Source organism: Nerophis lumbriciformis, linkage group LG16, assembly GCF_033978685.3.
Source record: "Nerophis lumbriciformis linkage group LG16, RoL_Nlum_v2.1, whole genome shotgun sequence".
Taxonomy (NCBI): Eukaryota; Metazoa; Chordata; class Actinopteri; order Syngnathiformes; family Syngnathidae; genus Nerophis; species Nerophis lumbriciformis.
The window spans coordinates 23,139,025-23,283,203 of record NC_084563.2 but is presented as its reverse complement, the minus strand read 5'-3'; the positions used below and the strand labels follow the sequence as shown (position 1 = coordinate 23,283,203).

The window sequence follows — 144,179 nt, the reverse complement described above, 5'->3', positions numbered from 1 at the left end:
TCTCGAGCCGCAGGAGGCTGAGCTCACCAAGTTGCCTCTGACTGGTGTCTCTGTGAAGACTGACCTATCTAATAGTGACAACATAATGTCCCAATCTGAGGATGAAGACGAGAATGACACCAAAGAACCTTTGAGCAGCGATACAGACTGCGAGGATGATGTGAGGACTCACACTGACAACAAACACCCAGAATGTTCTGAAAAGAAGACAAGGAAAACAGGTTTTACTTGCTCGTTTTGTGCTAAAATGTTTTGTAAAAAATCGAATTATGCTCGACACATAAGAACACACACACAAGAGAAACCTTTCAAGTGCTCAGTTTGCTGCAGTAGTTTTTCTCAGAAAGTCACTTTGACTATACACATGAGAACGCACACAGGAGAGAAACCTTTTTGTTGTTCAGCTTGTGGCGATACATTTTCTCGGAAGGACTGCCTAAAATTACACATGAGGACGCACACGGGAGAAAAACCTTTCAGTTGCTTAGTTTGCTCCAAAAAGTTTTCTTTCAAGGACACATTGACTGGTCACATGAGAACGCACACGGGAGAAAAACCTTTCAGTTGCTCAGTTTGCTGCGATACATTTACTTGCAAGAGCACGCTGACTAAACATATGAGGACACACACAGGAGAGAAACCTTATATTTGCTCAGTTTGTGGCGATACTTTTTCTCGAGGAGACAGACTGAAATTGCACATGAGGAAACACACAGGGGAGAAACCTTATATTTGTTCTGTATGCGATAAAGCTTATTCTAAAAAGCAAAGTCTGACAGGACATATGCTGGCACACAACAGAGAATAAATGTTTTCCTGTCCTGTTTGTGCTGTAAGATTGTCAAGTAGAATTGTAATGTCTCACGTGGAAAGTTGTAGTTTATTTCTGACATATATACAGCACTTTGATAGTTATGATCTGTTGTGTGTGTGTGTGGTAACAGATTCCCTCATGAGTTCCAGGTTAGAGTGCCACTAAGAACAGTAGCTACATTATTTTAGATCAACTCTGAAACAAATAAAAACATGTTGACTAACAAGCTCAGACAGTCTGATTGTTTGAGGACAACATGGATGGAGTGAGGTGTGTTTGGTATATTTTCTGTCTTTATGATGGCACCAACATTTAATTCTTTATTTGAAGAGCATTTATCATGTTATCTGGCTCACTGTTTCTTTTTTTGCCATCTGGAAGACTTATATCTGCCTGCCACTGATGTTAGTTGATACAATAAACATTCAGCAACATGTGATTTATCTCACTACTTTTATTGCAGGTGGATTATTTAAAAATAACACAAAAAGTACAGTGTACCTTTATTTCAGTGGCATTGATTTTGTTATATACTGTCCAAATCGACAACATTGTACTCGTGTTGAAATTCTATCTCCATCGTTTCATAGTCTGTGCAATGTTATTTTCCACTGCATAGTCCGGAAAGATTTTTAGTGAACGATGCCGCTCGACCTTCACAATGGCTGCCGCGATGCCCTTCCGGGAGTGAAAAAAAAAAGATTTTTCCGGGGAAAATACGTAATAATACGCTTAGGATAGCGATACAAGTTAGTTGTATTCTTTCCACCTTGATTGTGGCGGTTGACAACGGCACACGTTGTCGGCATTATGAATAAAGTTGTTTAAATTATCGGAGACAATTAGCGTTTCAATCACTTCCGCCCTTCAAAATGGATACCTGCAATGCATTGTGGGAAATGTACTAAAATGGAAGCCTCTCTATACTGTAATATCCCAGGAATGTTGGCTCATACAACTTCTTTAGTTTTTCTTGCCTTTATTGTAGGTGAGCCAGTATAGGCGTAATATGATCAAATATTCTTGTTCTTGTCAAAAGTCGAGCAGCTGCATTTTGTACCAACTGTAATCTTTTAATGCTAGACATCGGGAGACCCGAAAATAATACGTTATCGATCTCTTAGACCGTTTTGTCAGTAACAGGATTGATAAGAGCCAGCTCTTGTTGACTGGATGGCTGAAGAGTAGCTATTTGTTTTCCAGGAATTACTGTATTTTTAATGCCTTGAACTTTGACATGAAAGAATATTGCAGACTCGTTACACTGCTTGATTTACTAATAGACTGTCTTGAGTCTAGTGCTATGGTCTTCAACAGGGGGTCTGTGAGCCCTAGGGGCCCCGCAGAGGCACTGTAGGGGGGGTCACGAAATCTTTGGTTTATTAGACTTAAAAAAAACAACTACATTTCCCTGTGGAATGTTTTCACAAATGTATATAAATACACAATAACATGAAGTAGTGTAGTTGCAGTGATTATAAACATGAATATGAATATTATATTCATGTTATCATTTTAGATAGTTAGCGTTAAGGGCTTTAGTTGCAGTAGCGTATCTAGCTGCCAACTAGCGATTAGCATGCTAATTGTTAGCCATCATTGAACATGCTAGTTTCCAGCTAGTGATTAGCGGACCCGGTTGCCAACTATCAATTAGCACGCTAGTTGCCAGCCAGTTATTAGCTGCGCTCAACTGCATTATTTGAATATATTATTATTGCACAGTAACAAGGTACCTCTTTAGGACAGTTTGCATTTATAGTTTTATACAGGATATATACAATTCGGGGTTCTTGAGACCCCTTAAAAAATATGTAAATATTGCATCTTATTATGAATGTGTCTGTTACTACATCACAGCGTGTGTGTATTTAAAACGTTGATGGAGATTTTTGGATGTTTTCAGTGCGCCTTATAGGCGGAATAGAGCTCATCCTATTAGCTGCATTGTTAGCTGACTTTTGCTTTTATTTACTAGTTTGAATGCATAAAAAAGAAAAAGAAATATTTGTGTTCTTGTCTCACATAAGGATTGGCAACATTTAAAAAAAAAGTGCATTTAAGTGATGGTAGTTTGTTGGTTAAATGCAGTGTTGGGTTAGTGACTGAAAACCAGTAACTACTTACAGTTACTAGTTACTTTATTTCAAAAGTAACTCAGTTACTAACTCAGTTACTTACACCAAAAAGTAATGTGTTACGGTGAAAAGTAACTATTTAGTTACTTATATATATTTTATATATATTTTTTTATTTTTAAGGCCCTCTTTAATGCCTTTTTAGCCTTCATTTCAGTACTGTTATTGCACTGGAGAATAGTACAACTTGTTGATCAACTTGACATGCATTTGCACCACTGAACTCTGCTAAGCAATGTGGTCTACATACAACACACAAAGACAAAGATATGTTTCAAAGGGCAAATTTGTTTCAGGCCAGAACAAATTGACAAAACTATTTTAAATAGCTGTAACATAACATACATAAGTAACAAACAGCATAATAACAACACACTACATACACAAAGCCTAACCAGGCGTTTTTTTCTGAAATAAAATCATGTCTGAAGCCCAGAACACTCTACACATTTCCCTAGTTTTAGTTTAGAGATAAGGAAAGATTGGCCTGGCCTACTAGGATCCCTCTTTATGTTTGTGAACTTTATAGTCTATACATTTAGAGTGATGTGATAATCAAACACTCTAGAAGTCTAGAATGAAAGAGTATATAAGAGAATTGACAGAGTACAACCTTCAGTGCTGCAATGGCTCTATCAATGTTGTGCTGGCTAGCAGTGCCTCGTTAAAATCCAGCCGCTGTTGCTTAGGAGGTGAAGCGTGTCTCTTTTAACTAGCTTTGTCGAAGCATCTTGCTTTTGTAGCTGTTTCAGCAGATTTGAATTGCTAGGATAGGATCTTTGAGCCAAGACAACTTACATTTGACTAAAATGTTTTGTTCTTTGTGGTCGACAAAAGAAAAGTGGTGAGAATATCTCCATGTTAAAAAATAACGCGTTAAATTAGTATTTACCACCGAAAGTAACAGCGTTACAGTCCCAACACGGGCTAAATGTGTTGATGAAAAATAATAATTAGTTTGAAAGAGATTGGGGTAAGAAAGTGGAAAGCACAAGGAGAGTTTGAACACAAAATGATGTTGGTGGCAAAATAGAAAAACATGAAAGGAGGGATAATAATGAGTGTGCAAAGAGTGAAAACTGAAACTGGTAGTTGTGGAAATTTTGGAGAAAATAATCATTATTAATCATTACAATCCGTGTATAAGGTTAGTTTTGGAAGACTTATCCCAGGACAAAAGGAACAGGTGGTAATTATTTTAGGTATTTATTTGTATTTGTTTAGTGTCACCATACTTGCCAACCTTGAGACCTCCGATTTCGGGAGGTGGGGGCTGGGGGAAGGGGCGTGGTTGGGGGCGTGGCTAAGAGGGGAGGAGTATATTTACAGCTTGAATTCACCAAGTCAAGTATTTCATATATATATATGTTCTGCCACGGTTATTAAGATGACTTTATTTAGTGTGTGTTTATTTCCGAGTCATTTCAGTTGGTTCTGTTAAGTGAGCTGTACCTTTAAGAAACACGCAGATAGGTCACGTGTTTCGACTCCGGAAGTATTTCAGATAGGTGCGCACAACTCCGCCTCATTCCTCGTGTTTCTCAGCAAACTATCACATCTTATGCTGTTCGTGGCATCGTTGGTATGTACCCATATTTAATGTTTGTAGTACACAATGGGTCATATTTAGCTGTGAAATGTGTGTGTTTTATCATGTTAGACGATCTCTGATTGCATTACCTGTTCACGTCGGCTAACTTTCATTTGTTGTCATCTGCCGCCATCTAGTGGACGTTTGTTGTACTGTTACTTAAGACAATTTAAACAGTAGAAAGCATATATGTCACTGATATTATTAATCATAACAAAACGTACAGTGGTGTGTGACAAAGTTAAACTTAGATTTAATTCAAATGCAATACTTGATAATATGTGGTCTGTGATATGACATTATTAAGTTCATTTAATTCATGCATTTACATTTACAACGTTTGTGTCCTACAGTTTTACCCTTGCAATTATCAATAAACCTGGCCTCCATCAGTCAACCTGGTGTTCAGAGTTTTGATGAGCGGAAGGTGTTGAACTTACTGCCTTCATGTACAAGTGTGCTTAAGGAAGGCAGGATAGTAAAACAACGACTTCATCGCATAAGATAACACAGTTTCACGCTGAACATACATCATGGATTCAAAGGAGCCGTCGCTGAAGTCTAGATCCTACACATCACGCTCCACAAAATCATCTGCAGGGAATGCTGCGGCTTTAGCCCGTGCCAACGCAGAGGCAGCAAAAGCACGACTGAACTTTGCAGAAAAAGACATGATCCTAGCAATGGAAAAAGCCCAATTAGAAGCACGAATGATGAAACTGTCTCTAGAAAGAGATGCAGCTGTAGCTGAAGTGGAGGCTGAGGCGCTAGAAGCAGCGTTCAACATGGATGGCAGTGTGCAAAGTAGCAAGAAGCTCCCACTTCAAGAGATTCCCTGTGATCCTCTAGGGCGGACCAGAGAATATGTCACTGAACAGTCTAAAGAACATTCGTCTGTAGCATTAGAAGAATACACTCAGGATGGTGCTCGTGAGCGAGGCACACAATCCAACGCCCCTCTTCACCCCTTCATCCAGGACAGTGTTGGTCAGCTACACACACATTCAACCCCGGCACTGCATCCACATCCTCATTTTCCTTCTCAAAATGAAAGCAGCCATCTATGTTTAGACCCAGCACCAAGAAACTATCACCATGCTCTCCAGTCCATAGCAGTAGATAGGCCAGCTGCTTCCAACATCACACAAACAGCAGCAAGCAGAGTAACTGTAAATCAGCCACAACCCTCTATGACCACGCCCCTACCCTTCAAGAATACTCAAGGTTATCATAACCCACAGGGATCAAGTAATAATGGTTTTCAGTATCCCGCCATGTCCAGTAACACTCCTCATAATGCTCATCATGACAGATCAGGTATGAGTGATGTCATCAGATATTTCGCTCGACGTGAACTGGTTACTACATGTATGACCCAATTCAACGACCAGCCGGAGAGTTACAGCGCTTGGCAACAGTCCTTTCAAAACGCAGTAAGAGGACTTCATCTAACATGCAGCGAGGAAATGGATTTGCTGGTCAAGTGGCTTGGGAAAGAGTCAGGAGAACATGCAAAACGTATTCGAGCTGTCAACACTCGCCAACCTCAAAGAGGACTTCAGATGATATGGGACAGACTGGACGCATGCTATGGAGCCCCTGAAGTTGTCGAAGAGGCACTCTTCCAACGCATCAGCAACTTCCCCAAAATCACCTATAAAGACTATGCAAAACTTCATGAGCTCAGTGACCTTCTTATGGAACTGCAGGCGGCCAAGACAGATGGAACTCTTCCCGGCTTTCACTACCTCAACACAGCCAGAGGAATAAGTCCTCTTGTCTATAAGTTGCCTTCTAGTCTGCAAGAGAAATGGCTGTCTGTTGGGTCCGATTACAAAGAACGTTGTCGAGTCTCATTCCCTCCCTTTGAAGTATTTGTGGACTTTATTTTCCATCAGGCTAAAATCAGAAATGACCCTAGTTTCAACTTTGCTGTTCAAGCTGACATTGCAATGACGGACAAGACCTTTAGAACAACCAAACCAAAAGAAATATCAGTCCACAAGATGGACGTCTCTCCTACAGAACACAGTGATGAAGCTGAGAACCCCGAACGTCACTGCCCAATTCATAAAAAACCCCACCTTCTGAGGAAATGTCGAGCTTTCCGAGATAAACCCATAGAAGAAAGGAAAGCATTCCTCAGAGAACACAAGATCTGCTTTAAATGTTGCACATCTTCAAAACACATGGCTAGAGACTGCAAGTATACGGCCACATGCACTGAATGTGGGAGTGAGAAACATAACTCTGCTCTTCATCCAGGACCAGCACCACAGACAGAGGAGCCATACCCCTCTTCAAAGCATGGCGGGGAGCCAACATCTTCAGAAGTTGCCAGCAGCTGCACTACAGTCTGTGGTGGTGATCAAAACGACAGGTCATGTTCTAAAATCTGTTTGGTTAAAATCTACCCCGTCAACCGTCAAGAGAAGGCAATAAAGGTCTACGCTATCATTGACGAACACAGCAACAGATCCTTGGCCCGGTCTGAGTTCTTCGACACCTTCAAAGTCCAAGGATCCCCCTCTCCATACTCTCTCCGAACCTGTTCAGGAGTAACAGAAACCATGGGGAGAAGAGCTACAGGCTACCAGATCGAATCCATGGACGGGAAAGTCAGTCTTCCTCTACCAAGTCTGGTTGAATGCAACGACATCCCTAACAATAGATCAGAGATCCCAACTCCCAATGCTGCATCTAATCACCCCCACCTGAAGTCTATTGCTCAATTCATCCCAGAGCTCGAACAGAGTACACCCATTCTGCTTCTCCTAGGGCGAGACATTATCGCAGCCCACAAAGTTCGCAAACAGTTGAACGGCCCTCGAGATGCTCCTTATGCACAGAAACTCGACCTGGGGTGGGTGATAGTTGGTAACGTCTGCCTGGGAGGTGTGCACAAGCCAGACAGTGTAAATGACTTCTATACCCAGACAGCAGAATGGAAACGCCCCTCCATCTTTCAACCATGCCCAAACACCCTGCAGGTGAAAGAGAGGTGCAGTCAGTTTCAGTACAAAGACTGTCCTAAGATACAGACAACAGGGATTCCTACATGCAGTCGAGAAGCTGAGGAGTTGGGCTCCACAGTGTTTCAACAGACAAGGGATGATGACAAAGTTGCTCCATCAATTGAGGACATTTCTTTCTTGAAAATCATGAGAAACAATTTAAAGAAAGATAAAAACAACAGCTGGGTAGCTACGCTGCCTTTCAAGTCACTAAGGCGCCGTCTCCCCGATAACAAACTACGAGGCCCCCATCAGACACAGAAGATGGCCGACCTTCCGGAAGATCGCCTCTCTACTGAACCTCCATTCACAAATGTTGGCTTGGATGTGTTCGGACCGTGGGCTGTGTCTTCACGACGTACAAGAGGTGGCTTCGCTCAGAGTAAACGGTGGGCAGTGTTATTTACCTGCATGAGTGTTCGAGCTGTCCACATCGAGGTAATAGAATCTCTCGACACGTCAAGCTTCATCAACGCTCTTCGGCGTTTCCTTGCTGTTAGGGGCCCTGTGAAGCTTATTCGTTCAGACCGAGGAAATAACTTTGTCAGCGCCTGTAAAGAGCTGAAGATCTCCTCAAACATCATTAATGCTTCGGTCGAGAAGTATCTCTTGGATCAAGGATGTGAATGGAAGTTCAACGCTCCTCACGCCTCTCATATGGGTGGTTCATGGGAGAGGATGATTGGAGTAGCACGAAGGATTCTGGACTCCATGTTCCTCCAGCTGGGAGCTTCACGACTCACTCACAAAGCACTCACTACACTGATGGCAGAGGTTTCTGCAATCATTAATGCCAGACCTCTGATCCCAGTGTCTACTGACCCGGATGACCCCCTCATCCTTACTCCAGCGACCCTCCTCACCCAAAAGGTGAGTCTTCCTTCTGCCCCAGTCTGTGATTGGATCAAAGACCTTCACAAGTCCCAGTGGCGTCAAGTCCAACATCTTGCCCAAACTTTCTGGAGTAGATGGAAGAAACAATACCTTGCATCACTTCAACCACGGAGAAAGTGGACGGCCTCCACCCCAGACCTTCAGCTTGGGAGTATTGTCCTTCTCAAAGACAACCAGCTTGCAAGAAACGAGTGGCCTCTGGGCTTGATTACTCAAGTCTTTCCAAGCAAAGACGGTAAGGTGCGGCAAGTGGAGATCAAGGTCTACAGGAAAGATGGGACTAAACTCTTCCTGCGTCCCATTTCAGAGACAGTCCTCCTTCTTGCTCCTGATTAGGAACAATAAGAGCTGTAGGGACATTTAAGTGATGACATTTGATAATGCCAGGCGGGGAGTGTTCTGCCACGGTTATTAAGATGACTTTATTTAGTGTGTGTTTATTTCCGAGTCATTTCAGTTGGTTCTGTTAAGTGAGCTGTACCTTTAAGAAACACGCAGATAGGTCACGTGTTTCGACTCCGGAAGTATTTCAGATAGGTGCGCACAACTCCGCCTCATTCCTCGTGTTTCTCAGCAAACTATCACATCTTATGCTGTTCGTGGCATCGTTGGTATGTACCCATATTTAATGTTTGTAGTACACAATGGGTCATATTTAGCTGTGAAATGTGTGTGTTTTATCATGTTAGACGATCTCTGATTGCATTACCTGTTCACGTCGGCTAACTTTCATTTGTTGTCATCTGCCGCCATCTAGTGGACGTTTGTTGTACTGTTACTTAAATGATAAATGTTAAATGGGTTGTACTTGTATAGCGCTTTTCTACCTTCACCTTGACACTACTTCCACATTTACCCATTCACACACACATTCACACACTGATGGAGGGAGCTGCCATGCAAGGCGCTAACCAGCACCCATCAGGAGCAAGGGTGAAGTGTCTTGCTCAGGACACAACGGACATGACGAGGTTGGCACTAGGTGGGGATTGAACCAGGGACCCTCGGGTTGCGCACGGCCACTCTTCCACTGCGCCACGCCGTCCCTTAAGACAATTTAAACAGTAGAAAGCATATATGTCACTGATATTATTAATCATAACAAAACGTACAGTGGTGTGTGACAAAGTTAAACTTAGATTTAATTCAAATGCAATACTTGATAATATGTGGTCTGTGATATGACATTATTAAGTTCATTTAATTCATGCATTTACATTTACAACGTTTGTGTCCTACAGTTTTACCCTTGCAATTATCAATAAACCTGGCCTCCATCAGTCAACCTGGTGTTCAGAGTTTTGATGAGCGGAAGGTGTTGAACTTACTGCCTTCGTGTACAAGTGTGCTTAAGGAAGGCAGGATAATATATATATATATATATATATATATATATATATATATATATATATATATATATATATATATATATATATATATATATATATATATATATATATATATATATATATATATATATATATATATATATATATATATATATATATTAGTGATGGGTCCGGCAACACCGATGCATCGGCGCATGCGTCGAGCTCATAGAGCGAAACCCTGTGTCGGTGCGCGTACCGCTTTTAGAAAGTCACGTGACCGATCATGAGCTGTTTTGGTCACGTGACCGATACGCGAACTGTGTCGCACTGACGCTGACTCTGTGCCCTGTGAGAGGGTCTTTTCTACAGCCGGAGAAATAATAACTAAGAAGAGAAAGCGTCTGAAATTGAATACGTTGGAAAAACTGTTTTTTAAAAAAATAAAAATGTGTAAAAAAAAAATAAAAAAAATAATTTCCAGGTCCACAAGCATCCTCATTCACAACACGTTCTCTTAGATTTCCATGTTATGATACATGTTCACATTATTTATTGACTGTATCTAAAAAAGACAAAAAATATATTTTTATTTAAATGAAGTTATGAAATAATCCTAAATGAAATACAATGACTTGGTTTATATTATTGTATATACTAGGTCAGTGGTTCTCAACCTTTTTTCAGCAATGTACCCCCTGTGAATTTTTTTTAATTCAAGTACCCCCTAATCAGAGCAAAGCATTTTTGATTGAAAAAAAAAAGATGAAGTAAAATACAGCTCTATGTCATCAGTTTCTGATTTATTAAATTGTATAACAGTGCAAAATATTGCTCATTTGTAGTGGTCTTTCTTGAACTATTTGGAAAAAAAGATATAAAAATAGCTAAAAACTTGTTGAAAAATAAACAAGTGATTCAATTATAAATAAAGATTTCTACACCTAGAAGTAATAATCAACTTAAAGTGCCCTCTTTGGGGATTGTATTAGAGCTCCATCTGGATTCATGAACTTAATTCTAAACATTTATTCACAAAAAAAAAATCTTTAACATCAATATTTATGGAACATGTCCACAAAAAATCTAGCTGTCAACACTGAATATTGCCTTGTTGCATTTCTTTTCACAGTTCTTTTTGACAGACATTTTAGTGACAAACCTGAGCTTGTGCTTCACGGAGTTTATGAACTTACAGTCATATTTTGTTGAAGTATTATTCAATAAATATATTTATAAAGGATTTTTGAATTGTTGCTATTTTTAGAATATTTTTAAAAAATCTCACGTACCCCTTGGCATACCTTGAAGTACCCCCAGGGGTACACGTACCCCCATTTGAGAACCACTGTACTAGGTCATAAAATCAGTGTCAGTTGAGTCGGTCCATAGGTTGCCTGTAGGGATTTTTAATGTCCAGCAGATTTCAGTATTTAGTGACACAGTATCGACACAGTATCAATACAGTTTTGCAATGTGTCGAAACGCTTCATGAGGCCTCATCAACCCATCACTAATATATATATATATATATATAAGAAATACTTGGCTTTCAGTGAATTCTAGCTATAAATATATATTTATTTTATTGTATATATATATATAAAATAAATACTTGAATTTCAGTGTTCATTTATTTACACATATTCTTGTTGAGTTAAGGGTTGAATTGTCCATCCTTGTTCTATTCTCTGTCACTATTTTTCTAACCATGCTGAACACCCTCTCTGATGATGCTTTGCTGTGTGGCACGCACAAAAGTGCTTTCATCAAATGCACTAGATGGCAGTATTGTCCTGTTTAAGAGTGTCACAACATTGCTGTTTACGGCAGACAAACTGCTTTACGGTATACAAAAACGTGACTGCTGTTGTTGTGTGTTGTTACCGCGCTGGGAGGACGTTAATGAAACTGCCTAACAATAAACCCACATAAGGAACCAAGAACTCGCCCTCGATCATTCTACAGTTATAACGTGATTGGGCAGGCACACCGTTTATATTGTGGGAAAGCGGACTCAGGTCCGCATGGACCTGAGTCCGCCTGAATTTTGGGAGATTTTCGGGATATAATTTGTCCTGGGAGGTTTTCGGGAGAGGCGCTTAATTTCGGGAGTCTCCCGTAAAATCCGGGAGGGTTGGCAAGTATGTGTGTCACATTCTTTGTACGCTCGGGGTTAGGTTGTAAACTACTTTACCAGGGGTCGGCAAACCAAAACGTTGAAAGAGCCTTATTGGACCAAAAATACAAAAAATAAATCTGTCTGGAGCTGCAAAAAATGAAAAGCTGTATATAAGTCTTATAAAGAAGGCAACACATAAGGTAAGTGTCTATATTAGCCTACTATCAAAATGACAATGTGTCGTTGGCTGAAGCAAATCTTCGTTGACAGAAATGTTGAAATTCAATATTTATTCTACACATTTTTACCACATTAGAAACCATTAGTAGATCAGAGGCTACTCAGAAGGTGAGATAACTTCTGGAAATTACTGTCTTTTAATGGCCAAACGTGCTCCCACCTTTGTCCAAGTTAAAGGAAACAGCAGGCTGACTTCTTTTAATAGATTTATTACAATCTTTGGCAAGCTGGGTAACATTTGCTGTGGTCTGGAACAACATGGACACGTTTGCTGTGGTCTGGAACAACATGGCACACAAACAACTATCTGAAATGCAGCAATATTACATACAGATAATGTGTCATGAGACATGCAAAACTAAATTATATACAAAGAGGATACAAGTAAAGGATATTAAATGAGCTCATATATACCTACAAATGAGGCATAATGATGCAATATGTACATACAGCTAGCCTAAATAGCATGTTAGCATCGATTAGCTTGCAGTCATGCACCGACCAAAAATGCCTGATTAGCACTCCAGCAAGTCAACAACATCAACAAAGCGCACCTTTGTGCATTCATGCACAGCATAAAATGTTTGGTGGACAAAACGAGACAAAGAAGGAGTGGAAGATTTTACATAGGGGACGGCGTGGCGCGGTTCGGAGAGTGGCCGTGCCAGAAACCTGAGGGTTCCTGGTTCAATCCCCACCTTCTACCAACCTCGTCACGTCCGTTGTGTCCCTGAGCAAGACACTTCACCCTTGCTCCTGATGGGTCGTGGTTAGGGCCTTGCCTGGCAGCTCCCGCCATCAGTGTGTGAATGTGTGAATGTTGATTGATTACGTGGACCCCGACTTAAACAAGTTGAAAAACATATTCGGGTGTTACCATTTAATGGTCAATTGTACGGAATATGCACTGAACTGTGCAATCTACTAATAAAAGTTTCAATCAATCAATGTGTGTGTGAATGGGTGAGTGTGGAAATAGTGTCAAAGCACTTTGAGTGCCTTGAAGGTAGAAAAGCGTTATACAAGTATAACCTATTGACTATTTTCATGTAAACAAACTGTTGCGTCACAGTCCACATTATGGTGAGTTCAAGAACCGCCGAAATTAGTAGGACAAAACGATGTTCACCAAATACTCTCATCAGTGAAGCATACACACAAACATATTAAACAGTGTGCTTTCTAACAATTGGGAACAAAAAACATATTTTGCCACTATCTTTTTCCATTTTCTTGACCCCCGTACTATACTATCTGAACCACACTCCGGAACAGAAGGTGGCGCTAATGCACCATTAAGCCGAATGCCAAACGCCATAAGACACAAAAAAAGGCGTTTGTCCTTTCTGCGCATGCGTATTGCAAATTCGAATCGGTTTAGCAGCGCTCAAGCTCGTCAGTGTGCTCGCTACAAGACATCAAACATGTTGAAAGAGTTGGTGAAAGAGCGACTAATGGCGGCAGCTGACGAAATATTCGCGCTGTTTGAAAGCACGATAACGTCGTACGAAGAGGAACTTTCTCGAACGAGAGAGGAGAAGGAGCGACATCGACAACAACTGGAAGCTGCTCGCAAAACTCAAATTGTGCTACACGTTGAAGGTATTTTTTTTTACACTTTCATCATCCTCATTGTAGTAAAGTTACTTACTCTTTATTATGCTCAACTCGAACTTTATTGAAGCCCAGCACACAGATACATTGCTCGAAACCAGTGTTTTTCAACCACTGTGCCGCGGCACTATAGTGTGCCGTGAGATACAGTCTGGTGTGCCGTGGGAGATTGTCTAATTTCACCTATTTGGGTAAAAAATATTTTTTGCAAACCAGTAATTATAGTCCGCAAATGATGTGTTGTTGTTGAGTGTCGGTGCTGTCTAGAGCTCGGCAGAGTAACCGTGTAATACTCTTTCATATCAGTAGGTGGCAGCCAGTGCTAATTGCTTTGTAGATGTCGGAAACAGCGGGAGGCAGGGTGCAGGTAAAATTGCGTATAATGCTTAAACCAAAAATTAAACAAAAGGTGAGTGCCCCTAAGAAAAGGCATTGAAGCTTAGGGAAGGCTATGCAGAACAAAACTAAAACTGATCTGGCTACAAAGTAAATACAAACAGAATGCTGGACGACAGCAAAGACTTACTGCGGAGCAAAGACGTTGTCCACAATGTACATCCAAACATGACGTGACAATCGACAATGTCCCCACAAAGAAGGATAAAAACAACTGAAATATTCTTGATTGCTAAAACAAAGTAGATGCGGGAAATATCGCTCAAAGGAAGACATGAAACTGCTACAGGAAAATACAGAAAAAAGAGGAAAAAGCCACCAAAATAGGAGCGCAAGACGAGAACTAAAACACGACACACAGGAAAACAGCAAAAAACTCAAAATAAGTCAGGGTGTGATGTGACAGGTGGTGACAGTACACCTACTTTGAGACAAGAGCTATATTGATGCATGCTTGGTTATGGTTTAGAGCAGGCCTGGGCAATTATTTTACTCGGGGTGCCAGATTTAGATTAAAAAGTGTGTCTCGGGGCTGGTATATCTATTTTTAGGAACACTAATACAAAACCTCACAATAACGATTGAAAGCTAAAGACGTTATGACAGACCGCCTTAAAAAACGGAATGGAATTTTACATTTTTTTTACTGAATGAGACACCCAGATTGTACATGAAAATAAAGAATGTGGGATTTACAATGTTAACTATGAATAATAAAACACTGAATATTGACAACATATTTTACAATCAACCAAAATGCAACAAACATAGTGAAAAAACCCCCCACCTACAATCTGAGATATCTCATAGAGACCATAGTAAGTAATTAGATTACCATAGTAACTAATTAGATTACCATAGTAACTAATTATATGACCATAGTAACTAGTATATGATGCAGATTTTTTTTAATTATTTATTTATTTTTTTTGTCATAAAGAAATACAATCATGTGTGCTTATGGAGTGTATCCCTGCAGACTGTATTGATCTATATTGATATATAATGTATATATTGTGTTTTTTTTTATGTTGATTTAATAAAAACAAAAAAAACAAACAAAAAAAAGTTTGTATTTTTAGACTTTAGCTTTATTTAGAGATGTTCATGAACGACTCATTCAAACTCGCCAATTTTCTACCGAATGTGGACTATTCTTAATTCGTTCACTTACTGACCCCTGCTACTACTAGTTAGGTTAAAAACGAAACCAGGTTATATGCTATGAATTGTGCAACTATTAACTCTAACTGCGTCAAATCAACTTTAATTTGCCCTTCCTGTTGGAGCTGAATCACAGTGGTTTAACGGGGACCGTTATCATTTTCCACCACAAGAGGGCGATCTAGTTGTCGATATCAATGTTCAACCATGATCAGACCCCAACGAGATCTAAACATTTAACCTCTTAAGGCCCAAGCTGTTTGTTTATATGCTTTTTTAAATTTTATTTCTCTTTGCTGTTTGGGCTTATTGGACCCTAATTAGAATAAAAACTAAGAATCATCTTTTGATATGATGTACTTATTAGTCCATAAGTAACAAACGTGTATTTCATGTTTAGTGACATGCTAATTCATATTTTTACACTTTTTTTTTCCTAATTCCATTGTATGTTATACTCTTCTGACACCACCAGATGGCAGTATAGGTGTCCACGTAAGCGGCCATAAGACCCCAATTCAGTAGTGTACACAATTTTGGAAATAAGAGCTAAAAGGGGCTGTCCACGCATGTGGCCACTAAGGCCTTTAGAGGTTTTAAAGCAGGGGTGTCAAACTCATTTTAGATCGGGGGCCACATGGAGAAAAATCTACTCCCAAGTGGGCCGGACTGGTCAAATCACGGCACGATAACTTAAAAATAAAGACAACTTCAGATGGTTAGAGTGTCCGCTCTGAGACTGGAAGGTCGTGAGCTCAAACCCCTGCCAGTCATACCAAAGACTATACAAATGGGACCAATAACCTCCCTGCTTGGCACTCAGCATCAAGGGTTGGAATTGGGGGTTGAATCGCTGCTGCTCACTGCTCCCCTCACCTCCCAGAGGGTGGAACAAGGGGATGGGTCAAATGCAAAGGATAATTTCACCACACCTAGTGTGTGTGTGACTATCAGCGGTACTTTAACTTTAACTCAAGATTGTTTTCTTTGTTTAAAAATAGAACAAGCACACTCTGAAATTGTACATATCAAAATGTTTTTTTTTGTTGTTTTTTTTTACAATTACCTGTTGCGGTTAATAGTATATATACTTTATTTGTCGTTATTTATATTTTCTGTATATTTTCTGTTAATTTTCAATCTATCAAGATATAAAAATATATATCAAAATCAAATCACACTGTTATTCATGTAGTTTGATCATTTTCCTCGACTGATGTACTAACGTGGTTTATTTTGTACATATGTAGCATCATCTTCAAAGATACAAAGAATTGCTATTGCAACATCCAGTGGACACATTTAGAACAGCAGTTTCTTTCATTCCAAAATTTCAGGTTAAATTTTATACTTAGCAAACTCATCCCGCGGGCCGGATAAAACCTTTTCGCGGCCCTGATCCGGCCCTCGGGTCGTACGTTTGACGCCCCTGATTTAAAGTGAAGTAATGACAGTTTGATGGCCAGGAGCACTTTTTGCCGCAAGGCTTCGCCCAACCACGAATGAGTAAGAATAAATATTCAACTATCCAGTATTTCAGGGTGTCATCCTCATCATTTGAACCAATTCGGATCAAGATCTGAAATTGTGGAGCCGAGTTATAAACGTTGTAATATTTGTGGTGAGACATCAAATCTACTCCCAAGTGGGGCGGACTGGTAAAATCACTGCACGATAATTAAAAACTAAAGACAACTTCAGATTGTTTTATTTGTTTAAAAATAGAACAAAAACATTCTGAAAATGTACAAATCATAATGTTGTTTTTGTTTTTTTTACTCTTACATGTTGCCGCTAATAGTATTCTATCTTTATTTGTCGTTATTTATACTTTCTGAATAAATTATGTGATAATGTTCATCAGTCAACTCATTGGTGTTAATTTTCAATCTATCAAGATAAAAAAATAATATCAAAATCAAATTACAGGATGTTATTTATGTAGTTTGATCAATTTCCTCGACTGGTGCGCTAACGTAATGTGTTTTTTTGTTGTTGTTTTTTTTACATTTGTAGCATCATCTACAAAGATACAAAGAATTGCTAATGCGACATCTAGTGGACACATTTAGAACAGCAGTTTCTTTCATTCAAAAAATTCTGCTAATTTTTATACTGAGCAAACTCATCCCACGGGCCAGATAAAACCTGTTGGCGGGCTTGATCCGGCCCACAGGCCGTACGTTTGACATCCCTGACCTAGCGAGAAGTAATGACAGTTTGATTGATCATGGCAAAAAGCAGTTTTCGCCACAAAGCTCCGCCCACTACGAATAGGAATGAACAAATATTGAGCTCTCCGACACTTCAATTTGTCGTCATCATTATTTGTACCAATTATGATCAAGATCTGAATTTGTGGAGCCGAGTTGTAAACGTTTCAAGTTTTGTGGTGAACAATCATATAAAATTTTGTGGCGTATACTAAATTAATTAGCAATTTATCGTCACCCATCTGCATACTTGCCAACCTTGAGACCTCCAAATTCGAGAGTTTTTGGGGGGGGGTTAGCAAGTATGCCCATCTGTGGGGTAGTTGTCATTTTAAAGGGGAACATTATCACCAGACCTATGTAGGCGTCAATATATACCTTGATGTTGCAGAAAAAAAGACCATATATTTTTTTAACCGATTTCCGAACTCTAAATGGGTGAATTTTGGCGAATTAAACGCCTTTCTCGTATTCGCTCTCGGAGCGATGATGTCACAACGTGACGTCACATCGGGAAGCAATCCGCCATTTTCTCAAACACATTACAAACACTGAGTCAAATCAGCTCTGTTATTTTCCGTTTTTTTGACTGTTTTCCGTACCTTGGAGACATCATGCCTCGTCGGTGTCTTGTCGGAGGGTGTAACAACACAAACAGGGACGGATTCAAGTTGCACCAGTGGCCCAAAGATGCGAAAGTGGCAAGAAATTGGACGTTTGTTCCGCACACTTTACCGACGAAAGCTATGCTACGACAGAGATGGCAAGAATGTGTGGATATCCTGCGACACTCAAAGCAGATGCATTTCCAACTGGACTGGACAGATCAGCTTTCAGGAAAAGAGAGCGGATGAGGGTATGTCTACAGAATATATTAATTGATGAAAACTGGGCTGTCTGCACTCTCAAAGTGCATGTTGTTGCCAAATGTATTTCATATGCTGTAAACCTAGTTCATAGTTGTTAGTTTCCTTTAATGCCAAACAAACACATACCAATCGTTGGTTAGAAGGCGATCGCCGAATTCGTCCTCGCTTTCTCCCGTGTCGCTGGCTGTCGTGTCGTTTTCGTCGGTTTCGCTTGCATGCCGTTCAAACCGATATGGCTCAATAGCTTCAGTTTCTTCAATTTCGTTTTCGCTACCTGCCTCCACACTACAACCATCCGTTTCAATACATGCGTAATCTGTTGAATCGCTTAAGCCGCTGAAATCCGAGTCTGAATCCGAGCTAATGTCGCTATAACTTGCTGTTCTATGCGCCATGTTTGTTTGTGTTGGCTTCACTATGTGACGTCACAGGAAAATGGACGGGTGTATATAACGATGGTTAAAATCAGGCACTTTGAAGCTTTTTTTAGGGATATTGCGTGATGGGTAAAATTTAGAAAAAAACTTCGAAAAATAAAATAAGCCACTGGGAACTGATTTTTAATGGTTTTAACCATTCTGAAATTGTGATAATGTTCCCCTTTAACAATTGACAACCAAACAATTACACAAGGCGAATCAGTAAAGAATCTGGGTATTATCTTTGACCCAACTCTCTCGTTTGAGTCACACATTAAGAGTGTTACTAAAACGGCCTTCTTTCATCTCCGTAATATCGCTAGAATTCGCTCCATTTTGTCCACTAGCGACGCTGAGATCATTATTCATGCGTTCGTTACGTCTCGTCTCGATTACTGTAACGTATTATTTTCGGGTCTCCCTATGTCTAGCATTAAAAGATTACAGTTGGTACAAAATGCGGCTGCTAGACTTTTGACAAGAACAAGAAAGTTTGATCATATTACGCCTATACTGTATATACCTTTATATACATATATATGCACTGGCTTCCTGTGCACTTAAGATGTGACTTTAAGGTTTTACTACTTACGTATAAAATACTACACGGTCTAGCTACAGCCTATCTTGCCGATTGTATTTTACCATATGTCCTGGCAAGAAATCTGTGTTCAAAGAACTCTGGCTTATTAGTGATTCCCAGAGCCCCAAAAAAGTCTGCGGGCTATAGAGCATTTTCTATTGGGGCTCCAGTACTATGGAATGCCCTCCCGGTAACAATTAGAGATGCTACCTCAGTAGAAGCATTTAAGTCCCATCTTAAAACTCATTTGTATACTCTAGCCTTTAAATAGCCCCCCTGTTGGACCAGTTGATCTGCCGTTTCTTTTCTTTTCTGCCCCCCCTCTCCCTTTTGGAAGGGGGGGCACAGGTCCGTCGCCACTGGACTCTAGAGCAGTGGAGACGCCTTCTCTGCAGTGATGAATCACGCTTTTCCATCTGGCAATCTGATGGACGAGTCTGGGTTTGGAGGTTGCCAGGAGAACGGTACATTTCAGACTGCATTGTGCCGAATGCGAAATTTGGTGGAGGAGGAATTATGGTGTGGGGTTGTTTTTCAGGAGTTGGGCTTGGCCCGTTAATTCCAGTGAAATGAACTTTGAATGCTCCAGTATACCAAAACATTTTGGACAATTCCATGCGCCCAACCTTGTGGGAACAGTTTCCTCTTCCAACATGACTGTGCACCAGTGCACAAAGCAAGGTCCATAAAGACATGGATGACAGAGTCTGGTGACAAAACCAACAACTCAAAATATGACCATATTTGTTATTTTTCTAATTTGTTCAGTCAGGTTATAGCACAATTATCATATTTTTCTATTAACCTTCTTGGTTTTATAACACTAAGCCCCTTAGCTTTTCTCACAGGGGAAGTTCATCTGGTGGTCAGATTTTTTATTGACCCGGCGCTGGAGTCTCTGTATTCTCACTTGGTTTTACTTAGTCCGGATGCCTTCTGGACACATCCGTGATAAAGTGTTCCAGGCATGCCCAGTCAGGAAAAATCCCTGTGGTAGACCCCAATGGCTGGAAGGGTTATGTCTCACATCTGTATGGGCACTCCCTTGGTGTCTCCCTGCTGGAACTGGACCGAAATGGATGACTTGAATGTAATATTGCAGTTTTGACCACTGATGCATCAACAAACAGTCAAAATAAAAATGAAGACTTGTCTGGGCTAAAGAGTGTTTGTGTCCTGCAGGCGTTCAGCAGCAAGAAGAACGTCCACCTACGCCACAGGAGGGAAGCTCCACGTTGAAGCAGGATGATCCACAGCCCCCTTACATTAAAGAGGAAGAGCAAGAACTATGGATCAGTCTTTTCGGGTTGCAGGATTCTGATCTCACCAAGTTGCCTCTGACTGGTGTCTCTGTGAAGACTGAAGACCATGAAGACAAACCCCAAGTTGACAACCTCTTAGCTCCTCTATCAGATAGTGACGATATAACATCACACTCTACCGAGGATAAAGACGAAGATTACACCCAAGAACCTTTGAGCAGCAATACAGACTGTGAGGGTGATACCAGGACTCACAATGACAACCAACACCCTGAATGCTCTGAAAAGAAGACGGGTAAAACGAGTTTTATCTGCTCATTTAAAAGCTTTTGTGATACAAGGAATCATGCTCCACAAACAAGAACACACACGGGAGAAAAACCTTTCAATTGCTCAGTTTGTGGCAGTACATTTTCTCGGAAGGGCTATTTGACCAAACACATGAGAACGCACACAGGAGAAAAACCTTTCAGTTGCTCATTTTGCGGCGTGAAATTTTCTCGCATGTACTGCCTGAAAATACACATGAGAAGACACACAGGAGAGAGACCTTTTATTTGTTCAGTTTGTGGGAAGAAATACTGTCGGAATGACAGCCTGCAGTTACACATGAGAAAACACACAGTAGAAATACATTTTATTTGTCCAGTTTGTCGTACATTTTTCGCTGATGAGCAGAGTTTGACGGCACACATGTCGGCACACGACGGAGAATAAATGTTTCCCTGTGCAGTTTGTGCTACAAGATTGCCAAGTTGTAGAAGTGGAATGTCTTGCATGAGAAGTACAAAACCCAAAATCAGTGAAGTTGGTACAATATGTGAACAGAATACAATGATTTGCAAATCCCTTTCAACTTATATTCAATTGAATAGACTGCAAATACAAAATACTTAATGTTCCAACTGAGAAACTTATTTTTTTTTTGCAAATAATCATTGACTTAGAATTGAATGGCAGCAACACATTGCAAAAAAAGTTGTCACAGGGGCATTTTTACCACTGTGCTACATGGCCTTTCCTTTTAACAACACTCAGTAAAAGTTTGGGAACTGAGGAGACACATTGTTGAAGCTTTTCAGGTGGAATTCTTTCCCATTCTTGCCTGATGTACAGCTTAAGTTGTTCAACAGTCCGGGGTCTCCGTTGTGGTATTTTGGGCTTCATAATGCGCCACACATTTTCAATGGGAGACAGGTCTGGACTACAGGCAGGCCAGTCTAGTACCCGCACTCTTTTACTATGAAGCCACGCTGTTGTAACTTGTGGCTTGGCATTGTCTTGCTGAAATAAGCAGGGGCGTCCACGATTACCTTGCTTGGAAGGCAACATATGTTGCTCCAAAACCTGTATGTACCTTTCAGCATTAATGGTGTCTTCACAGATGTGTAAGTTACCCATGCCTTGGGCACTAATACACCCCCATACCATCAGAGATTCTGGCTTTTGAACTTCACGCCTATAACAATCTGGTTGGTTCTTTTTCTCTTTCTTACGGAGGACACAATTTCCACACTTTCCAAAAACAATTTGAAATCTGGACTCGTCAGACCACAGAACACTTTTACACTTTGTATCAGTCCATCTTAGATGAGCTCGGGCCCAGCGAAGCCGGCGGCGTTTCTGGGTGTTGTGGATAAATGGCTTTCGCTTTGCATAGTTTAGTTTTAACTTACATTTACAGATGTAGCGACCAACTGTAGTTACTGACAGTGGTTTTCTGTAGTGTTCCTAAGCCCATGTGGTAATATCCTTTACACACCGATGTCGCTTTTTGATGCAGTACCGCCTGAGGGATTGAAGATTTGTAATATCATCGCTTACGTGCAGTGATTTCTCCAGATTCTCTGAACCTTTTGATGATATTACGGACCTAGATGGTGAAATCCCTAAATTCTTTGCAATAGCTGGTTGAGAAATGTTGTTCTTAAACTGTTGGACAATTTGCCCATCCTTGTTTGTGAATGACTGAGCATTTCATGGAAGCTGCTTTTATTCCCAATCATGGCACCCACCTGTTCCCAATTAGCCTGTTCACCTGTGGGATGTTCCAAATAAGTGTTTGATGAGCATTCCTCAACTTTATCAGTCTTTTTTGCCACTTGTGCCAGCTTTTTTGAAACATGTTGCAGGCATCAAATTCCAAATGCGCTAATTATTGCAAAAAATAACAAAGTTGACCCGTTCAAACGTTAAATATCTTGTCTTTGCAGTCTATTCAATTGAATATAAGATGAAAAGGATTTGCTATATTTTGTATTTTGTTTTTATTTACCATTTACACAACGTGCCAACTTCACTGGTTTTGGGTTTTGTATATTAGGAACATTTATCATCTTATCTACTGGAAGACTCTCTCTGTTATTTCTGCCTGCCACTGATGTGTGTTTGTAAGATGTCTAGCACATTAAACATTTAGCAACATGTGCTTTGTTGTTATTTTTTGTTCTGTCGTAGCTCGATTTATTTGTAAAAAAAAGTACAGTGTACCTTTAATACAGTGACCAAGATGGCTGTTTTGCAGCAAGCAGAGTGCGAACCGAGTACGCAAGGGGCCTAGATCTTCCTGCCAAAAGCAGATACGAGCACAGAAATCAAACTATGCAATGGAATAAATCCCTATACTTTATCAAAAAAAGATTTGTTGAGTGATATCAGGTATTATCCCTTGGTGGACATATTGAACTATCTTGTTCTCTGACGTCTACATGACGAAACAAATGAAAGCTTGGAAAAGCATGAAGGTCTACAACTTTTTTTTGTGTTTGGCTAGGACAAGAAAATGGGGTGGATTTCATTTCATGACGTGCTCATAAATCGTCGAGCTGCAACAATGCATTAAGGCTGACAACATAAAAAAACTCTTCCCTCAATCACGACCATCATCCCTCGCCTGCGACGGGAACTAACAAGCCAAATACTAGAGTCCGTGAACAACTAAAAAAAGTATAAATATGAAAATTATATATATAATTCTCAATAAAAAAATATTATATATATATATATATATATATATACACACACACACACACACACACACATAGCATACCGTATTTCCTTGAATTAGCGCCGGGGCGGTAATTAATTTAAAACCTCTTCTCACTCCGGCGCTTACCAAAGGCATGCGGTAAATTTAGGCCTGTGTTTATAAATTTGAGCGTGATGTAAGGATACCATCATGAAAAGCACATTTAATAAAAAAAAACGTTATTATGGTCTTACCTTTACTTATAAATGAAGTCCATGCGCCACTCCGTCTGAACAAAAGCATCAATAACTTGTTTATAGAAGTCTTCCTTATCTTTCTTCAGAGATCTTCCTTTAATTATTACCTCCTGCTTCGATTGAAAGTCCAGTTTAGAAAACTGTTGTCACTTCTTCTGCAGCCGAGTAGTCGCAAGAATGATCCCTGGGATCTACCACCATGAGGCGGGAGTAATCTAATGACTCATATTTGACACACGCAGCTATATTAATAAAACATTTTTACTGTTCTTTTTAGCATATTCAATAGCTTGGATCTTAAATCCTACTGAATAGCTCTTTATCTTCTTCCATTTATGCGATTTTAAATTATTGAAATTAGCCTCCTCCATTTTGGAAAATGATGCCTTGAAAGGTGAAGTGTCACTCGTGTGACGAGTTTGACCCGGCGGTAAAACGAGGCATATGCTAATTATTCTGCGAAACGAAAATGACCCGGCGGTAAAAATAAAAAAAAGAACAATAGTGTCACAGTGGCTTACACTTGCATCACATCTCATAAGCCTGACAACACACTGTGTCCAATATTTTCACAAAGATAATATAAGTCATATTTTTGGTTAATTTAATAGTTAAAACAAATTTACATTATTGCAATCAGTTGATAAAACATTGTCCTTTACAATTATAAAAGCTTTTTACAAAAATCTACTACTCTGCTTGCATGTCAGCAGACTGGGGTAGATCCTGCTGAAATCCTATGTATTGAATGAATAGAGAATCCTTTTGAATCGGGAAAAAAAATGTTTTTGAATCTATATATATATATATATATATATATATATATATATATATATATATATATATATATATATATATATATATATATATATATATAAAATGTATGTATTTTGAAAAAACAATATGCTGTTATGCTGGGTGTTTAAATGAGATAAAATGGTATTTTAATGATTTAATTTGGCCATAGCAGTCGTGAAATATCAAAACATATGTAAAAAAAGTTTTAACTTATTCATTTAATATTATATTTATATTTAGTCTTATTTATTTATTTATTTATTTATTTATTTATTCAAGAGTGATCTTCAAAAAAAAAATGTTTCTGATAGAAATAAGTAATTATTACTCTCTGAAAAACAAATAATTGTAATATTGTGTTTGTGTCCCTTTTTATATCAAGTGGAAAATTGTGTTATTTTATCCTTGTGGTAAATATTGGACTCAATGTGTTGTCAAGCTTATGAGATGGGATGCAAGTATAAGCCACTGTAAAACTATTATTCATTTTTTCAAATGTTTTTATAAAAAATGTTTTAATAAATGGTTGTGATGATAATGATAATGAGGGATTTTTAATCACTGTTATTGTTGTGTTTTTAGTGTTTTTCCTGCTTTCTCCTCTTGTCTACACCTGTGCTTCTAGTGATTTGTCCTTGGCGAGGGGCGGACCTTGATGCACACCTGCTCACAATTAGCACTCCGGTATATAGGCACGTCACAGTCAGCTTGGCCTTGCCGGTTATTGTCTCCTGCACCTCCCACGTGCATGTGCCTGCTTCGTTTCATCAGTCCCGGTATGTTGCCACTCCTTATTCCTGTAATCCCTCACCTCTTTGTGCTTCCTTCCTAGCCCCCCCTGAGGTAAAGAGGATTTTTGTGTTGGACTTATTGCTGTGTTCAGTGCGCCCTGGCCTACCTCCCTGCCGACCACTGTGGAACCTGTTTTTGTTGATTATTCATGGTGTGCATTTTTTGCCCCATCGCCTTTTGTTGCAATTGTTGGACTTATTAAATATTCCCCTTTTATTATTCAACATTGCCTCTCGTCTCTGCATCCTGGGATCACCGTGATCAAATCCTAACAGTTATGTTGGAATTCTTATTAATATTGATACTGTTGTTGATGTTATTCATTTTTGTTTGACTACTTTTGGATTGTTTTGTGTCATGTTTGTGTGTCCTCTCAATTACTCTGTTGATTGCTATTCTGAAAGTTGCCGGTTTTGGTTTGGAATTGGATTAGTATTATTATTGTATTATTATGTATTATTTTGTTGGACTGATCAATAAAAAACAAAAAATTGTTAGTGTTAATGATATTTTGTGTGCTGCTTTTAATGGTGCTTGTTTGTATTTATTTGTTTTAAAAGCAAGTGGAAAAAAAAAGGAACTAAACTGTCAGACTGAATGTTTGATGATGACAACCACAAAATAGAACAAAAATGGAAATGGAGGAATGGATAGATGATTTTAATGGAGATTAGGTTTTTATTAGAAACATTGTTTGAAATGATGGATTATTTTTTTTCTGTACAATACAAAAAAATGCAAGACATTTTTGGCCATCTGTGCAAAAAACAAATGAAAGCAACAAAACAATGGATGCAATGTGGTTTAAAGGGGAACATTATCACCAGACCTATGTAAGCGTCAATATATACCTTGATGTTGCAGAAAAAAGACCATATATTTTTTTAACCGATTTCCGAACTCTAAATGGGTGAATTTTGGCGAATTAAACGCCTTTCTAATATTCGCTCTCGGAGCGATGACGTCACAACGTAACGTCACATCGGGAAGCAATCCGCCATTTTCTCAAACACCGTGTCAAATCAGCTCTGTTATTTTCCGTTTTTTCGACTGTTTTCCGTACCTTGGAGACATCATGCCTCGTCGGTGTGTTGTCGGACGGTGTAACAACACGAACAGGGACGAATTCAAGTTGCACCAGTGGCCCAAAGATGCGAAAGTGGCAAGAAAATGGACGTTTGTTCCGCACACTTTACCGACAAAAGCTATGATACGACAGAGATGGCAAGAATGTGTGGATATCCTGCGACACTCAAAGCAGATGCATTTCCAACGATAAAGTCAAAGAAATCTGCCGCCAGACCCCCATTGACTCTGCCGGAGTGTGTGAGCAATTCAGGGATTAAAGACCTCGGTAGCATGGCAAGCAATGGCGGCAGTTTGTTCCCGCAGACGAGCGAGCTAAACCCCCTGGATGTCTTGGCTCACACCGTCCCTTATGCCACCGAAGATGATCAAGAGAAGAATATCGACCCTAGCTTCCCTGGCCTGCTGACATCAACTCCAAAACTGGACAGATCAGCTTTCAGGAAAAGAGCACGGATGAGGGTATGTCTACAGAATATATTAATTGATGAAAATTGGGCTGTCTACACTCTCAAAGTGCATGTTGTTGCCAAATGTATTTCATATGCTGTAAACCTAGTTCATAGTTGTTAGTTTCCTTTAATGCCAAACAAACATACCAATCGTTGGTTAGAAGGCGATCGCCAAATTCGTCCTCGTGTTCTCCCGTGTCGCTGGCTGTCGTGTCGTTTTCGTCGGTTTCGCTTGCATACGGTTCAAACCGATATGGCTCAATAGCTTTAGTTTCTTCTTCAATTTCGTTTTCGCTACCTGCCTCCACACTACAACCATCCGTTTCAATACATGCGTAATCTGTTGAATCGCTTAAGCCGCTGAAATCCGAGTCTGAATCCGAGCTAATGTCGCTATAGCTTGCTGTTCTATGCGCCATGTTTGTTTGTGTTGGCATCACTATGTGACGTCACAGGAAAATGGACGGGTGTTTATAACGATGGTTAAAATCCGGCACTTTGAAGCTTTTTTTCGGGATATTGCGTGATGGGTAAAATTTTGAAAAAAACTTCAAAAAATACAATAAGCCACTGGGAACTGATTTTTAATGGTTTTAACCATTCTGAAATTGTGATAATGTTCCCCTTTAAATGAACTGCAGTATTTACGTAAAACATCAGGTGAATTTTGTTTGAACCAAATTTAACCATAACCAAAAGAGCAAAATTCACATCGGTAATGAACAAGTGATATTTTCTGCCTCATTCCAACAATTGTTAGTGTTTACTATTTGTCATACGCTCATAAACACGGTGTAATGTACGTGGTCCGCCAGAGAATAAGAAGACCCCAGGAGGGATGAGTGTAACGAGGATGGAGTATTCTTAAAACAACAGCAACAAAAATACAACAAATAGAGACTGAAAAAAAACATAAAAAATGACGACAGAAGAATGTTTGGCGTTCTAAACAATTCATGTTTTTTTTAACCTACGTTTGGCAAATGTGTCAAGGCCTATTATGCAAACACCATTACACCCGCAAACCAAATAGATTGCGGTCCTGTAAAAAACACTGCTATCTACAGTTTATATATGAGTTCTCCATCATTCAGAAAATCTCTTTAACAACATAAACCACTTTTCATAAAATCTGCTTAGCCTGCATTCTTTTTTTTCAGGCTTTCAGAAATGAAGCACTTTTCACAGTTTCGTAGTCTGAGGCCTTGTTGCCACACGTCGGACAGTGGATGCAACCCCGCTGGAAAATGAAGTAAAAATGTCCTATAAATCCAGTGCTGCATAGACTTTATAAGCAAACCGTTCAACTTCTGCACACAGAATCAACGTTACCTGCCACAGGTAGAAGCAGAGGACGGCCAGGAGCAGCAGGCCGGCGACGACTGTCAGCAAGATGATCCACCAGGCGACTTTGGTGTAGTATTCCTCGCCCCGCTCCAGGAACACTGTTACTTTTACCTGCACAATGTTAAGGTAGGCCATAAAAGTTTAATGTACTTTCAACGTAGTAAAGTTGTACTTTAGTAGTCAGTGTTTGGTGTATCCCAATCTGATACTGATATTATGAAGAAGAAAAAAACATCAGTCTAAGCCTGGGCCCCTGGAGAGAGGGTTCAGACTAAGGCCAAGGGAAAAAAACCTCATAGCTATAGCACACATACACATGTGTGTATAAGGGAAACATCAAAGAACACAAAGGACATTAAAGACATTAAAAGAGCAGAGCTGATGCAACCAGCCATTTCTACACACAGCCACAAAAGTACCAACCCTGTTTCCATATGAGTTGGGAAATTGTGTTAGATGTAAATATAAACAGAATACAATGATTTGCAAATAATTTTCAACCCATATTCAGTTGAATATGCTACAAAGACAACATGATAAACATTTTTTTGTTGTTGCAAATAATCATGAACTTTAGAATTTGATGCCAGCAACACGTGACAAAGAAGTTGGGAAAGGTGGCAATAAATACTGATAAAGTTGAGGAATGCTCATCAAACACTTATTTAGAACATCCCACAGGTGTGCAGGCTAATTGGGAACAGGTGGGTGCCATGATTGGGTATAAAAGTAGATTCCATGAAATGCTCAGTCATTCACAAAACAGGATGGGGCGAAGGTCACCACTTTGTCAACAAATGCGTGAGCAAATTGTTTAACAGTTTAAAAACAACATTTCTCAACCAGCTATTGCAAGGAATTTAGGGATTTCACCATCTACGGTCCGTAGTATCATCAAAGGGTTCAGAGAATCTGGAGAAATCACTGCACGTAAGCAGCTAAGCCCGTGACCTTCAATCCCTCAGGCTGTACTGCATCAACAAGCGACATCAGTGTGTAAAGGAAATCACCACATGGGCTAAGGAACACTTCAGAAACCCACTGTCAGTAACTACAGTTGGTCGCTACATCTGTAAGTGCAAGTTAAAACTCTCCTATGCAAGGCGAAAACCCTTTATCAACAACACCCAGAAATCTCGTCGGCTTCGCTGAGCCTGAGCTCATCTAAGATGGACTGATACAAAGTGAAAAAGTGTTCTGTGGTCTGACGAGTCCACATTTCAAATTGTTTTTGGAAACTGTGGACGTTGTGTCCTCCGGACCAAAGAGGAAAAGAACCATCCGGATTGTTATAGGCGCAAAGTTGAAAAGCCAGCATCTGTGATGGTATGGGGGTGTATTAGTGCCCAAGACATGGGTAACTTACACTTCTGTGAAGGCGCCATTAATGCTGAAAGGTACATACAGGTGTGGGTGGGGAGCGTTTCCACAGAGTGTTTCCAGACCCTGAAACGCGGGTGTCAGGGACAGATGCGGAAGGAGATTTTGACAAGAAAGTTCCAAAGCTTAGTGATATATCAGATGTATCAGATAGTAGGTGGGTTTTTTTTATCCTTTGCCTTCATATTTCGCTGTTTGTTGCATTTTTGTTGCATTTCGTTTGATTGTAAAATATGTAGATCGAGACGGGGTGTGACGTTCATAGGTTGTCAATATTCAGGGTTTTATCGTTCATAGTTAATATTGTAAATCCCACATTCTTTATTTTCACGTACAGACATACTTTCTATATTTAGTCAAGTTGAATGTCCTCTTGGTGCTGCGTGCCAGAGTAGGCCTCACAATCTGTGTTTAAATTTTTTTATTTTTTTTTATTTTTTGAGGTTAAAAAGTCGCAAATTAGATCTTTGTTTGTTTCACTTTAATGAAAGTCTATATTCCTTTCATAATTACCTTAAATTATCTTGGAAATATTCACGTATATACAGGTGAAACCCAAAACATTTTAATATCGCCTAAAATTCGTGTCATTCAATTCAACTTAAAATGCTAAACTAATACATACTTACCAACCTTGAGACCTCCGATTTCGGGAGGTGTGTGTGTGTGTGTGTGTGGGGGGGGGGGGGGGGGCGTGGTTAAGAGGGGAGGAGTATATTTACAGCTAGAATTCACCAAGTCAAGTATTTCATATATATAACTTTAACACTGTTACAAATATGCGCCACACTGTGAACCCACACCAAACAAGAATGACATACACATTTCGGGAGAACATCCGCACCGTAACACAACATAAACACAACAGAACAAATACCCAGAACCCCTTGCAGCACTAACTCTTCCGGGATGCTACAATATGCACCCCCCGCTACCACCTACCCCAACCCCCGCCCACCTCAACCTCCTCATGCTCTCTCAGGGAGAGCATGTCCCAAATTCCAAGCTGCTGTTTTGAGGCATGTTAAAAAAAATAATGCACTTTGTGACTTCAATAATAAATATGGCAGTGCCATGTTGGCATTTTTTTCCATAACTTGAGTTGATTTATTTTGGAAAACCTTGTTACATTGTTTAATGCGTCCAGCGGGGCATCACAACAAAATTAGGCATAATAATGTGTTAATTCCACGACTGTATATATCGGTATCGGTTGATATCGGTAATTAAGAGTTGGACAATATCGGAATATCGGCAAAAAAGCCATTATCGGACATCTCTACTAATTTGTGCTGATGTCGTCAATATTCAAGGCTTCAATACGGGTATCATGTTGTAAGTGGAGAACTTGTATCAGGAGACCCCTCGTTAGCTTGTATAGCAGTATAAATGTACTGTCCTTCGAAAATAAGTCGGTTACGGTTTAAATAGCTGGAAACACAAGTAACTACAGAACATCACAGAGTTCTTTCTCAGCTTTAAATTGCAAATAAATATTTTTTGTACGGTAATTTAAACCGAAAGTGGTATGGTGGCACTATCTGCAGGTGAAGAAGAGTGTCACAGCTACGTTAAGCAGAGGTTGCTCTCTCTCATAACAACTTAAAATATTACGTTTGCAGTCCATAAAGGTTCCACGATGAGCAAGGAATGAAAAGGTCAGAAAATGAACAGAATGTGTTTTTTTTTTGTTTTTTTTACTTTTGTCCGAGGCTTTTCTTCTTTGAGTTCGATGTTCTCCGAAGAGTTACTCAAACTAAGCGCAGCATCCACGACAATGTCCAGGTAATTGAAAGAGCTGTAAACCTGCATAGGAAACATAAGATAAAAACATCAATTAGTCTAGCGTCAACATCTTGCAGGATTTTTTTATGTACCGTATTTTTCGGACTAAAAGGTGCACTAAAAGTCCTTTTAATTTTCTCCAAAAAATCGACAGTGCTTCTTATAGCCTGGTGCGCCTTATGTATGTATTAATTCTGGTTGTGCTTACTGACTTCAAACCAATTTTATGTGGTACATGGTGTAATAATAAGTGTGACCAGTAGATAGCAGTCACACATAAGAGATACACTATATTGCCAAAAGTATTTGGCCACCTGCCTTGACTCACATATGAACTTGAAGTGCCATCCCATTCCTAGCCCACAGGGTTCAATACTATGTCGGTCCACCTTTTGCAGATATTACAGCTTCAACTCTTCTGGGAAGGCTGTCCACAAGGTTGCGGAGAGTGTTTATAGGAATTTTCCACCATTTTTCCAAAAGCACATTTGTGAGGTCACACTGATGTTGGTCGAGAAGGCCTGGCTCTCAGTCTCCGTTCTAATTCATCCCAAATGTGTTCTATCGGGTTCAGGTTAGGACTCTGTGCAGGCCAGTCAAGTTCATCCACGCCTGACTCTGTCATCCATGTCTTTATGGACCTTTATGCACTGGTGGCATCCTATGACAGTTCCACGCTGGAAATCACTGAGAGCGGCCCATTCTTTCATAAATGTTTGTAGAAACAGTCTCCATGCCTAAGTGCTTGATTTTATACACCTGTGGTCGGGCCAAGTGATTAGGACACCTGATTCTGATCTTTTGGATGGGTGGCCAAATACTTTTGGCAATATAGTGTACGTGTGGACTGCAGGTTGATGTTCCCTGTTCAATAAATGAGGCTAGCAAGCATGACCAAACCTTTGATGTTTCATTGAGAATATAGCACATTACACACAGTGCTCAAAAATCTATCAAAATGTTTTGGTATGACTTTGGTAAGTCACACCGCTTGATGGATTGTCGAACATTACGGCTACCATAGTCAGACGTACTGTGCTTCAACATAAGGGTATTATTAGTGTGTGTGTATAATGACCCCAAAATGGCACCTATTAGGAGACATTATCTGGCGTTTTGTTTCGACCTACTATGCAAAACCAACTTTTCTCACCTATTGGTACCTGGGATCTGCATAAGTCTCGGAAATTTGCACGCGTCTGCCAATAGTCAATAAGCTCCTTCTTTTTTTCCATCCTCTTGTTGGGTCCATTGTTGGGTCCATTTAATACATAAGGCGCACCGGATTATAAAGTGCACTGTCTTTGACTGGGTCTATTTGGGTTCATCCTCCTCCGCTGCCATTTCCAATACAAAGTAGTGAACATTTCTAACTTATATCTGTCAGTAGCCTCGCTATGGAAGCACTAAAAACTACAACAAAAGATGACGGGGAGAAGACGCTGTCGAGGTGGAGCCATGTTGATTAGACGACGCATCCTAAAGTGACGGATAGAAATCATAATATGACCCCTTTTAATGTACCTTATAATCCGGTGCGCCTTATGTATGAAATAGACCCAAATAGACCCAGTCATCGACAGTGCGCTTTATAATCCGGTGCGCTTTATGTATGAAATTGACCCAAATAGACTCAGTCATCGACAGTGCGCCTTATAATCCGGTGCGCCTTATGTATGAAATAGACCCAAATAGACTCATTCATCGACAGTGCGCCTTATAATCCGGTGTGCCTTATGTATGAAATAGACCCAAATAGACTCAGTCATCAACAGTTAAGGTAAAGTACCAATGATGGTCACACACACACTAGGTGTGGCAAAATTATTCTCTGCCTTTGACCCATCACCATTGAGGGGAGGGGAGCAGTGGGCAGCAGCGGTGGCCGCGCCCGGGAATCATTTTTGGTGATTTAACCCCCAATTCCAACCTTTGATGCTGAGTGCCAAGCAGGGAGGTAATGGGTCCCATTTTTATAGTCTTTGGTTTGAACTCACAACCTACCGAAAGGTTGCCTTATGTATGAAATAGATCCAGTTATCGACAGTGCACCTTATAATCCGGTTCGTTTTATGTATGAAATAGACCCAAAGAGACCCAGTCATAGACAGTGCGCCTTATAACCCGGTGCGCCTTATGTATGAAATAGATTCAAATAGACCCAGTCATCGACAGTGCGCTTTATAATCCGGTGCGCTTTATGTATGAAATAGACCTAAATAGAACGAGTCATCGGCGGTGCGTCTTATGTATGACATAAACCCAAATAGACCCAGTCATCGACAGTGTGCCTTATAATCCGGTGCGCCTTTTGTATGACATAGACGCAGTCATCGACAGTGCTCCTTATAATCCGAAAAATGCGGTATGTGACATAGACCCAAATAGACCCAGTCAACAACAGTGCGCCTTATAAATCAGTGTGCCTTATGTATGAAATAGCCCCAAATAGACCCAGTCATCGACAGTGCGCCTTATAACCCGGTGCACCTTATGTATGAAATAGACCCAGTCATCAACAGTGTGCCATATAAACCAGTGCGCCTTATGTATGAAATAGACCCAAACAACCCCAGCCATCGACAGTGCACCTTATAATCCGGTGCGCCTTATGTATGACATAGACCCAGTCATCAGCAGTGCACCTTATAATCCGGTGCGCCTTTTGTATGACATAGACCCAGTCATCAACAGTGTGCCATATAAACCCGTGCGCCTTATGTATGAAATAGACCCAAACAAACACAGTCATCGACAGTGCGCCTTACAATCCGGTGTTCCTTATGTATGACATAGACCCAGTCATCAGCAGTGCACCTTATAATCCGGTGCGCCTTTTGTATGACATAGACCCAGTCATCGACAGTGCGCCTTATAATCCGAAAAATGCGGTATATGACATAGACCCAAATAAACCCAGTCATCGACAGTGCGCTTTATAATCCAAAAAATGCGGTATATGACATAGACCCACATAGATCCAGTCATCGACAGTGCGCCTTATAATCCGGTGCGCCTTATGTGTGACATAGACCCAAATAGACCCAGTCATCGACAGTGCGCCTTATAATCAGAAAAATGCGGTATGCGATGCATTTAAACTGAGCACCTGTGTGATGGTGCTGTTCCAGAGGCGTGCATGTAGAACAATTGATGCAGTGCTGTCCAATCCCACAAGAGGGCAGCGTATCCGCACACACTTGAGTCCTTCAGAGCAGGTCTGCGCAGGTGAAAAGGTTACAAAATAGTTCAAAAATCGCTCCAACCAAGAGTCGACGAGGATATCATTTTTTTTTACCAAGGTTTTATATTTCCTTCTTTGTCGAAACGGGAAGGCATCAGCGGAGAGGGCTTCGTATTCTGCCTCGCGTCTCTGCCTGGAGGCGCCACGCCAAACCTTAAGGCCACACCATTGAGTACACACGACTATAAAAGAATAATGATAGAAAAGGCAGAAATGTGGGTTACCTTAACTCGCCTAAGAGGATCAATTTGGTCGGCGGGGGAGCAGGAGACAATCTGCACTCCCGCACTCGTGATGTGAGTCAAGTACAGCAGCCATTTCCCCTCCAAGTTCTCCTTAGGCCAGTCGATATCCAGGGACGCATTAGCGAAGGACTTCAGAGGTCGGCCCACGTTTGTTATCTGCTCGCCCAGACAGACATCGCTCATTTAGTCCTGGACCAAAACAATTCAATGCATTTGGAGAAATTGAACGTTACCTTGAATTCATACTGAATCGCGGCTCCAATGTCATCCACCGTTTTTTCGGCTCGCTCGCTCGTTGACCTTGGCCTGACTGACACTTGAGACGGCCTGGCGAGCCTAGCAAATATGTGTCAACGTACAGTAAAGCTCAAAAGGACTTATATGCTGTATGATATACAAAACCAGTGAAGTTGGCACGTTGTGTAAATGGTAAATAAAAACAGAATACAATGATTTGCAAATCCTTTTCAACTTATATTCAATTGAATAGACTTCAAAGACAAGATATTTCATGTTCCAACTGGAAAATGTAGTTATTTTTTGCAAATATTAGCTCATTTGGAATTTGATGCCTGCGACATGTTTCAAGAAAGCTGGCATGTGTCGCAAAAAAGACTGAGAAAGTTGAGGAATGCTCGTCAAACACTTATTTGGAACATCCCACAGGTGAACAGGCTAATTGGGAACAGGTGGGTGCCATGATTGGGTATAAAAGCAGCTTCCATGGAATGCTCAGTCGCGAGGGTCACCACTTTGTGAACAAATGTGTGAGCAAATTGTTTAAGAACAACATTTCTCAACCGGCTATTGCAAGGAATTTAGGGATTTCACCATCTACGGTCTGTAATATCATCAAAAGTTTCAGAGAATCTGGAGAAATCACTGCACGTAAGCAGCAAGGCTAAAAACCAACATTGAATGCCCGTGACCTTCAATCCCTCAGGCGGTACTGCATCAAAAAGCGACATCAGTGTATAAAGGAGATCACCACATGGGATCAGGAACACTTCAGAAAACCACTGTCAGTAACTACAGTTTGTCGCTACATCTGTAAGTGCAAGTTAAAACTCTACTATGCAAAGCGAACATTTTTTAATTTTCCTGAGGGAACTCTCCTGAAGGAATCAAAGTACTACCTACCTACCTACCTACCTACCTACCTACCTACCTACCTACCTAAAGCCATTTCCTACCTACCTACCTAAAGCCATTTCTCAACAACACCCACAAACTTCACTGGGCCCGAGCTCATCTAAGATGGACTGATGCAAAGTGATAGAGTGTTCTGTGGTCTGACGAGTCCACATTTCAAATCGTTTTTGGAAACTGTGGACGTTTTGTCCTCCGGACCAAAGAGGAAAAGAACCATCTGTCAGGCTTGTTCCTGACAGTTTGGTTAAGTTTTAGTTGTTCCTCTGTGTTTGTTTTATTTCCTGTCAGCACTCTTATTTTGGTTCAGTTTCCTGTTGTTCTCTCTGAGTGCTGTCCCCTCAGCTGTGGCTGATTGGCACCTGGCCACACCTGGTGTCAATCAGCCAGCTGCTATTTATACCTGCCCTGCCCTCCAGTCACTGTTGGATTATTGTCGTCCCTACCTGTCGTGTCTGTCAGTGTAGCTGTATGCGGTAGCGGTAAGCTATATTCTGTAGCTGTTTGTAGCTTACTATCTTTTTGTTCATAGTCCCTGTTTGCTGGATCCCTGTTCCCTGTTTCCAGTTTGTCCTCCTAGTTCCTGGTTTGTGTTTTTTGTCTTTATTTCATGGACATTAAATCATGTTGTCCCGCACAATAGTGATGGGTTGATGAGGCGTCATGAAGCGTTTCGACACATTGCAAAACTGTATTGATACTGTGTCGATACTGTGTCACTGAATACTGACATCTGCTGGACATAAAAAATCCCTACAGGCAACCTATGGACCGACTCAACTGACACTGATTTTATGACCTAGTACAGTGGTTCTCAACCTTTTTTCAGTGATGTACCCCCAGTGATTTTTTTTTTAATTCAAATACCCCCTAATCAGACCAAAGCATTTTTGGTTGAAAAAAAGAGATAAAGAAGTAAAATACAGCACTATGTCATCAGTTTTTGATTTATTAAATAGTATAACAGTGCAAAAAATTGCTCATTTGTAGTGGTCTTTCTTGAGCTATTTGGAAAAAAAGATAGGTTTTTATTTATATTTATAAAGGATTTTTGAATTGTTACTATTTTTAGAATATTTAAAAAAAAATCTCACGTACCCCTTGGCATACCTTCAAGTACCCCCAGGGGTACGTGTACCCCCATTTGAGAACCACTGACCTAATATATACAATAATATAAACCAAGTCATTGTATTACATTTAGGATTATTTCATATCTTCATTTAAATAAAAATATAATTTTATATTTTTTAGAAACAGTCAATAAATAATGTGAACATGTATCATAACATGGAAATCTAAGAGAACGTGTTGTGAATGAGAATGCTTGTGGACTGGGAATTTTTTTTTATTTTATTTTTTTTACACATTTTTATTTAAAAAAAAGAAGTTTTTCCAACGTATTACATTTTAGACGATTTCTCTTCTTAGTTATTATTTCTCCGGCTGTAGAAAAGACCCGCTCACAGGGCACAGAGGAGGCGTCAGTGCGACACAGTTCGCGTATCGGTCACGTGACCGAAACAGCCCATGATCGATCACGTGACTTTCTAAAAGCGGTACGCGCACCGACACAGGGTTTTGTTCTATGTGCTCGACGCATGCGCCGATGCATCGGTGTTGCCGGACCCATCACTAGTGCACGCTAGTGATGGGTTGATGAGGCGTCATGAAGCGTTTTGACACATTGCAAAACTGTATTGATACTGTGTCGATACTGTGTCACTAAATACTAGTGATGGGTTGATGAGGCGTCATGAAGCGTTTCGACACATTGCAAAACTGTATTGATACTGTGTCGATACTGTGTCACTAAATACTGACATCTGCTGGACATTAAAAATCCCTACAGGCAACCTATGGACCGACTCAACTGACACTGATTTTATGACCTTGTACAGTGGTTCTCAAATGGGGGTACGCGTACCCCTGGAGGTACTTGAAGGTATGCCAAGGGGTACGTGATATTTTTTTTTAAATATTCTAAAAATAGCAACAATTCAAAAATCCTTTATAAATACATTTATTGAATAGTACTTCAACAAAATATGAATGTAAGTTCATAAACTCAGTGAAGCACAAGCTCAGGTTTGTCACTAAAATGTGTCAAAAAGAACTGTGAAAAGAAATGCAACAATGCAATATTCAGTGTTGACAGCTAGATTTGTTTGTGGACATGTTCCATAAATATTGATAAAGATTTTTTTTTTTTGTGAAGAAATGTTTAGAATTAAGTTCATGAATCCAGATGGATCTCTAATACAATCCCCAAAGAGGGCACTTTAAGTTGATGATTACTTCTATGTGTAGAAATCTTTATTTATAATTGAATCACTTGTTTATTTTTCGTCCTGGTCGTGGAACTGTGGACCAGCTCTATACTCTCGGCAGGGTCCTTGAGGGTGCATGGGAGTTTGCCCAACCAGTCTACATGTGTTTTGTGGACTTGGAGAAGGCATTCGACCGTGTCCCTCGGGAAGTCCTGTGGGGAGTGCTCAGAGAGTATGGGGTATCGGACTGTCTGATTTTGGCGGTCCGCTCCCTGTATGATCAGTGTCAGAGCTTGGTCCGCATTGCCGGCAGTAAGTCGGACACGTTTCCAGTGAGGGTTGGACTCCGCCAAGGCTGCCCTTTGTCACCGATTCTGTTCATAACTTTTAGGGACAGAATTTCTAGGCGCAGTCAAGGCGTTGAGGGGATCCGGTTTGGTGGCTGCAGGATTAGGTCTCTGCTTTTTGCAGATGATGTGGTCCTGATGGCTTCATCTTGCCAGGATCTTCAGCTCTCTCTGGATCGGTTCGCAGCCGAGTGTGAAGCGACTGGGATGAGAATCAGCACCTCCAAGTCCGAGTCCATGGTTCTCACCCGGAAAAGGGTGGAATGCCATCTTCGGGTTGGGGAGGAGACCCTGCCCCAAGTGGAGGAGTTCAAGTACCTCGGAGTCTTGTTCACGAGTGAGGGAAGAGTGGATCGTGAGATCGACAGGCGGATCGGTGCGGCATCTTTAGTAATGCGGACGCTGTATCGATCCGTTGTGGTGAAGAAGGAGCTGAGCCGGAAGGCAAAGCTCTCAATTTACCGGTCGATCTACGTTCCCATCCTCACCTATGGTCATGAGCTTTGGGTTATGACCGAAAGGACAAGATCACGGGTACAAGCGGCCGAAATGAGTTTCCTCCGCCGGGTGGCAGGGCTCTCCCTTAGAGATAGGGTGAGAAGCTCTGTCATCCGGGGGGAGCTCAAAGTAAAGCCGCTGCTCCTCCACATCGAGAGGAGCCAGATGAGGTGGTTCGGGCATCTGGTCAGGATGCCACCCGATCGCCTCCCTCGGGAGGTGTTTAGGGCACATCCGACCGGTAGGAGGCCACGGGGAAGACCCAGGACACGCTGGGAAGACTATGTCTCCCGGCTGGCCTGGGAACGCCTCGGGATCCCCCGGGAGGAGCTGGACGAAGTGGCTGGGGAGAGGGAAGTCTGGGCTTCCCTGCTTAGGCTGCTGCCCCCGCGACCCGACCTCGGATAAGCGGAAGAAGATGGATGGATGGATGGATGTTTATTTTTCAAGTTTTTAGTTATTTTTATATCTTTTTTTTTCAAATAGTTCAAGAAAGACCACTACAAATGAGCAATATTTTGCACTGTTATACAATTTAATAAATCAGAAACTGATGACATAGTGCTGTATTTTACTTCTTTATCTTTTTTTTTTCAACCAAAAATGCTTTGCTCTGATTAGGGGGTACTTGAATTAAAAAAAAAATTCACAGGGGGTACATTGCTGAAAAAAGGTTGAGAACCACTGACCTAGTATATACAATAATATAAACCAAGTCATTGTATTTCATTTAGGATTATTTCATAACTTCATTTAAATAAAAATATATTTTGTCTTTTTTAGATATTCAATAAATAATGTGAACATGTATCATAACATGGAAATCTAAGAACGTGTTGTGAATGAGGATGCTTGTGGACCTGGAAATTATTATTGATTTTTTTTTTACACATTTTTATTTTTAAAAAAAAAAACAGTTTTTCCAACATATTCAATTTTAGACGCTTTCTCTTCTTAGTTATTATTTCTCCGGCTGTAGAAAAGACCCGCTCACAGGGCACAGAGGAGGCGTCAGTGCGACACAGTTCGCGTATCGGTCACGTGACCAAAACAGCTCATGATCGGTCACGTGACTTTTTAAAAGCGGTACGCGCACCGACACAGGGTTTCGCTCTATGAGCTCGACGCATGCGCCGACGCATCGGTGTTGCCGGACCCATCACTACCGCACAATGCTTTCCGCCTTCTCTGCATCTTGGGGTTCGTCACCTACAACTCCTGACACCATCCGGATTGTTATAGGCGCAAAGTTGAAAAGCCAGCATCTGTGATGGTATGGGGGTGTATTAGTGCCCAAGACATGGGTAACTTACACATCTGTGAAGGCACCATTAATGCTGAAAGGTACATACAGGTTTTGGAGCAACATATGTTGCCATCCAAGCAACGTTATCATGGACGCCCCTGCTTATTTCAGCAAGACAATACCAAGCCACGTGTTACAACAGCGTGGCGTCATAGTAAAAGAGTGCGTGTACTAGACTGGCCTGCCTGTAGTCCAGACCTGTCTCCCATTGAAAATGTGTGGCGCATTATGAAGCCTAAAATACCACAACGGAGACCCCCGGACTGTTGAACAACTTAAGCTGTACATCAAGCAAGAATGGGAAAGAATTCCACCTGAAAAGCTTCAAAAATTGGTCTCCTCAGTTCCCAAATGTTTACTGAGTGTTGTTAAAAGGAAAGGCCATGTAACACAGTGGTAAAAATGCCCCTGTGACAACTTTTTTTGCTGCCATTAAATTCTACGTTAATAATTATTTGCAAAAAAAATATTAAGTGTCTCAGTTGAAACATTAAATATCTTGTCTTTGCAGTCTATTCAATTGAATATAAGTTGAAAAGGATTTGCAAATAATTGTATTCTGTTTTAATTTACCATTTACATAATGTGCCAACTTCACTGGTTTTGGGTTTTGTGTATATATTTTAAAGAATTTTGGCACCACCTAAAGGAGGCTTGCCTTACACTGTTATGTACAAACCCCGTTTCCATATGAGTTGGGAAATTGTGTTAGATGTAAATATAAACGGAATACAATGATTTGCAAATCATTTTCAACCCATATTCAATTGAATGCACTACAAAGACAAGATATTTGATGTTCAAACTCAAACTTTATTTTTTTTGCAAATAATAATTAACTTAGAATTTCATGGCTGCAACACGTGCCAAAGTAGTTGGGAAAGGGCATGTTCACCACTGTGTTACATGGCCTTTCCTTTTAACAAAACTCAGTAAACGTTTGGGAACTGAGGAGACACATTTTTTAAGCTTCTCAGGTGGAATTCTTTCCCATTCTTGCTTGATGTACAGCTTAAGTTGTTCAACAGTCCGGGGGTCTCCATTGTGGTATTTTAGGCTTCATAATGCGCCGCACATTTTCAATGGGAGACATGTCTGGACTACAGGCAGGCCAGTCTAGTACCCGCACTCTTTCACTATGAAGCCACGTTGATGTAACACGTGGCTTGGCATTGTCTTGCTGAAATAAGCAGGGGCGTCCATGGCAACGTTGCTTGGATGGCAACATATGTTGCTCCAAAACATGTATGTACCTTTCAGCATTAATGGTGCCTTCACAGATGTGTAAGTTACCCATGTCTTGGGCACTAATACACCCCCATACCATCACAGATGCTGGCTTTTCAACTTTGCGCCTATAACAATCCGGATGGTTCTTTTCCTCTTTGGTCCGGAGGACACGACGTCCACAGTTTCCAAAAACAATTTGAAATGTGGACTCGTCAGACCACAGAACACTTTTCCACTTTGTATCAGTCCATCTTAGATGAGCTCAGGCCCAGCGAAGCCGACAGCCTTTTTGGGTGTTGTTGATAAACAGTTTTCGCCTTGCATAGGAGAGTTTTAACTTGCACTTACAGATGTAGCGACCAACTGTAGTTACTGACAGTGGGTTTCTGAAGTGTTCCTGAGCCCATGTGGTGATATCATTTATACACTGATGTCGCTTGTTGATGCAGTACAGCCTGAGGGATCGAAGGTCACGGGCTTAGCTGCTTACGTGCAGTGATTTCTCCAGATTCTCTGAACTCTTTGATGATATTACGGACCGTAGATGGTGAAATCCCTAAATTCCTTGCAATAGCTGGTTGAGAAAGGTTTTTCTTAAACTGTTCAACAATTTGCTCACGCATTTGTTGACAAAGTGGTGACCCTCGCCCCATCCTTGTTTGTGAATGACTGAGCATTTCATGGAATCTACTTTTATACCCAATCATGGCACCCACCTGTTCCCAATTTGCCTGTTCACCTGTGGGATGTTCCAAATAAGTGTTTGATGAGCATTCCTCAACTTTATCAGTATTTATTGCCACCTTTCCCAACTTCTTTGTCACGTGTTGCTGGCATCAAATTCTAAAGTTAATGATTATTTGCAAAAAAAAAAAAGTTTATCAGTTTGAACATCAAATATGTTGTCTTTGTAGCATATTCAATTGAATATGGGTTGAAAATGATTTGCAAATCATTGTATTCCGCTTATATTTACATCTAACACAATTTCCCAACTCATATGGAAACGGGGTTTGCATAACATCTATAATATGCATTGTGTATATGGTCCATATGTGCAATGTTGAATTCAATAAATAGCATTACAGCATTAAATGTAGTTAAACTACAGGCAATGCGGTGTAGAGTGTACTGTGTACTGGTTACCCGTATATTTGCAGACCCAGTTCGAAAACCACTTTGGCTGTCGCCTCAACCGCTTGTAAGGTCTGCTCACTTGTACTAGGGCACACCAATAACAGGAGTCTAACATGGTTCAGTCTCAAACATCTGCAGCTTTACGTCTCAGGTACTCACGTCTGAAGTTGTAGCGTGATGTTGACTGATTTGGTGCTCAGTGAGATGCCAGTGGTCGTCAGCATGACGTAAAAAGTCACCTGTACGATACAAAAGCACAGCAGTTTTAGTAGTGATTCCGTTAATGCCGTATGAAGCCCGGTTTGGCATTTTCTGACTATAAATACCACATTTTGCACAAATGGCATACAGTTTAAAGATAGTGACTTTTAAAGGCTTTTCAATAATGTATGTCCTCACCTATGCAACAATTAAAAGGACCTAAAGCGACCGAAAGTTATCTTTATGTACTTTTTTCCGCTCCTGAACACAAATCTGGCAGTCATTTGCCATAATATCAATTAGTTTTTGAGAACCTCGCCCCCTTTCTACCGTCAGACTCAATATGCCCCCCCTCGGTGTGACGTCATCTACAGCAGTGTTTTTCAACCTTTTTTGAGGCAAGACACATTTTTTTCATTAAAAAATCCGGTGGCACAGCACCAGCAGAAAACGTTTAAAAAAGAAACTCCACCAGGTCGTCGTGCCTTATTTTGAGTTTGTTGGTGTTTTCCCGTGTGTAGTGCTGTAGTTCTTGTCTTGCGCTGTTATTTTGGTGGCCGTTTCTGTTTTGTTGGTGTTTTCCTGTAGCAGTTTCATGTCTTCCTTTGAGCGCTATTCCGCGCACCTGCTTTGTGTTAGCAAGCTAGGCTGTTTACGTTGTTGCTATCCTTATTTGTGCGGACATTGTCGATTGTCATGTCATGTACTTTGTGGACGCCGTAAGTTTTTGCTGTCGTCCAGCATTCTGTTTCTGTTTACTTTGTAACCAGTTCAGTTTTACTTTCGTTTTGCATAGCCATTGCCTTTTCCTTTCCCTTTCCCTTTCCCCTTTGTTAATTTTTGGTTTAAGCATTACATACCTTTTTACCTGCACCCGCTGTGGTCTGTATATTGTGAAGTGTGAAGTGAAGTGAATTATATTTATACAGCGCTTTTCTCTAGTGACTCAAAGCGCTTTTTACATAGTGAAACCCAATATCTAAGTCAGTGTTTTTCAACCTTTTTTGAGCCAAGGCACATTTTTTGCGTTTAAAAAATCTGCAGGCACACCACCAGCAGAGATCATTGAAAAACGAAACTCAGTTTACAGTAAAAAGTCGTTGTCGCAATTGTTGGATATGACTTTAAACCAGGGGCGTCACTAGCTTTTAAGGACAGGGGGGGCCTAGCCCCCAGGAGATGCACAGGATGCGAGCGAACGTTACGCGCAAGCACAAAACTTCACGAACGGCTAACAAAGACTTAGAAATTATTCACTTTTATTATTATTATTTCAGTCGGTTTATTTTCAATCTGTGTTCAGTACAACAACACACATGGGTTTGCACAGTGACATTTTGTTTACAGCATCAACAAGAAACAATTACTTGCATGATCCTTCAAGATACACTGAAACACAATGAAAGTCATGGCATTAGCCTCTATGTTATTCATTCACAACATAGAGGATAATGCCACGACTTTCGCTCACAATACAATAATTGTTTGTTCCCAAATATTTTGAAGTTGCACAGATTACATTTTGGGCACATATGTGACTAAACTGGTTGTAAGTTCAAGCCCTGAAATATTACTTAATTACTTGAATTAAAATAATATCTGGATCGGGATGATTTGGCTTATATATAATATATATATATATATATATATATATATATATATATATATATATATATATATATTATGGTAAGCCGTTAAGGAAATTAAATATATATGGAAGTTTGAATAGAAATGAGAAACGTTTATATATACTGTAAATAAGAAAGACTTAGAGTCCGTCCGCTGATCTGAAAAAGAGCCAAAGCTGTCAAAGAGCTGAGAGACCATCTTCAAAGTGCAATGCTGAAACAAATAATGCAAACAATCAAATGTAACTTCCAGGGCTTGAGATTAATGTAGTCCTGTCGTACCGTCGTCGGTAAAAAAAAATGCACGTGACGAAATGAAATGCTCCCCGGGACGATGGCTTTTAACCATTTTTATTATTTTTCTTTTTATGTATTTATTCATTTTACATTTTATATTAAATGTCTTGGTTTTTCCTCCCTCTGAAAATCCTATGAGATGTTTAACAAGCCATCCTATAATAATACAACAGCTATTAATGTAATAATACAATACAACAAATATATTTAATGATGCTTTTTCCATTATTTTAACAATAGGCTAATGTATATTACTTTATATAGATTCTACAAGAAACACAAAACTTTATAAAAACTACATTATTTACAATTGCAGACACAAGGTTTCGTGCAGCTTCACTCATTGTAAAGGAAGACGGAAGTCCACGCAGGAGAAAAATGACTACAATGATGGTGTATTTAGAGCGGGAACATTTATGTCATCTTACTTACTAAATCAGTCACAGTAACAATCTACTATAAATGTTATGTTATCACTGCAACTTAACTGTAAACCTGAACACTAAAGTGAAGCACCACCCACGTCGAGAATGATACACTCAGCAGATGTTTGCTGCAGGGATGTCACCTCTTCTCACGGCAAAAAATAGTTGGTTCTATGTTTTTGTAGCGCCTCAATCGTAGGTTACTAGTTTACTAGTTCACCATTACTTCAGTGAAGAAAACCCAGGATAGAACAGTGGTTAAGACTGCTACCTCTGAGTCTGTAGTACTGAGTTCAAATCCTTGACTTTTAAAGTTGAGGAATTTGTTTTACCTCTATCATATATCACTGATTGCATTTGTAAATAAACAAAAATCGTGAATCAACAAGATTCTGGATAGTTTAATAGTCAACACTGTGGGCTCCCCAGAATCCCAACTCAGCAAGACCTATGATAACTTTGTGGTTAAGACTGCTGCATCTCAGTTAGTAGTGGTGCCTTCAAATCTCTTACTTTGAAAGTTTAGTTGTTTTGTTTTACCTCTAGAATAGTTCACTGATTGCATTTGTATATGAAAAAAAAAAGAAGCTATACCAAGACTCTGCAGAGCATGGTGATTAAGACTGCTACCTCTCAGGCAGTCGTATGAGGTTCAAATCCATGACTAGGAAAATGTATGTTTTTGTTTCATTTCTATCAAAGTCCACTGATTGCATTTGTATATGAGCGAAAATCAGGTTATGATGGGACCCAGAATAGCTCAATGGTCAACACTGTGGGCTCCCAATACAGGGGTACTTGGTTCAAACCCCAGACAAGTAATCATTAATTTGGCTGAATGTCGTCAAAAGGACATAAATTGAGTAATGTTATGTGCTCTTTGCTTGAATAAAATAAAGTTAAAAAATGAAGTCAATGCTAAAGATAATAATAATTGTCAAATAGTCAATGAATACACCTCAGGGGTTACCTGTGTGTGTGTGTATGAGTGAGCGTGTGAGTGTAATTCCTGAGGTGGGGGGAATAGGAGTAAAACTTAATAATAGAGAGCGTTGACCAATGAGCTCTCCTGGGTACAATTAAAGTTTTTTTTAATTGGAACAGTTAAAAAAATAATTAAATAAGTTAATTATTATGTTTTCATTACACATGGAGGTGAAATACATCATCCAACACTTCCAATCAAAGTTTCAGAAGATACAAGTCAATTTACTGGATTTGAAACCAGCACCCTTTATTCCAAGTCAACAGCCTTACCCACTGTGCTATCCCGGGTCTTGAGAACTCTTGTATCCGCCTTGTATAGAAAGCTAATCAGAGACTTGTTGCTGGGTAAACTTCACTATAAACCAGTGGAATAAAATACTGCCAACCCGACTGGTATTGAACCCAGGACTGTTTAATCCCATTTAAGAGTCTTAACCACTGTGCCATCCTGACACTGGTTAGCCATTCTTTCCGGCTCATATAAAAAGCTAATGAGAGACCTAAGGTGGAACAAAATACTAGCAACTTACCTGGGATTGAACCCAGCATCATTCATTCCAAGTCAACAGTCTTACCCACTGTGCTATTCTGAGCCTTGTAAAAAACCTCTATCAGGCTTGTATAGAAAGCTAATCACGGACTCTTTGCTGGGTAAAATACACAAGAGGTGGACCAAAAATCTGTCAACCAGACAGGTATTGAACTCAGGACTGTTTATTGCATGTCAAGAATCTTAACCACTGGGCCATCCTGGGTCTTGTGAGGATGTTATTCTGGCTCATTAAGAAAGGTAATCAGAGACTTGTTGCTGGGTAAACTACACTATAAACCAGTGGAATAAAATACTGTCAACTCGACTGATATTGAACCCAGGACTGTTTAATCCTAATCAAGAGTCTTAACCACTGGGCCATCCTGGCACTGGTAAGCTACTTTTTCTGGCTCATACAAAAAGCTAAACAAAGACTTAAGGTGGAACAAAATACTAGCAAATTACCTGGGATTGAACCCAGCACCCTTCATTCCAAGTCAACAGTCTTACCCACTGTGCTATTCTGGATCTTTTGAAATCCTGTATCCGGCTTGTATAGAAATCTATACAGGGACTCTTTGCTGGGTAAAATACACAAGAGGTGGAGCAAAATACTGTCAACCAGACAGGTATTGAACTCAGTACTGTTTATCGCATGTCAAGAATCTTAACCACTGGGCCATCCTGGGTCTTGTGAACATGTTTTTCTGGCTCATATAGAAAGGTAATCAGGGACTTGTTGCTGGGTAAACTATACTATAAAATAGTGGAATAAAATGCTGTCAAACCGTCTGGTATTGAACCCAGGATTGTTTAATGCTAAGCAAGAGTCTTAACCACCGGGCCACCCTGGCACTGGTATATCATTCTTTCCGGCTCATATAAAAAGCTAATCAGAGACTTTTTGCTGGATAAACTTCACTATGAACCAGTGGAATAAAATACTGTCAACCGGACTGGCATTGACCCCAGGACTGTTTAATCCTACTCAAGAGTCTTAACCACTGGGCCATCCTGGCACTGGTAATCCTTTCTTTCCGGCTAATAAACAAAGCTAATCAGAGACCTAAGGTGGAACAATATACTAGCAACTTACCTGGGATTGAACCCAGCACCATTGATTCCAAGTCAACAGTCTTACCCACTGTGCTATTCTGGGCCTTGTAAAAATCCTCTATCCGGCTTGTATAGAAAGCTAATCAGGGACTCTTTGCTGGGTGAATTACACTATAAATCAGTGGAATAAAATACTGTCAACCTAACTGGTATTGAACCTGGGCTGTTTAATGATAATCAAGAGTCTTAACCACTGGGCCATCCTGGCACTGGCAAACCATGTTTTCCGGCTCATATAAAAAGCTACGGTAATCAGAGACTTAAGGTGGAACAAAATACTACCAATTTAGCTGGGATTGAACCCAGCAGTCTTCATTCCAAGTCAACAGTCTTACCCAATGTGCTATCCTGGATCTTTTGAAATACTGTATGTGGCTTGTATAGAAATCTAATCAGGGACTCTTTGCTGGGTAAAATACACAAGAGGTGGACCAATATACTGTCAACCAGACAAGTATCAAACTCACGACTGTTTATTGCATGTCAATAATCTTAACCACTGGGCCATCCTGGGTCTTGTGAAGATGTTTTTCTGCCTCATATAGAAAGGTAATCAGGGACTTGTTGCTGGGCAAACTACACTATAAAATAGTGGAATAAAATACTGTCAAAACGTCTGGTATAGAACCCAGGACTGTTTAATCCTAATCAACAGTCTTAACCACTGGGCCATCCTGGCACCACCTCCATCGAGAATGACGCGCCCAGCAGATGTTTTCTGCAGGGATGTCACCTCTTCTCACGGTGAAAAATAGCTGGTTCTATGCTTTTGTATCACCTCAATCGTAGGTTACTAGTTTACTAGTTCACCATTACATCAGTGAAGAAAACCCAGGATAGAACAGTAGTTAAGACTGCTGCCTCTGAGTCCGTAGTACTGAGTTCAAATCTTTGACTTTTAAAGTTGAGGAATTTGTTTTACCTCTATCATATATCACTGATTGCATTTGTAAATAAATAAAAATTATGAATCAACACGATTCTGGATAGTTTAATAGTCAACACTGTGGGCTCCCCAGAATCCCAACTCAGCAAGACCCATGATAGCATAGTGGTTAAGACTGCTGCATCTCAGTTAGTAGTGGTGGGTTCAAATCTCTTACTTTGAAAGTTTAGTTGTTTTGTTTTACCTCTAGAATAGTTCACTGATTGCATTTGTATATGAACAAAAATGAAGTTATACCAAGACCCTGCATAGCATGGTGGCTATGACTGCTACCTCTCAGTCAGTTGTATGAGGTTCAAATCCATGACTAGGAAAATGTATGTTTTTGTTTCATTTCTATCATAGTCCACTGATTGCATTTGTATATGAGCGAAAATCAGGTTATGATGGGGCCCAGAATAGCTCAATGGTCAACACTGTGGGCTCCCAATACAGGGCTACTTGGTTCAAACCTCAGACAAGTAATCATTAATTTGGCTGAATGTCATCAAAACGACATAAATTGAGTAATGTTATGTGCTCGTTGCTTAAATAAAATAAAGTTAAAAAATGAAGTCAATGCTAAAGATAATAATAATTGTCAAATAGTCAATGAATACACCTCAGGGTTTACCTGTGTGTGTGTGTGTGTGAGAGAGAGAGAGAGAGTGTGTGTGTGTGTATGAGTATGTGTGAGTGAGCGTGTGTGTGTAATTCCTGAGGTGGGGGGAATAGGAGTAAAACTTAATAATAGAGAGCGTTGACCAATGAGCTCTCCTGGGCACAATTTAAAAAAAAGTTAATTGGAACACTTAAAAAAACAATTAGATAAGTTAATTATTATGTTTTCATTACACATGGAGGTGAAATATATCATCCAACACTTCCAATCAAAGCTTCAGAAGATACAAGTCAATTTACTGGATTTGAACCCAGCACCCTTTACTCCAAGTCAACAGCCTTACGCACTGTGCTATCCCGGGTCTTGAGAACTCTTGTATCCGGCTTGTATAGAAAGCTAATCAGAGACTTGTTGCTGAGTAAACTTCACTATAAACCAGTGGAATAAAATACTGCCAAACCGACTGGTATTGAACCCAGGACTGTTTAATCCCATTCAAGAGTCTTAACCACTGGGGCATCCTGGCACTGTTAAGCCATTCTTTCCGGCTCATATAAAAAGCTAATGAGAGACCTAAGGTGGAACGAAATACTAGCAACTTACCTGGGATTGAACCCAGCACCATTCATTCCAAGTCAGCAGTCTTACCCACTGTGCTATTCTGAGCCTTGTAAGAAACATCTATCCGGCTTGTATAGAAAGCTAATCAGGGACTCTTTGCTGGGTAAAATACACAAGAGGTGGACCAAATTACTGTCAACCAGACAGGTATTGAACTCAGGACTGTGTATTGCATGTCAAGAATCTTAACCACTGGGCCATCCTGGGTCTTGTGAGGATGTTTTTCTGGCTCATTAAGAAAGGTAATCAGAGACTCGTTGCTGGGTAAACTACACTATAAACCAGTGGAATAAAATACTGTCAACTCGACTGATATTGAACCCAGGACTGTTTAATCCTAATCAAGAGTCTTAACCACTGGGCTATCCTGGCACTGGTAAGCTGTTTTTTCCGGCTCATACAAAAAGCTAATCAAAGACTTAAGGTGGAACAAAATACTAGCAACTTAACTGGGATTGAACCCAGCACCATTCATTCCAAGTCAGCAGTCTTACCCACTGTGCTATTCTGAGCCTTGTAAAAAACATCTATCCGGTTTATATAGAAATCTAATCAGGGACTCTTTGCTGGGTAAAATACACAAGAGGTGGACCAAAATACTGTCAACCAGACAGGCATCAAACTCAGGACTGTTTATTGCATGTCTAGAATCTTAACCACTGGGCCATCCTGGGTCTTGTAAGATGTTTTTCTGGCTCATATAGAAAGGTAATCAGGGACTCGTTGCTGGGTAAACTACACTATAAAATAGTGGAATAAAATGCTGTCAAACGGGCTGGTATTGAACCCAGGACTGTTTATTCCTAATCAAGAGTCTTTACCACTGGGCCATCCTGGCACTGGTAAGCCTTTCTTTCCGGCTCTTATAAAAAGCTAATCAGAGACCTTAGGTGGAACAAAATACTAGCAACTTACCTGGGATTGAACCCAGCACCATTCATTCCAAGTCAACAGTCTTACCCACTGTGCTATTCTAGGCCTTGTAAAAGTCTTCTATCCGGCTTGTATAGAAAGCTAACCAGGGACTCTTTGCTGGGTAAAATACACAAGAGGTGGAGCAAAATACTGTCAACCAGACAGGTATTGAACTCAGTACTGTTTATTGCATGTCAAGAACCTTAACCACTGGGCCATCCTGGGTCTTGTGAACATGTTTTTCTGGCTCTTATAGAAAGGTAATCAGGGACTTGTTGCTGGGTAAACTATACTATAAAATAGTGGAATAAAATACTGTCAAATCGTCTGGTATTGAACCCAGGATTGTTTAATCCTAAGCAAGAGTCTTAACCACCGGGCCATCCTGGCACTGGTATATCATTCTTTCCGGCTCATATAAAAAGCTAATCAGAGACTTTTTGCTGGGTAAACTTCACTAAACCAGTGGAATAAAATACTGTTAAGCCGACTGGTATTGAACCCAGGACTGTTTAATCCTACTCAAGAGTCTTAACCACTGGGCCATCCTGGCACTGGTAAGCTATTCTTTCCATCTAATAAACAAAGCTAATCAGAGACCTAAGGTGGAACAAAATACTAGCAACTTACCTGGAATTGAACCCAGCACCTTTCATTCCAAGACAACAGTCTTACCCACTGTGCTATACTAGGACTTGTAAGAACCTCTATTCGGCTTGTATAGAAAGCTAACCAGGGACTCTTTGCTGGGTAAAATACACAAGAGGCGGACGAAAATACTGTCAACCAGACAGGTATCGAACTCAGGACTGTTTATTGCATGTCTAGAAAGCACTGGGCCATCCTGGGTCTTGTAAGATGTTTTTCTGGCTCATATAGAAAGGTAATTAGGGACTTGTTGCTGGGTAAACTACACTATAAAATAGTTGAATAAAATACTGTCATACCGTCTGGTATTGAACCCAGAACTGTTTAATCCTAATCAAGAGACTTAACCACTGGGCCATCCTGGCACTGGTAAGCAATTCTTTAAGGCTCATTTAAAAAGCTAATCAGAGACCTAAGGTGGAACAAAATACTAGCAACTTACCTGGGATTGAACTCAACACCTTTCATTCCAAGACAACAGTCTTACCCACTGTGCTATTCTGGGACTTGTAAAAACCTCTATCCGGCTTGTATAGAAAGCTAATCAGGGACTCTTTGCTGGGTAAATTACACTATAAATCAGTGGAATAAAATACTGTCAACCTAACTGGTATTGAACCTGGGCTGTTTAATGATAATCAAGAGTCTTAACCACTGGGCCATCCTGGCACTGGTAAGCCATGTTTTCCGGCTCATATAAAAAGCTAATCAGAGACTTAAGATGGAACAAAATACTACCAATTTAGCTGGGATTGAACCCAGCAGCCTTCATTCCAAGTCAACAGTCTTATCCACTGTGCTATCCTGGATCTTATAAAATACTGTTTCTGGCTTGTATAGAAATCTAATCAGGGACTCTTTGCTGGGTAAAATACACAAGAGGCGGACCAATATACTGTCAACCAGACAGGTATCGAACTCACGACTGTTTATTGCATGTCAAGAATCTTAACCACTGGGCCATCCTGGGTCTTGTGGTAACGTTTTTCTGCCTCATATAGAAAGGTAATCAGGGACTTGTTGCTGGGCAAACTACACTATGAAATAGTGGAATAAAATACTGTCAAAACATCTGGTATTGAACCCAGGACTGTTTAATCCTAATCAACAGTCTTAACCACTGGGCCATCTTGGCACCACCTACATCGAGAATGAAGCGCTCAGCAGATGTTTGCTGCAGGCATGTCACCTCTTCTCAGGGTGAAAAATAGCTGGTTCTATGTTTTTGTATCACCTCAATCGTAGGTTACTAGTTGACTAGATCACCATTACATCAGTGAAGAAAACCCAGGATAGAACAGTGGTTAAGACTGCTGCCTCTGAGTCTGTAGTACTGAGTTCAAATCCTTGACTTTTAAAGTTGAGGAATTTGTTTTACCTCTATCATATATCACTGATTGCATTTGTAAATGAACAAAAATCATGAATCAACAAGATTCTGGATAGTTTAATAGTCAACACTGTGGGCTCCCCAGAATCCCAACTCAGCAAGACCCATGATAGCATAGTGGTTAAGACTGCTGCATCTCAGTTAGTAGTGGTGGGTTCAAATCTCTTACTTTGAAAGTTTAGTTGTTTTGTTTTACCTCTAGAATAGTTCACTGATTGCATTTGTATATGAACAAAAATGAAGTTATACAAAGACCCTGCATAGCATGGTGGCTAAGACTGCTACCTCTCAGTCAGTCGTATGAGGTTCAAATCCTTGACTAGGAAAATGGATGTTTTTGTTTAATTTCTATCACAGTCCACTGATTGCATTTGTATATGAGCGAAAATCAGGTTATGATGGGACCCAGAATAGCTCAATGGTCAACACTGTGGGCTCCCATACAGGGGTACTTGGTTCAAACCCCAGACAAGTAATCATTAATTTGGCTGAATGTCGTCAAAACGACATAAATTGAGTAATGTTATGTGCTCTTTGCTTGAATAAAATAAAGTTAAAAAATGTAGTCAATGCTAAAGATAATAATAATTGTCAAATAGTCAATGAATACACCTCAGGGGTTACCTGTGTGTGTGTGTGCGCATGAGTATGTGCGAATGAGCGTGTGAGTGTAATTCCTGAGGTGGGGGGACTAGGAGTAAAACTTAATAATAGAGAGCATTGACCAATGAGCTCTCCTGGGTACGATTAAAAAAAAGTTAATTGGAACAGTTAAAAAAATAATTAAATAAGTTAATTATTATGTTTTCATTACACATGGAGGTGAAATATATCATCCAACACTTCCAATCAAAGCTTCAGACGATACAAGTCAATTTACTGGATTTGACCCCAGCACCCTTTATTCCAAGTCAACAGACTTACCCACTGTGCTATCCCGGGTCTTGAGAACTCTTGTATCCGGCTTGTATCGAAAGCTAATCAGAGACTTTTTGCTGGGTAAACTTCACTATAAACCAGTGGAATAAAGTACTGTCAACCCGACTGGTATTGAACCCAGGACTGTTTAATCCTACTCAAGAGTCTTAACCACTGGGCCATCCTAGCACTGGTAAGCCATGTTTTCCGGCTCATGCAAAAAGCTAATCAGAGACTTAAGGTGGAACAAAATACTACCAATTCAGCTGGGATTGAACCCAGCAGCCTTTATTCCAAGTCAACAGTCTTACCCACTGTGCTATCCTGGAACTTTTGACATCCTGTATCCAGTATAGAAATCTTATCAGGGACTCTTTGCTGGGTAAAATACACAAGAGGTGGACCAAAATATTGTCAACCAGACTGGTATTGAACTCAGGACTGTTTATTGCATGTCAAGAATCTTAACCACTGGTCCATCCTGGGTCTTGTGAGGTTGTTTTTCTGGCTCATATAGAAATGTAATCAGGGACTTGTTGCTGGGTAAACTACACTATAACATAGTGGAATAAAATACTGTCAAACCGTCTGGTATAGAACCCAGGACTGTTTAATCCTAAGCAAGAGTCTTAACCACCGGGACATCCTGGCACTGGTATATCATTCTTTCCGGCTCATATAAAAAGCTAATTGGAGACTTAAGGTGGAACAAAATGCTACCAACATACAGGGACATCACTAGCTTTTAAGAACAGGGGGGGCTTAGCCCCCAGGAGATGCACAGGATGCGAGCGAACGTAGCGCACGAGCACAAAACTTCACAAACGGCTAACAGAGACTTAAAAATGATTAATTGTTATTATTATTATTTCAGTCTGTTTATTTTCAATCTGTGTTCAGTACAACAACAAACATGGGTTTGCACAGTGACATTTTGTGTACAGCATCAACAAGAAACAATTACTTGCATGATCCTTCAAGATACACTGAAACACAATGAAAGTCATGGCATTAGCCTCTATGTTATTACTTCACAATATAGAGGCTTATGGCACGACTTTCGCTCACAATACAATAATTGTTTGTTCCCAAATATTTTGAAGTTGCACAAATTACATTTTGGGCACGTATGTGACTAAACTGGTTGTAAATTCAAGCCCTGGAAATATTACTTAATTACTTGAATTAAAGTAATATCTGGATCGGGATAATTTGGCTTATATATAATATATTTATATATATATATTATGGCAAGTCGTTAAGGAAATTAAATATATATGGAAGTTTGAATAGAAATGAGAAACGTTTATATATACTGTAAATAAGAAAGACTTAGAGTCCGTCTGCTAATCTGAAAAAGAGCAAAAACTGTCACAGAGCTGAGGGACCATCTTCAAAGTGCAATGCTGAAACAAATAATGCAAACAATTAAATGTAACTTCCAGGGCCTGAGATTAACGTAGTCCCGTCGTCCCGGGGATGGTAAAAAAAATGCACGGGACGAAAATAAATGCTCCCCAGGGCGATGGCTTTTAACCATTTTTTTCTTTTCTTTTTATGTATTTATTCATTTTACATTTTATATTAAATGTCTTGGTTTTTCCTCCCTCTGAAAATCCTGTGAAATGTTTAACAAGCCATCCTATAATAATACAACAGCTATTAATGTAACAATACAATAAAACAAATATATTTAATGATGTTTTTTTCATTATTTTAACAATAGGCGAATGTATATTACTTTATATAGATTCTACAAGAAACACAAAACTTAAAAACTACATTATTTACAATTGCAGACACAAGGTTTCGTGCAGCTTCACTCATTGTAAAGGAAGACGGAAGTCCACACAGGAGAAAAATGACTACAATGATGGTGTCTGGGTTTATATATATATATATATATATATATATATATATATATATATATATATATATATATATATATATATATATACACATATATATATATATATATATATATATATATATATATATATATAAAATAAAACAAATGGCTTATCAATAAGCCATTTTTATTTTATTTATTTATTACACTGCCAAAATAGGCCTAACAATGTCAATGGTTGTAATTCTGTAGCACTTTGAGATTTGGAATCAAATGTAAAGTAGATTACAAATACAATATATTACATAAATAAATAATATATATATAGTATATATATATATATATATATATATATATATATATATATATATATATATATATATATATATATATATATATATATATATACTGTATATATATATATATATATGTATATATATATATGTCCGTATGTGTCATCACCTGAATGATTGACAATTAGGAGGACCAATAGTCAACATGATCCACCCAGAAATAAATAAAACAAATGGCTTATCGATAAGCCATTTAAAAAAACCAAGTTTTAATATTTATTTATATGTATCATTATTCTCCTGTTCACCTTTCCAGTAGAGGCTTCTCCCCTCTCACTTTATGTGCTCCTCTGCCCTGACTCTTACAGGTCAATAGGGGTTGTGGAGTGATTATTATTATTATCTACTGATGATAGTCATACGTGAATGAGCTCAGCTCCTGTTCTCCTCCATGTGTAAAGTGAGAAACACAGCTGATGCTCCAGAAGGAAGTAACCCCAAAGATAGCAAATGGTAAAAAAGAGTGCACATTTAACTTTGTAAATAACCAGGACCTTCATTATGAATTTCAGGCTAACTAGCTAACTAAGTAGCAGCATTGCTTTAGAGTGGGAATGTAACTTTTTGTCAAACACAGACCTGGTGTAAAGTGGAGCTAATACATTTTAATACAAGCAGTGATGAATACTTACTTTCTTGAAAAAGTTTCTTATGTCCATTTTGCATTCGTTCACGTTCTTGTTCTGCAGTGCTGTGTGCTAATGTGCTTCGTACACCTGCAGGACCGCAAGCAAGGTCGCAGAGAAAATGCGGACTGGATTTTGAGTGATGTGGGCATTTTCTATATGAACAAGTCCAAGGACCGCAAGCAAGGTCGCAGAGAAAATGCGGACTGGATTTTGAGTGATGTCGGCATTTTCTATATGAATAAGTGGAATGGATTGGATACTGACGCACTAAAGGGGCTCTCTACCTTACGCTATGAAGTGAGGGGAAACTGAGTGAATAATGACAGGTTATATGATTATTTATTTAAACTCATATTCGGGCCACTTTATAATGAATATGTCGGCATGTATTTGTAAAAAAAAAAAAAAAATTTTTTTTTTTTTAACACCAAATTATTTAGGGGGGCTTCAGAATATTTTAGGGGGGCTTGAGCCCCCCTAAAATAGGCCTAGCAACGCCAATGCTTTAAACCATAACCAAGCATGCATCAATATAGCTCTTGTCTCAAAGTAGGTGTACTGTCACCACCTGTCACATCACGCCCTGACTTATTTTGAGTTTTTTGCTGTTTTCTTTTGTGTAGTGTTTTATTTCTTGTCTTGCGCTCCTATTTTGGTGGCTTTTTTTCTTTTTTTGGTATTTTCCTGTAGCAGTTTCATGTCTTCCTTTGAGCGATATTTCCCGCATCTACTTTGTTTTAACAATCATGAATATTTCAATTTGTTTTTATCCTTCTTTGTGGGGACATTGTTGATTGTCATGTCATGTTCGGATGTACTTTGTGGACACCGTCTTTGCTCCACAGTAAGTCTTTGCTGTCGTCCAGCATTCTGTTTTTGTTGACTTCGTAGCCAGTTGAGTTTTAGTTTTGTTCTGCATAGCCTTCCCTAAGCTTCAATGCCTTTTCTTAGGGGCACTCACCTTTTGTTTATTTTTGGTTTAAGCATTAGACACCATTTTTACCTGCACACTGCCTCCCGCTGTTTCCAACATCTACAACGCAATTAGCTACCGGCTGTCACCTACTGATATGGAAGAGTATTACACGGTTACTCTGCCGAGCTCTACACAGCACCGACACTCAACAACAACACATCATTTGCAGACCATAATTACTGGATTGCAAAATATATTTTCAACCCAAATAGGTGAAATTAGATAATCTCCCACGGCACACCAGACTGTATCCCATGGCACACGAGTGTGCTGCGGCACAGTGGTTGAAAAACACTGATCTAACTTACATTTAAACTAGTGTGGGTGGCACTGGGAGCAGCTGAGTAAAGTGTCTTACCCAAGGACACAACGGAAGTGACTAGTATGGCGGAACCAGGGATGGAACCTGGAACCCTCAAGTTGCTGGCACGGCCACTCTACCAACCGAGCTATACCGCCCCACTGTCCTGATCCCATATTGGGATCACAACAAACCATCCTCATCTCACCTACTGCCACCTACTGACATGGAGTATTACGTGGTTACCCTGCCGAGTTTTACACAGCACAGACACTAAGCAACTGCACATTATTTGCAGATTATAATTATTGATTTGCAAAAAATATTTTTTGGACCAATTAGGTGAAGATGCATCATTTCCCACAGCACACCAGACAATATCTCACGGCACACTGGTTGAAAAACACTGATCTACAGAACAGGGGCCCATTTGTCTGCATAGATCAGATGTGTCAAACGTACGGCCCGAGGGCCGTATCGGGCTCGCAAATAGGTCTAATCCGGCCCGCATGACAAGTTTGCTAAGTATAAAAATGAGCTGCAATTTTAATGAAAGGAACTGCTGTTCTAAATGTGTCCACTGGATGTCACAATAGCAATTCAAGTGTAACCCACGATATGATACCGTTAAGAATTCCACATAAAAAGCTTCAAAAATTGGTCTCCTCAGTTCCCAAACATTTACTGAGTGTTGTTAAAAGGAAAGGCCATGCAACACAGTGGTAAAAATGCCCCTGTGCCAACTTTTTTGCAATGTGTTGCTGCCGTTAAATTCTAAGTTAATGGTTATTTGCAAAAAAATAAGCACGTTTCTCAGTTGGAACATTAAATATATTGTCTTTGCCGTCTATTCAATTGAATATAAGTTGAAAAGGATTTGCAAATCATTGTATTCTGTTTTTATTTACGATTTACACAACGCCAGCAATCGGAGGGTTGCTGGTTACTGGGGTTCAATCCCCACCTTCTACCATCCTAGTCACGTCCGTTGTGTCCTTGGGCAAGACACTTCACCCCTTGCTCCTGATGGCTGCTGGTTAGCGCCTTGCATGGCAGCTCCCGCCATCAGTGTGTGAATGTGTGTGTGAATGGGTGAATGTGGAAATACTGTCAAAGCGCTTTGAGTACCTTGAAGGTAGAAAAGCGCTGTACAAGTATAACCCATTTATCATTTATTTATTTATAACGTGCCAACTTCACTGGTTTTGGGTTTTTTACATTGTTAGCCACTTTTGTGTTAATTTTACGTATGATTTTATTTTTTGTTTTGACTTACACTAAAACCCGACTTAGTCTGCTTGTACAATGACGAAGGACCTGCCATACATGCATCGATAATTACCATAATACGTACGCTGAGGAATTATACAGACTGACACTTACCTGAGCATCTCCATGCAGAGGGTTTCCCAGCTCACAATCGATCAGAGTCCCCTTGTCATTGGCCGAGCACGACACTTGCGCTTCCTTGAAACACAAAACAAGAATGTCTATAATAACTTAAAAATCCCAATATTGCCATATTTTACATCCATTTGGAAACGGTCTCAGAGGGTCCACAGAGTATGTTGTCCAAAATACAGCTGGGATTTAGACAACACTCCCCATAAACGATAATCAAGTCATAGTATGCATTTTTGTCGGAAAAAGCCACAAAATCTGCTAACAAAAAACACTTTTGGATACAATCAATACAATGAAACTGCAATTGTTCTTTAGCGTAACAGAATACTTTCCAGGAAATGTGTAATTTCTCTTATATTCCATAACTGTGTTTGGTTATGTTCGGTTTGGTTTTTGGACTCTTTGTGCACTCTTGTTTGTTTTGTTTCCATGACAACCCATTAGTTTTCACCTGTCCTCATGTCACACACTTGTCATTAATCATGTTCAAGACTATTTAAGCCGATAGTTGCCAGGAAGTCAGCCTGGCTACATTAACTCTGTTTGACTTCTATGACTTCTGCTACCCATGTTACCCATGCTACCATAGTTCCATGCCAAGTGAGTTTTGTCTATATTCTTGTCACAGTAAGTGTTTATTTGTTTCATGTTCATAGTTTTTTGCCCAAGTGCTAGTTTTTGTTTGATTAGTCAAGTTTGTTCTCCGCCTTTGTGCGCGCCTTTAGTTTTGTACCTTTTGTTAGTGTTAAAATAAAATCATGTATTTACCTCCAAGCCATGTCCGATCCAACTTTACTTGCATATATTGTACATTTTTTTCTGCATGTAAAACAGGGAATGATCACCTCTGCCTAGAAATAATATAGTCAGATCAAAACCTTCATGGGGCCCTAAGCAAAATTTGATTTTAGGGCCCTCTATTTCTGCTAATAATATTGATTTTTGATCTTTCACACACCTACTATAAGCAGTGTTGTTTATTGTTTATTTTTTGTGCAGCAGCACTGTGCAAACATAATTTGTAGAGCAGGAAAACAATTAAGTGTAACAATGAAGTCACTCAGATGTATACAAAAGTAACAAATTCATTTGTATAAAAACAAACAGAATCAGATAAAATATCAAGCAAACACTTACATAATATTAGCGAACAGAGTTACCAGAAACAAGGCAGAAAAAATGCTTTAAAAAACAATTATAAAGTTTAAGAAGTAGGTCAGGGGTGTCCAAACCTTTCCACTCGAGGGCCGCGTGTGTATATATATATATATATATATATATATATATATATATATATATATATATATATATATATATATATATATGTATGTATGTATGTATGTATGTATGTATGTATGTATGTGTGTGTGTATATATGTATATATATATTTATGTGTATATATATATGTGTGTGTATATATATATATATATATATATATATATATATATATATATATATATACATATATATATATATATATATATATATATATATATATGTGTGTGTGTGTGTGTGTGTATATATATATATATATATATGTGTGTGTGTATATATATATATATTTATATATATATATGTGTATATATGATATATATATATGCATATATATACATATATGTATATATATATGTGCATATATATGTGTGTTTATATATATATATATATATATATATATATATATATATATAAATATATATGCATGTATACTGTATATGTGTGTGTATATATATATGTGTGTATATATGTGTTTATATATTGCATATATATACATATACACATGTATATGTATATATATGAAGTATTAGCAATAAAGCATTGATTATTAAGAGTATGTGAAAGTTCGACTCTTACGTTGTTTACTACTCTGACGACTTTCTTAAGATGATCCCCCACGACAGCAACACTTGACATACACTACTTTTTACATTTTACAAGACAGATTAGGTACTGTACATTTGCACAAAGTATCGATATTGGATCCGTAACGCGGATAGCAGCCTGAAATTTACTCGGTATCGGAACGAAAACAAAACCAGTATTATCGCTCATCACTTATACTCAAAGCAATGTAACAACAGGAAGTGAATTTCCCTGGCGTCACATAAACCGGACGTGATGTACCTTAACGCTAAAACTTTTACAAATTAAAATGGAAGATAAACATATTTAAACACTCAAAAAAAATACAAGGCTCTTAAGTAGCCAGAACAATTAAATATTTCATATTTCTATTTACTTATTGTATTTCATTTTTTAAATACACCTTAGTTATAAGTGTGCATTAAGGTTGTACGGTATACCGGTATTAGTATAGTACCGCGATTTTTTTAATTTTGTATTTATTTATTTATTTTATTTTTTTTGTGTGTGTGTTGTGTATGTATGTGTTTGTGTATATGTGGGCTTATGTATATGTGTGTGGGTGTATTAATGTGTATATATGTGTGTATGTGTATGTTTATATGTATATGCATGAGTGTGTATATGTGTGTATGTGTATGTATATGTATATGCATATATGTATGTGTGTATGTATGTGTATATGAATGTGTAGGTGTGTGCATGGGTGTGGATGTCCGGTGGCTCAATTGGCCTGGCTGTGGATGAGTTGGGGTAGGTGGGTTGGTGGCCTCGGTGGTAGCCGGGGGTGTGCGTTGTTGTGGTTTACGGGGTCGGTCGCTTTTTTGTTTTGGTTTCGGCGGCCGCGGGCGTTTACGCTGCGGACGGGCGGTGGTGGTGATGGTTGCTGCGGTGATACCAGCGGTTGGCATCGCTGTGTTGGGTTGGAGTGGTTGGGGGACTGTGGCTGGTGTCTGTGCGCTTGTGGGGTTGTGGGGCTGGCTGGCGTTGGCTTGCCGGCTGGTTTGGGGGCTGGCGGGCGGACGGGATGCATTGGCTTCTTGCCCCGTTGGGGGGCTCCTTCCCCTGGCCGGGACTCGTATGGGCACGTTGCTGTGTGGATGGCCGGGATGCGGTGTTTGCATTGGGCGTGGGGGCTGTGCGGTTTCTCTGCGTTTGGTTGCCGGTATGGGCTCTGCAGGGTTGGGTTGGGGCGGGCGGGGGCTGGCTTTGTTTGGCGGGGGGAGGGGCTCGCGTGGCGTCACGTTAAAGTGGTCTGGTGTGGGTCACGGGCTGTGGCGGGGGGTGGCGGCCTCCTGGCCGTAGTTCCTGGTTGTCGGCCGCGTGGACTGGGGGGATGTCCGGGCCCTCTACTCCTACTTATAGCGCACACAGTCACACATATATAGGACTTTGGGGATTGTCCTGCGGGGAGGCATGGCGGGGGGTTGAGGATGCCTCCAATGGGGCTCCAGTCCTCCTGTCTTGTCCCCTGCTCGTCCATCCCTCAATCTTAGCTGCATATTAGACACTTAGGATTTGGGGGGCTTGGTTTGGTTGGGACCCACCATGACCTTGATGTCCCCCAATTTTAATCGCATTATTAGTTCCCACAAGCATACTTATCTCACTCACGCTACAGTACACACATCAATAGGGACTGGAGGTCGGCTGTAACGGCTGACCTCCTAATTTTAACTACACAGTAGACACTCTGGGGGCCTTGTACACATGCATGGGGGGTTTGGGGTTCGGCGCACCCCTCATTGCCTCGTCGGCCGGCGGGGACTGCGGTCTGGTGGCCTGCCAGGCTTTTATTCATTTATTATTGTTATATTTTTTATTTTATTTTTAATGTATTTATTATTTTTATTTTTATTATTTACTTATTTTTATTTTATTTTATTTTTTAAATTTTATTTTTTATTTTATTTTATTTTTTTATTTATTTATTTATTTATTTATTTTTTTAAATCTTATTATTTATTTGTGTGTGGCGTCGCGCGGGTCTCACTTCCTGTTGGATGGGGTCCGTGCCCGTGTGGCCCGACCTTGCGCTGTGGGGTCTCTGTTGGTGACTTGGTGTGGTGGCGGCGCAGCCCCCGTGTCTGGTCTGGATGCTGTGTCTCGGTTGTTTGGGCGGTGGTGTGTTTGTGCGGGTTTGGGTTGGGGTGGGGGGCCTTTTGGTTGGGGGGGTTGTTGGTGTCTCTTGTTTGCGTGTTGGCGTTCGGGCTGACCGGCGGGCTGGCGCCGGCTGGTCTCCGTGGCCCTGGTGGCGTGTGGTTGCTGGTCGCAGTTTTTTTTTTGATCGCTTTGATTTGATTGGCTGGTGCTGGCTGTCTGGGGTTATTGCGGCTGCTGTTTCTGCTGCCGTTTGTTTGTGGTGTGGGCGCCCGTGGCTGCTGGGTCTGGTGCAGGGGTGTGGCTGATGTTGTGACTGATGGCAGCGCGCGCGCGTGATGGCTGTCGGGGCTGACGAACTGTGTATATGTATGTATATGTGTGTGTATGTATGTATGTTTATATATGTGTATGTGTACATATGTGTATGTATATGTATATATGTATATGTGTGGGTATGTATACGTGTATGTGTGTATGTGTATGTATATATGCATGTATGTATGTATATTTCTGGGGGTACGCTCTGGGCCTGCCTGTCAGACGGGGGTCGACGCCTCAGGCTACTGCATCCGAACTGCGTGTCTGGAGCTCCTGGGTCCCGCTGTCCATCCCTTCCGGGTGCCCGTCTTGGTTGGGGCCTGTTGGGCCTAGTCCCTGCGTCTATTGTGGTAGCTTGGTGCTGCAAGGTATTCCGAGGTGCTGCGAGTCGGCCAGTTGCTGGGGTAGTGACCTTGTTTGTCAGCATGTCTGTGATCTTCTTTTAATTCTTTTTTTTTAAATTAATTAATTAATTAATTAATTTATTTATTTATTTTTTAATATATTTTATTAATATTATTTTTTAATTTTCCCCTCCCTCAGGGGGGGGGGGCTCGGCGGGGCGGTTGCTGGTTGTTCCATCTCCATCGTTGGGGTCCCTGCGGGTGGGGTGGGTGGTTCCCGTGGCCCTGTGCCTGGGTGGTCCTGCGGCGGCCGGTTTGGGTCGGGTGGCCGGGGGCTGGCCTCGCCGCGCTCTCCGGGGGTGGGGGGTGGGCTCGTGGGGGCCCGGTTGCCGGTGGGGCGGGGGCGGTCTTCCCGTCCGGTTGCGGGGAGTCTCTGGGTCCCTCGGGCGGGGCGTCTCGCCTTTCTGCCCGTGTGGGGTGTGGTCTCTCGCTGGCTTGGGGTCTGGCTGTCCCCTGCTTTTCTCGTGCCCTGTCCTCTGCCGGGTGCGTCTGTCTGCGGCCTGCTGCTGGCCCTTGTGGGCGGTACGGTGGGTCGGGCTCTGGGGTTCCTGTCGCTGGCCGGCTTGGCTGCGTGGGGGCGGTGGTCCCTGGTTCCCTGGGCACCACGCCTCCTGTTTGTGGGTTGGGCTCTCGGGGGTGATGGGGCCGTGCTCTGGCTCCCACGCACTCTGGGAGTCGAATGTATTGTACATGCAAATTCACATATGCTCACATACGTACATAGGTACCTACGCTCCCACATACATACACAAATACAGTACATATTTACCTACCTAATGTTCGTACATCCACACGCACATTCAATATACAAACATACACATACACATACTGTACATATACATTCACTGTACAAACACATATACACATTCTGTACATATACATTCATTGTACAAACACATATACACATTCTGTACATATACAAGTACATATGCATACTTACACTCATGCACATAATCACGTTGCATCAAACATATATTAACGTTGTTGCCCTAGGGTAAACTGGGTGTAACACATGGCACACTGACAAAGCTTAACCTATTGTGACTATAACAATCTACAAGGTTAATGTAGGTTGCTTCCCTTTCTCCCCCTCCATTTTTCTGCATTCTTTCGTATCTCAAGTTATCATTACGTATATGTATTGTTGCATTTAAACAACTGTATTGTTGATAATAAAGGTAAATTATTGGTATTGTTCATTATCAATAGCGCTATTTCTATTGGTATTTGTATTGATCCATTTGTAGTGTAATAATGCTCATGGTTATTTCTGTATTATTTTTTATTTTTTGCTAACTGCTTATTTGCTATTACTTTTACCATCATATTTGTACATGTCATATTTGCTGATGTTGCTCTATTGTTGTTGTTGTTGTTGTTGTTTGCTGTTGTTGTTTTTGTCTCTCTGTCTAATCCCCCTCTTGTCCCCACAATTTCCCCCTCTGTCTTCTTTTTTTTTCTCTTTCTATCCCCTCCTGCTCCGGCCCGGCTGCACTAAATGATAATATAAATACATTTAATAAAGTCAAATACAAATAAGGCAACAAGAGAAGTATCCTACACTTCTCTTTTGTAAAGTAAATCTGAACAGCCGACATGGGCATCTACATCAACTATATGATTTGCCTGAGAAGCTGGACAGGACATAAAAAAAAAAAAAAAAAAAAAAAAAAAAGTATAGTACCGCGATACTAATGAATCATATTCGGTATTATACCGCCTCTGAAAAGTACTGGTCCGCCATATGTCCCTGGACCAGGGGTCGGGAACCTTTTTGGCTGAGAGAGCCATGAAAGCCAAATATTTTAAAATGTATTTCCGTGAGAGCCATATAATATTTTTTAACACTGAATACAACTAAATGCGCGTATTTTTAAGTAAGACCAACATTTTTACAGTATAAAAAGTCTCTTATTCTTGTTCTGAAGCTAACCAATGATAAATAAAATACTTCTTACCGTTGCGACTTCTTGAACAGGTGCGGTAGAAAACGGATGAATGGATTAAAATGCATGAGAATGTTTTATATTTTGAACGTTATTTTTAACACTGTGATTACCAGCGGAATTATTCATTACTTATCATGTTAAGCAATGTCAGCTAGGATTTATCTGAGAGCCAGATGCAGTCATCAAAAGAGCCACATCTGGCTCGAGAGCCATAGGTTCCCTAGCCCTGCCCTGGACAAATGAGGACTTTGAATATGACCAATGTATGATCCTGTAATGACTTGGTATCGGATTGATACCCAAATGTGTGGTATCATCCAAAACCACAGAAGAATAAGTGATTATTACATTTTAACAAATGTATAGATAGAACATGTTATTGAGAAAGTAAGCAGATATTAACAGTAAATGAACAAGTAGATGAATAATTCATTTTTCTACCACTTGTCCTTAATAATGTTGACAAAATAATATACTGTATTTTTCGGACTATAAGTCACAGTTTTTTTCATAGTTTGGCCGGGGGTGCGACTTATACTCAGGAGCGACTTATGTGTGAAATTATTAACACATTACCGTAAAATATCAAATAATATTATTTATCTCATTCACGTAAGAGACTAGACGTATAAGAATTCATGGGATTTAGCGATTAGGAGTGACAGATTGTTTGGTAAATGTATAGCATGTTCTATATGTTATAGTTATTTGAATGACTCTTACCATAATATGTTACGTTAACATACCAGGCACGTTCTCAGTTGGTTATTTATGCCTCATATAATGTACACTTATTCAGCCTGTTGTTCACTATTCTTTATTTATTCTAAATTGCCTTTCAAATGTCTAATCTTGGTGTTGGCTTTTATCAAATAAATTTCCCACAAAAATGCGACTTATACTCCAGTGCGACTTATATATGTTTTTTTCCTTCTTTATTATGCATTTTCGGCCGGTGCAACTTATACTCCGGAGCGACTTATACTCCGAAAAATACGGTAATGATAAATGACACAATATGTTACTGCATATGTCAGCAGCTAAATTAGGAGCCTTTGTTTGCTTACTTACTACTAAAAGACAAGTTGTCTGGTATGGTCACTATTTTATTTAAGGACAAACTTGCAATAAGAAACATATGTTTAATATACCCTAAGATTTTTTGTCAAAATAAAGCCAATAATGCAATTTTTTGTGGTCCCCTTTATTTAGAAAAGTACAGAAATGTATCGAAATAACAACACTATGTGCATGAGTACTTTTTGAGCACATTCAATGATACCGTGATAACAACGGTAACCATGACATTACATTTATATATCGTTACTTCCCTACTTACAGACGCTGAAGTGTAGATGACAGAAGAGTAGCGCAGAAGCTCTGGTAGCTGGATGACCACGTGACTCTGATGTGCGTCCTCCCCACCCATGTTGGTCACAGTCACCTCCAAGGCGACGTCCTTACCGGAGGGCGTGATGGCCGCAACACCGTCCTCTCTAAAGACCACTCAAAGGTAAAAGACTTCCTTGATGCACGTTGGCTTCCGGGCCTCACCTGGCGAGTGATGTGAAAACATCTCGGTGGTTTTGAGTTTCCCTGGCACAGAACCTGTAGGTCAGCTCCAGGTTGCTTCGGCAGACGTTGTCCTTGCCGCAGCCCTTGTTGATGAAGTTTATCTAACAAAACAAAACATTGAGCACATTAAAACTACAGCTGGAGCCTCCACACAGATGTTCATACCTCTGATATCGTCTTTCTTTCCTGGTAGAGGTTGAGTACGGGAGCGGCGTCATGAAGACTTGACCTCGTCGCTTCGCTGGAGCTTGTGAGAGAGCGACTTACAGACACAGTGATGCTGTGCAGTCTGTCTCTGATATCCCGCTGCAACCAAACACTTCTGGGTCAACACAACTGAACTACACAGGTAAAACTCTCAGACATCACATGGACAAAGATAAGATAAGACAAAGATAAGACCTTCTGGAGGAAAGTCAGGTGAAACAAAAGTTGAGCTGTTCTGCCACAATACACAGCAATATGTTTGAAGGAGAAAAGGTGAGGTCTTTAATCCCAGGAACACCACTCCTACCGTTAAGCATGGTGGTGGTAGTATTATGCACTGGGTCTGTTTTGCTGCCAATGGAACTGGTTCTTTACAGAGAGTAAATTGGACAATGACAAAGGAGGGTTACCTCCAAATTCTTCAGGACAACCTAAAATCATCAGCCCGAGGTTGGGTCTTGGGCACAATGACCCCAAACACACGTCAAAAGTGGTAAAGGAATGGCGAAATCAGGCTAGAATTAAGGTTTTAGAATGGCCTTCCCAAAGTTCTGACTTAAACGTGTGGACAATGCTGAAGAAACAAGTCCATGTCAGAAAACCAACAAATTTAGCTGATCTGCACCAATTTTGCCAAGAGGAGTGGTCAAAAATTCAAGCACAAGCTTGTGGATGGCTACCAAAAGCGCCTTATTGCAGTGAAACTTGCCAAGGGACATGTAAGCAAATATTAACATTGCTGTATGTATACTTTTGACCCCAGCAGATTTGCTCACATTTTCAGTAGACCCATAATAAATTCATAAAAGAACCAAACTTCATGAATGTTTTTCGTGACCAACAAGTAAGTGCTCCAATCACTCTATCACAAAAAAATAAGAGTTGTAGAAATGATTGGAAACTCAAGACAGCCATGACATTATGTTCTTTACAAGTGTATGTCAACTTTTGATCGCGACTGTAAATAAATACCAGAAGTCGTAGTTTGGTGTTGGCACAGGCTTTTCTCCCCTGACCAGGCAGCTCCAGTGTCCCCTGAGACGACCCCATAAAATCCACGCAAGGTGGAAGTCCTGATCTCTGCCTCAATTTGTGTTTCATCTGACCACAGAACTTTCCTCCAGAAGGTCGTATCTTTGTCCATGTGATGTCAGATGAAACAAAAGTTGAGCTATTTGGCCACAATACCCAACAATATGTTTGGAAGGTAAAAGGTGAGGCCTTTAATCCCAGGAACACCATCTACCGTCAAGCATGGTGGTGGTAGTATTATGCTCTGGGCTTTTTTTTGCTGCCAATGGAACTGGTGCTTTATAGGGAGTAAAAATGGGACAATGAAAAAGGAGGATTACCTCCAAATTCTTCAGAACAACCTAAAATCATCAGGTTGGGTCTTGGGTATAGTTGGGTGTTCCAACAGGACAATGACCCCAAACACACGTCAAACGTGGTAAAAGAATGGCTAACAGGTATTACTTTAAACACATCCACCTCATAGCAATGACCTGTCATCTAAAAACATAAATAAATACCAGAAGTCGTAGTTTGGTGTTGGCACAGGCTTTTCTCCCCTGACCAGGCAGCTCCAGTGTCCCCTGAGACGACCCCGTAAAGTCCGCGCGAGGCGGAAGTCCTGATCTCTGCCTCTCTGCATCAGCCTCGAATGTGTAGCGGATTGCTGCGGAAAAATATTTGAACACACGCACATAAACTTGCATTTATTCTTTGTTTTTGTGATTCTGTAACTACTGCAACACATACCGAAATTGGACTACCGTATTTTCCGGACTATAAGTCACTTAAAATCCTTTTCCCCCCCTCAAAACTCGACAGTGCGCCTTATAACCCGGTGCGCCTAATGTACGGAATAATTCTGGTTTTGCTCACCGACCTCGAAGCTAATTTATTTGGTACATGGTGTAATGATAAGTTTGACCAGTAGATGGCAGTCAAACATAAGAGATACGTGGTAGGAGGTATGATGGCAATATGACTCAAGTAAACAACACCAACATTTATCCAATAATTACATTTTGTTTGGTCCCCTTATTTAAAAAAATACCGAAAAACATTTTGGTATCGGGACAACACTAATACACACTTACTTTGAATACCTCCTTTTGGCCCCATTGACTTCCATTATAACTGTTATTTTCTAACAGACTGTAAACCTGGTATATTAAAAATGGTTTTCCCATGAAAACCAAATGAATCTTAATTCTTGCCAAATGAAAAACAAGAAAATATTGTTATGGTGTAATTGCGCCCCTTGTTTATCAGATGGCGCCAAAGGACTAAGATATGCATAATACCCATAGCGGTAATGAGTTAACGCCCAGTAAACCACTGACATGCAATTACAATGATCTTGTGGTAAAGAACACATCTCCTGCCTTCCAGAGAACTTCTGTCTGTGAAGTTGTGTATTTGACACAACCGCATGACACAACATGACGCAATTCAAAGGTTTGTGACGTGCCAATACAATTTGCATAAAGGTTGTGCAAGTTAAAACTCAAGTTTCATTTCACCTTATTGCCTATATTATCATTATTGTCACTTTATATCAGTGCAGATATACTTCTGCACAAATGCACACAATATTAAAAGGCCCTAAAACAAGCAAAACAATTTTATAAAAACTTCATACATAGACACTAGATTTGAAGTTATTTAAATATTTCAAGCGTTCAAATAATCTATTGCTGACATATGACACTTTTGTGAGTGGGACGGACGCACTATTCCATACATAAGGCGCACCGGATTATAAGGTGCACTGTCGATGACCGGGTCTATTTCATACATAAGGTGCACCAAATTATAAAGCGCACTGTCGATGACTGGGTCTATTTGGGTCTATGTCATACATAAGGCACACCGTATTATAAGGCGCACTGAGACTATTTGGGCCTATTTCATACATAAGGCGCACTGGATTATAAGGCGCACTGTCGATGACTGGGGTTATTTGGGTCTATTCCATACATGAGGCACACTGTTGATGACTGGGTCTATTTCATACATAAGGCGAACCGGACTATAAGGCGCACTGTTGATGAAAGGGTCTATGTCATACATAAGGCGCACCGTATTATAAGGCGCAATGTCGATGACCAAGGCTATTTGGGCCTATTTCATACATAAGGCACACCGTATTTTAAGGCGCACGGGGACTATTTGGGCCTATTTCATACATAAGGCGCACCGGATTATAAGGCGCACTGTCGATGACTGGGGTTATTTGGGTCTATTCCATGCATGAGGCACACTGTTGATGACTGGGTCTATTTCATACATAAGGCGAACCGGACTATAAGGCGCACTGTTGATGACTGGGTCTATTTCATACATAAAGCGCACCGGTTTATAAGGCGCACTGTCGATGACTGGGTCTATATGGATCTATTTCATACATAAGGCGCACCATATTATAAGGCGCAATGTAGATGACCGAGGCTATTTGGGTCTATTTCATACATAAGGCACACCGTATTATAAGGCGCACTGGGACTATTTGGCCCTATTTCACACATAAGGCGCACCGGATTATAAGGCGTACTGTCGATGACTGGGGTTATTTGAGTCTATTTCATACATAAGGCACACTGGTTTATAAGGCACACTGTTGATGACTGGGTCTATTTTATACATAAGGCGCACCGAGTTATAAGGCGCACTGTTGATGACTGGGTCTATTTGGGCCTATTTCATACATAAGGCGCACCGGATTATAAGAAGCACTGTCGATGACTGAGTCTATTTGGATCTATTTCATACATAAAGTGCACCGGATTACAAAGCGCACTGTCGATGACTGGGGCTATTTGGGCATATTTCATACATAAAGCGCACCGGATTATAAAGCGCACTGTCGATGACTGGGTCTATTTAGGCCTATTTCATACATAAAGCGCACCGGATTATAAGGAGCACTGTCGATGACTGAGTCTATTTGGATCTATTTCATACATAAAGCGCACCGGATTATAAAGCGCATTGTCGATGACTGGGGCAATTTGGGTCCGTTTCATACATAAGGCGCATCGGAATATAAAGCGCACTGTTGATGACTGGGTCTATTTGGATTTATTTCATACATAAGGCGCACTGGATTATAAAGCACACTGTTGATAACTGGGTCTATTTCATACATAAGGCGCACCGGACTATAAGTCGCACTGCTCGTGGTTAGAGTGTCCGCCCTGAGATCGGTAGGTTGTGAGTTCAAACCTACCGGCCGAGTCATACCAAAGACTATAAAAATGGGAGCCATTACCTCCCTGCTTGGCACTCCGCATCAAAGGTTGCAATTGGGGGTTAAATCACCAAAAATTATTCCCAGGCGCGGCCACCGCTGCTGCTCACTGCTCCCCTCACCTCCCAGGGGGTGATCAAGGGTGATGGGTCAAATGCAGAGAATAATTTCGCCACACTTAGTGTGTGTGTGACAATCATGGGTACTTAACTTTAACTTGGGTTCTTAGGGTAAATGTGTATACTCATGGACGTTAATACTTCCAGCTCGATATGGGTAGCAAATTCGGTAAATTAACAGGTACCGACCCAATTCCGTCGATACTATCGGGTACCGATTCACTTAAAATAAACGGTACCAAATTTCGATACTTTTGTTGTACACGACGTCTAGGGATGTCCGATAATGGCTTTTTTACCGATATCCAATATTCCGATATTGTCCAACTCTTAATTACCGATTCCGATATCAAACGATACCAATATATACAGTCGTGGAATTAACACATTATTATGCCTAATTTTGTTGTGATGCCCCGCTGGATGCATTAAACAATGTAACTTTACCATGAATTGATTAATGTGGACCCCGACTTAAACAAGTTGAAAATCTTATTCGGGTGTTGCCATTTAGTGGTCAATTGTACGGAATATGTACTGTACTGTGCAATCAACTAATGCAAGTTTCAATCAATCAATCAATCAATCAAAAACAAGGTTTTCCAAAATAAGAGAACAACTTCAACTCCACTTATGGAAAAAAGTGCCAACATTGCACTGCCATATTTATTATTGAAGTCACAAAGTGCATTATTTTTTTTTAACATGCCTCAAAACAGCAGCTTGGAATTTGGGACATACTCTCCCTGAGATAATCCTGATACCCACTTCAACTATAGGAAATACTATACTTTGACTTTCACAAAGTGCATTATTTTGCATATTTTGCGGCGGTGGGGTAGAGGTGGGGGGGGGGGGGGGGGGGGGGGGGTTTGGTGGTGGTGTATATTGTAGCGTCCAGGAAGAGTTAGTGCTGCAAGGGGTTCTGGGTATTTGTTCTGTTGTGTTTATGTTGTGTTACGGTGCCGGATGTTCTCCCGAAATGTGTTTGTCATTCTTGTTTGGTGTGGGTTCACAGTGTGGCGCATATTTGTAACAGTGTTAAAGTTGTTTATACGGCCACCCTCAGTGTGACCTGTATGGCCGTTGACCAAGTATGCGTTGCATTCACTTGTGTGTGTGTGTAAAAGCCGCATATATTATGTGACTGGGCCGACACGCTGTTTGTATGGATGAAAAGCGGACGTGACGACAGGTTGTAGAGGACGCTAAAGGCAGTGCCTTTAAGGCACGCCCCCAATATTGTTGTCGAGGTGGAAATCGGGAGAAATTCGGGAGAATGGTTGCCCCGGGAGATTTACGGGAGGGGCACTGAAATTCGGGAGTCTTGCGGGAAAATCGAGAGGGTTGGCAAGTATGCCCTACGTCCGCTCTGTACAGCGGTGTTTTAAAAGTCATTAATTTTACTTTTTGAAACCGATACCGATAATTTCCGATTTTACATTTTAAAGCATTTATCTCTAACGACGTCACATCCACTTGCGGTCGTATTCATGGTGAAGCGCCTCAAGATAATACTACAATTTTCCATGTCAACAGAGCAAGCATGCCTGATAAAAAGCGCTCAAAAGTAAGATTTCACTTCTTGAAATTAGATGGATCAATACTAATTTATATTGGATATGGCATATACATGCTGCTGATTAGCATTAGCAGTTTTACATGGTATTTGCAACTCCTGTGTCCTATAATTTTGGCGACAAAAAACTACAACCAAGACGCACGTTACAATCAACAGCCGGCGTGTAATAAGTACAATACATACAGTATAAACACTTTCTGGGCTCAACAAAAGACAAGACTGGCACATTCAGACTGCATTCTGACTAGGGCAACGTACCTGGGACAAACTATAAAGGATGCATATTGGAAAATGAACAACTGGACAACACAGTTATAGGGTTGTACAGTATACCAGTATTGGTGTAGTACCGCGATACGAATTATTCATATTCGGTACTACACCGCCTCTAAAAAGTACCGGTATCCCACCCCCCACACCCCGTAGTCCTCACATCGTGTCATTGTCGGTTTTACAAGCAGAGGAGCATGTTCGGCAGCGCACAATCACAGAGTACTTACAAGCAGACACAGTGTGTAGACAGAAAAGGGAGAACAGACGCATTTTGGCTTGTAGCTACTTCTAAATCAATAATCCTCGTCTCCATGGCGACAAATAAAGTAAGTTTCTTACAAGTATCATCCCTGCAGGATGAGGAATAGCTAAATATGCTTCACTACACACAGTAGCTCACCGGCGTCAAAATGTAAACAAACGTCATTGGTGGATCTACACCGAACTTCCACTGTAATGATACCAAGTACAGGAGCGTATCTAGCCGATACTACTATGATTACATTGATATTTTTTAGCATCACAAAATCTTTTTTCATTTTTTTTCATTTATATTATGTTTCTAAACTCAAATATAAATAAATAATACGTCCCTGGACACATGAATACTTTGAATATGACCAATGTATGATCCTGTAACTACTTGGTATCAAATTGATACCTAAATGTGTGGTATCATCCAAAACTAATGCACAGCATCCAAACAACAGAAGAATAAGTGGTTATTACATTTTAACAGAAGTGTAGATAGAACATGTTAAAAGAGAAAGTAAGCAGGTATTAACAGTAAATGAACAAGTAGATTAATAATTCATTTTCTACCACTTGTCCTTAATAATGTTGACAAAATAATAGAATGATAAATGACACAATATGTTACTGCATATGTCAGCAGACTAAATTAGGAGTCTTTGTTTACTTACTTTCTAATAAAAGACAAGTTGTCTTGTATGTTCACTATTTTATTTAAGGACTAAATTGCAATAAGAAACATATGCCAATAATGCCATTTTTTGTGGTCCCCTTTATTTAGAAAAGTGTCAAAGTATCGGAATATATTTTGGTACCAGTACCGGTACCAAAATATTGGTATCGGGACAACACTTGTCAATACGTGGACTATGGTGTGATTGTTTTCCCGAGATGCAAGAGAACTTGGACCGGACATGGCGTGAGGGTAAGGACATCTTTATTTTAACACTAACAAGGGCGGAAGTACAAACTTGGCTAATGAAAACAAATCTAGCACAAAGGCAAAAACTATGAACATGAAACTAAAGTCACTAACTGTGATCAACAGAAAAAAACAGGCTTAAATAACAGCGACATGATTAGTGACAGGTGTGCGAGTGCAAAAACACGAGACAGGTGCGTAACATGAGGACAGGTGAAAACTAATGGGTTGTCATGGAAACAAAACAAACAAGAGTGCACAAAGGGTCCAAAAACCAAATTGAACATAACCAAAACAAAACATGATCACACAGACATGACAACACTACAGTTATTATTATCAGCTCACTGTTAAATGTTTATTACAAGTTATTTTAAATTGTATTAATAAACTAATTAACATTTTTTTTACCACATGAGCACACACAAAAGTACTGAAAATTCAGTACCGATTACCAAGTACCAAGAATTTATTCCATATGAGTTCAAGTGTAAAAGGTACCTGCTAAAAGCTAACTTCACGATGCCTAAAATGAAAATAAACTGATGATTAATTACTTAATAGCTAAATGAGAGCATAAACAGAGATATAAACAGCAGAAAATTCCACAAAATCAGTTTTCAGAGGAGCAAGGGGAGTAATGATCTGAGTGACCCTGGCACACTTTAAAATTCCAGCCTTGAACAATGACCGTGTCAATTAAAAAGTTTGCAAACACACACCAATTCTAACAAATGGATAAGAATGATGGAGAAAACTTACTCAGTTTGGGGTTGGATGATGCCGGGTGTGACGTGTAGCTAAAGCAGGCCTGCACTTCAAAATGACTGAGGCAGAAAGACAGACAGGCGTGTTATTATATATTATTATTGTGTTCAAAAAGATATTCTTTGTGGACATCTTACCAGGTGCGTCTATCGCACTGTTCCAAGTCTATCTCATTTGGTGTTACTGTTAGAGCGCCGCTGACGCTGACCACTGGCCTTGCTCTGAAATACCCAACACTCTCGTATTAGTCACTTTACCATTGGGTACCGAGTTCGGTACTTTCAGAGGTATTGACTGAATCCAAGCACTCAATTTTCCATGCCAACACAGCAAGAATGCCTGATAGAAAACAGTACGGCCTCCGCTATTCTTATTATCTGTACTTGAAAAGATTCCCGGTTTTCCCAAATTTCCCAGATTTCCAGGAAATTCCTATTCAACTGAATAGGCATTTTCAAAGTTGTACCCGATTGGAACCCTTCAACCATCCACACTCTCTCCTCACCCTGGAAATTGAAGCCAAAAACATGTTTCTCATTTCCCCAAATTCTCGTTTTTTTTCTGGAATTTCCAGGAATTTCTTCCCATTCAAAATGAATGGGCAATATACAAAACCTCTTCATAAACCCACATTCCTCAAACGATTCGAACCGTTCCAACATCCACACACTCCACTCACCCTGGTCATTCAAGCATTTCAGTTCCACTCACGCGTATCGGCAGCTTACCCACTTATGGAATTCACACGCAATTGCATATTCTAGTTCTCTATGAATTTCAGTGGGACATTTCATCAAGGAAAATGTGGAATAATGGATAAAAGTAGGCATTTTTGGAATGTGAAAACTATTAAAATGAGTCATCAATTAACATTATGACGTTGAAATACTTTGAAATGGGGGGAGAAATGTAGAAGAACTAACAATTCTCCATTCATTTCCATCATTTTTTGTCATGGAATCATGTAAAAACAATTCGATTTTTTTTTTAAATCAAATGTTAAGCTTGTACAGTCGTGGTCAAAAGTTGACATACACTTGTAAAGAACATAATGTCATGGCTGTCTTGAGTTTCCAATAATTTCTACAACTCTTATTTTTTTGTGATAGAGTGATTGGAGCACAGACTTGTTGGTCACAAAAAAACATTCATGAAGTTTGGTTCTTTTATGAATTTATTATGGGTCTATTGAAAATCTGACATCACATGGACAAAGATAAGACCTTCTGGAGGAAAGTTCTGTGGTCAGATGAAACAAAAATGGAGCTGTTTGGCCACAATACCTAGCAATATGTTTGGAGGAGAAAAGGTGAGGCCTTTAATCCCAGAAACACCAGACCTACCATCAAGCATGGTGGTGGTAGTATTATGCTCTGGGCCTGTTTTGCTGCCAATGGAACTGGTGCTTTACAGAGAGTAAATAGGACAATGAAAAAGGAGGATTACCTCCAAATTTTTTAGGACAACCTAAAATCATCAGCCCGGAGGTTGGGTCTTGGGCATAGTTGGGTGTTCCAACAGGACAATGACCTCAAACACACATCAAAAGTGGTAAAGGAATGGCTAAATCAGGCTAGAATTAAGGTTTTAGAGTGGCCTTCCCAAAGTCCTGATGTGTGGACAATGCTGAAGAAACAAGTCCATGTCAGAAAACCAAAAAATTAGCTGAACTGCACCAATTTTGTCAAGAGGAGTGGTCAAAAATTCAACCAGAAGCTTGTGGATGGCTACCAAAAGCTCCTTATTGCAGTGAAACTTACCAAGGGACATGTAAGCAAATATTAACATTGCTGTATGTATACTTTTGACCCAGCAGATTTGCTCACATTTTCAATAGACCCATAATAAATTCATAAAAGAACCAACTTCTTGAATGTTTTTTGTGACCAACAAGTATGTGCTCCAATCACTCTATCACCAAAAAATAAGAGTTGTAGAAATTATTGGAAACTCAAGACAGCCATGACATTATGTTCTTTGCAACTTTTGACTAGGGATGTTCGATAACGGCTTTTTGCCGATATCCGATATTCCGATATTGTCCAACTCTTTAATTACCGATACCAATATCAACCGATACCGATATATACAGTCGTGGAATTAACACATTATTATGCCTAATTTGGACAACCAGGTATGGTGAAGATAAGGTCCTTTTTAAAAATATTAATACAATTAAATAAGATAAATAAATAAAAACATTTTCTTGAAAAAAAAAAAAAGTAAGACAATATAAAAACAGTTACATAGAAACTAGTAATGAATGAAAACGAGTCAAATTAACTGTTAAAGGTTAGTACTATTAGTGGACCAGCAGCACGCACAATCATGTGTGCTTACGGACTGTATCCCTTGCAGACTGTATTGATATATATTGATATATAATGTAGGAACCAGAATATTAATAACAGAAAGAAACAACCCTTTTGTGTGAATGAGTGAGGGAGGGAGGTTTTTTTTGGGTTGGTGCACTAATTGTAAGTGTATCTTGTGTTTTTTATGTTGATTTAATAAAAATAAAAAACAAAACGATACGGATAATAAAAAAAACGATACCGATAATTTCCGATATTACATTTTAAAGCATTTATCTGCCGATAATATACGCAGGCCGGTATTATTGGTCATCTCTAATTTTGACCACAACTGTATATGATGAATAACTTTGTATTGGTCGAGAAAAGAATTACTTCTGAGGCCAAAAGTAGCAGAATAATTACGCAAATGAAACCTGCCTTGTCCCTGCGTCCTCTGGATGACAGAGCAAGAGCTCCAAACCTTGAGCTTAAAACCTGGGCACCTGATATCTAGTGCCAACTCTTAACAACGTACTCTTGTTCAGTCTGTTACACGGAATCACATTTGTTGACAATTAAAATAGGACTTAAAACCACAGAAAATGCATTGGCTGAATGTATAATCCCGCTCCTTAAAAACAGCAAATGTTACCTGTAAACAAAGACTGCATCCGAGAGTGACCCAACTGCCAAATCGGGGTATTGATTATCATCGATATCCAGGTTACCGGAGAGAGAATATCCAAACAAAAGGACTTTTTTAGACACTGGGGAGAGCACCTGCAAGTAAAGAAGTCACTCACAAGTTATCATTGCAGTTGTGGTGATATTTTCCACCAAGCTCACCTGTGCGGCCTTTTTGTGGATGCCGCTCGGTGATCCACAGTAGATGTACACTCGGCCAGAACCGTCATAAGGTGCCCCCACAGCGATGTCTGTCGGAATACGGTTTATGTAATATTCAACAGAAAGTATCCGAAGTGAGTCATCACGCAAATGTGGATTTAGGATTGACGCTGTTCGAGAGGTTTTATCGTCATTATTTGTAGCGTGAAGGTCACCTCCGTATCCGTCTTGATTGACATCGCCAATGTTCTCCACCGCAAGTCCAAACATGGAATCTTTACGCCCGAGAAGTTGAATGGGGTTAATCTTCTCCCAGTTTTTCCCCTCATTGTTGATAAAGATGTAGACGGCGCCTCCAATCAAACCATCTTTTACAAAGAATTCCGGTGCTCCCACAGCGAGGTCGTCCCACCTGGTGGTAGGAAGTACATAAAAACAGGGATGTCCCGATCAACACTCTTGGTCTCCAATCCCTATCCGATTTCTTTTTGCCTCATATCCGATCCGATTTCCGATGCGATACTTTGACAGTTCATATAACTGAACATGTTTTTCAACCTTTTTTGAGCCAAGGCACATTTTTTTCATTTAAAAAATCCGGCGGCACACCACCAGCAACTCAGTTGACAGTAAAAAGTCGTTGTCGCAATTGTTGGATATGACTTTAAACCAGGGGTCCCCAAACTTTTTGACTCGGGGGCCGCATTGGGTTAAAACATTTTAGCTGGGGGCCGGGCGGTATATATATATATATATATATATATATATATATATATATATATATATATATATATATATATATATATAAATTATATATATACATATACCGCCCGGCCCCCAGCTAAATTTTTTTAACCCAATGCGGCCCCCCGAGTCAGAAAGTTTATATATATATATATATATATATATATATATATATATATATGTATGTGTGGGATATATATATATATATATATATATATATATATATATATATATATATATATATATATATATATATATATATATATACACACAGTGTATATATATATATACGTTAGGTCAGGAAATTACACAGAGGCTATTTCATCCCTACAAGCCTGTTTCGCAGGTTTTACTGCTCTTCAGGGGATTTTATAATAAAATATATAATAAAATCCCCTGAAGAGCAGGGAAATATGTATACAAATATATTCCGAGTGCAATGATGACACATTATCAATGGGAAAATGCATTTTTAAACAATGTGATTTGCCTGAGCGGCTAGGAGACACCGAGAGTAACAAGCGGTAGAAAATGGATTAGGAAGGACATATTTAAAATAATAATAATACTAAAATTAAATTAAAATATTTTAACTTGGGACTTCCCACGGGCCGGATTTTGGATGCTGGCGGGCCGGATGTGGCCCGCGGGCCGTAGTTTGGAGACCCCTGCTTCAAACCATAACCAAGCACGCATCAATATAGCTCTTGTCTCAAAGTAGGTGTACTGTCACCACCTGTCACATCACGCCGTGACTTATTTTGAGTTATTTACTGTTTTCCTGTGTGTAGTGTTTTAGTTCTTGTCTTGCGCTCCTATTTTGGTGGCCTTTTTCTCTTTTTTTGTATTTTCCTGTAGCAGTTTCATGTCTTCCTTTGAGCGATATTTCCCGCATCTACTTTGTTTTAGCAATCAAGAATATATGAGTTGTTTTTATCCTTCTTTGTGGGGACATTGTTGATTGTCATGTCATGTACGGATGTACTTTGTGGACGCCGTCTTTGCTCCACAGTAAGTCTTTGCTGTCGTCCAGCATTCTGTTTTTGTTGACTTTGGAGCCAGTTCAGTTTTAGTTTTGCTCTGCATAGCCTTCCCTAAGCTTCAATGCCTTTTCTTAGGGACACTCACCTTTTGTTTATTTTTGGTTTAAGCATTAGTTAGCTTTTTACTTGCACGCTGCCTCCCGCTGTTTCCAACATCAACAAAGCAATTAGCTACCGGCTGCCACCTACTGATATGGAAGAGTATTACACGGATACTCTGCTGAGCTCTAGACAGCATCGACACTCTACAACAACACATCATTTGCAGACTATAATTACTGGTTTGCAAAAAATATTTTTAACCCAAATAGGTGAAATTACATAATCTCCCACGGCACACCAGACTGTGTCTCACGGCACACTATTGTGCCGCGGCACAGTGGTTGAAAAACACTATTTTATAGCAACCACAATAACACTTTTTAAAGAAAAGCTCATGTTATTAAATGTATACTCTGCTGGTAGTGTTGCAAATCAGATGATGTGTAACATTTGTGATATTGAATGCTACATACAGTCTCTTTTAGCAAAATAATTTGGCTAATCCACAACAAGTAAATAAAACTACTGTTGGCTCCCATTTACAAAATCGTTGTAAATCGTAAATAAACCAGAATACAATGATTTGCAAATCCTTTTCAACCTATATTTAATTGAATAGACTGCAAAGACAATATACTTAACGTTCGAACTGAGAAACGTTGTTATTTTTTGCAAATATTTGCTCATTTGGAATTTGATGCCTGCAACATGTTTCAAAAAAGCTGGCACAAGTGGCAAAAAAGACTGAGGAAGTTGAGGAATGCTCATCAAACACTTATTTGGAACATCCCACGGGTGAACAGGCTAATTGGGAACAGGTGGGTGCCATGATTGGGTATAAAAGCAGCTTCCATGAAATGCTCAGTCATTCACAAACAAGGATGGGGCGAGGGTCACCACTTTGTCAACAAATGCGTGAGCAAATTGTCCAACAGTTTAAGAACAACATTTCTCAACGAGCTATTGCAAGGAATTTAGGGATTTCCCCATCTATGGTCTGTAATATCATCAAAAGGTTCAGAGAATCTGGAGAAATCACTGCACGTAAGCAGCTAAGCCCGTGACCTTCGATTCCTCAGGCTGTACTGGATCAACAAGCGACATCAGTGTGTAAAGGATATCACCACATGGAACACACCAGAAAACCACTGTCAGTAACTACAGTTGGTCGCTACATATGTAAGTGCAAGTTAAAACTCTACTATGCAAAACGAAAGCCATTTATCAACAACACCCATAAACGCCACCGGCTTCGCTGGGCCTGAGCTCATCTAAGTAAAGTGGAAAAGTGTTCTCTGGTCTGACGAGTCCACATTTCAAATTATTTTTGGAAACTGTGGACGTCGTGTCCTCCGGACCAAAGAGGAAAAGAACCATCCGGATTGTTATAGGCGCAAAGTTGAAAAGCCAGCATCTGTGATGGTATGGGGGTGTATTAGTGCCCAAGGCATGGGTAACTTACACATCTGTGAAGGCACCATTAATGCTGAAAGGTACATATAGGTTTTGGAGCAACATATGTTGCCATCCAAGCAACGTTATCGTGGACGCCCCTGCTTATTTCAGCAAGACAATGCCAAGCCACGTGTTACAACAGTGTGGCTTCATAGTAAAAGAGTGTGGGTACTAGATTGACCTGCCTGTAGTCCAGACCTGTCTCCCGTTGAAAATGTGTGGCGCATTATGAAGCCTAAAATACCAAAACAGGGACTGTTGAACAACTTAAGCTGTACATCAAGCAAGAATGGGAAAGAATTCCTCCTGAAAAGCTTCAAAAATTGGTCTCCTCAGTTCCCAAACGTTTACTGAGTGTTGTTAAAAGGAAAGGCCATGTAGCACAGTGGTAAAAATGCCCCTGTGACAACTTTTTTGCAATGTGTTGCTGCCATTAAATTCTAAGTTAATAATTATTCGGGGAAAAAATTAAGTTTCTTAGTTTGAACATTAAATATCTTGTCTTTGCAGTCTATTCAATTGAATAAAAGTTGAAAAGGATTTGCAAATGTTATTTACCATTTAGAGAACATGCTTCAACGGTTTTGGGTTTTGCCCTCAAATACCCTTTGTAAACAATAACAAAAACAACCAAAATATAATTTTGTAATAATAGGTTAAAAAAAAAAGAAAAATGTATCTAATCCTTTTAGTATCGTTTATATACTGATACTATAAAAGGTATCGATAGTATCGACATCAGGATCGATCACCTTTACTTTCATTGAAGTTTTAGCGGTTAGCTTCCTGTGTCGTTCTTGTGTGTGTCCTTTATTTCTATTCCTCCAGTGATAATGGTACTTGGAAGAAACTGTTAACAGTGATCCATAGTGCCAAAAAGTCGCCATTTAGTAATTTATACGTTTATGGTACTTTTCAAAGTACCATACGTATTATTTCAGATTTAAAACTCAGTTTGCTGACAAACCGACCCATCGCTGTTGAGATCCACCACAGCCACGTCGTATCCGAAGGAGGAGGCCAGCCCAGGACCGGAGAGGACCAACTCTACAGACAAACTTCTCGTGGCTGAACGGTCCGCTTTAAGAAAGGTCACCTGACCGCTGTAACCTCCTCTGGGCGCTCCTGATACGACGGTAAGCTCCCCCCTCCTGAGGAGGGCCATCCCAGAGTCAGTGGAGAATCCTAGAACGATTCATACCGTGTGAACGTTGACTGCGAAAAGGAATACAAGGTTTTTTTTTTGTTTTTTTTTACCCAACTCACCCAGGTAGCTATTTCTTCGGAGAGGAATGAGTCTGGAGTCAAAGCGGTCGATGTCCCCGGTTTCTCGGGTGTCCTCACTGGAGATGTCCAAGTTGTCCAACAGCTCCATCCGCACGAGTCCTTTTGAAAGAACCCACGGAAACTTAACCCTCAGGGAAATACATCCATCAATTGCATTGGAGCAGTGCCACAGAGTTAAGAGTGTATCACAATTGTATAAGCGTCAGTATTGTTTTCAAAATTTTTTGCTCAAATTTCTCAATTTGATCTAATTATGTCAGTTTTATTTTATTTTGAAAGATTTATATAAAATGAGTTTTCAGTGAGTATGCATTAGATTGGTAATAAAACAAATTTTGATGCTGTCATGATCCGTGGTCCGGGTCATGTTTTTGTTATGTTCTGTTAGTTTTGGACTGCACTAGTTCCTGTTTTTTGTGCACTCTCGTTTGTTTTGGTTGCCATGGTTGCGTATTAGTTTCACCTGCCTCTTGTGTTCGGGACGCTCACCTGGCTCTAATCATGAGACATTATTTAAGCCTGCCTTTGCGAGTCAGTCGGCCTGGCGTCATTGTTTGTGTCATGCAATGCCATAGTTTATGCTAAGTCTTTACATCATGCCTAGCCAAGTAAGTCGTGTTTGTTTCATGGCACAGTTTCGTGTTTGTACCACGCCATAGTTTATGCTGTTTGTTTCATGCCACATTTCGTGTTTGTTCCACGCCATAGTTTATGCTGTTTGTTTCATGCCACAGTTTTGTGTTTGTTCCACGCCATAGTTTGTGCTGTTTGTTTCATTCCACAGTTTCGTGTTTGTACCACGCCATAGTTTATGCTGTTTGTTTCATGCCACAGTTTCAAGTTTGTTCCACGCCATAGTTTATGCTGTTTGTTTACCTCATGCCCTGCCAATATTTCTTGAGAAGATTAAAATATGTTCCTACCTGCAAGTCCTATCCGGAGTGATTCGTTTGCATCCCGGGAAACAAACCTCGCAGCAAGCTGCAACCCCCCCCCCCCGTTGTGACGGATGCATTGTTTTGTATATTTTGCTGTGTTAGATTCCAAACCTAAAACCAGTTTGGTATCACGGGACACAAAAGTCCATATTGACGACTTTACCTCAGTACCCCAGCCCTTTAGCATTTACCGTATAATAACCTATTTTATGCAAAAGTTTTCAAACAAAAGTGACATAATTAGGTCAAATGGACATTTAAAGGATTAAAATTTTTTTAAAATAATAAAAACAAGACATGTTTGCTATTTTTAAAAAGGACTGAAGTTGATTAAGAGATCTTAAGTAAAAAATTCAAATTCAACTTAATGGCAAAGACTACTTCCTGACTAGGCAACACACCGTAGTCTATATACTACTGCCATCTAATGTCTTGGAATTGCAACTCTATGCAAATCTACTTTATAACACTTGCAAATGAGACTCAGAAGTGTAAAAAAATCAAGACAGCTTACTGTCAAATGTTAAATAAAAGATGAGATTTTGTTATTAATCAAATTACATGAACAAACACTAAAGTATCACAAATTAGAGATTTTACATGGCAATTGACACACCTCCAAATTTGGTAATGAAAACTACAACGAGGCTGCATGTTACAATAAAACAGCTGTGTAACAAGTACAATACTTACTTTATAAACACTTTATAGGGCCCAACAAAAGGCAAGACTGGTTATTTCAACTTAATGGCAAAGACTACTTCCTGGCTAGGCAACACACCGTAGTCTATATACTATCAAGTATCAAACAAATTTTAAAAATGATAAAAACAAGACATGTTTGCTATTTTTAATTAGGACTGAAGTTAATTAAGAGATCTTAAGTTTAAAAAAACGTAGAAAAATATAAAAACATTTTTATTTTTTTTATACACTCAGGCCATTTTTGTTCTGCTTAGAAATTAAACATTAAAATTGAACATAAAAAAAACCCTTAAATTATTATTTTTCTATTTGGAGCAACAACAATAGAGGAACAATTTCCATTTTGTCCTGCTCAGAAAATATTAAAATTGAACATGAAAAAAAAAAAAAAAAAAAAATTATTCTATTCGGAGCAACAAAAAAAGAAGGAAAAAGGTTGAGATTTTAAAATAAGGACCTTCAATCGTCCAAAACGATACGGCATTTCTCACAAAGTGAGGACACCACTCAGAATATCTTCTCAAGGGACAACACAAAATACATTTTGATATACTTTAGAGTAGTCAGTGTACAGCCACTATTGTCTAAATAGCTGTAGTAAGATACTTGTCACATACGGTGGTGTGTCATGGTTTGAAGCTGCATGAGTGCTGAGGAAGCTGCGGTTCACTTGTGTTCGACAACAATGGCTGTGTGTTGACCATACAAGCAGTACACTGACTACTCTAAGAAGATTTTTATAGTATTGTCACTTCGAACAATATGAAACAAGAGTGGTGTTAAGAATTCTCCATGTTTATCTATGTTTTCAGATACTTTATTTTGAAGCATTTCTTGACAGTGTCACTTCCGCTTCCTTCCTGTAGGGGTCACTTCCGCTTCCCTTTTGACGTGTGTTAATGTGTGCTGACTTGTTTCTCTGCTACGTTTAATCGGTGCTCTAGTCTTTGACGATGTGAGTATGTTGATTATTATATAAGACTAATTTAGTTTATTAATAGACATCACTGTGTTTGTGTAACATTTAGTGGTGTTTTATGAGTATTATTGGTGCTGTGTTGTCAAAATGCTACGAGCTAACATCTCCCTGTTAAGGATAGCATTGTTGCTGCTAATGTGGCTAGCTCACATGCCATTGTAGAAATGCAATATATTATGTCTCTAGTATTTTACTTTGAGCATACATTTATACTGTTGTTTAGTTAAATGACATAAATGTTGATGGGTGTTTGCTTCTGATTTACAGATACTAACTAACTAAAGAAATGAACCTAAACCAATATGCACCATTAAAGTTGGAAGAGTCCAAATGATGACTGTGTGTTCTCTGACCGGAACCCCAACGTGGTCAATATCCGAAAAAACCCAGTCGCAGAGTTTAATACTCAACAAAGGTCCTTCGAGCCGGATATAATTGGCTACAATGGAAATGTCATCAGAGGATGAATCTGCTTCCCCATTCCATCCTGATGTACGAGACCGATCGGTGAGGGAACGCCGTACCCCAAAACATCTTGAAGACTACATCCTTGCCTATAATGTGCACCGACCTGCCCTTTCCTCCCCCCCTGCCGAGATGGAGGAGCAGAGAGGAGCAGCGGCCGCAGTGAACAGTAGCCAAGCAGATGCATTGCTTCAAATAGATGACAGAGTAACCTCACATCGTGCCACGTCAGTCGACATGCTGAATGTTTCTTCACTCAGGAAACTAATGGAATCAGTATCAGTAAAGGAAAAGGAGGAGACGGATGAAATTACTCGACTTACTGCTAAACTCCGCCAATATGAGAGCAGACAACAGCGACGGCAACAGCTGATGGAACACATATCTTCCTTCCTCATGGAAGAAGAAATGGATGGAAATGACCTTCATACGGACAAGGAGCCTTCACCAGCACAACCTCTTTCAGTGAGCGACAGTTGTGCTGCAATTTCCATTCCACATACTCCCTCACCTGAACCAGTAACAAAGCAGCTGCACTTTGTAAAGCCTCCACTTGGGGGATGTATAACAGCAAGCACGCATTCAGTGTCAGGGAATGAAACTAATAAAGTGGACATCATTCCCGCAGCTGCACGTGAGAGAGCTGCTTCCCCACTTACATTAACACAAGCATTCTCACCACAATGCCCAAGCTCCCCCTCCTCTGTTGCTTCATATAGAATGGTGTTGCCTGCTGTACATCAGGAACAACTCCCCAGCCAAGACACATTATTACTACAACTCAAGGGCCCCCCTCAGCACTGTGGCAAATCTGGAGAATACATCCAACCAGCCGATCATCAACGCACTACAGTAACCTGTACACCTACAGTTGCTTCTTACAACCCCCCGAATGTGCTCAGTCATCCCTTTCCACCTGCAATACCGGACGCTCAATCAGGTGCAAACGTAACTCATTACTACCTCCCTGGGCTCACAGCAGTACCAACACCTCAGTACCCATTATACACTTCACCACTAGAGGGTAGCATGCCCACAGTCTATCAGCCACAGATGCTGTCAAGTCACAATGTTCCCCCATTACCCACTAACTTGTCACAACGCTCAACATATGGTGTGTCACAACGCTCAACTTACGGGGTGCCACAACCTAAAATTCCAGATTTTACTGCAGATAGTGAAAGAGAGTTTGCTAACCTCAAGCTTGCTCTTTGTAACCTACTCGAACCCCATCCAGACTTAAGTGAGAATTATAAATATCATGTGCTACTTGAACATCTCAAGCTTCCAGAAGCCCAAATGATAGGTCAGTCGTGCCGCCACCATCCATACCCATATACAGCCACAATGCAAGCTTTGCAGTTCCAGTATGGTCAGCCACATCAGCTTGCTCAAAGCGAAATAGCTGCCATTCTGACCTCCCCAGATGTCAAGCCGACTGATGCTCGCACCTTTCAGAGCTTTGCTCTGCGTGTCCATCTCCTAGTAAGCATGCTGCTCTCCTTAGAGGGACCACAAGGCATGGAACTGAACTGCTGCTCACATGTCGATCGCCTACTTAGCAAGCTGCCAAAGTACCACAGAGATGGGTTCATCGAGCATCTACAGTTACAAGGCAAATTAAATGGCACAAGTCTGAACCCCTACAACCTGCAGGACCTAAATGGATGGCTTCAAGGTAAAGCACAACAGCAGCGCCTTTCCAGCAGATTGGTGCAACGCTATCAACAGGAGAAACCATCGGGGAGCGCAACAGAAAAAGTTCCCTTCAGGGTCAAAGGTCAAGCTACAGCTGTATATCATGGAGCAGCGCCAACACGACAGGGTGCCTCCACTAAGCACGCTCTTGCTGACACCAACAAAGCTAACAAAATGCATTGTCTCTTCTGCAATAGCAAGGAACATTATATTAGTCGCTGTCAACAGATCAGAAAACATTCTGCGGCGCACCTGGATAAATGGATAGTAGAAGAAGGACGATGCTGGAGATGTGCACGTGCTCATGCACCCGACGCATGTACTCTCAAGAGGCCCTGCAGCGACTGCAATGGTATTCACCTCCAAGTTCTCCACAATGTAGCTCAAAGGTATACTGAAGACACCCAGATGACTCCCACAGAGAGTCGTGTCTATTTGACTCCCAGCATCACCTCAAGTAGAGTGCTCCTGAAAGTTGTTCCTGTACTGCTGCATCATAATTCAAAATCAATGGAGACATTTGCTGTCTTAGATGATGGGGCTCAACGAACTATGATTTTACCTGACGCAGCACAACATCTACACTTGCATGGCCAACATGAAATTCTTGCCCTGCGCACCGTGCGCACAGACCTTACCCACCTCAAGGGTTTAACAGTTGACTTCGAGATTTCCCCTATAAAGAACCCAGGGAAACGGTACCAAGTGCAAGGTGCGTTCACTGCACAAGGTTTGGATCTGATAGAGCAGACCTACCCAGTTCAGAGACTTCAGAGGAAGTACACACATCTACGTGGGATTTCGTTGCAACCATTTTCCAATGCACGCCCCCTAGTGCTAATTGGGTCAGACAATGTGCACCTGATCACTGCCACAAAGCCAGTCCGTCAGGGAAATAATGGAGGACCCATAGCCATCCACACAGCACTTGGATGGACTTTACAGGGAGCGGAGGAAAGAACACAAGGACAGAGCTCAACACAAATGTGTCTCTTTACCTCACTTGCCACTCCCAATGACATCTTGTTTCGTAATGTGGAAAGGTTATGGCAACTTGATGTTTTGCCTTTCAGGAACGAAAAGATGGTTGTTCGCTCTCGTGAAGATCAAGAAGCAATCACCCTATTGGAGACAAGAACTCAGCGAGTCGACATAGAGGGTGTCCAGCGCTATGCAACACCCCTCCTAAGAAGGAAAGATATGCCTAAACTCAACAATTCCATATCCACCGTTATGGCTCACTTGAGAAGCACAGAGAAAAGGCTCAAGAAGAATCCAGAGAAAGTCACTTCCCTTTCTGCTGAGATCGCTAAGCTCATTCAAGCAGGGTATGTCAAGAAGCTCTCGCATGAAGAGACGGAACAGTCCACTGAAGCGTGGTATCTTCCCTATCATCTTGTGTTCCACAATGAGAAGGCAAGACTTGTCTTCAACTGCTCGTTTCGACATCAGGGAGTGTCTGTGAACGACCAACTCCTCCCTGGGCCGACACTGGGACCATCCTTGCTAGGTGTTCTTCTTCGGTTCAAACAGCACCAGGTAGCTGTGAGTGGAGATATCCGAGCAATGTTTCATCAGATCCGTCTTCTCCCTGAAGATAGACCACTCCTTCGCTTTATCTGGAGAGATTTGCGCAGCGAAGACCCACCAGACGTTTATGAATGGCAAGTGCTTCCATTCGGAACGACATGCAGCCCGTGCTGTGCAATATTTGCTCTGCAGCAACATGCTCGGAATCACCAACACAACCATCCAGGACTTCTTAAATCAGTGGAGCAAAGTTTCTATGTGGATAATTGCCTAAAGAGTTTCACCGACATATCTGAGACTGCACAGCAGGTCACTCAGTTGCGCAAACTGATGGCAGAAGGAGGATTTGACCTCCGACAATGGGCAAGTAACCAACCAGAGGTGTTAGCCCAAGTCCCTCCTGAAGGAAGATCGACTACCACAGAGCAGTGGCTAAGCCAGAACAGAGTTGAGCCACAAGAGCCTGCTTTAGGCCTGAGATGGAACTGTGCTACTGACACCCTTGGCTATCAACGTAGAAACATCGAACATACCATATTGACCATGAGGACTGCATATCAGGTGCTAGCCAGCCAGTATGACCCCCTGGGGTTTATAGTACCGTATACGACCCGCGCCAAGGTTCTCATTCAGCAGCTATGGTCCAAGCAGAGAAGCTGGGATGACTCTGACTTACCACGAGCCCTGCAGGAGGCCTGGAAGCGGTGGGAGAGTGAGCTCCAACATCTAGATAAATTATCTATACCACGCTGCTACACACCAATCCCAACCACTGGTTCCCAGTATGATCTGCACATCTTTTGTGATGCCTCTGAACGAGCATATGGAGCAGTTGCTTATGTCAGACTACAGACTAAAGATGTCATTCTCACCTCGTTCATTATGGCAAGATCAAGGGTAGCTCCAAAAAGGCAACAATCCATGCCTCGCTTGGAGCTCTGTGCAGCATTAGCTGGAGCTCAGCTTGCCAAGGTTTTGAAGACAGAGATGACCCTCCCTCTTCAAAAGACAACCCTGTGGTCGGATTCCACTACTGTTCTGGAGTGGCTCCAGTCAGACTCCTGTCGCTTCAAGGTCTTTGTTGGAACGCGTGTCTCAGAGATACAGGAGCTGACTGATCGACAATCCTGGCGGTATGTGGACACCCACAACAATCCTGCTGATGACATCACCAGGGGGAAACCCCTTTTGGAACTTGCGGAGGACGGGCGCTGGAGGCAAGGACCCCCATTTCTCAGGTAAAGTGCGGAATACTGGCCAAAAAGACCGGAGAAAGATTCAACCCTGACTTCATCCGAACAAAAGAGCATCACCTTCTGTGGTCTTGCAGTAGTGCAAAGCGACAATAATATTCCGGATGCTTCTCTATTCAATACCTGGAAAGAATTAGTAAAAGTCACTCAGCAGGCGGGACAGGAAGGACCAAGAGGTTCGACACACAGTCAGACAATCAGCTCCCAAGAAGCTGAGTTTCTGTTGCTGAGAAGATGTCAAGTTCAAACCTTTCCCGCAGACATCATGTCTCTTAAAACACAGAACGCAGTGTCAGCTAAGAGTCGTCTGGCGTGCCTCTCCCCTGAGTGGGACTCAACTACAGGGTTAATCCGAGTTGGGGGTAGGCTGCGACGACTCCAGAACCCGGACCTAGAAGAGATCCATCCTATTGTGCTGGACCCAAAACATCAGATAACTAAACTCCTCATCAAGGACATGGACGAACGTCTTCTGCACCCAGGTACAGAGCGAGTGTATGCAGAACTTCGAAGACATTACTGGATTTTGCGAGGACGACAAGCAGTCAGGCACCATCAGCATAATTGCCCATCTTGTCAACGCTGGCGAGCTCAACCGACAGTCCCAAGGATGGCAGATCTGCCACCACAACGCCTCAGACTTCTCTGTCCACCCTTCCATTCAACAGGTGTGGATTGTTTTGGACCTTATCTGGTCAAAGTGGGTAGAAGATCAGAGAAACGGTGGGGTGTCATTTTTAAGTGTCTTACAACTCGAGCAGTTCACATCGAACTCCTCAACTCCATGGATGCCGATGCATTCCTTCTCGCTCTACGTCGGTTCATTGCCAGGAGGGGAAGACCAAGAGAGGTACTGTCAGATTGTGGGACCAACTTCCGAGGAGCCGAAAGAGAACTCAGGACAGTGTTTGCAGAGATGGAACCTCAACTAAGAGAGCAACTGACAGAATATCAGATTGACTTCAAATTTAACCCTCCAAATGCACCTCATTTTGGTGGGGCATGGGAACGGGAAATTAGATCCATCAAGGCCAGTCTCCAAGTCGCAGTAGGAGGGCAGTCAGTCACAGAAGATGTCTTGCACACAACTCTAGTGGAAGTGGAGGGGATACTGAACTCAAAACCACTAGGGTACGTATCATCTGATGTTTCTGATCTGGACCCAATCACCCCAAACATCCTTCTCATGGGGCGGCGGGATTCTGCACTGCCGCAGGTAGTTTACGTCCCAGCTGTCATGGGGCGGCGGAGATGGCGCCATTGTCAAACACTTGTGGATCAGTTTTGGATCCACTTCATCCGCAGTTATCTACCCACTTTGCAGACCAGGTCAAAATGGCAGAGGTCGTCCGAAAACATAACCATCAACACTGTAGTTCTGATGGTGGACCCTTCACTTCCAAGAGCACAGTGGCCCATCGGCAGAGTGGTTAAGACCATTCCGAGTCAAGATGGACAAGTCAGGGCTGCTGAGGTTATGGTCAAGAGTAAAGTCTACATCAGACCGGTAGCTCGCTTGATCCCACTTCCAAGTTTAGAGGATGACAGTAAGGACACTTGAAGAATTCCTGTAGTTACACATTTGTTGTACAAATGTGGGGGCGGCTGTTAAGAATTCTCCATGTTTATCTATGTTTTCAGATACTTTATTTTGAAGCATTTCTTGACAGTGTCACTTCCGCTTCCTTCCTGTAGGGGTCACTTCCGCTTCCCTTTTGACGTGTGTTAATGTGTGCTGACTTGTTTCTCTGCTACGTTTAATCGGTGCTCTAGTCTTTGACGATGTGAGTATGTTGATTATTATATAAGACTAATTTAGTTTATTAATAGACATCACTGTGTTTGTGTAACATTTAGTGGTGTTTTATGAGTATTATTGGTGCTGTGTTGTCAAAATGCTACGAGCTAACATCTCCCTGTTAAGGATAGCATTGTTGCTGCTAATGTGGCTAGCTCACATGCCATTGTAGAAATGCAATATATTATGTCTCTAGTATTTTACTTTGAGCATACATTTATACTGTTGTTTAGTTAAATGACATAAATGTTGATGGGTGTTTGCTTCTGATTTACAGATACTAACTAACTAAAGAAATGAACCTAAACCAATATGCACCATTAAAGTTGGAAGAGTCCAAATGATGACTGTGTGTTCTCTGACCGGAACCCCAACGTGGTCAATATCCGAAAAAACCCAGTCGCAGAGTTTAATACTCAACAAGTGGTGTTTTGGAGAAATGGTTACTAATAGTCATGTTTTTTTTGAAAGAATACTGAAGCTGTTTCATCCAACCTTTCCACAGATAAGCGCCCGGCGCTCCGAAGACCAGAGATCTGTTGTCCTTTGCAAAAGATGCACCGTGTCCCTGCTGGCAGTACGCAAACCATTCGTGGTTTTTCTGGCGTCTGGTCAGGTGCTCGGAATCGCAAACCACCCTCCTCCACGTCCTCTCCTCGTCCCCCACCTGCAGACCGTCAGCCAAGATGTAGCACTGGCCCGTCAGCAGGTGAGGGACGTAAAGGCCCGGATTCGGCGCCCACTGCTGGTACCGATGAGCACAAGCCTGTAATAAAAACACGAGGATGTTGCGTATGAAAGGTGGACAAAAAGAGGATGAGGGAGGTTAAGTCTGGGAAGGTTTTTCCTTACCATGACATTTTTACCAGGTCCTTGGCTCGTCACTCTCACGCCCATCCACTGGCCATTTATACCACTGCTCTCCTGGAACGCTGCAATAAAACCACTTGGTAATGTTCGGCGTTATGACTCTCCATCAATTACGATAGATATGAAAGTCAAACAAACCTTCTTGGTGAAAGTCAATAGCCTGACATCTCTGGGAAGATGCACTCAGATCACATTGATAGACGACGCCTGTGACGTTGCTCAGGTGCGGATGCTTTGATTGTGGAGCTCCTACCAGCAGTCTGAGGGCAAACACAAATCTGTAGGCTCTGATCTACTCGGATCCAAATAACATGTGCTAATTAGCGTGTGCAAACAATACAATCACATGGATTATTGGTGGGGGTGATGCGTGGGACCTACTAAGACTGTGTGTGCAATTGATATGTGCAAAAGTGGTTTTAGACTGCCCTATTTAAATGAGGATGTTGTGTGTGCTACAACTGTCACCATGGAGACACTAATTTCCCTCCACATTGTTTCTCTCCAACCTGTGCTGTTGGTTCAATGTTGTTGAATAGGCAGCACAAATGTATATGCACCACCCTTTCTGCAATATAATCCAGGCAACAAAAAATATTTTGAGCACGCTGAAGGTGAGCTCTGGAAGACGCCGCTGGAATGATTCAGATGCAAGAAAATGCATATTACAAGATGTTGTTTCATATAGAATATATGCTGTATACTATACTATGATACGGTATATTCCAGGGGTGTCCAAAAGTTTTGATTGGGGGGCCGCGTTGGGCTTAAAATATTTGGGCGGGGGCGGAATGCCGACTGCATGCAAAGTAACGATATATACATATATATATGTATATATTGTGTATATATATATATATATATATATATATATATACATACATGTATATATATATATATATATATATATATATATATATATATATATATATATATATATATATATATAAGTAAATGTTTATGTATGTATATATATACATATACACAGTATATATGTATAAATGTATGTATCGTTACTTTGCATGCCGATATATATATATATATATATATATATACATACCGTATTTTTCGGAGTATAAGTCGCATCGGAGTATAAGTCGCACCTGCCAAAAATGCATTAAAAAAAGGAAAAAAACATATACAAGTCGCACTGGAGTATTAGTCACATTTTTTGGGGAAATTTATTTGATAAAACCCAACACCAAGAATGGACATTTGAAAGGCAATTTCAAATAAATAAAGAATAGTGAACAACAGGCTGAATAAGTGTACGTTATATGAGGCATAAATAACCAACTGAGAACGTGCCTGGTATGTTAACGTAACATATTATGGTAAGAGTCATTCAAATAACTATAACATATAGAACATGCTATACGTTTACCAAACAATCTGTCACTCCTAATCGCTAAATCCCATGAAATCTTATACGTCTAGTCTCTTACGTGAATGAGCTAAATAATATTATTTGATATTTTACGGTAATGTGTTCATAATTTTACACAAGTCGCTCCTGAGTATAAGTCGCACCCCCGGCCAAACTATGAAAAAAACTGCGACTTATAGTCCGAAAAATACGGTATATATATATATATATATATATATATATATATGTCTTAATAAGGTTATCCAAAAAATAGTGCTCGATACCGTAGTAGAGCGCAATATATGTATGTGTGGGAAAAAAAATCACAAGACTATTTCATCTCTACAGGCCTGTTTCATGAGGGGGGGTTCCCTCAATCATCAGGAAAATCTCCTGATGATTGAGGGAACCCCCCCTCATGAAACAGGCCTGTAGAGATGAAATAGTCTTGTGATTTTTTCCCCACACATACATATATATATATATATATATATATATATATATATATATATATATATATATATACATATATATATATATATATATATATATATATATAGTATATACTCAGTATATATGTATATACTGTATGTATGTATCGTTACTTTGCATGCAGTCGCATTCGGCCCTTGGCCAAATATTTTAAGCCCAACGCAACTCCCCAATCCCAAATTTTGGACACCCTTGGAATATACCCTATCATAGTATAGTATACAGCATGTATCCTATATGAAACAACATCTTGTAATATGCATTTTCACACACACACACACACACACACACACACACACACACACACACACACACACACACACACATATATATATATATATATATATATATATATATATATATATATACAAATATATATATATATATATATATATATAGACACAGGAGGCACCACCTGTGTCTGCCTCAATTCTCGTCTGCCGTGTTATTTTTTTTTATCAGGAAACACGGAATTTCTGCGAATTTGACCATGAAAATTATCAAAATATACAGGAATCACAACAAAATCACATAGAAGGCATAGACCCAAAGAGAAATATTAAAAAATGTTTTATTACTTCGGCGCATCATAGGCGCCGATCTACATTTCTGCCAGTGGGTGCTCGTTGTGTGTGTATTAGTGTTGCCCCGATACCAACGTTTTGGTACCGATACCGGTACCAAAAGTATTTTGGTACTTTTCTAAATAAAGTGGACCACAAAAAATGTCGTCATTGGCTTTATTTTAACAAAAAATCTTAGGGTACATTAAACATATGTTTCTTATTGCAATTTAGTCCTTAAATAAAATAGTGAACATACTAGACAACTTGTCTTTTAGTAGTAAGTAAGCAAACAAAGGCTCCTAATTTAGTCTGCTGACATATGCAGTAACATATTGTGTCATTTATCGACCTATTATTTTGTCAATATTATTAAGGACAAGCGGTAGAAAATAGATTATTAATCTAATTGTTTATTTACTGTTAATATCTGCTTATTTTGTCTTTTAACATGTTCTATCTACACTTCTGTTCAAATGTAATAATGACTTATTCTTCTGTTGTTTGATACTTTACAATAGTTTTGGATGATACCACAAATTTGGGTATCAATCTGATACCATGTCATTACAGGATCATATTCAAAGTCCTCATGTGTCCAGGGACATATTTCCTGAGTATATAAACATAATATAAATATTAAAAAAAAACCGAAAGAAGATTTTTTTTATGTTAAAAAATATCGATGTAATCATAGTAGTATCGACTAGATGCGCTATTGTACGTGGTATCATTACAGTGGATGTTAGGTGTTGTTTATATTGTAGCGCCCCGGAAGAGTTGGTGCTGCAGGGAATTCTGGGAATTTGTTCTGTTGTGTTCATGTTGTGTTGCGGTGTAAATATTCTCCCAAAATGTGTTTGTTGTTGTTGTTTAGTATGGTTGCACTATATGGCACAGGTTTATGACAGTGTTGACGTTGTTTACAATGCCACCCTTAGTGTGACATGTATGGCTGTTGACTAAGTATGCCCTTCACTCGCTCCTGTGCAATGTGATTGTGTCATTAGTTCATTATTGGGTATAATGATATCTTGGTTAGGATTTTTTAATTGTTGACTATATGATTTGTGACTTTTTTATTATGTAAAACGGATTAAACTTGCCACAAAATTAACAACAACAAGATTGATTTATCAAAAAATATATCAATAATTGAAAGTTACCACCATCCCCTGTGGATGCTTCGGCCCCGAAGCACCCACGGGGTCGGCGCCTATGTACGGTATTGCCAGTCAAAGTACCTCCATGGAAATGCTCCCCTCTACCTCAAAGAACTACTCACCCCCAAATCCTCCACACGACACCTCCGCTCCGGACAGGCTAACCTTCTCCAACCTCCGAGGACAAAGCTACGAATGGGAGACCGGGCTTTCTGCTCTGCCGCTCCGAGTCTGTGGAATGCTCTCCCTGACCACCTGAGGGCACCACAGACTGTGGATGCTTTTAAAAAAGGCTTAAAAAACCTTCTTTTTAAAAAAGCCTTTTTTATTTTTTTATTTTTTTTTTTAGATATATGCATACTAGTTCTAGCTATTTGGCTGTTCTAGTTTTTATTTTTATTAATTTTTTATTATCTTTTTATTTATTTGTTATTTTTTTAATACACTGTAGAACTTTGAGGTTGTTTACTCAATGTAAAATGCTTTTTACAAATAAAATCTATTATTATTATTATTAAAATCAAAGTGGCATCAGATTTGAGCGATGACGTCAGATGTGTAAGTGGGACAGCATTGACAGTCAGAGTTGCTAAGACTTAAAGGTTCATTAAAGATTCCTTATAGAAACTGCTTAGGCTCATTTTTCACCCCACTTGTGGACGAGTGGGGTTTATTTAGAAAATTAATGAAAAAATAAATACATATGCAAATGGCCTCAAGTCAAAAACATGTTTTAGGATAAATACCTGGAATATAAATATATAATAACTTTTCATTTAAAAAAAGTTGAAGGATACAATTTTTTCCTCTAAGGGTTAAAAGGGTTGAAAACAGTCTGGTCAGTTTTTTAAAAACTCAGACTTGGAGCAGTACACAGCAACGGTCCTGGGGTACATCAAACACTGCATAGACACTGTCACAGTGGACAAGCGCATCCGGGTCTACCCCAACAGGAAGCCCTGGATGACAAAAAAAGTACAGGGCTTACTCAGAGAGAGACAGTGCCTTCAAAGCGCGAGACGGTGCCTTCAAAGCGCAGGACCAGGCACTCTGCAGTGCTGCCAGAGCCAATCTGAAGAGAGGTAACAGAGAGGCAAAAGCCGAGCACAGGAGGAAAATGGAAGATCACCTTCAGAGCAACAACACCAAGGAGGTATGGAGAGGAATACAACACATGACCAACTTCAGACCCAGTAACCCTTCGGCTGACGGCGACGCCTCTCGAGCGGGGGAGTTAAACAGCTTCTTAGCCCGATTCGAGAGAAAGACACCTGCGGCCGTCACAACACACCCACAGCAGCCGTACACTTATACTGGAGGAGCATGAGGTGAGGCGCACGCTGAGGGCGGTGAACCAGAGGAAGGCTACGAGGACAGGTACTGAGGGACTGTGCAGACCAGATGGCTGGGGTATTTACTAAGATCTTCACCCAGCCCCTCTCTCAGGCCGTCATCCCATCGGTGCCGAAGAAGAACTCCATCAGCTGCCTGAATGACTACCGTCCAGTTGCATTTACACCTATAGCCATGAAGTGCTTCGAGAAGCTGGTACGGACCCATATCACCTCAGTCCTCCCTCCGTAGCTCGACCCACACCAGTTTGCCTACAGAGCCAACAGGTCCACAGAGGACACCATCGCCACAGCCCTACACTCCTCTCTGGGTCACCTGGAGACTACGAGCGGCTGCTTTTTGTGGATTATAGTTCGCCATTTAACACCAGAATACCTGACAGACTGGTGTCCAAACTGTCAGACCTGGGTCTATCGAACTCCATCTGCATGTGGATTAAGGACTTCTTATCCAACCTCCCCCAGAGGGTGCAGTTGGGCCGCCACATGTCATCGAGCCTATACCTCAGCACCGGCTCTCCACAAGGCTGCGTGCTGATCCCCCTACTCTACTCCCTCTACACATACGACTGCACACCTGCCCACTCCAGCAACTCCGTCATCAGATTTGCGGATGACACCACCGTAGTGGGGCTCATCTCGGGGGGAGACGAGGCTGCATATCGGGACGAGGTGGAGAAACTGTCGGAGTGGTGCACAGTAAACAACCTGGCCCTGAACACCTCCAAGACCAAGGAGATGGTCATAGACTTCAGGAGGAAAAAAACGGACATCCTGCCCCTGGAGAGGGTCTCCGACTTCCGCTTCCTGGGAGTCCACCTGGACGACGACCTAACCTGGAGCACCAACACCACGGCTACCATCAAGAAGGCACACCAGAGACTGCACTTCCTGAGAATACTCACCTCTCACAGGAACTGCTGATGTCCTTCTACCGGTGCTCTATTGAGAGCATCCTGGCCTACTGCATCTGCGTGTGGTTCAGCAGCTGCACGGCCGCAGAGAGAACGGCGCTCCAGAGGGTCGTAAAGACCGCCCAGAAGAGCATCGGATGCCCCCTCCCCACCCTGGCTGCCCTGTACAGCTCCCGCTGTCTCAGGAAAGCACAGAGCATCCTGAAAGACCCATCCCACCTAGAACTGCTACCTTCGGGCAGACGCTATAGGGTGCTAAAAGCGGGCACAAATAGACTAAAAAACTGTTTTTACCCAAGAGCCATAGTAGCATTAAACAGGCCTGAGTGAGCGCAATGTGTCCGTCATGTCCTCATGTGCAATAATGTTATATGTGCATATTATCTTTTTTTACTATATATATTACTAAAATATTGTGTGTGCACCTTCGGGGATCTGCTCCAATTTCGTTGTTCTTTGAACCTGTTCACTGTAATAATGACAATAAAACTCTATTCTATTCTATTCTAAATACATAGTGACGATTGCTCTGGTTCTTCCTACTCCCTTTTGTACATTTTGTAATGAGAAACTGTAACTTATGCCATACAATACCATAACTAATATCATAACTGAAATGTTTTGATAGAAGTTGTAAGATCCATTACAACTTCTGGGTTGTAATGGATCTTATTCATCGTCACATATCTCACAATCACTTACAAGTTCTTTTTGGTAGGGTTCAGCTGCTGATGGAAGGCAATGGAAAACCCAAAGAGGCTGCCCTGGTCTCCGGTCCTCTCCAGGACATAGTGGGTGTCCAGGTTGAAAGCAGCGACGTTTAAACTCCACAGACACGCCGCGTACAAAAAGACTTCCATGATTCAAAGGAGCTGCCTCACCATGCGGACACACTGTATGGAAGCAAAGCTGGCGGAGTGTAAACCTTCATAATAAAACGGTTGGCCCCTTTGGCACACACACAGACAAGGAGTGGCCGCCAATGCCGTACTTTATGAGTTGATAAGCAGAGTTAATATTAAACAGATTTTGTTGTTGTGAAGGAGGCCGGACGTGAGACACACCTTCGGTGGAAGTGTCACTATGGGTTGGAATTAGAGATGTTTGATGTCATTCATTTATTGGTCACTCGTGAGACAAGTTCAAGTCTAAAGTACGAATAGAATGTTTTAGTCCTGCATTTAAGTTGTTTTTATTAGTTATTACTTCTAATTCTGCCATTAATTACACAGTGTTTTACTGCAATGTACAATCAATTGTTCCTGGAACTTAAATGAGGGCACACACCCAAAAGATCAATGAAGTTCTAAGGAACCTAATCTTATCAAACTAAATCAACCAACAGCTGTCAGGAACTCGCATGGCTGCAGTTGTAGTGACCCCAAGAGGCAGGAACCAGGAGAACGGAGATCAGGGAAGAGGATTTTAATATAATTAAACAGAAGAAAGCAGTCTTGCATGTAACAGTTCACAAACATAAGTCAATCCTCGAGCACTGAGGAGCGCGCGAGACTGGCATAAATAGAAACATGCTGATTAGCACCAGGTGTGGACCGGCTGCCAATCAACAGCAGGTGAGGGGAACACAGCGCTCAGCGGGACAAGCAGGAAATAGAACCAAAATAAGAGCACTGATAGAAAATAAACACAAAACAAGGAAGCACAAACCGAAATGAAGTGACAGATCGTCACAACAGCTCTGTTTTCACATTTGCTTCTAGACCCATCTCCGGGTTGGGGAGGAGATCTTGCTCCAAGTGGAGGAGTTCAAGTACCTCGGAGTCTTGTTCCCGAGTGAGGGAAGAGTGGATCGTGAGATCGACAGGCGGTGCGGCGTATTCAGTAATGCGGACGCTGTATCGATCCGTTGTGGTGAAGAAGGAGCTGAGCCGGAAGGCAAAGCTCTCAATTTACCGGTCGATCTACGTTCCCATCCTCACCTATGGTCATGAGCTTTAGGTTATGACCGAAAGGACAAGATCACGGGTACAAGCGGTTGAAATGAGTTTCCTCCGCCGGGTGACGGGGCTCTCCCTTAGAGATAGGGTGAGAAGCTCTGCCATTCGGGGGGAGCTCAAAGTAAAGTCGCTGCTCCTCCACATCGAGAGGAGCCAGATGAGGTGGTTCGGGCATCTGGTCAGGATGCCACCCGAACGCCTCCCTAGGGAGGTGTTTAGGGCACGTCCGACCGGTAGGAGGCCGCGGGGAAGACCCAGGACACGTTGGGAAGACTATGTCTCCCGGCTGGCCTGGGAACACCTTGGGGTCCCAAGGAAGAGCTGGACGAAGTGGCTGGGGAGAGGGAAAAAGATGGATGGATGGATCGATGGCTTCTAGAGTTTTCCTGATACCAATATTTTGGTAAATGGTACCGGAACCATAATGTATTTTGATCCTTTTCAAAACAAAGGGGACCACAACAAATGTGATTGCCGTATTGGCTTTATATGAACAGGAAATCTTATGATACATTACACATATGTTTCTTACTGCAATCAAAGAACATTGTTGGCATTAAGTAAGGTAGTGATCACAAACTAGACAATTTCTCATTCAGTAGTGAAGTGTATTTATGGTCTTGCCACCTTCTATCGGGCAGAAGGGCGACACGGCAGTGCGGCTGGATCAAAAGAGACGTCGGAGACGCTTTGCTGAACAAAAAGTTGCTGCAGTACCCGGAGGAGCCTAGGTAAAGATGGGGCTCGTAAACCTGGTAAGGCAGCCCATCTAGGAGAAGGAAATCTCCAATCTCAAAACCCCCGTTGCCTTGCGGTCAACCCACTTGAGGGTAAGGCTAAGGGAGTAAACCCCGACAGAAAATCAGGAGCCGGAGTCCCGGAGGCGGTTTGATGTTGTAGCGTCTTTCCGGCAACTCCTGCGGCGTCGCTGGTGCCAAGTTGTATCGACACTCGTCGCTCCCTTGGATCCACCAGCCATGCGGAGAGGGGGGGGCTTGCTGCCTGGACAACAGCTTGCCCTCCATAGTTCCATGCCCAGGCCATGTAGATCCACTGGAGAGGTCCACTGGAGAGGTCACTCCAGCAGATACCGGTTCTAAGCCCATCCGATTGGCGAAGGAAACAGGTGCCAGGGGCCATCTCCGTCCGTGGGAGGGACCATCCTAGTGAGCCCCCCCCCCCCCCCCCCCCTTTTTGTATCTACCCCATCGTCTCCCGAGACGGAAGGATGCCGCCGCCGCCGACGACTAGGTAAAAAAAATTAAGGACTCCTAACCTGGAGAGGCCAAACCACAGTCTTATATCCAGAGGTGGGACCAAGTCATTGTTTTGCAAGTCACAAGTAAGTCTCAAGTCTTTGCCCTCAAGTCCGAGTCAAGTCCCGAGTCAAGACAGGCAAGCCCCGAGTCAAGTCCAAAGTCAAGACTGGAAAGTCTCAAGTCAAGTCCTAAGTCCTGCATTTTGAGTTTCGAGTCCTTTCAAGTCCTTTTAACCACAGACTAATATATTAACACAGATTGTGTATGCTTTTCAAACGCTGTATTTATTTATTAAAACAAGTGCATTTTAAATTGCAGGAAAGAAAATTGTGCTGACATTGCACTTTATAATAGCACTATTAACCAGTCATTTTAAACATTAACTCATTCCTTTACAGAACAAACACATTGAAAAATAAAGTGCAAATTATTTGTACAAAAGTGTTAACATTGAAAAAACATGACATATACGTGAACATAACAAAAAAGTTGTACTTTTTATATGTCAGGGCCCTATGCTGCATTGCATTTGCAAAAGACCAAATTAGCCAAGAGTCTGTCAGTCATTTGTGCACGATGGGGGCGTAGTATGATGCCACCATGGCTGAAAACTCGCTCCACTGGAGCACTGGAGGCAGGCACTGCCAAGACTCTCATGGCCACTCGGAACAGTGAAGGAAGAGTCTTCATGTTCAATGCCCAGAACAAAAGGGGGGAGAGAGTTGTTTTGGGTTGGTGCACTACTTGTAAGTGTATCTTGTGTTTTTTATGTTGATTTAATTAAAAAAAGAAGAAAAGAAAAAAACTATTTCTTGTGCGGCCCGATACCAATCGATCCACGGACCAGTACCGGGCCGCGGCCCGGTGGTTGGGGACCACTGAGGTAAACAACCAACAGTATGTCAGAAAGCTAGCTAAAACGGTACACATATTCATAATATAGTATACATTTTAACTGACCTTTATTTTACTATTTTTGTCTTTTTTTAGGTGGCTAAAATACGCGGTGCTGCTGACCGCCGTCTAACGTTACGTGTGATATATTGACTAACGTAACCCTGCTTAAAAAAAATCACTGAACAAAAAGTATGAATAAGGTAGTGAACTGCAACAGATTCCCGTGTTTGCAATAACGTTATAACGTTAGCAGTGAGTTTACAGCCTCACTGATTTAACTACACAGCAAATAAAAGTCACGTTACTTAGCCAATAAACGTTATCTTACATTCAAAACTTACCCTTCTTTGTGCAACTTCAAATGCCGGACGAAGTTGGAAGTTGTTGCCTCTCCATCAGTAATTTTCGAACCGCATGTGTTGCATACTGCAAACCGTTTTGTGTTGACCACCTCGTAATTTTTATACCCAAACAAAATCATTTTTTGTTCACTGGCGTGTGGTTTGGACATGTCTTCTTCGTTGGTTGTCCTGCAATTTGATTGGATGAATGCTGTGTGATGAAAACAAAGTAGATCTAATTTGATTGGCTGTTGTACTGAGACCACACCAGCTGACACACGCAACGCTGATAGACAAGTACACAATGAAAAATACGGAGCGCTCCCGAATAACTTTTTCATCTTTGGGTTTTGGGGAAAGTAGCAAGTCATGTCAAGTCATGTCAATTCAAAAGGCTCAGGTCCAAGTGAAGTCACAAGTCATTGATGTTAAAGTCTAAGTCGAGTTGCAAGTCTTTTTACATTTTGTCAAGTCGAGTCTAAAGTCATCAAATTCATGACTCGAGTCTGACTCGAGTCCAAGTCATGTGACTCGAGTCCACACCTCTGCTTATATCCCTTCTTCCTGCGTCTGGGTGTGTGTTAATTCAGAAGAACACAAATTGAACATGATGTTCATGTGAATGTGTCTGAAAAACAACTAATTTAAGTCATAACTTGAATGTTGGCTTTGAGCTAGACAGGTAGTCTTTTCTCAAGGATACGGCTATCACTTTCGCATTCCGAAGTCCCAATTAGAGCCTCTTTTCCTACAAGAAGTGATCCAATCCACCTGCGAATAACAAACTAAGGGGCCTTCAATTATTATGTGCTCACACTATTTAATTAAACTTAGTAGTTCACCTTCTCCAAGTTGGATATATATCTTCACCATAAGCAAAACATGATATGAGTTAATTAATTCCCTTCATTATTAAGTAAGCAAATGGGCTAAAAGAGCTCCTAATTAGGCTGCCGACATATGCAGTACCATATAGAGTCATTTCCCATTCTATTATTGTCAAAATTATGAGCGGAAAGTGGTAGAAAATGTATTAAAATCTGTTAAAATTGATTAAAAATCAGTGAAATGTAATAAGCACTTATTCCTTTGTTGTTTGGATCCTTAACGTTAGTTTTGGTTATACTACAAATTTGGGTATGGATCCAATACTAAGTATTTACAGGGTCATACATTGGTCACAATGTATGACCCTGTACGCACTGTGTACTAGGATGTATTTTTGGATAATAAAAAATACCGATGTAATCATTGTAGTATCGACTATACACGGCTCTTGTACTTGGTATCGTTACAATCAATATTTGTTTACATTCAGGAGCGCCAACTTGATGTTAGCAGTTAGCTATTGTATCCTACGGTGTGTAGTGAAGCATGTTTAGCTCTTCCTCGTCCTATAGGGATGATATTTGTAAGAAACATAGTTTATTTGTTGCCATGGTGGCAAGGAATAGTACAAACCCCGTTTCCATATGAGTTGGGAAATTGTGTTAGATGTAAATATAAGCGGAATACAATGATTTGCAAATCTTTTTCAACCCATATTCAATTGAATGCACTACAAAGACAACATATTTGATGTTCAAACTCATAAACTTTATTTTTTTTTTGTGCAAATAATAATTAACTTAGAATTTCATGGCTGCAACACATGCCAAAGTAGTAGGGAAAGGACATGTTCACCACTGTGTTACATCACCTTTTCTTTTAACAATACTCAATAAACGATTGGGAACTGAGGAAACTAATTGTTGAAGCTTTGAAAGTGGAATTTTTCCCATTCTTGTTTTATGTAGAGCTTCAGTCGTTCAACAGTCCGTGGTCTCCGCTGTTGTATTTTACGCTCCATAATGCGCCACACATTTTTGATGGGAGACAGGTCTGGACTGCAGGCGGGCCAGGGAAGTACCCGCACTCTTTTTTTACGAAGCCACGCTGTTGTAACACGTGCTGAATGTGGCTTGGCATTGTCTTGCTGAAATAAGCAGGGGCGTCCATGAAAAAGACGGCGCTTAGATGGCAGCATATGTTGTTCCAAAAGGTGTATGTACCTTTCAGCATTAATGGTGCCTTCACAGATGTGTAAGTTACCCATGCCTTAGGCACTAATACACCCCCATACCATCACAGATGCTGGCTTTTGAACTTTGCATCTATAACAGTCTGGATGGTTCGCTTCCCCTTTGGTCCGGATGACACGATGTCGAATATTTCCAAAAACAATTTGAAATGTGGACTCGTCAGACCACAGAGCACTTTTCCACTTTGCATGAGTCCATCTTAGATGATCTCGGGGCCCATAGAAGCCGGCGGCGTTTCTGGATGTTGTTGATAAATGGCTTTCGCTTTGCATAGTAGAGCTTTAACTTGCACTTACAGATGTAGCGACCAACTGTATTTAGTGACAGTGGTTTTCTGAAGTGTTCCTGAGCCCATGTGGTGATATCCTTTAGAAATTGATGTCGGTTTTTGATACAGTGCCGTCTGAGGGATCGAAAGTCACGGTCATTCAATGTTTGTTTCCGGCCATGCCGCTTACGTGGAGTGATTTCTTCAGATTCTCTGAACCTTTTGATGATATTATGGACCATAGATGGTGAAATCCCTAAATTTCTTGCAATTGCACTTTGAGAAACGTTGTTCTTAAACTGTTTGACTATTTGCTCACGCAGTTGTGGACAAAGGGGTGTACCTCGCACCATCTTTTCTTGTGAAAGACTGAGCATTTTTTGGGAAGCTGTTTTTATACCCAATCATGTCACCCACCTGTTCCCAATTAGCCTGCACACCTGTGGGATGTTCCAAATAAGTGTTTGATGAGCATTCCTCAACTTTATCAGTATTTATTGCCACCTTTCCCAACTTCTTTGTCACGTGTTGCTGGCATCAAATTCTAAACTTAATGATTATTTGCAAAAAAAAAAAATGTTTATCAGTTTGAACATCAAATATGTTGTCTTTGTAGCATATTCAACTGAATATGGGTTGAAAATGATTTGCAAATCATTGCATTCCGTTTATATTTACATCTAACACAATTTCCCAACTCATATGGAAACGGGGTTTGTAATTTAGAAGCTGCTATTGTCATGATCCGTGGTCCGGATCATGTTTTGTTTAGTTAGGTTCTGTTAGTTTTGGACTTCTTTAGTTCCCGTCTGCGCTTCCTTGTTTGTTTTGTCACCATAGCGACTCAGTTTCACCTGCCTCATTTGTTTGGATCACACCTGTCGCTAATCATTGTGTTCACCTGTCTCTGATTAGTGCTCGCCTGCTCACCTGCTTCCCGAGTACTAATCAGAGGCATTATTTAAGTTTGCCTTTGCCAGTCAGTCGGCCTGGCGTCCTTGTTTGCTTCATGCTCTCGTCACCTAAGTTTTGCTAGTTTCATGCCACAGTTCCCTGACTATTCCTTGTCTTTAGTCTATGCCAGGGGTCGGCAACCCAAAATGTTGAAAGAGCCATATTGGACCAAAAATACAAAAACAAATCTGTCTGGAGCCGCAAAAAATTAAAAGCCATATTACATACAGATAGTGTGTCATGAGATATAAATTGAATTAAGAGGACTTAAAGGAAACTAAATGACCTCAAATATAGCTACAAATGAGGCATAATGATGCAATATGTACATATAGCTAGCCTAAATAGCATGTTAGCATCGATTAGCTTGCAGTCATGCAGTGACCAAATATGTCTGAACAGCACTCCACACAAGTCAATAACATCAACGAAACTCACCTTTGTGCATTCATGCACAACGTTAAAAGTTTGGTGGACAAAATGAGACAGAAAAATAAGTGGCATAAAACACGTCCCCGAAAGTCGGAGAAAGTTGTACATGTAAACAAACTACAGTGAGTTCAGGGACCGCCAAAATTAGTAGGACAAAACGGCGCTCACCAAATACTCGAATCAGTGAAGCATGTTTAATATAAACAGTGTGCTTTATAACAATTAGGGAGGTTTGTGTCATGTTTGTCCTCCTACAGAAACCATATTAAAACAAAAAATATATTTTTTTCCCCCTCATCTTTTTCCATTTTTCATACATTTTTGAAAAAGCTTGAGAGAGCCACCAGGGCGGCGCTAAAGAGCCGCATGCGGCTCTAGAGCCGCGGGTTGCCGACCCCTGGTCTATGCTAAGTGTTAGCCCTAGCATCCAGTGCGATCGGCACTTTTTCCTACGTCTTGTTTTTTCTGTTTTTTTGTACCCTTTTGAGTTTTTGAGAATTAAATCATGTTTTTTCCTGCACGCTTTGTTTGTTTGCATCCTGGGAGAACAAACCTCGCAGTAAGCTGCGTAAACCCACGCGTGACAGCTAAAACACTTTGTGGATGGACATTAGTTGCTAGCTGGTTACTAGCTAGCAACGTTTTAAAGCATTGCTTGAATACGTGTGTTGGTATTGACTCACGACATGCGCCTCGGTCTGCCATCCAGCACATAAAAAAAGTACAGGTGTTCTTAAAATGCAGTAAAGTACCTTTTTAAAAAAAATTATGGGCCTGCTGCAATGCAAGCAGCCCATATTGTTATTGCTCATACTTCAACTTGTATTATTATAGGTTCCGCACGTTTCTCTTAAGATTAATACGAGACGTATCGGCCAACGAACACCCACATATGTTATACCGTCGGAAAGGTCTCACTCGTGCCTACGTCGATACATTAAAGGGGAACATTATCACAATTTCAGAAAGGTTAAAACCATTAAAAATCAGTTCCCAGTGGCTTATTTTATTTTTTGAAGTTATTTTCAAAATTTTACCCATCACGCAATATCCCTAAAAAAAAGCTTCAAAGTGCCTGATTTTAACCATCGTTATATACACCCGTCCATTTTCCTGTGACGTCACACAGTGATGCCAATACAAACCATCAGCAAGGTATAGCGACATTAGCTCGGATTCAGACTTGGATTTCAGCGGCTTAACACTGTCTGGTAAGATAATTACTAACAACTATGAACTAGGTTTACAGCATATGAAATACATTTGGCAACAACATGCACTTTGAGAGTGCAGACAGCCCATTTCAGGCGCGCTAAGAACATATATTTTTCCACGATTTCAGCACTCAGGTTAACCATACCTAAATAGACACAAAATACTGCATTACACAAGACTACCCGAATGTACTCGAATGATTGAAAAAAATAAATGTTTTTAAGCTAAATTATTGGTAAACACAGTTTATGTATAATAATTTACGTAAAACCGCGAGTAATGAATAAAGTTTTCATCAATTAATATATTTTGTAGACATACCCTCATGTCAGCAGGCCAGGGAAGCTAGGGTCGATATTCTTCTCTTGATCATCTTCGGCGGCATAAGGGACGGTGTGAGCCAAGACATCCAGGGGGTTTAGCTCGCTCGTCTGCGGGAACAAACTGCCGCCATTGCTTGCCGTGCTACCGAGGTTCTATGTCCCTGAATTGCTCACACACTCCGGCAGATTCAATGGGGGTCTGGCGGCAGATTTCTTTGACTTTATCATTGGAAATGCATCTGCTTTGAGTGTCGCAGGATATCCACACATTCTTGCCATCTCTGTCGTAGCATAGCTTTCGTCAGTAAAGTGTGCGGAACAAACGACTGACCATTTTGTCGGCTTTCCCCACACCCTCGCATTTTGAACAAATTTTGTCCAATTTCTTGCCACTTTCGCATCTTTGGGCCACTGGTGCAACTTGAATCCGTCCCTGTTCGTGTTGTTACACCCTCCGACAACACACCGACGAAAGTCCCGATGTGACGTCACAACGTGACGTCATCGCTCCGAGAGCGAATAATAGAAAGGCGTTTAATTCGCCAAAATTCACCCATTTAGAGTTGGGAAATCGGTTAAAAAAATATATGGTCTTTTATCTGCAACATCAAGGTATATATTGACGCTTACATAGGTCTGGTGATAATGTTCCCCTTTAAGTTGGCAACATTTCTTGCTACCATGGTGATGCTATTCACAAATAAATAAATAAATTGGCCAATTTAATGGGTACATACCCTTTTAAAATGAAACAAACGCCAACAAGACAAGATTACCTCCTCTTGTAGCTCAGCCATACTTTCACGTAGCTCGGTGCTTAACATCTCATTTTGTTCACACACTTGTCACCTTTCGACACAAGCTAACTGATAGCATGCTAACATTAGCTTGCTTGCATGATATTTTATTTAACTGGATTTGCTTCTGTTTACCCCAGAGTCAAATAACTTGGTACCGAAGTACATGTCAAACTACTTCCTTAACGTAAATGACCGCCATAACCACAACACCAGGGGGAGCTCCACTAACCACGTTAAACCCAGATTCCGATCTAACAAAGGTCTTAACTCATTCTCTTTCTATGCCACATCAATGTGGGATGCACTCCCAACAGGTGTAAAAGAAAGGGCATCTCTATCCTCCTTCAAAACCGCACTAAAAGAACAACTCCAGGCAACTTCAACCCTAAACTAACACCCTCCCTTCCACATCCCACCTCCCCGGATTATAAATAATCAAATGTAGATACTTTTTCTTATGCTTTCTGATCTATCTATGTCCACTACTTGCTGTACATATCCTACCAAGTCAGTCCTACACTGTTCCAATGTCCATTTCTCTGATGATGCAATTGTTGATGACTGAAGTGTTGATATTAACCAAACCTAACCCCCCCTCCATATCCCACACCCCGGATTGTAAATAATGTAAATAATTCAATGTATATACTCTGATGATTATCTTGTGTGATGACCGTATTATGCTGATAGTATATATCTGTATTATGAATCAATTTAATTGGACCCCGGCTTAAACAAGTTGAAAAACTTATTGGGGTGTTACCATTTAGTGGTCAATTGTACGGAATATGTACTGCACTGTGCAATCTACTTTTGGAAATTGTGGACATCGTGTCCTCCGGACCAAAGAGGTAAAGATACATCCGGATTGTTCTAGGCACAAAGTTGAAAAGCCAGCATCTGTGATGGTATGGGGGTGTATTAGTGCCCAAGACATGGGTAACTTACACATCTGTGAAGGCGCCATTAATGCTGAAAGGTACATACAGGTTTTGGAGCAGCATATGTTGCCATCCAAGCAACGTTATCGTGGACGCCCCTGCTTATTTTAGCAAAGACAATGCCAAGCCACGTGTTACAACAGCGTGGCTTCATAGTAAAAGAGTGCGGGTACTAGACTGGCCTGCCTGTAGTCCAGACCTGTCTCCCATTGAAAATGTGTGGCGCAATATGAAGCCTAAAATACCACAACTGAGACCCCGGACTGTTGAACAACTTAAGCTGTACATCAAGCAAGAATGGGAAAGAATTCCACCTGAAAAGCTTCAAAAATTGGTTTCCTCAGTTCCCAAATGTTTACTGAGTGTTGTTAAATGGTAAATGGTAAATGGGTCGTACTTGTATAGCGCTTTTCTACCTTTTTTTTAAGGAACTCAAAGCGCTTTGACACTATTTTCCACATTCACCCATTCACACACACACATTCACACATTCACACACTGATGGCGGGAGCTGCCATGCACGGCGCTAACCAGTCCCATCAGGAGCAAGGGTGAAGTGTCTTGCTCAAGGACACAACGGACGTGACTAGGATGGTAGAAGGTGGGGATTGAACCAGTAACCCTCAGATTGCTGGCACGGCCACTCTCCCAACTTCGCCACGCCGTCCCCAAAAGTTAAAAGGAAAGGCCATGTAACACAGTGGTAAAAATGCACCTGTGCCAACATTTTTGCAAGGTGTTGCTGCCATTAAATTCTAAGTTTATGATTTTTTGCAGAAAGAAAATAAGTTTCTTAGCTTGAACATTAAATATCTTGTCTTTGCAGTCTATTCAATTGAATATAAGTTGAAAAGAATTTGCAAATCTTTGTATTCTGTTTTTATTTACAAAAAACACAACGCGCCAACTTCACTGGTTTTGGGTTTTGTACATAACCTGATAGTTTTGATTGAACTGCTTAAAACACTGTATTTAAGTCATGCAAACAGCCTTCTGTCCTCTAATGGTTGTGCATCAGCCACCTCCTGTTTGCGCTTATTCAAAATGTAAAGCGCTTGTGAAACTAAACGTGTTTGTTTCAACTGACAAAGCCACAAAACACCTCATGCACTTCTTATCAAATTCTGCTAGGGCTTTTTTCCATCACAGGAAATGCTACTATTTGTACGTGTGTATGAAAGAGAGACAGACAGTATTTATAGTCAGCAAGCATGAAGTGTGTGTGGGTGTTTATCGGGTTTGTGGGCCCCTTAGTTAAAAAAACAAGGGTCCCGAATTGTAACATGGACCTGAACCATGATAATGTATCTTGACTGACTAAATACAAACTAGTAAACAAGTGTTTGTATGTTTTGCAAACTGAAACAAACATTAAGTGTGCGGGACCCAATTTATTTTATTCACTTTCTTACGACTATTTCATTACATTGCCAGCCAGAAGAAAATGAAAGTGAATAAAATGTCAACCCTGCAACAAACATTTGATTGCTACAGGTGAAATGTAATTTAGAAAAAGTTGCAATGTTGACTAATAAAACAAAGCTGTTTTTTTTTCATTTAAAACTGTCACTGCTCAAAACATAGTAATGAATCAAAATCAATGTTTGTATAAATTATTGACCTATCCAAGGCTCCGATTACTTCACATCAAATATTCCACTTTGAAAAATATTTTTTGTGGAAGATTTTGCATATTTTGTGTGTTCGCCATAAAACAAAAAAAAACAGTTTTCTTTGACAAAAATGTCAGAAAACAAACAAACCAAAAAACAAAATAAAAAAACCAACAACTTAGAATTGAGGGATATATCTGAAGCTGATGTAGACTCTAGAGATTTAAGCGTTAAATAAATCATGTATGTATGCCCTGGCACACCATTATCTGTTACGGCATGTGCACAGTCAGCTGTTCCTTTGTCAACACGCACCGCAGGACACGCCATTACACACTCTGCTTCTGCTGCCAAGCGCCAGCACAGCTGCGTGCAATCTTCAATCGACACACCTGCTGCTGATGACACCACTCACCATAAAAGCCAGCGTGTCCAGAGAACCAACGCTGGAACGTAGTCTCTGCTTGCAGTAAGCTTTCGTCTCTGGCTCCTCACCATTGTTAGCTCGCTCCAAGTGACCTTTTGACCTTGTGCTCATTTGTCCTTGACGCTCCTCTTGTTTTCCCCAGAATTCCCTCTGTCACCTTCAGTGTTGGGTTAGTTACTGAAAACCGGTAACTAGTTACAGTTACTAGTTACTTTATTTCAAAAGTAACTCAGTTACTAACTCAGTTACCAAAAAGTAATGCGTTACTGTGAAAAGTAACTATTTAGTTACTTATTTTTTTCTCCTTTTTTTTAAGGCTCCCATTAATGCCCTTTTAGCCTTCATTTCAGTACTGTTATTGCACTGGAGAATAATACAATGTGTTGATCAACTTGACATGCATTTGCATCACTGAACTCTGCTAAGCAATGTGCTCTACATACAGCACACAAAGACAAAGATATGTTTCAAAGGGCCAATTTATTTCAGGCCACAACAAATTGACAAAACTATTTGAAATAGCTGCAACATAACATACATAAGTAACAAACCGCATAATAACAACATAGCTGTAAAGCTGGCTTCACCCAAGGAAGGCACACATGACATACACAAAGCCTAATCAGGCATTTTTTTCTCTCAAGGAATTGTGAAATAAAATCATGTATTCAGGAGATCAACACTGTAGTGAAGCCCAGAAGACTCTACACATTTCCCCAGTTTTAGTTTAGAGATAAGGTAAGATTGGCCTGGCCCACTAGCATCCCTCTTTATGTTTGTGAACTTTATAGTCTATACATTTAGAGTGATGTGATAATCAAACACTCTAGAAGTCTAGAATGAAATAGTATATAAGAGAATTGACAGTGTGTACCTTCAATGATGAGCAGAGGCAGAGTTTGGAGTGTTTTCTTTAGCTCGCTTTCCATGTTTATGTACTCACTGTCCAGGTACTTGGAACATGTTTTCCGTGCCATTTGTTGTTTGACGCCGGTATCATGCTAATTAGCTGCCAGAAAACGGGTGACTCCACTGTAGAAATAGCCTGCATGTCTTCTAGCACATACGCTGCAATGGCTCTATCAATGTTGTCCTGTCTAGCATTGCCTCCGTTAAAATCCTTAGGTGGAGGTGAAGTGGCATCGGAGTCTGTGTCTCTCTTTACTAGCTTCGTCAAAGCATGTTGCTTATGTGGCGTGGCAAAGTTGGGAGAGTGGCCGTGCCAGCAATCCGAGGATTACTGGTTCAATTCCCACCTTCTACCATCCTAGTCACGTCCGTTGTGTCCTTGAGCAAGACACTTCACCCTTGCTCCTGATGGGTCCTGGTTAGTGCCTTGCATGGCAGCTCCCTCCATCAGTGTGTGAATGTGTGTGTGAATGGGTGAATGTGGAAATAGTGTCAAAGCGCTTTGAGTTCTGAAAAAGGTAGAAAAGCTATACAAGTATAACCCATTTACCATTTATGTAGCTGTTTCAGCAGATTTGAATTGCTGTTTTGGGCAGTATTCCCGGGTGCGGTCACTGCTGCTACTCACTGCTCCCCTCACCTCCCAGGGGGTGATCAAGGGTGATGGGTCAAATGCAGAGAATAATTTCACCACACCTAGTGTGTGTGTGACAATCATTGGCACTTTAACTTTAAGTAGATGGGATCTTTGATCCAAGACACAACTTACATTTAACTAAAATGTTATTTTCTTTGTGCTCGACAAAAGAAAAGTAGTGACAATGTATCCATGTTAAGAAACTCGACTTCTGGCTTCGCCATGATGTCTTTTTAGTTGTTATGAGAGTAGCGTATGTGTGTATGTGTGTGTGGCCCTTTAAGATATGACAGCATGTGAGGTGAGTGACGTCAGTGGGTGAGTGGGCGAGAGAAGTGAGGGAGCGCAACAGTGAGTGAGTGCAGGTGCTCTAGCTTGGTGGATGGCTGCGTGCAAGACACCAATAAAGTCACAAAATTGCAACAAACCGCCGGCCTCGTCATTCACCCTCGAGTCCGGAGCTGTAAAGACCCACTGCCGGGTAAAGTGAAGGGTGTTAGCCCCGAGGTACATAGGCCCTGGAGGAACGTCTCCCCTGCGCTCCGCTCCTCGGTCGAGGAAAGCACGCCTTTTCTTTTCCTTGTGAGACAGAAGGACGACACTTCTTCTGTTTCTAGCCGATACTATATTAAAAAATAACGTAAAATAACGCAGTAACGCATCATGTAGTAACGGTAACTGAGTTACTGAATATAAAAAATAACGCGTTAGATTACTAGTTACCGCCGAAACTAACGGCGTTACAGTAACGCGTTACTTAGCAACGCGTTAGTCCCAACACTGGTCACCTTGGAGGTGAGCTGTGTGCCTCACTCCTCTGGACCCCTCTGGATTCTGATTGCCTCCCTCGATCCTCGACCCCCACTTTGGACTCGGACCTCTTGACGCCCCTCTCTGCCCCACGGACCCCCGCTTGCATCACGGATTCTCCTATCTGCCTCGCCCTACTGAACTGGTCGCATTCGCACTCAACACGCACTCACAACAACCACTGGTAAATATTCATTGTAACATTTCACTTAGTCCTGCAAACATACATAGTAGCATACACACTCCACCGCATAATCAAGCTCAAATAAAACTGTTGAGTTTTATTCCCGTTGTTGTGTCGTCTCTTTCCCCGTCGAACATAACATTATCATCATTTCATCATTTCATTATACAACTACAGCACCAGAAATGTGCTGCTGAAGCTAGTCCGTTTTTTTAAATTTTTCGTAAGGGTGCCCCCCTTACGACATTTTAGCAAAAATGTATTTCCACAAAATATGCATTTTCTTCCAATTTTAGGTTGTGTCGGGACTCCTGATGACATTTTGAGACATTGTATACAACTACAGCACCAGAAATGTGCTGCTGAAGCAAGTCCGTTTTTTTGAATTTTTCGTAAGGGTCCCCCCTTACGACATTTTAGCAAAAAAAAATTTCCGTAAAACCTTTTTTTTTCTTCCATTTTCAGGTTGTGTCGGGACTCCTGATGACGTTTTGAGACATTTTATAAACTACAGCACCAGAAATGTGCTGCTGAAACTAGTCCGTTTTTTTATATTTTTCGTAAGGGTCCCCCCTTACGACATTATAGCAAACATTTTTTTTCTGTAAAATATGCTTAACTTTTTACACTTTTATACTGAAATAAATACACCTACAACTTATTAAATAAAAACATTGGTTAGGGATGTCCGATAATATCGGCCTGCCGATATTATTGGCCGATAAATGCTTTAAAATGTAATATCGGAAATTATCGGTATCGGTTTTTTATTATCGGTATCGTTTTTTTTTTAAATTTTTTATTTGTTTATTTTTTTTTTAATTAAATAAACATAAAAAACACAAGATACACTTACAATTAGTGCACCAACCCAAAAAAACTCCCCCCCATTTACACTCATTCACACAAAAAGGTTGTTTCTTTCTGTTATTAATATTCTGGTTCCTACATTATATATCAATATATATCAATACAGTCTGCAAGGGATACAGTCCGTAAGCACACATGATTGTGCGTGCTGCTGGTTCACTAAGAGTACTAACCTTTAACAGTTAATTTGACTCATTTTCATTAATTACTAGTTTCTATGTAACTGTTTTTATATTGTTTTACTTTCTTTTTTATTCAAGAAAATGTTTTTAATTTATTCATCTTATTTTATAAAATTTTTTTTTTAAAAGTACGATATCTTCACCATACCTGGTTGTCCAAATTTGGCATAATAATGTGTTAATTCCACGACTGCATATATCGGTTGATATCGGTATCGGTAATGAAAGCTATGGACAATATCGGAATATCGGATATCGGCAAAAAGCCATTATCGGACATCCCTAAACATGGGAGCTGTAAAGTTTAGATCCATGAAGGAAAGAAGAAAGTGAATTAATGTTTTAACTGAATACATTTAGATATAAATAAAAACATGTGTTTTGTGTTGTATTATTTTTTTTATGAATTAAGTAGCGTTTATGACAACCTTTTTACAAAACAGAATATAGAATGTGAGATTTAACAGGACAATGCATACATTTATCATTTGTTTTCACAACGCTTACAAAAAAATGGGACCCCAAAAATTTACTGTGGGACCCCATTTTCATGACTTGATGGAGTCTTGATGCCAGGCGGCAACACTGTAAACGGCAAACATTTATCCATGAAAATATAGAGAAGCAGCTGGAAAGAGATACCGGCGAAGTCCAGTTTTCTAGTTAAATGCATTACATTATTATTACATTACTTTATAAAACTACTGTAATTGTTAGTAATGCATTACAAAATGTATTATCTAAAAGTTGTCTTATTTTTTTGAAAGGCATGTCAGATGTTAAAATGATGCCGTCTCGGGGGGCCAAGCACTGATTAAATTGGTATTAATTAATTTAATCGGTAGAAGTTTTTTGAGTTAATAGCTCTGCCACAGAACCGATACATCTTGTAAATTGAGGTACTATTCTACCAAGGCTGGTCAGAAAATCATAGAAAACCACAGTTCTAATCTGAGTTGAGTTGAGTTTGAGTTTATTTGGAACATGCATACATGATACATCACAATTTCCAGTTTCTCTTTTCAACATGTTCGAAAAGGAGTAGGAAGAAGCAGAGTTTATTTAATCCTACCCCTTTCCTTTTACATAACAGTTGCTAAAACTTTTGTTCTCAATTTATTCACAATATACTCCATAATTAATCACAATAAAAATAAATAAATAAATAATAATTGGTGAAGTAAGTTATATTTCATATGATGAGATGAGTAAGATTATTTTGAGAATGAAAGAATGGATGGATTAAATACATTCCGAATGTTTATCATGGTTCTTCTTCTTTGTACTTTGTAAACACTTTAAGTTTGAAGAGTTTCTTGAAGAGGATCGTAGTAGTACATTGTTTGATTGCTTTGCTTAATCCATTCCATAATTTAATCCCACATACTGATATACTGAAGGTCTTAAGTGTTGTACGTGCATACAAATGTTTTAAATTACATTTTTCTCTAAGATTATATTTCTCCTCTTTTTTTCAGAAGAATTGTTGTATATTCTTGGGTAGCAGGTTATAGTTTGCTTTGTGTATAATTTTAGCTGTTTGCAAATTCACTATGTCGTGGAATTCCAGTATTTTTGATTCAATAAATAAAAGGTTTGTATGTTCTCTATATCCAACAATCTGGTCTTGTATGTTGTAGAATGGAAACAAAATGTACATACAGACTGGAAAGTTTGGGTGGACATATTTCCACTGAGGTAGAGGTGACACAGATGGCGGCCAATGAGATCGCTGTGAAATAGTCCCCTCCCATTTGGTATGATGTGGTTCAAGTCAATAATCTTAAGATGCTGTCTAGATGGTCTGATGTTCACTTGGTCAAACGAGAGGAGAAAATGTGGATCGTGCTTCATCTGCTGCTCCTGCTCCAAAGTGGAGGCAAGTCCATGCTCAGTTCCAATGGAGACATATTCATACTGTACATGACTCTTATTAATATTTCTTCTTTTTTCTCTTCAGCATGTACAGGTGCTTACAACTTTTCCACTCAGACTGTTGGACCCGGACAAAGTGTCTCTCTGACATGTCCCCGCGGGAGCAATAGGAATACTAACTACCTATTTTGGATCCGACTTGTTTCTGGAACCTTTCCTGAAATTTTAGCTTCAGCGGCATCCTACAATTTAGGCTTTATTGAACATGGAAAGAATGGACATCGCATCACAGCCAAAAAAGAATTGGAAACATTTGTTCTGCAAATTAGCCAAGTAGAGAAAACCGATATGGCGATCTACTACTGTGTCAAACTGCATGGATACAACATGACGTTTTTGAATGGGACATTCCTTCAGGTCAACGGTAAATATGACAAAAAAATAATTAGAAAACAGTTTAAATCTACAATTTAACAATTTATATACCGTCTGTTTATAGATACTGATGTTAACTTCACAACTTGTCCGATAAGTCCGACAAGAAATGTAACCTCTGCATTAACACATCACAGTATTTTTTACCGTCAAGATTTCAACAGAAGTGAATGTCGATCTGTGGAATCAAAGTCACAGAGTGCTGAAAGACTTCAATTTGTCTTGCACTCTTCCCAGAACCAGAACCCTCCGTGTCTGTTGTCTCTGAAGTCCAACCAGGACCGCCTGTGGAGTTGCAGTGCTCAGTCCTCTCCCACTCTTGGAATGAAACCTGTCAGGATGGACACAAAGTGTCTTGGTTCCGAACTGGACCAGAAAGTGTCCATCCCAGCTTTGTTTACGCTCATGACGAATGCAAGAAGATCAAAGATAATTCCACACAGAAATGTGTCCACACTTTCTCAAAGAACGTCAACTCCTCTGATGCTGGAACTTACTTGTGTGCTGTGATCACATGTGGGAGGATTTTCGTGGGAAATCCAATAAAAGTCAACATCACACAAGGTAAATATTAATTCATTAGTATTGACGGATTCATCATAAGTGTTTGTTGCTAAAAACGTTTTTTTTATCATAACCATCCAGATGGCAGCAACTGTGATTCAAACAAGTATGTTATCTTTGTCTTGAGTGCTGCTTTGGCCTTAAGTTTCATCATGTCAGCCTTCCTCATCAACAAGATCAGGACAAAACAATGTCTTTGCTGTAAAGGTAAAAACAAAAAAGCTCAACATGATCAATCATTAGTTTGCTCTTTTATGTTTCGTCTTCAATTTTTCAGCTGGTCCACAAACACTCGATGAAACGTTCAGTCGCGTCAAGCAGGTAAAAGGAAGTTTGTAGAAAAGTTCTGTGCATCTTTGCTTGGTTTTCAGCTTCTTCTCATGTCTCACATGACTTGTTTCCTCAGAGAGACGAGGACTCTTTGGTTTATTCCATGCCGACCATTGTCACTAAGAAAAATGACAGAGCGAGGCAGACAAATACGAGGGCAGCAGAGGATTTTAGCACGTACGCTGACGTGCGTCATCATGACTCAATCCTCACCACACAAAATTAATAATATAATGTTAATAATATACATTCTTACACTTTTTTACCTGTAAGAAAATGATAACAGGGACACAGAGATAAGGTAGGAACAAATAAGCACTGCTTCTTCCTGCTCCTTTTGAAAATGTTGATTTTATGTTAGTGTGAAAGTGATTAACTTGTTAAACATAAATGAAACTTTTCCCAAAACTGCAAAGAGGCTTCGGAAATTATTGTAAAAGTTGTACCTACCTCTATAGGGCTCTCAGTGGAATACTTGGAAATCTAAATGATCAATTTGTCAGGCTTGTCCCCGACAGTTTGGTTAAGTTTTAGTTTTTCCCCTGTGTTTCTTTTATTTCCTGTCAGCACTCTTATTTTGGTTCAGTTTCCTGTTTGTCTCTCTGAGTGCTGTGTCCCCTCAGCTGTGGCTGATTGGCACCTGGCCACACCTGGTGTCAATCAGCCAGCTGCTATTTGAACCTGCTTTGCACTCCAGTCAGTGCTGGAGTATTGTCGCTAGTACTTGTCGTCGTTGAACCTGTATCCTGTAGCTGTTTGCAGCGTGCTGTCTTTTTGTTCCTAGTTCCTGTTTGCTGGTTCCTGTTTCCCGTTTTCCAGTTTGGTTGTTCCTGGTTTCTGGTTTGTGTTTTAACCTTCTTATTTTCGACATTAAATCATGTTTTCCTGCACCAATCCTGCCTTCTCTGCATCTTGGGGTTCGTCAACAACTTGTGACACAATCAAGGTCATTTCCATGTATCCATTTTTTACCGCTTGTCCCTTATGGGGTCGCGGGGGGGTACTGGAGCCTATCCCAGCTGCATCACAGGGCCATCACAGATAGACAGACAACATTCACACTCACATTCACACACTAGGGCCAATTTAGTGTTGCCAATCAACCTATCCCCAGGTGCATGTCTTTGGAGGTGGGAGGAAGCCAGAGTACCCGGACGGAACCCACCCAGTCTCGGAGAGAACATGCAAACTCCACACAGAAAGATCCCGAGCCCAGGATCGAACCCAGGACCTTTGTATTGTGAGGCACACCTGTTCCACCGTGCTGCCCCTCAAGGTAATTTTTTCACAAAAACATATTTGTTGACATGCTTTTTATGGTCATGTGTTGGAACCAAAATCAGGATTACTTTTGATTTATTGTGATTTCAGAGTAACTTTAAGCAAGTAACAGCAAATGTATTGTGGTGGAATAAGTAAGATACTTTTCTGCTAATTTAAAAATGTCGACTATGTTCATATCCTTGGGTGGTGGAGTAGGGAGGAATCCCCTATCAGTAGGAGATTCCGTCCCTCCGCTAGCCTGTGGTACACCCTTGGGCAAAGTGGAGAACCCATTTAGCCTCCCTAACAGGGTTTACGTGAAGTCCCGGCAGGCAGATGATGGATGAAAATGCCGAGCAGCCAGAGTATTTGGAACTGGTCGACTTTTCGATGTGCCAGGCAGAAGATATTGTGGTGTGGTACAATGGCTGGGACAACATGCTTAGAATAGGCATTGCCCTTAAAGAAATCAATTGCAAACTACTATAAGTAACTCTTGCAAAGAAAATCATAGTATCAAAGTTTTCAAAATTGTCGAGCAACAGCGTAAAGGGGGTCACTAACCAGCTTAAGGATACCTCGCTCGGTAGGGATAGTCACGTGCGGAAGGTGTCACCAGACCGCCATACTGCTCCTGTTCGCGTACGTATATGTAAGGAAATAATCAATTGCCACATGGAATGTGAAGACTATGTGCCAGAAAGGGAAACTAGATAATGTCAAACAAGAAATGAGCAGAATGAAGATCAATATTTTTGGACTATCAGAAGTACGATGGAAAGGTGCGGGTGAAATAACGTCAGAAAACCACACAATTTTATACTTTGGAAGTGAGAAACACAGAAGAGGAGTTGGAGTCATTTAGGATTCCGAATGTTCGAAGGCATTGAAAGGATTCTGGGCAGTTACAGACAGAGTACTTGTTGTTAAACTTAGAGGAACATCCTTTGACATTGGTCTCATACAGGCTTATGCACCAACAGCAGACCAAAGTGAGGCAGAGATTGAGAACTTCCTTGAAAGAGGTGTTGTAAATCAGAATCAGAATCAGAATAGTTTTATTGCCATTGTTTGAGAACGGGGTCACAAACTAGGATTTTTTTTTTGGTGCAATCGTGCAACATAAAACACATATAACCAGTGTTGGGTTAGTTACTGAAAACCAGTAACTAGTTACAGTTACTAGTTACTTTATTTCAAAAGTAACTCAGTTACTAACTCAGTTACTTACACCAAAAAGTAATGCGTTACTGTGAAAAGTAACTATTTAGTTACTTATTTTTTTCTCCTTTTTTTAAAGGCTCCCATTAGTGCCCTTTTAGCCTTCGTTTCAGTACTGTTATTGCACTGGAGAATAATACAATGTGTTGATCAACTTGACATGCATTTGCATCACTGAACTCTGCTAAGCAATGTGGTCTACATACAACACACAAAGACAAAGATATGTTTCAAAGGGCCAATTTATTTCAGGCCACAACAAATTGACAAAACTATTTTAAATAGCTGCAACATAACATACATAAGTAACAAACCGCATACTAACAACATAGCTGTAAAGCTGGCTTCACCCAAGGAAGGCACACATGACATACACAAAGCCTAATCAGGCATTTTTTTTCTCTCAAGGAATTGTGAAATAAAATCATGTATTCAGGAGATCAACACTGTAGTGAAGCCCAGAAGACTCTACACATTTCCCCAGTTTTAGTTTAGAGAAAATGAAAGATTGGCCTGGCCCACTAGCATCCCTCTTTATGTTTGTGAACTTTATAGTCTATACATTTAGAGTGATGTGATAATCAAACACTCTAGAAGTCTAGAATTAAATAGTATATAAGAGAATTGACAGTGTGTACCTTCAATGATGAGCAGAGGCAGAGTTTGGAGTGTTTTCTTTAGCTCGCTTTCCATGTTTATGTACTCACTGTCCAGGTACTTGGAACATGTTTTCTGTGCCATTTGTTGTTTGATGCCGGTATCATGCTATTTAGCTGCCAGAAAACGGGTGACTCCACTGTAGAAATAGCCTGCATGTCTTCTAGCACATACGCTGCAATGGCTCTATCAATGTTGTCCTGGCTAGCAGTCCCTCCGTTAAAATCCTTAGGTGGAGGTGAAGTGGCATCAGAGTCTGTGTTTCTCTTTACTAGCTTCGTCAAAGCATGTTGCTTATGTGGCGTGGCGAAGTTGGGAGAGTGGCCGTGCCAGCAATCTGAGGGTTACTGGTTCAATCCCCACCTTCTACCGTCCTAGTCACGTCCGTGGTGTCCTTGAGCAAGACACTTCAACCTTGCTTTGAATTGCTGTTTTGGGCAGTATTCCCGGGTGCGGTCACTGTTGCTACTCACTGCTCCCCTCACCTCCCAGGGGGTGATCAAGGGTGATGGGTCAAATGCAGAGAATAATTTCACCACTCCTAGTGTGTGTGTGACAATCATTGTCACTTTAACTTTAAGTAGATGGGATCTTTGATCCAAGACACAACTTACATTTAACTAAAATGTTATTTTCTTTGTGCTCGACAAAAGAAAAGTAGTGACAATGTCTCCATGTAACTCGACTTCTGGCTTTGCCATGATGTCTTTTTAGTTGTTATGAGAGTAGCGTGTGTGTGTGTGTGTGTGGCCCTTTAAGAAATGACAGCATGTGAGGTGAGTGACGTCAGTGAGTGAGTGGGCGAGAGAGGTGAGGGAGCGCAACAGTGGATGCGTGCAGGTGCTCTAGCTTGGTGGATGGCTGCGTGCAAGACACCAATAAAGTCACAAAATTGCAACAAACCGCCGGCCTCGTCATTCACCCTCGAGTCCGGAGCTGTAAAGACCCACTGCCGGGTAAAGTGAAGGGTGTTAGCCCCGAGGTACATAGGCCCTGGAGGAACGTCTCCCCTGCGCTCCGCTCCTCGGTCGAGGAAAGCAAGCCTTTTCTTTTCCTTGTGAGACAGAAGGACGACACTTCTTCTGTTTCTAGCCGATACTACATTAAAAAATAACGTAAAATAACGCAGTAACGCATCATGTAGTAACGGTAACTGAGTTACTGGATATAAAAAAATAACGCGTTAGATTACTAGTTACCGCCGAAACTAACGCCGTTACAGTAACGCGTTACTTAGTAACGCGTTAGTCCCAACACTGCATATAACACAGATTTGGTAATAAAAAGAGCTGTAACTGAGCTATCAGATCTTGTTATTGTTCATGTGCCTGATGGCCGAGGGGAACAAAACTGTTCAGGTGGCGGGAGGTGTAGGTCTGGATGGACCGTAGTCTCCTGCCTGAGGGGAGAGGGGAGAATAGTTTGTATTCAGGGTGAGAAGAGTCAGCTGTGATCCGAACCACACGCCTCCTGGTCCTGGAGGAGAACAGGTCCTGGAGGGATGGGAGCTTGCAGCAAATCACCTTCACATCAGCACGTACGATGCGCTGCAGTCTATGCTTTTCCTGGACTGTGGCGCCGGGGTGAGGATGGACTCAATGATGGCTGAGTAAAACTGCACCAGCATCTCGGTCGGCACCTTAAGTGCACCTCAATCAACAACTGAGAACATTAGAGGCAACTGAAATGTGGTTCTTCAGAAAAATACTCTGCATATCATGGACTGAAAAGACAAGTAATGAAGAGGTATTGGCAAGGGCAAAAACAAGAAGATCTCCAATTGCAACGATGCGAACAAGGCATATTAGAAAAGACAGCTTAGAAACAGTGATGTCAACAGGAAAACTAGTAGGAAAGAAAGCTCCAGGTCGACAACGAACAACATATATCAACAGCCTAAGAAATGTTATCGGAAATATGAATAGTATAGAACTCATACATAGAAAGGACGACAGGCCTGATACCCCATAATGTTCATATCCAACATACATGTGTATGCTCATTATAATGGAATCCTTATCGCTGCAAACAGTACATAAAAAGTACTGAACATTTTCTAGTGTTCCTGCTGTGTGGAGTCATTGCAACCATCGTCTATGACGTTGACGCACACTTGGGCGGAATGAAAAACACCTTCTTATCTGACCCATTTTTGTTGTTCAAAGGTGAACCACAACAAGGCTTTCCCTTCAAAAGTGTTTGTTTGAGAAACCCCGAATCATTTGCTGATGCCAACTGAAGTGGCATAAAACACTGAAAGTGATTGTTCCTATAACCCCTTTGTTTCAAATGTTTGTTCCACTTGTGGCGCGGGCATCTTGTCTGACTCACACTTTCAGAATATGATCTGTGCAGAGATTTAAACTCCATTAGGAACTCATTAAACTTGCTCATATTTATTTTCACTTCTTTTAAAGCCTCTGCATCCACCATCAAATTGCGCACAATGTTCATTCGCCTTGTTATGTGTGACATTTTGCCTATTCTGGCGGCGCGCACACGAGAAGCCTCCTGCGCAATTGTCGTCATTTCCTCTCCTTCGGCTGAATTATTAGCTGACATTTTCCTCTTTTAATCAACAAAAATCCTTCACTTGGTGCATCAAAAAACGTTTACACTTCCAAGCGAATATAAAAGGTTTGAAAAACAGTCTTTATCCTTTTTGGGAATTAAATGTCCGTTCACCGGCCGTCGGGCGCGCGCGCGCAAGCCCGTCTCCACATGTTTGTAATACAACCTTTAAAAATCATTACGCGGTGATTGCGGTCCCAAAAATAAACTTTTCTTGCATGATAATGTCCAGAAAAACTCACTTTATATTACTATAGAGTCCTTTTAACGAATGAGTTTGATGGTTTATCACAAACCTTAATGAAAGCAGTCCTTTGTTCTCCTGCACCATGCATGCACTTTGGCCTTGCTTCCTGTTTGGTGCGCAATCCTGTCGGCTGTACTTCCACAGCTCGTCTTTGACAACTTGAAGTGGCCTAAAACACTGAAAGTGATTGTTCCTATAACCCCTTTGTTTCAAATGTTTGTTCTACTTGTGGCGCGGGCATCTTGTCTGACTCACACCATATACACAGCCTTCCTTGTCACGAATTCTTCCTTTTCCCGCTATCCATCCACTAATTCAAACTGATCCAGCAGCGCAATTGAAGATTGTTTTATTTCCAAAAATCAAGGAACAGAATACTCGGGAAACAAAATGAATGAGCCGAGGTCTACAGACAGGTGAGGTCAAAGACGGTATGCTGGTGCCCGACTGCCAAACGCGCGCCCAGCACGCTCCTGCCCCTTATAGGCTTGCGTGGGAACTTTTCACCACCTGCAAAGGGTGCACACTGACATACACACATCAATCACTCAAAAATAATAAAATAAACATAGATTCAAGTATGGCTCTCTATTTGGCTCCTACACCAACTATTAAGCGTGTGTGTGGGAAACAAAGAAAGAGTAACCAGACATGGAGTATACTCAAACAACAATGTGAATGTGATGTCATTCGTCAACGCAGCAAATCTGTCAGCACAGCAGCATTACAGTGCGAATTTTTGGAGATGCAGGGACTCCTTAGCATCAGGGATAATTCATTTTTCTTTATTGGCAAGAAAGATGGCACCCTTTGACTCACCTCGGCAGGGTGTGTCAGAGTCTTTACTAAACTTGACCTGCCAATCAGAGCCGACAGTCAACACCTCTTTGGGGCATTTATACAGTGGAACCTCGATTTAGGAACGCCTATACTTGCCACTTTTTTGGTCTGCAAACATTTAGATCGAGCCAAATATGCCTCTGTGTGCGAACAATGTCTCAGCATATGAACGCTGCATTCATTTAGTCATTCATTCGTTCATTTTGTGTGCCGTTGGAAGCTGGACTTTCGCTTTCTAGTGGCAAAACTATTGTAACTACCGTTTTTCCCGCAGCGTACATTTGATCTCCTAAGAGAAGCTCCACCCAACCCCTTGTAAATAATGTCTTTGACATTGTGGAATACCCAAAGACATGCACCAGCATCAAGGGTTGGAATTGGGGGTTTAATCACCAATCACCCAGGGGGTGGAACAAGGGGATGGGTCAAATGCAGTGTGTGCACCTAGTGTGTGTAACTATCAGTGGTACTTTACCTTTAACTTCAACTTTAAATCTGTCATGATCCGTGGCCGGATCATGTTTTGTTTAGTTATGTTCTGTTATTTTTGGACTCCCTTAGTTCCTGTTTTGTGCACCTCTGGGTTTGTTTTGGTTTCTATGGGGATTAATTGGGTTCACCTGCCTCTGGTTAGTGGTCGGCACGCTCACCTGCAGTCGACAACTAATCAGAGAGCTATTTATTCACCTTTCTCGCCACGCTTAGTCTGGCTTCATTGTTTGCTGCAAGCAACAGTTACGTTGATTACTTCTTTGTTTCTTGTTTTTAGTTCATGTGCTAAGCTTCGCCATAGCTCCCATGAAAACAACACCTGCACAGTGCCAAGGCAAAGACAAGTGCCCGTGCCGCCCTAATACGGCGGGTAGCCGGCACCACATGGGGAGCTACGACGAAGACACTGCACATGTCCACGCTGGCCCGGGTGTTCTCAGCCGCTGAGTACTGTGCCCCGGTTTGGTGCCGTAGCGCCCATGTAAAGAAGTTGGATGTCGCCCTCAACAGCCCCCTGCGGACCGTCTCCGGGTGCTTGCGAGGGACCCCAGTAAACCAACTGCCCGTCCTCGCTGGCATCGCCCCGGCAAACATCAGACGAGAAGCAGCCAAACTGGCCCTCTCCCGAAAGGCACAGTTCAGCGAATCCCATCTCCTTCATAAGATCATCACAGAAACACCACGACGCGTGCGCCTAAAGTCAAGGCGCTCCTTTGCCATGCAAGCCCACGAGCTGCTCAGCACAACATCAGCTGATACTTCCAAGGGCATCTGGGTCAAGACGGGATGGAGAGAACAGTGGAAGTTAGCAGAACCATCTAGGCTGCACCACTACATCGACGACCCCACAGATGTCTCCGGCCAGGAACTGCCCCGGAAGCAGTGGACAAACCTCAACCGCTTGAGGACGGGCGTCGGACGCTACGGAGCAGCGATGAGGAGGTGGGGACTTGCGGAAGGTGCCTCCTGCGAGTGTGGGGACCCAGTCCAGACAGTAGAGCATATAGTAACTAGTTGCCCCAAACACCGGCCACAGAATGGCGAACAAGGTCTGATTGACCTGGACGATGACACGTTGACCTGGCTCGCCTCAACAGAGCTGAAAATCTAAAGACACACGACAGAAGAAGAAGAAGCGCCCATGCTATCGGAACGCTTTTCGGTATTCTTGTTTTGCATGATTTATGAACAATAAATCATTCCAACCTTCACGCTTTCGTCCGGAGTTTTTCGTCTGCATTCCTGGGAGAACGACCCCGCAGTAAAATGCAACCCTCACGTGACAAAATCAGTCCGATTTCTCAAATAGTTCAGCTCTAAATAAGCCTCCTACAACCCATGGAAACACCTGAATCCGATCATGTTCGGTTTTTGAAAAGTCGGACTAAAACCCGGATTATGCCATTGGAAACCAGATCTCTCGAGGGGTTGTGTGGTATACAACCCGGAAGCAGATACTAGTCAATAGAAACAATGAAGAGGAGACTGTTCATTTGCTTCACAAATTAATAGAACAGCATCCATGGTAAAAAAAACAAAAAAAACCCCCAGAGATGTATTTAAGAAGGTAGCTAAAGAAATATAAAATGGCGACTTAATTCAGACTCCCGAACAAAATACGAATGAGATGAAAGATAATGAAGTAGGTACATGGTAGGCGTTGTGTCCTTAGGAAAAACGTTAAACTTTATGTACCATTGATAGTCGCACACACACTAGGTGTGGTATTACCCTCTGCATTTGACCCATCCCCTTGTTCCACCCCCTGGTAGGTGAGGGGAGCAGTGAGCAGCAGCGCTGTCCGCACTCTGGAATCATTTAGGTAATTTACCCCCACTTCCAACCCTTGATGCTGAGTGCCAAGCAGGTATGCAATGGGTCCCATTTTTATAGTCTTTGGTATGACTCGGCCGGGGTTTGAACTCAGAACCTTCCAGTCTCAGGGCGGACACACTTTCTAGTGGTTTCCGCCGAATTACCGAACGGGTTGTTATGAAACAGGCTGTGGCTCGTTCTTTCTTATGTCACTTCCTGTGTGGGGCGTGGTCTTTCTGGCGTCACTTCCTTTCCGAACTCAGTTTGTAAACGATCGATGAGTCCATACAAAGCAAAGAGCCGGAGATTCAAGAATTAGACAGCGCACTTATTCGTGTAAAAAAATGTCAGAGGAGGGGGGGCCTTAAACGATGGTTTAGTGTGGCTGAAACGGGGCTTAGGCTAAATAATTATTTGTTTAAGGAGTTATCCTGCTTAGTGTAGACATAGCCTGAGAGAGTTTGCATATACACTTGGACTTTACACACAAGTGTGAAAATACAAAAAAACTAACTATTTTACAAATCAGACTAATTTAGTGCATTGTCTCAGATCGGGGACCCCAATTCATATCCCATGTGTGAAAGGAATTTAGAAAGTAGCTGGAAAATGTGAGAGAGCCAACCAGGACTTAAAGTCCGGCCTTAGATGCGTTACTTAAATCACCCCTACCACCTAGGCATGGCAGTTGTCTTTCGAGGTCATTGCGTTTGGCTCTCATCTAGACACATCTCCCTTAAGAATGACACCGGCACAGGTTCTCGGTCCCCTTTCCTATCAAAAAGATAGTTGATCCCTCTGCAGTTAAGCTCAAGTTACCTACGATTTGACCCTGTTTTTCATTAATTCAATTAATACATTTTTCCGGTCTTCTGCCCTCTCCTTCCAAGCCCCCACCTCCCGCCTGACTAATTGATGACCATCCGGTCTTTACTGTCAGCCATATCGTTGGTGTTCGTAGTAGACGGTAACTAGTGTATTGGGAAGGCTACGGCCCGGAAGAGCTTTGTTGGATTCCTCACTCTTTCATCCTGAAAACTATTCCGAATGAAGGGCCAACCTTTACAAGGGGCATTAAGATAGTTAGTGGAGGCTTGCTTGGTATCATTTATTATGTTGCCAGTGAAAAAAATAAAATAACATCGAGCACAGATGCAATATAAATTAGTGTTTTAGTGATGTGCACAAATCTGCAGAAATTGTTTTCTTTGCCACATAAATACTGCATGGTTAAAAAAAAGTAGTAAACCACTGTGAGAGGATGATACAAAGAGACTGGAAAGTTTGGGTGGACATATTTCCACTGAGGTAGGGGCGGCACAGATGAGCCAATGAGATAGCAGCTATATAGTTCCCTCCCATTTGGTATGATGTTGTTCAAGTCTAAGATTGACTGAGATGGTCTGATGTTCACTTGGTCAAACGAGAGGGGAAAATGTGGATCGTGCTTCATCTGCTGCTCCTGCTCCAAAGTGGAGGCAAGTCCATGCTCAGTTCCAATGGAGACATGTTCATACTGTACATGACTCTTATTAATATGTCTTCTTTTTCTCTTTTTTTCCTTCCGCATCTAAAGGTGCTTACAACTTTTCCTCTCTGACTGTTGGACCTGGACAAAATGTCTCTCTGACATGTTCCGTCGGGACAGTTAAGAACATCCAACATGCATTTTGGATCCGATTTGTTTCTGGAAACTCACCTGAAGTTTTGAAGTCGACATCAATTTACAATTCAGGCTCTGCTGAACCTTTAACATCAAATACTGGACATCGCATCACAGCCAAGAAGGAACAAGGAACATTTGTTTTGCAAATAATTCAAGTCGAGAAAAGTGATATGGCGATCTACTACTGTTTACGTGTACGATTAGATCAACTCGTGCTTATAAATGGAACATTACTTCAGGTCACAGGTAAATATGAAAAATAATTAGAAAACATTTTGAATAATACATTCTCCACACATTGTGACATACCTTCTGTTTATAGATAGCAATGTTAACTTGACCACTTGTTCAATAATTCAGCCTGCAAATGAACAAATAATATTTTATTGTGATGAACATGTTTTTACATGCACTACAAGAAATGTAACCTCTGCATTAACACATCAGTATTTTTTACCTTCAAGATTTCAACAGAAGTGAATGTGGATCTGTGGAATCAAAGTCACAGAGTGCTGAAAGACTTCAATTTGTCTTGCACTCTTCCCAGAACCAGAACCCTCCGTGTCTGTTGTCTCTGAAGTCCAACCAGGACCGCCTGTGAAGTTGCAGTGCTCAGTTTTCTCCCACTCTGGGAATGAAATCTGTCAGGATGGACACAAAGTGTCCTGGTTCAGAACTGGACCAGAAAGTGTCCATCCCAGCTTTGTTTACGCTGATGGCGAATGCAAGAAGATCAAAGATAATTCCACACAGAAATGTGTCCACACTTTCTCAAAGAACGTCAACTTCTCTGATGCTGGAACTTACTTGTGTGCTGTGGTCACATGTGGGAGGATTTTCATGGCAAATCCAATAAAAGTCAACATTAAGGGTGAGAATTTATTCAACTGTATTGACATGTTCATCATGTTTGTTCGTTGCTATAAATATTGACAGTTTTTTTTTTTTATCACAACCGTTCAGATTTTAGCAGCTGCAATTCATACAAGTATGTTATCTTTGTCTTGAGTGCTGCTTTGGCCTTAAGTTTCATCATGTCAGCCTTCCTCATCAACAAGATCAGGACAAAAAACTGTTTTTGCTGCAAAGGTAAGAAAAAAAGCGCATTATCAATCATTAGGTGGTTCTTTTAAGCTTTTTCTTCAATTTTTCAGCTGGTCCACAAACACTCGATGAAACGTTCAGTCGCCCCCAGCAGGTATAAGGAAGTTTGTAGAAACGTTTTATGCATCTTTGCTTTGTTTTCAGCTTCTTCTCATGTCTCACATGACTTGTTTCCTCAGAGAGACGAGAACTCTTTGGTTTATTCCATGCCGACCATCATCTCCAGGAAAACTGTCAGATCGAGGCAGACCAATACGAGGGCAGCAGAGGAATTCAGCACGTACACTGACGTGTGTCTTCATGACTCAATCCTCACCACACAAAATGAAAATGTGCTCTGATATACATTCTGTTACTATTTTTATTACATTTTCATTATTTATACTTTTCCCCTGTGATAAAATGACAACTGAGACAAGAAGAAGAGGTAGGAACATGTTGATTTTATGTCAGTGAAAATGTGATTTTCTTTGAGGAAGTTTTGTCAAACCTGTTTATAGACTTGGAACACATTTATGGAAGTCAACCCTTGATTTATTGTTTAATAAAGATGCAAGTTGTAAGCCTATCGAAGGAAACTATTGAAATCCTAGTTGTACTTTTGTGCTGATTTGGAAATGTCCACTATGTTCATGTATGCCGATTAAAATGTAATGCTTATCACTGCAAACAGTAAATAAAAGGTACTAAACATTTTTTAGTCGACCTATTACTGCCGTGTGGAGTCACAGTGCAACAATTGTATTATAAGCGCTAGAGGGCGCTAGTGTGCGCTAAAGCTCAGAAGTCTGCAAGCAGTAAATCCCGCGTAAAAACATATGAAACATACAATGTCGGCACAAACTGTCACGACCTGTTTGTTTTCTTGTGTTTTGGGTTGAGTCAGTCTTGGCGCTCTCTCCTCCCTATTGTCTCCACTTCCTGTGTACTTCCTTCCCCTGCCTCGTCACAGTCAGTGTGGAGCGCTGATTGACACACCTATAGGTAGGTAGGTAGGCAGGTAGGTAGGTCTTTATTGTCATTGCGCAAAGTACAACAAAACTTTGTTTTCAGCACAAACCTGTTCAAGATTAGACAAACAAACAGTGTACATGGTTAGAGAACAGGAACGCTGATGGGTCATCACAAGGCGCCCCGTAAAAGACGGGCAAAAGGTAAACGCTGGGGGAGGATGAGTAAAAAAATACAATCTAGTCTTGGCTCCTACATACATCTCGAGACTTGCAACAGAGGGGAGGGAGTGGGGACTATGGTGGCAGGCTGCAGCTCTTCAGGCGCTGCCCAGCTGTCCATCACCCCTAAGGGATTCGCGTCAAGGGCGTTGGATGGGGCGTGGGGTATGTGAGTGTGGCGTAAATCTTTTGTGGATGCATGTGTATGTGTGTGTAAGCCTGCCTGTCTCTGTTCCGCGGCCTTGGTGTTCTTGCCAGTCAGTCCAAAGTCAACAACAACAGGTGTGTGTCCATGAGAGACAAGACGGGAGTTTGTTGTGTCTTCGCCCTGTAGCAAATGACATAACCGTAAAACTAGTTAGTTTCTTAGATAATAGTAGCACTTTGGAAAAGCTTAGATGCTAATGTAGACTATCATTAAAGGTATTACCCATCGAAACAAGAACAAAGAACAAACTGATCGTTTATAGCCCAAGAGATCAGAGAGTGACAGCCGTAAAACACCATTTTTTTTCAAGGGCGAGCAAAAAATGAATTACATAAACCTAGTAATTGTGAAAAACTTAGAACATCTCAAAACAAATGTGTTCTGTTAAACCACTAATGGTAACATAAGCCAGCCAATGGTGCTCTTGCTTCCTTTTTCGGTTTGAAAAATGTAACCATGAGCAAGTTGCAGACGCCCCCCTGAAGTTGAAGCAGACTTGGGCAAGAAGAAAAACTCCTTATCTGACACCTTTTTTGTTTTTTAAAGGTTAACCACAACAAGGCTTCCTTTGAGACAAGACAAATCATTTGCACATGTTGCATGTGTGTGTGTGTGAGAGAGACAGAAAAGAGCAACCAGACTTGGTGTATACTAAAACACACATGCGGTTGTGATGCGAAACGGACACTGACTTTAATGGAAATGGAAAGAGTCCTCCGCTTTGGCGGAGACGTTCCACTTTGCATAAGTCCATCTTAGATGAGCTCGGGCCCAGCGAAGCCGGCGGCGTTTCTGGGTGTTGTTGATAAATGGCCTTGGCTTTGCATTGTAGAGTTTTAACTTGCACTTACAGATGTAGCGACCAACTGAAGTTACTGACAGTGGTTTTCTGAAGTGTTCCTGAGCCCATGTGGTGATATCCTTTACACACTGATGTTGCTTTTTGATGCAGTACCGCCTGAGGGATCGAAGGTCACGGGCATTCGATGTTGGTTTTCGGCCTTGCTGCTTACGTGCAGTAAATTCTCCAGATTCTATGAACCTTTTGATGATATTACGGACCTTAGATGGTGAAATCACTAAATTCCTTGCAATAGCTCGTTGAGAAATGTTGTTCTTAAACTGTTGAACAATTTGCTCACGCATCTGTTCACAAAGTGGTGACCCTCGCCCCATCTTTGTTTGTGAATGACTGAGCATTTCATGGAAGCTGCTTTCATACCCAATCATGGCACCCACCTGTTCCCAACTAGCCTGTTCACCTGTGGGACGTTCCAAATAAGTGTTTGATGAGCATTCCTCAACTTTCTCAGTCTTTTTTTGCCACTTGTGCCAGCTTTTTTGAAACATGTTGCAGACATCAAATGAGCTAACATTTGCAAAAAATAACAAAGTTTGCCAGTTCCAATGTTAAGTATCTTGTCTTTGCAGTCCATTCAATTGAATATAAGTTGAAAAGGATTTGCAAATCAAAACATTCATTTACCATTTACACAATGTGCCAACTTCACTGGTTTTGGGTTTTGTAGAATTTTTTGTTAGAATAACATATAGTGAATGACTGTGAGCATTCACACCATGTAATCCTTCACCAAAATTCATAATTTTCCTGGATTTTCACTCTTTTTTTCCTTTTGACTACTCCCCCCATGTCTTTCAGATAATTTCAACCATTAAATAATTTGACGTCACGTACTCTTTCTTCTCTGCAGCTTCATTCACACGATGGTCAAGCAGCTTGAGTGTAACATTAAAACAAGTGAGAGTGAGTGTCGAGTTTGAGTAGAACATGTCTTGGGTGTTCCAGTCGTGCAGACATAGAGATAAGAAAAAGCTTTCATAGAGTCCTGAAATAAGTTTTTCATAGAGGTAATAAAGTAAGGGGAAAAACAAAAGCACGTCGGAGGCTTGCAAAAATATCACTTTTATCTCGTGGAATACAATCATACTATGCCTGTGTCTGCAGTGATCACTTTGTGAAATGTTTGTTTGGACATTTAAAAGTTAAAAAAGTTAAAGTACCAATGATTGTCACACACACACTAGGTGTGGTGTAATGATTCTCTGCATTTGACCCATCACCCTTGATCACCCCCTGGGAGGTGAGGGGAGCAGTGGGCAGCAGAGGTGGCCGCGCCCGGCAATAATTTTTGGTGATTTGATTTGTTTGAGAAACTTTCTGTGATGCAATCAATTTATCAATGCATCCATTTTCTTCCGCTTATCAGAGGTCGGGTCGCGGGGGCAGCAGCCTAAGCAGGGAAGCCCAGACTTCCCTCTCCCCAGTCACTTCGTACAGCTCATCCCGGGGGATCCCGAAATGTTCCAAGGCCAGCCAAGTGAAAAACTTTTCCCAATGTGTCCTGGGTCTTCCCCATGGCTTTCTACCAGGGAGGCGTCCGGGTGGCATCCTGACCAGATGCCCGAACCACCTCATCTGGCTCCTCTCAATGTGGAGGAGCAGCGGCTTTACTTTGAGCTCCTTCTGGATGTCAGAGCTTCTCACCCTAACTCTAAGAAAGAGCCCCGGCACCCGGTGGAGGAAACTAATTTCGAATGCTTGCACCCATAATCTTGTCGTTTCGGTCATAACCCAAAGCTCATGACCATATGTGAGGATGGGAACGTAGATTGATCGGTTAATTCAGAGCTTTGCCTTCCGGCTCAACGTCTTCTTTACCACAACGGATCAAAACAGTGTCTTCATTACTGAAGACGCCGCAACAATCCACCATGTCGATATCACGATCCACTCGTGAACAAGACTCAAGGTACTTGAACTCCTCCACTTGGCGAAAGATCTCTTCCCCAACCTGGATATGGCACTCCACCCTTTTCCGGGAGAGAACCATGGACTCGGACTCGGAGATGCAGATTCTCGTCCCAGTCGCTTCATTCACACTGCGAACCGATCCAGTGAGAGCTGAAGATCCTGGCCGGAAGAAGCCATCAGGACCACATCATCTGGAAAAAGCAGAGACCTAATCAATGCCCTGACTGTGCCTAGAAATTCTGTCAATTTCGTTTATTCTCTACTATATTTGTAGTGTTTGAGTGCAGAACTAAGCGTAAAGAAAATACAAGAGATTGCATTAGTTGGTGTTATTTCGTGGTTGCTATGCTTAAATATAACTACGAAGATCCCTGATTGTGCAAATAAACTAACATCATGTTAAGTCCTAGAAATAAATATTGTGATTGTTGGTCCAATCCACCGTATTTTCATTGTCCATTTTTATAAAAGAAACTAAAAAGTGTAGTTGTTTCAAAATACACTTAATAGTCAAAAGTGTTTGGCCACCTGCCTTGACTCACATATGAACTTGAAGTGCCATCCCATTCCCAACCCATAGGGTTCAATATGATATCGGTCCACCTTTTGCAGCTATTACAGCTTCAACTCTTCTGGGAAGGCTGTCCACAAGGTTACGGAGTGTGTTTATAGGAATTTTCGACCATTCTTCCAAAAGCGCATTGGTGAGGTCACACACTGATGATAGTCGAGAAGGCCTGGCTCTCAGTCTCCGTTCTAATTCACCCCAAAGGTGTTCTATCAGGTTCAGGTCAGGCCAGTCAAGTTAATCCACATCAGACTCTGTCATCCATGTCTTTATGGACCTTGCTTTGTGCACTGGTGCACAGTCATGTCCGAAGAGGAAACAGTTCCCACAAAGTTGGGAGCGTGCAATTGTCCAAAATGTTTTGGTATCCTGGAGCATTCAAAGTTCCTTTCACTAGAACTAAGGGGCCAAGCCCAACTCCTGAAAAACAACCCCACACCAAAATTCCTCCTCCGCCAACTTTCACACTCGGCACAATGCGGTCCGAAATGTACCGTTCTCCTGGCAAGCTCCAAACCCAGACTGGTCCATCAGATTGCCAGATGGATAAGCGTGATTTATCCCTCCAGAGAACACGTCCCACTGCTCTAGAGTCCAGTGGCGACGTGCTTTACACCACTGCATTGGACGCTTTGCATTGGACTTGGTGATGTATGGCTTAGATGCCGCTGCTTGGCCATGGAAACCCATTCCATGAAACTCTCTGCGTACTGTACGTGGGCTAATTGGAAGGTCACATGAAGTTTGGAGCTCTGTAGCAACTGACTGTGCAGAAAGTCTTTGCACTATGCGCTTCAGCATCCGCTGACCCCTCTCTGTCAGTTTACGTGGCCTACCACTTGGTGGCTGAGTTGCTGTTGTTCCCAGACTCTACCATGTTCTTATAATAAAGCTGACAGTTGACTTTGGAATATATAGGAGCGAAGAAATGTCACGACTGGATTTGTTGAACCTATGACAGTTCACTGAGAGCGGCCCATTCTTTGACAAATGTTTTTAGGAAGTCTCCATGCCTAAGTGCTTGATTTTATACACCTGTGGCCGGGCCAAGTGATTATGACATCTGATTTTCATCATTTGGATGAGTAGCCAAATACTTTTGGCAATACACAGCCAATATTTATCGGGATATGAGTTTTTGTCCCTATGGCCCGGCCCTTATTTTCGACAGGTAAAAATACCAGCTTCATAGTAAACAAACTCACGATTCCACTGCTCGATGCGGTGCTCATTCGTGTCATTATGTTTCGACGTCTCGGGGACGTGCTGTAATGAAATAAATAAAACAGAACCTGGTGGTGGTAGTGAAAACTCCATTGTCAGCCGCACTCCGAGCATTTGTTCTGCCCACATGGTGTCTGCGCTTCCAAGGAGATCACGGTTTTTTCTCGACTAAGCATGAAAAGGAGAATGCTATATCTGCATCATTTCATTCTTCTCAAAATACTTTCCACTGTGTCAATTATGTTTAATGTTTGTGCTAATACCACAGCTAAATACACTAAAAGTTTCACCATGATTGACTCATTTTAGTTGATGTTCTGACGAGAAAAATGTTGGTGACAATTCATCTATTGACTATTGATGAGAATGTTTGGTTTACTTGTTCAAATCAGCACTTTTAATGAAATGTCACTTTGGCACTACCGACTACAGAGACGCCTTTTTTTTTTTTTTTTTGAATTTCAGGAATTTATTTTGGTGCTATTTATGTATCTACAAAAATGCTATTGTGCACTTTTTACTAAGAAATGGCTTCTGTCTGACCACTCTACCATACAGGCCTGATTGGAGGTTTGCTGCAGAGATGGTTGTCCTTCTGGAAGGTTCTGCTCTCTCCACAGAGGAATGCTTTAGCTCTGATGGAGTGACCATTTCAGTTTAGATGGTAAGCCATCTCTAAGAATACAGTCCAAACTTCATCCATTTACGAATGGTGGAGGCCAGGGGTAAAGGAGACGGATTCTAGGGCCCCATGATGGAGGGGGGCCCAGAGAGGCCCCTAATGATGATGAAATTATAATACAGAAAAAATAATGACACTGTGTTGGGGGCCCTGTAAAGATTATTTTCATGGGGCCCAAAATCCCTAGCGGCGCCCCTGGTGGAGGCCGTTGAGCTCATTAGGACCTTCAATGCGGCATATATATATTTTTTGTACTCTTCCCCAGATTTGTTCTTCGAGACATCAGCACCTCCAAGTCCGAGTTCATGGTTCTCGCCCGGAAAAGGGTGGAGTGCCATCTCCGGGTTGGGGAGGAGACCCTGCCCCAAGTGGAGGAGTTCAAGTACCTAGGAGTCTTGTTCACGAGTGGGGGAATAGTGGATCGTGAGATCGACAGGCGGATCGGTGCGGCATCTTCAGTAATGCGGACGCTGTATCGATCCGTTGTGGTGAAGAAGGAGCTGAGCCGGAAGGCAAAGCTCTCAGTTTACCGGTCGATCTACGTTCCCATCCTCACCTATGGTCATGAGCTTTGGGTTATGACCGAAAGGACAAGATCATGGGTACAAGCGGCCGAAATGAGTTTCCTCCGCCGGGTGGCGGGGCTCTCCCTTAGAGATAGGGTGAGAAGCTCTGTCATCCGGGGGGAGCTCAAAGTAAAGCCGCTGCTCCTCCACATCGAGAGGAGCCAGATGAGGTGGTTCGGGCATCTGGTCAGGATGCCACCCGAACGCCTCCCTAGGGAGGTGTTTAGGGCACGTCCAACCGGTAGGAGGCCACGGGGAAGACCCAGGACACGTTGGGAAGACTATGTCTCCCGGTTGGCCTGGGAACGCCTCGGGATCCCCCGGGAAGAGCTGGACGAAGTGGCTGGGGAGAGGAAAGTCTGGGCTTCCCTGCTTAGGCTGCTGCCCCCGTAACCCGACCTCGGATATGCGGAAGTATATGGATGGATGGATGGACAATCCTGTGTCGGAGGTCTACAAACAATTAATTCGACTTCATGCTTGGTTTGTGCTCTGCCATATATTGTCAAGTGTGAGACCTTCTATATAGACAGGTGTGTGCCTGTCCAAATCATGTCCAACTAACTGAATTTATCACAGGTGGGCTCCAATTAAGCTGCAGGAACATCTCAATGATGATCAATTAAAACAGGATGCACCTGAGGTCACTTTTGAGCTTCAAGGCAAAGACTGTGAATACTTAGGTATCGTATTTTCCGGACCATTGGGTCTGCTGATGAATGGTCTATGTTTGATCTTTTTTTTTAAGGCGCACCGGATTATAGGGCGCATTAAAGGAGTCATATTATTATTATTTTTTTCTAAATGTAAAAGACTTCCTTGTGGTCTACATAACATGTAATGGTGGTTCTTTGGTCAAAATGTTGCATAGATGATGTTTTACAGATCATCTTCAAGCCGCTTTTTGACAGTCGCTTCAGAATGCGCCGTTTTGTGGGCGGTCTTATTTACGTGTCTCACCTTCGACAGCGTCTTCTCCCCGTCATCTTTGTTGTCGCGGTGTAGCGTGCAAGGACGGGGGTGGAAGAAGTGTCAAAAGATGGCGCTAACTGTTTTAATGACATTCAGACTTTACTTCAATCAATAACGGAAACAACAACACCGAAAATGTGTCCCGTTAAAAACTGTCCTACCGGAAATCTCTAATAACTAAAGTTCCTTGGGTGAATAATGTAAACTCATTACACCGGTATGTTTTAGCGCTTTCATGGCGAGTTTACTGACAGATATAAGTAAGAACTTTACACTACTTTATATTAAAAATGGCAACAGCGGAGGATGAATGTCCCATAACAAGAAGATAGAAAAAAAGAAGAAGCTTATCGACTACGTTGTCGCACAGACTACAAAGGCGGACGCGAGCAATTTTTCAGGATTTTTGCAGATCCCAATTACACATCAGCAGGTACCAGAAGGTAAGAAAAGTTGCTTTTGCATAATATTGTGAAACAAAATGCCAGATATGTCTTGCCTTATACACACACCATAATAATACTCGTATGTTAAAGTACATCAAACGATGCAGCCTACACTTATCTCTTATGTTTGACTGCCATCTACTAGTCACACTTATCATTACACCATGTACCAAATAAAATTGCTTCGAGGTGGGTAAGCTCAAGCAAACTTATTCCGTACACTAGGCGCACCGGGTTATAAGGCGCACTGACGAGTTTTGAGGGAAAATAAGGATTTTAAGTGCGCCTTATAGTCCGGAAAATACGGTACAATTGTTGTCTTTCTTCTTTTTTTCTTTTTTTAAATTTGCACAACCTTTTTCACATTCTCATGATTTATTGTGATTTCAAAGTAACCTGAAGCAAGTAACAGCAAATTTAATGTGGTAAAAGATGCAAGTAGTAAGTCTATAAAAACTACTGAAAAACGCCAAAATAAATATCCACCATGTTCCTTTCTAACGTCACTAATTAACCTACAAGTTTATGCTGATGACAATGCAACCCTTCTTACTGCAAACTGTAAATAAAAAGTACTGAACATGTTTTAGTATTCTTCCTGTGTGCAGTCGTTGCAGCAATCGTGTATGAAGTTGTCGCACACTTGGACAGGAAGAACAACTCCGTCTGAGTTCACACTTTTTTATTTTAAAGGTTAACCACAACAAGTTTCAACTTCAACAGTGTTTGTTTGAGAGAGTAGCTCATTTATTTATGCAAGTCAACTTTTAAGGAAGAGTTACATCGTGAGACTGATCTACTAGAAGTGTGCGTGTATTAAAACAGGTGAAAAGGTGATAACACACACAAAGCTGATCTACTAAACTGCAGCGTACAGGATTGTGTCTCTTAAATGAGCATTTGACATGTTAGTCTTCATGAATATGCAGAATATTTGCTGATTATCACAACGCCCACAATACTGGAAGGAGGAGATGCAAATGGAATAATTTACAACACACGGTGTGATTTATCAAGACTCAAACTGTTCTGTTTTGCGTTTTTACTTTGCACGTTTAAAATGTGAGTGCAAATGGGCGTGAGAAAGGAGGCAATCAAGCTGCAAAGATAAACAATAGAGAGAGACTCCTCCGTCTTTTGTGTGTGTGACAACATATCCATCCTTTTTCTACCGCTTGTCCCTCTCGGGCATTCACACACCAGGGCCAATTTAGTGTTGCCAATCAACCTATCCCCAGGTGCATGTCTTTGGAGGCGGGAAGAAGCCGTACTGTCAAAAATAGAAATATTAGACACTGTCTATTCAAGCAACATACTATTATAATTTTAAAGCTGCTGGATGACTTAATGGGCTGATTAAAACATATTTAAATGATTTGTTTGATATTTTTTGTTGTATTAATTGTCATGTCTGTGTGATCATGTTTTGTTTTAGTCATGTTCGGTTTTGTTTTTGGACTTCTAGTGCACTTTTGTTTTGTTTTGTCACCATAGCAACCATTAGTTTTCACCTGTCACGTCACGCACCTGTTTCACGTTTTGAGTCACGCACCTGCTTTCACTAATTATGTCTATAGTATTTAAGTTCATTGTTTTCAGTTTGTCGTTCTGGCGACATCTCACATTTATGCTCTGTACATTCCTGACACTTGTTTTCATGTCCATCCTTCATGCTGCTATTTTTGTCCAAGCCAAGTAAGTTTTTGTTTATTAATGCTATAGTCTTTTGGTTTCATAGTTTGTTCCCCGCCACTGTGCGTGCTTTTCGTTTGTACTTTTTTTAAATATATTAAATAAATCATGTACTTACATTCCCGTCTTGCCCGAGCCAACTTTCCGTTGCCTTCTAGAAAAACTAAACCCCAGGACCAAGTCATGACATTATTAATATATCTCTTGTATGGAAAATGTCTTGCAACATTCATTTGCATGCATTATTACATGCAATTTTGGATCATTCCAGATGCATCATCACAACAGCCAACCAAAATATTCTGGGAGTAAATGGAAATGCAATATTTTTTCCATTTGACATGGAAGGACAATAAAAAACATTTTTTTGGTGGCTATTGAAAATGAAATAAATTCAATCTAGTTTTAGCAAAATCCAGCACAGAGACTAAAGAATAATAATATATTGATATGCATAATATCTGCAGGGACAAAAAAAGTTTCCTTTGCTACAAAAATACTGCATAGTTATTAAAAGTAGTAAACAAATAGAACCACTGTGAGAAAAAGATACAAAGAGACGTTTGGGTGGACATATTTCCACTGAGGTAGGGGCGGCACTGATGAGCCACTGAGATTGCAGCAAAATAGTTCCTTCCCATTTGGTATGATGTGGTTCAAGTCCATAATATTAAGATGCTGTCTAAATGGTTTGATGTTCACTTGGTCTAACGAGAGGAGAAAATGGAGATCGTGCTTCATCTGCTGCTCCTGCTCCAAAGTGGAGGCAAGTCCATGCTCAGTTCCAATGGAGACATGTTCATACTGTACATGACTCTTATTAGTATGTCTTCTTTTTCTCTTTTTTTTCTTCCGCATGTACAGGTGCTTACAACTTTTCCTATCAGACTGTTGGACCTGGACAAAATGTCTCTCTGACATGTTCCGTCGGGACAGCTAAGAACATCCAACATGCATTTTGGATCCGATTTGTTTCTGGAAACTCACCTGAAGTTTTGAAGTCGACATCAATTTACAATTCAGGTTCTGCTGAACCTTTAACATCAAATACTGGACATCGCATCACAGCCAAAAAGGAACAAGGAACATTTGTTTTGCAAATAAGTCAAGTCGAGAAAAGTGATATGGCGATCTACTACTGTTTACGTGTACGATTAGAGCAACTCGTGCTTATAAATGGAACATTACTTCAGGTCACAGGTAAATATGAAAAATAATTAGAAAACATTTTGAATAATACATTCTCCACACATTGTGACATACCTTCTGTTTATAGATAGCAATGTTAACTTGACCACTTGTTCAATAATTCAGCCTGCAAATGTCCAAATGAACAAATAATATTTTATTGTGATGAACATGTTTTTACATGCACTACAAGAAATGTAACCTCTGCATTAACACATCAGTATTTTTTACCTTCAAGATTTCAACAGAAGTGAATGTGGATCTGTGGAATCAAAGTCACAGAGTGCTGAAAGACTTCAATTTGTCTTGCACTCTTCCCAGAACCAGAACCCTCCGTGTCTGTTGTCTCTGAAGTCCAACCAGGACCGCCTGTGAAGTTGCAGTGCTCAGTCCTCTCCCACTCTGGGAATGAAACCTGTCAGGATGG

At 40.9% G+C, this 144,179-nt stretch overlaps 4 protein-coding genes and 1 long non-coding RNA gene across 5 annotated transcripts in view; 4 read left to right on the top strand and 1 right to left on the bottom strand.

Moving 5' to 3' along the window:
* LOC133617083 (uncharacterized) overlaps positions 1-1,206 on the top strand; it is a 49,792-nt gene extending 48,586 nt beyond the window's left edge. Inside the window, exon 7 of the mRNA XM_061976793.2 lies at positions 1-1,206. This exon is cut by the window's left edge and continues 136 nt beyond it. Coding sequence (XP_061832777.2) covers positions 1-808 — 808 coding nt within the window. The 3' untranslated portion in view covers positions 809-1,206.
* Positions 1,207-13,500: 12,294 nt separating this feature from the next.
* LOC133617080 (uncharacterized) lies at positions 13,501-23,088 on the top strand. Its single transcript, XM_061976787.1, has 2 exons — positions 13,501-13,743; positions 20,582-23,088. The coding sequence occupies exons 1-2, from the start codon at positions 13,566-13,568 to the stop codon at positions 21,376-21,378; spliced, it is 975 nt and encodes a 324-aa protein (XP_061832771.1). The 5' UTR covers positions 13,501-13,565; the 3' UTR covers positions 21,379-23,088.
* Positions 23,089-26,962: 3,874 nt separating this feature from the next.
* LOC133617078 (integrin alpha-6-like) lies at positions 26,963-100,940 on the bottom strand. The gene is made up of 25 exons (XM_061976786.2): positions 100,783-100,940; positions 94,369-94,490; positions 94,213-94,292; positions 93,856-94,126; positions 83,974-84,093; positions 83,679-83,892; positions 79,639-79,835; positions 79,424-79,512; positions 79,230-79,357; positions 76,418-76,501; positions 76,275-76,339; positions 69,639-69,784; positions 68,065-68,205; positions 67,879-68,000; positions 67,664-67,820; positions 59,669-59,752; positions 43,112-43,191; positions 42,962-43,036; positions 35,249-35,351; positions 34,995-35,171; positions 34,825-34,923; positions 34,636-34,746; positions 31,443-31,547; positions 28,347-28,472; positions 26,963-28,254 (listed from the first exon to the last, which is right to left on the bottom strand). Exons 1-25 carry the CDS (start codon positions 100,938-100,940, stop codon positions 28,171-28,173), a joined length of 3,138 nt encoding a protein of 1,045 aa, XP_061832770.1. The 3' UTR covers positions 26,963-28,170.
* LOC133617079 (uncharacterized) lies at positions 28,160-84,529 on the top strand. The gene is made up of 6 exons (XR_009816944.2): positions 28,160-28,266; positions 28,335-28,428; positions 67,666-67,837; positions 68,093-68,248; positions 83,629-83,843; positions 83,978-84,529. It is a non-coding gene; the product is annotated as an uncharacterized lncRNA (long non-coding RNA).
* A 30,131-nt stretch (positions 100,941-131,071) lies between the features above and the next one.
* LOC133617392 (uncharacterized) lies at positions 131,072-132,827 on the top strand. The gene is made up of 5 exons (XM_061977331.1): positions 131,072-131,403; positions 131,705-132,028; positions 132,121-132,246; positions 132,312-132,355; positions 132,441-132,827. The coding sequence occupies exons 1-5, from the start codon at positions 131,328-131,330 to the stop codon at positions 132,600-132,602; spliced, it is 732 nt and encodes a 243-aa protein (XP_061833315.1). The 5' UTR covers positions 131,072-131,327; the 3' UTR covers positions 132,603-132,827.
* The last annotated feature ends 11,352 nt before the right edge of the window (positions 132,828-144,179 follow it).

Coding starts and splice junctions, on each gene's coding strand:
- LOC133617078 (XM_061976786.2), bottom strand. CDS start 100,940: ATGGAAGTCTTTTTGTACGCGGCGTGTCTGTGGAGTTTAAACGTCGCT. Junction 79,836..83,678: donor GTGGATCTCAACAGCGATGG/GTCGGTTTGTCA, acceptor TCCTACCACCAG/GTGGGACGACCTCGCTGTGG. Junction 76,340..76,417: donor CAGTGCGATAGACGCACCTG/GTAAGATGTCCA, acceptor TTTCTGCCTCAG/TCATTTTGAAGTGCAGGCCT.
- LOC133617392 (XM_061977331.1), top strand. CDS start 131,328: ATGGCGATCTACTACTGTTTACGTGTACGATTAGATCAACTCGTGCTT. Junction 132,029..132,120: donor AATAAAAGTCAACATTAAGG/GTGAGAATTTAT, acceptor ACAACCGTTCAG/ATTTTAGCAGCTGCAATTCA. Junction 132,356..132,440: donor CGTTCAGTCGCCCCCAGCAG/GTATAAGGAAGT, acceptor TTGTTTCCTCAG/AGAGACGAGAACTCTTTGGT.
- LOC133617080 (XM_061976787.1), top strand. CDS start 13,566: ATGTTGAAAGAGTTGGTGAAAGAGCGACTAATGGCGGCAGCTGACGAA. Junction 13,744..20,581: donor AATTGTGCTACACGTTGAAG/GTATTTTTTTTT, acceptor TGTGTCCTGCAG/GCGTTCAGCAGCAAGAAGAA.